General features: G+C 37.7%; 1 protein-coding gene across 1 annotated transcript; it reads right to left on the bottom strand.

The window, feature by feature from the left end:
* Positions 1-33,475: 33,475 nt before the first annotated feature.
* LOC110678270 (paired mesoderm homeobox protein 2B-like) lies at positions 33,476-109,653 on the bottom strand. The gene is made up of 4 exons (XM_021850892.1): positions 109,125-109,653; positions 99,207-99,957; positions 35,068-35,264; positions 33,476-33,559 (listed from the first exon to the last, which is right to left on the bottom strand). The coding sequence occupies exons 2-4, from the start codon at positions 99,553-99,555 to the stop codon at positions 33,476-33,478; spliced, it is 630 nt and encodes a 209-aa protein (XP_021706584.1). The 5' UTR covers positions 99,556-99,957; positions 109,125-109,653.
* Positions 109,654-144,179: the final 34,526 nt, after the last annotated feature.

The raw sequence follows: 144,179 nt of genomic DNA, 5'->3' as shown, positions 1-144,179 counted from the left end.
AATGTATAAGGACTGTTCATTTTATAAAATGGACACTTTGGAAATGCAATATCTTTTTAATTTATCAATGAAATCGAAATCGGTTTTCTGTACATCGTTCGACTAATATTGTACAATGCTGTGATAATAAAGAAGTTACCAAAATAATATGATTTCACACTAATAAGGCACAACGTTTAGAACGGTCGATTTCTGGAGGTTATCAAAATCAAGGATTATTGAAAATCGGCAGGAAAATTCGACAATATATATTTTTTATTTTCAAAAAATGGTTGTACTTAGAAAGCCTCATCAATTAGAAGCTTGCTAAAAAATATCAAGTTATTTTTGGAGAAGCAATTTTGCAGATATCAAAAAATCATTTTTTATCATTATTTTTTAAAGAAAAATATCTTAAATTTAAATGGAACTGATATGAGTAGAATTTTAAGGTTTAAAGTACGTCCAGACGGAAGTAATAATATAGTATTTATAATAAAAATAACTTACGCCTTCATAGAGTTGCTGATTTAGTCCCCACGTCATATTTTAAGCACAATAGAAAAACAAATAATTTGTTTTCAGAAGACCACTCAAAGCACAATGACAATCATCAAGATTGGGAACACTGCTTGAATTAAATCAAATTTATTTTGCATGTATTATTTCAGAATGTGTTATTCTGAGACTACCCATCAAAATATTTTGAGAAAAACGCTTGCAGTTTGCTCTAGATCGATGAACATGCGTATATAATTTTAAAAGTATGGGATTTTTCAATAAAACGACCATAAAGAGTAAATTTGGTACCCAAGAATGCGGTTAAAACTCAAGATTTTGCTTTTTTTTATACATATATAGTTTCTTTAGTAATCTAAACCAGTTTTGAACACGCTTATTACTTTACTTTTTTGCTGGTAATAAAAAGATGGTGTATCAGCTAATTTGACCATAAGGAATAGATCACTAAAGTGACTCAGCGTCAGGAACTGATGGAATATTATTGATGTTTGTAAAAGCTCTACCTTAAGTTGAATAGTAAAGGATACCAACATACAATTTGTTCATTAAATTTAGGATTTTTTTCATGCGAAAAATAATGCTTAAACATGACGAACAGTTTTTCTTAGGAGTTTTTGCAAAAACTATTTAGTTCTTCAACCGAAAGCATTTTGTAAGTTTCTGTATTTTCATAACATTGTAGAATAATAGTTGAACGATACACAGAAAACCGTTTTTGATTTCACCAATAAATAAAAAAGATATAGCATAAACAAGGTGTCCACTTTATAAAATGAACAGTCCTTATTTCGCTGGAAAAAATCGAATGATTTTATATGTTTCATAGGCGTACTATGAAGCAAAGACATTGAACTTGTTGTTAGACTCAACAAAACCTATATCCGTCTGAGATATAATTATGGAAAAAGCGTCAAGAATGAATTTCAGCTACCAAGGGGTCCATTACTAGCATTGAAACCCTTATAAATGAAAATATTTGTATATATTGTTAAATCATTATCCAAAGTATAAACAGACATCAATGAACACACATTTAAATTTTAACCAGCGAAAGGTCCTGACTACCATATTGAATTCTCAATATTGGAACTAATATTTAAGAAAACATAACCTAAAAAATACTATAAATCACCCCGTCAGCTATCATATCAACCAAAACACTGAATTTGTAGTTCATCAATGAAGAAAAAATCAAATGCACAGTTTTGGCATTTATCAATACGACTCAATGAGAACATATACCAAGGTGAGGAAGAAGAAATTTTATAAAAGACAATTTATACCCTCTTCAACACATAGGCTGCACAGACTGAACGATCACTTACATTAGGCAGCTGACAATATGAAACACACAGTAGCCCAGTGATGAATTTTTCGTTTGACGATAAGTCTCCACCGACTGGAGCTGGAATCGCACCCTCAACCCGTGGCACAATACGCCTAGACGACTGATGCCGCTAATCGCAAGGCCACGAAGCCCATAAGCGTGTATGACAACCGTGTATGCTGTGAATATTTCATAACTACAAGCGAGCGAGATTTCATAGTGGTTATCTCGCTCAACTGTATGGGTGTCCTGGTGAAGAAGTGTTTGTGAAGCTCAGAGGAAAACGATATGCACTCTGTCTCGAAAAACGCCCAAAATCTGGGTATAACTTTTTCAAATTGAGCAACATTTCCATATGCATTTTGATGAGTATGGAAAGCGTGTGCAATAGACTGATGCAAATTTTGAAGTTATTGCTCCCCTATGCTTAAACGGTGTCAATTATGATGAAAAACATTCTCCCAAAATTTGAAATGATTTAGAAAAAAATGGTTGTGCACACGCCATTTGAAGTTGACATGGAAATTACTTTGGAAAGCGACGACCTTTTGGGTTCAGCTCACTATCTCTTCGTCATAATATTTTATGGAAAAGTGAACAAACCCTACTCATGTGAAATCTTTCCAGCTATAACTTTGCCGAAGACCACATATTGATGGGACGCATAGATAATTTGTTATTATTGATAACGAAGTCTACATCAAGATTCAATAATCATTCAATTACTTTCAGAGCAACACTGCTTTTTTGCTGTAGAACATAGTAGCCTGGATTACTTTGATCTATTCTACCATGATTCTACCCGCCAGGAGCACCATTGTTGCCTGTTGAACAGTTGGTTAAGCATGCAAAATGCAAACCCACTTTATGATTATGAATAGCAATTTATCCTGACGACCAATCAAAATATGGTCTTCAGCAAAGTTTTCACACGAGAAGATTTTGTTCACTTTTCCTTAAAATATTGTAACGAAGAGATAGTGAGCTGAACCCAAAACGATGGCGTTTTCCCTAGTAATCTTCATATAAACTTCAAATGACTTGTGTACAGTCAAATTTCTTCCGAATCATTTTAAACTTTGGGATGATGCTGTTTACCATAGTATAAATCGTTTAAGAATAGGGTAAATATCAGTATTTATTGTCATTGAATACGACTCATCATGAGCCTATGAGCCCAATGCGTTATAGAATAGTTTCGGTTCTTAGTATGTGTTTGCTTGTATTAGTCACGAAAAAGATGCAAACAAAACGATCAGCTTATGGTGACGACAAGTCTGCTAAAGAATTTATTCGCTGTTTGCCAAACGTGACGGCAGCTTCGTGAACTTTCGGCTTGTCGAAGTTTACATTGCACAACTACCATATCAAAACTAAAGTTACCACAAATACTAATTTGAGCTTCGATCGCACCTCCAAATATCCCACATCGCTATGGACTTATCCACGGTCTTCTTTTGCTGTCGACTTTCTTTTTCTTTTCTGCTCCTATGGACCAATGTACGAATTCACTATTTGACGTATTAGCGGTGCCGTGTTATTCATGTGACCATGGAAACCAGTGAATTCGGCACCGCTCAAATGTCAAATTAGTGAACTCGTGCATCGGTCCATTGCGGGCCGTGTGTACATAAAATGACATCCGGGCTAACATCCAGTGAATGAATATTCACCGGATGAATATTGCGTTGATGAATGCGTAGCAAAATCGTTCATTTTTTGTAAACACGGTAATCAGAAATTCCTTTTTCTCCCGAGAACAATGAAAGTAACGCTTTTGGAACCCAATTTCTCGTTCAAACAGTTTTCGCATTTTTTTATGGGCCATACTGTAAAGCCGTCTTCAGCAAAGATGGAAATCTAGCGATCATGAAAAAATAAATGATGCATCGCGGTTGTTCTTTATCGTGCGATCATAGCAACAACGATTAACCTTTTGTCGTTTATATTTTTCTGATGATTTCCCTCCGGATGTATTGTTTATGATTCTAAAATCATTCGGGCATGTTTTTAACGAAAAATAATAGCGCGAATACCCCATGATTCAAGTTCATCGTTACTTGTAACAACATCCGATAAACTCTTTGTCCCACGACAAACATTGCATCGGATGCTCCTTATGTCGGTACAATGCGCGCGTGGTGAGGTTTTCAAATCAAGCTGCTGCAGGAGCGACGGCCGTCTTAGACCGTTCGAATACCGTGTTGTTTGTCGCTAGAGACGATTTTTTTCCATCCTTGGTCTTCAGTGTCGTTTACTAGACTCGAAAGACTTCAAATATTACAATTTCACAAATGATACACATTGGAAAAAAGCTGTTCTATCAACTTATTTGTGCAGCTTGGCATTGATGAACTGGCTATATATTAGAGTGGTTCAAAAAATTGATTTTGCTTTACACCGCTCATTCGATTCAAGATCAAATTCTGAGTGTCCTCCCAAAATTTGAACTCATTCGGATGAAAATTTAGACTGCACAAGCCCTTCAAAGTTTATTTATGGACTAATTACTGAGGCGTTCGATTTGAAAACGGTCTTCGGCGAAGTTGTAGCTGATGCATGTATCTCACAGTATCAACGGAGCTCTAATCCCCAAGAGCACATGGGCAAACACTATGACCGATTGAATGATTTGCTTGCTATTCCTATAGTAATTCCCATACAAACTTTGAAGGGCTTGTGCAGTCTCAATTTTCATTAGAATGAGCTCAAATTTTGGGAGGACACTCAGAATTTGATCTTGAATTTTAGATAATTTCCAAAAGGGCTTAGAGCCAGGGTCCAGCTGAGAAAATTTATTTTCCAAATTTGTGTTTCTTGATTTTTTTCTGCAAATCCTGCCATATAATTTTCATCGCAGTGCGTTGAAATTGCCTTCTCCTCACGTTTTTAAGGCGGATCAAAAGTTTAAGATCATCGTCTTTAATCACTGATTCAAATTTTACTCCACATTTTGGAATTTGTTAAAGTTTCAAGAGCATTGCCAATATCAAGTTTTGTTTGTAAAGAAATGTTAACATCAAGATAAGAATCAATGTATGTTTCATGTATATTCCAATCGTCTCGAAAATAATTGAAAGTGGAGCTGATAGGATTGAGAATCGCTTTAGGGATATTTGAAATGTAACAGGGACATGATCAGAATCAAAATCAGCATAAGTAACTAATTGGCTACAAAGATGACTAGAGTCGTTTAAGACCAAATCAATCGTAGATGGGTTTCTAGAAGAGAATAAACAAGTAGGGCTATCAGGGTGTTGAATTGCGAAATATCCTGAAGGGCACTCGTCAAATAAATTTCTGCCGTTGGAATTGCTTTGCGAATTATTCCATGAGCGATGTTTGGCATTAAAGTCACCAATGACAAAAAAATTGACTTATTGCGAGTCAATTTCCGCAAGTCATTTTGAAGAAGATTAGCTTGCTGCCCAGTACATTGGAAAAGCAAGTTTCATAGTTTTTAGAATAAGCTACATTCACAATCATCCGTGAACTCTTAGCTCACAAAACTTCAAATAAATTTGGGTCGAATACAGTTGAGACATTCCGGTAGGAGGACGATAGATAGTTTTGATTTGCAGGTGAACCTGACTGCATCAAACTCCAAAAAATTGTCCTTTATCCTACTGACCTGTTGACAGATATTCCCTTCCACTTAAGTGGGATAATCGCCCGACACTCATTCTCACGCCTCTCATCTATCAAACCGTACGGGCACTCGAGATGGCTCATGAATCGATTTGCAACACTTGTTTCACACAAACACCCCTGTTTTTCAAAAGCCGAATACGACGCCTTACTCCTGAAGTGTGCCACCCGTCCATCCACTCGCCCAAAAATGTTCCATATCGAATTGCAATCGGATACACTTGTTTGTCACTGACTGGTTCCGGAACGGAGGCACTTCCAGCCAGGGGACATGACACATTGACATCATAATAATCGCATCGCTCATACACACTGACTGGGCTGTGATCCTGTTCAAGTGGGAAAATGTTCGGAAAAGAAGGGAGCTTGATTGCTGCCTGAGCGATAAGATCTATGGGCTTTTCTGAGCGAAAAAAAAAGATCTGGAAAACTTTGCCAGTCAGTACGTTCCGAATCTACAACTCGTGGGAAAGGAGAAAACTATTTCCGAAACGAAGTAGCCAGTCACTGATGTAAGTAAGGTTCAGGCGGAGGCGACACAAAGTAGGCGTAAGGGAAGGGCATCCAATTTGTTGCGGTGAAATATTACTTCGCAAAGAGGCAGGAAAGTTGCTTGCAATCAATCATTTTTTGCATGGGACCAGGATCTGGCGGTGGGAATGAGTATAATTTTGTCGTTTTTGGAAATCGAAGGCAACTGAACGTTATGGGAAAATAATAATGCTATTGGATATTCTGAGCACCGTATCATACCTTCAATAGAATACAATTGATAAAAAACCTGTGCTAAAATAATACCCTAATTATAAAGAATGAATTTGCTTGACTCCGTACATTGTGTTTAAGTTGATTTAATTTACTAACGTAATGCTTTTTACGTAATATTTCGTGAATTAAATTTTTATTTATTAAGGGAGGGATACTTCCTTAGCCGAGTGGTTAGAGTCCATGGCTACAAAGCAAAGCCATGCTGAAGGTGTCTGGGTTCGATTCCCGGTCGGTCCAGAATCTTTTCGTAATGGAAATTTCCTTGACTTCCCTGGGCATAGAGTATCATCGTACTTGCCACACGATATACGAATGCGAAAAATGGCAACTTTGGCAAAGAAAGCTCTCAGTTGAACCCTAAGCTGAGAAGCGGGCTCTGTCCCAGTGAGGACGTAATGCCAGAAAAAAAAAACCTTCAGACTCACCATCTGTTTATTGAATTCAAGGCGGCACATGATTCAGGGAAAAGAAATGCTTTTTGGCAGATAATGTCTGAACATGGTTTTCCGGCGAAACTAATTACGTGCAACGCTGGATGGATATTGACCTTATTGAAATCGATCGCAGGTCAGTGGAGAAGGCATTCGTGCCTTGGAAGGGAAACATCGAGAAGAAGAAAAAAAGATGAAGAAGAAAGTGAAAAATAAGAGATGAGGAAGACAAAAGTGAAAGAAAAATAACAAGAAGAAACAACTAAGTCTTAAGGAGTGACAGGTGTTCATCAACGGCGAGTGTGATGGAAGCGATTTCCAGCCGCGATTTCAAGTTCAAGTGTCAAGTAGCTGTCAATCAGACAACCAATCTCCGTATCGGAAAATTCCGATGAATCCAATCAAGGCAAGACACATTCGCTGCAAAGCTATCGAACCTGCATTATGACACATGTCAAAGATCTCGAGTGTCCTCCAGTCAGTCCGTCAGTTAGTCACTCACTCAGACAGACAGCCACTCAGCAGAGGTCCGTCTCCAAATGCTGGCACGCGTTTCGAGCGAGATTCTCTTACAGTTCAATCAATTATTCATTTCATTAGGAAATGAATTTTGATTTCTACCCCCTGAACCAAACCCACTATTCTATCAAGTTCGGGGTAGTCCGGTGAGGCACTTGGTGCTTCTAACCCGGAAAACCCGTGACTGATGGGTGATGGTCGTCTCCCTTGTTTCGGTGACGACTGAAGAAGAACAAACGCAATAGCATGCCTTTGCCACAGACAAACAAACGAGATACTTAGAAAAGAAAAATGTTATTTCAAATTAATCAGGCATTTCACATAATCATCAACTGGTGGCTATACGTTGCACGAAATACGGTTATGTGCAGCAAAATCTACAGAAGACGCTTGTGTGAAACGTCAAACACGAAGGAAGACTATGCGCGCGTCTCTGGTTGTGAGATATGAAACAAAAGAAAAATTGAAATGACTGTTTAATGACTAGTCGATGAAACTTTCGGCAGTGTTGCGTCTGCTTGTCTGTGCTTGTGGTATCGGTATTTGCACCTCTTTTTTTAACTCTGAATCATTGGCGTTACAGCGCCACTCTGCGGTATCGATCGGAACGACTTTAAGGCACACTTTAATGCCCTCGCCGCCGCCGAAAGGAGTTTTTCTCCACAATGTGCGAGGGTGGATGTCTGTTGCTCGCAGCAGGCCAAGAAGAAGATGAACGATAAACCGGAACGGCAAGGAAACGCCAAGAAAAACAACAATGGGGTATAGCTCTTGGATCGTAGTAAACCGGTGGCAAAGCATGGTCGACGACGGTTAGGACGTTTCTCGTGATGAATTAAATTGTTTCAATGTTCTGACATTCGCTGGCGGTGGTGGTGGTGGTGGCGTGGCAGATGGGAACGGGTTTAGACTTCAGTTTTTCACGCTGTTTGTCAGTAGTACGATGGCGATGGCAAGTGGTTAAATATACGAAAAAGAAATCGTTGTTGCGTCATAGACGGAAAGAACACTGAGGCAAAAAGATCTTGAATTGATAGCTACTTGGATTAATCATCAATTTAAGCATGAACTGGGAAAGGGACCTTTCTTAGCTTAGAAGTGACGTTTGTGGTTTTGAAGTAAAGATAAGTAAAGTATTGAAGATGCCAAGGTTGGAGAATTGCTTTACTTTCTTAGTTAAAGTCGACTCTCCACATCTCGGTGTTCTATATCTCGATATCTCTCCCTATGTCGATTATTTTGTCGGTCCCTTTATTTGATGAAATCTCAACTTCATGTTAAACTTTTCTTCATCATGGATTTCCATGCAACACAATCTGTTTCATGGACAATCACCAAGAATAGCTATATAGATATGACCCATCGACGCAATTACTCGCTCAGAACCTAAACCAACTGAGCGTTCTGTTTACAATGTCTGAAATTGTAGCCAAACAGGGTGTTTAATTTTGCACGCTCGACTGCAGTCATATTTTTCCTCACAGCGTTCGTCTTCTACTTCTCCACTGGACCAACTATGCAATCCAGAACCCGAATCTGGAGGGCAGCACCAGTAAATGAAAAATCATTGGCGTAACATTTGTCAAACTCATTGCTGTCGATTCGCCCCCTTTTCCCCTGTTTCAGTCAACAAATCCGCTGCTCATCACATCCAAGCAACCATCGAACACCATGCTTTCTAGTGTACCACTTTGTTGCCATGGTCGCAGCACCAGAAGCAGCATCAAACCGTGTTCATTCGATTCATTGTTGTTTGCGCTGTGAAAATAAAACAAAGTCAAACAATTCTCCTCTCTCTCTCTCTCCGTTTCGCCGACTAACTGCTTCATATAGAATAGAACAGCACAAATTAGGGTGACCATATGGTATCCGAAAGGAGGACATGTTCCTTTTTTGAAGTTGGATGACGTCCTTCGGCAACATATGGGGGTACAATTCCAAAAAAACGAAAAATTGAGCATGTAACGAAAAGTGGTCAGGTTTTGACCGCTAATACTTAGCCGTTTATCGATAGTTTTTCAATATTTATACATCAATCGATCCGAAATTTATCTACGCGTTGAGTCAAATGGAGGATACTTTTGATTATAGGCAACAAACTATTGAAAAATCGTAAAATGTTGACCCCTTTTTTATCTAACCAATCACGTTCAAGCACATTTTTGGGTTCCGCTTTCCACTATAAAAGCGCACCGGTCGAATAAGCAAATAATTTGCTCAAATTTATACATATGTGTTGAGGATTTTCCGTTTGACCATGGCAATTAACTGATAACATCCCGCAGTGCTATTCATCTGTGACAGCATCGAAGCTAAGAAAGCCATCGGCTCTTTTCAGGGCCATCAAATGTGTTGAAAAGAGTTAAAAGCGTAATATCCGACCTTATTACATCTAATATTCCTCAATCAATCTCACAGCTTTATACAAAATTTAATTTGTCATGAATAATTGATGGCACGACAATTTGATACTGGATTCGCGGACGCTGCTGCAGTGCCGTCGGGGTGAGTGCTCGACATTTCACAACGATTGTAAAATAGAGTGGCATTTCCAACAGCTTCTTAGACTTGCCATATTTTATGAGAACACATGTAACAAAATTGCGACATATTCAGAATGCTTTTGAAAATTCTCATTGAACAATTTTCATCATTTTGGTACCCATGGATCAGAAATTGTCCTTCATACGAAAGAAAACTATTGATTATCAATAGCTTACCATTGAATATTTAATAAATGTCAACCCTTCCATTTATTCATTTTCGACCAATTTTTCACGCCCAACTCATTATTGGCACACACCCATTTCCCAGATTGGTCGACTAGAAAGAGAAGAGCACAAAAGGGAGGAGCATCATCTGCTAATCTTGGGGTTTAAAACATGCTTCCTTCGCTGGATTTGGTTTCATTTCATTTTCGCTTTCAAGCTGGTAAGAGCTCCTCCGAACCTGCTTCCGATTTCTAGATTGACCTGCGCTTTCAGATTTCGGCTCATGATAAACTCATCATCTGTGGTGCAGTCAAGAATCAAGCCCGTTAGGTACCATTACCACTAATATTAGGCAAATCGAGCGTTTGGCTTGTGAAATCGCTCAAGGTTTCAAACTTGCGCTACATTTCCAGATTTCGACTTCAGCCGTGTGTGTGTGCCATCATCATATACCTGCCAGGAAACATTCAGCTGGCTCGTCGTATAAGCAGAGAATTTATTCAAATTTATACACTTGCGTCGTCGATTGCCCGTTTAACTATGGCATTCAACTGATAACATCCTCTAGTGCTATTTATCTATGACAGCATCCGAGCTAACAAAGCCTTTGGCCCTTTTCAGGGCCACCGAGTGTGCGTAAAAGAGTTGAGAGTATATTTCCCTCAAACCATAAGATCAACAAAGCGATGACTGGAGCTTTCATTACAATCCTCGAATAACCTTCTATAGACACATTGCTGTTAAATATTCTGTATGAAGTGAAATTTCACATTTTCATAGATAAATATGACGATTGATTGACTAAATTGTGATGTTTATACAAAACGAACTCACGTTCATCTGATAAAGGTAATGTAAATTTGGGACATGTTTAAACGTACATTTAGCTGCAAATCGTTATAGGGAAAGTGTACTAGTTATGGTCATAGTGGTTCCCTATTTGGCCATATGAGAAATTTCGATAACTTTTACATGTTTACATGTTTTAACATCAAGATACATCCTTTACCGTACTCCTAAACCACAAAAAACTTTAAAAAATGTGAATAAATTCAAGTTTTCACGTATGGCAAAATAGGGAACCACTATGGCCATAACTGGTACACTTACCCTATGCATAAATATTTGCGAATGCTTCGAACACTAAAAACAGGATGAAGTCAAAACGAACAACAAGAACGGGATCAAATTCGATTACATTACCAGTTCATATAACCCCATAGGGATGTAGCCTTATAATTTTTCAGGGCCTCCAAGAGTATGAGTTGTTTTGAATCATAGGGTAAATGATGGCTTCGGCACCCTGAGGGTATTATCGGCAACACTAACTTATCGTCCATGTTTAAATTTATCTATGGAACAAGAGTTAACTTCAATGTACTCAACGTATTCCTTGAACTATAATCTTCCATGTAAATCACATCTGTGTGTGTGTATACAATCCACCTCCCACTGACCGGCAGTGCTTTTATGGAAGAAAATTGTATGCATGTATTTATTGATACCCTTCGATATCTTTATATCTGCAGACAATTTTAGCCCAGGAGATGAAAGGTGTCTTCCATGTAAATCACATCTTTCACAAAAAAATTATATAACATGGGTTTTATCATTACATCAAATAAATGCTTACGAAATTATCGTCCTTCGTGAGCTGCCGAATAAAACAACACAAGAACAGCTTACAAAAACTCACCACTTTAAAAGGTCCAATTCTCAGCTCCAATGCCAATTTTTTCACACAAGCTACGCACCGATCACTTATGCACTATTTAACTTTTGATTTGTATATAAATCACTCGAAAATACTTAATTTTTATGCTTTAAATCACAAATTGAAATTAATGCACTTTGATTTCCTCGGCAATCAATTTTTATTGCTGGACTAGTTTGTCAGAAAACCATATTCAATTGCGGTGTATCTATCATTCACGATTTAGATTCACCGAAAAAATAGTACACAACTAATTAATTTATTGGAATTAGCCAACAAAGCATGCATTGGTAACAATTGAGCCTTTTAGTACTTTCTTATTAGTAGATTGTTGGGCATAATCTTCATTATTTTGAGAGACATATAGAAGATAGGTCTTTTAATAGTTGAACTATTTTGGCAACACTCCTGTTGTTCTACAGGCAATCAGAGGATGATGTTTTTGTGTCAAGTCATAAGTGAATTCATTTGCAAAGGGCCTATCTGATTTTCTCATACACTGAGAATAATAGGAACGCAAATCAATTTTACTGGCAAAGTTGATCCGAATGGATCGAATAATATTCATAAACCAGAAAAAAAATCGTGGAACATTGAAAACAAATGTGCAAGTACCGTCGTTGGGGGTGAGATTTGGCCAAAAATGCGTAAGTCCTCATTTATTTTTGAACAAATTTCGCAATTTGACTTGATGTGTTCGGCTAAAAAAAATATGTTTTCTCATTGCAAAAATATATTTCACGGGCAGGCACCAAAATTATCAGATAGACGATGATACTATCATCTATCTGATAGACAACTGATACTACCAGTTCAGCCAGATGATACTATCACTTCTTGTCCATCCTGATAGTATCAATGAGAGAATGGTTCCTATCAGAGAAAGAGGATAGAGTGATAGTATCCCTATCCCAAAAAATTCTTTTGATGATACTATCAGTACAACATCTCTCAAAAAACAATGATAGAGGTTCTATCTTTATCAATTGATAAAAATAGAATAAAAATTGTTGGACGATGGGTATAGAAAATTAACTAAATTCCATACATAGCAATCCAATGTGGCGGCTTCAGGAGTGTAAGAATTGTTAGAAACCCATGCAATATGGGTATTTTCGGAACGGGCACGATGAGGATATGACGAAAATCGATATCCGTCGCCATTTTGATATCCAAGATGGCGGCCTCCGGATTAGTAAAATCATTGAAAACCCATGCAATATGGGCATTTTCGGAACGGGCGCGACGAGGGGATGATGAACATCGATATCCGACGCCATTTTGAAATCCAAGATGGCGGCATCTGGTCAAGAAATTGTTGATTTCAAAATGGCGTCGGATATCAATTTTCGTCATCCCCTCGTCACGCCCGTTCCGAAAATACCCATATTGCATGGGTTTTCAACAAGTCCAGATCGCCTGATATGCAATAACAATAAATCAAGAGAACCGTGTTCGACCATTCCCTCCGCAACGGTCCTTGTATGAAAAAGTAAATTTTGTGTTTGAGCCGCAACGTTTGAGCCTACTCCCCCTAGAGCGTTACGTAATTTGTGGACGGCGCCTTAGTCTGCACAAATTTAGTGACGTTGTGTATTCAATATGACTCTCAGCTATTCTATTTATAACTGCAATGCTGTTCTCAGTGTAGTCTGTATTTTTCTGCATTGGCCCTTTCAACGAGTAGAACATAATGAATGACCTTCAATTTCAGGCATTGTCAACAAATACGAAAAGTTACCAATACATAACCTAGTTTTTGTACTTTTTTGGATTGCCGAAGAGAACAATTTTGTTGCCGACAATAGTAATTGCATTGCCGATAAAAGAACAAGTGCCTCGTGACTTAGGTGAGGAAAAATAGATGATTTAGAGAACAAAATAGTGTTTTGTGCATAATAATTAATAAATTAAGTGTGCTCAAGTGTAGTTTAGGTGTCTCTTGTTAATTGTTGTGCTTTGTTGTTGTGTATAATTGCCTTCCTAAAAGTTCAACTGCTTAGGCTGCCGACAATACGTAAGTTCTCCTACTTCTTACAAAAATATCATTATCTCACTCTAATTAATTTTGGAATAATCGAAATATGCTGCGTTAAACTGAACTATGTGTAAAAACGCCCAAATAATCGGCCCTTCATTAAGACCATTTTTGAAACCATATCCTTTTTGAACCAGCCTAAGGTTATCCAATGTCAACACTGCGGTCGTGTCTTGCACACAACCCCTCTAACTTTTTCTTTAGTAATTCTCTCAACAATCGCTTCAGGAATTCCCCAGAGCACGCTTTCCGGGAATCCCCAAAGGATTTCTTCAGAATTTCTGAGATTATTTCATGAAATTTAAGCAGTCGCAAGTCTGGTCTTACATATTATATATGTTTATCTCCTGGTTCCCCGGAAGTGACCTCAGTATCCGGTCAATGTTTGGTAATCTAGCCGAAGTGTCCATGTAGGCAAAAATCATATTCTTACAGGAACGCTTAGACTGTTTCATGAAGTTTGAGCAGTCGCATGTTTAGTTTTGAGTTCATCCATGTTTGTCTCCTGGTTCAGCGGAAGTGACCCTACAACCCAGCCTTGGCCATATGGTAAAATTAACAATATTTAAAGTTGATGTCTTGCTTTGGCTTTCTGAGTTGATTCCATAACGTTCAAGTAGCCACACATGTTGCTTCGGGTCAAATTCATATGTGTTCCTTGGCCTCGGCTTCTACCCAGAAAGTACCGTAATCCGGGGGCAAATTGATCACTTTTTCACAACTTTTCGTTATGATTTCCTTTAGAATAAAACAAATGTCAAATTTATTTCGGTAAAATCAGTACTTCATTGATCTCTATCAGTTTATGTTATCGATTTTTCATGAAATAAAATTTAACATTTCATTAAATTAGTTTTAAATCGAAAAATTGAAAATGACACATTGGGGCGAAATTGATCACTATATAATAGAGCATATTTCAGAAAGTAAAATTTCCCTATCTACTAAATTTGGGTCTCCTGAATCTGAAAATGATGTCAAAATTCTTACAACTTGTGTATATCATCATTTAATTGCAAAATTAAACTGTGTAAATCTGCATAATACGCCTAAATGTATGCAATTTCCCTTAAAATAAGCACTTGATTCAACAAAAAGCGGTTTTACGAGCAGAAAACTATTCTTGTTATGCTGAATGATTTCAAAAATGAGTTCAGCAGTTCACACTGAAGCTAACACAACATTTTTAACACTTAAAGTTTACATGCAGGCATAGCATCAGCGGATTGTTTAGTGCCGATATTTCCAACAGTATTGCTAACACCTTCAAAAACTGTGAATATTTCTATGCAAAACTGACCTAAATAAAAATGAAATAGTTTAAAACCATCATTAGACATCTATAAACTAGAAAACATGGAATGTCTGTGATAGCAACGGAGTATTGAGCATCCTTGAAAGGAAATGCAATTTGGTACCGACCTGATCAAATTCACCCCAGTGATCAATTTGCCCCCGGATTACCAGGTTCCGGCTTTCGTCCCATGCAAGAAAATAAACCAAATGGTGTATTCTAGCCTTGGTTCGTTACATAATGTTTAAAAATGGCTAGCACATATCGTTAAACATTGGTTTCGTTGTTGAAGTTGTAAAATTTGTGACTAGGGAACACATATTTCCGGTTGAAAAACGTGTCCAGACCTGAATTTCCGGTTTGAAAACCACACTCGCAGGAAGTCTAACTCATCCCATCGATCACAGTGAAAATCGCATTTCGTTAAACTTATTTGTTTCGGAGCACCAGTCGATTGAAAATAGAAGGTCTGTCCCGGGGCTCTGAGGGTTAACTTCAGAAGAGAAAAGTACATGAATTTGGAACTTTGCATATTCCATCGAAAAAACTCTGTTTACTCTGAACAACTTTCTTTAGGACAGAAATTTTATATTTCAATAAGATTCTGAGATATTCTTCAGAAGTATTAACGTAAATTAGCGTCACGTAGTAGATAAAATTGAAACTTTGCAGGGTACCTCGGGGAAGCTCTGCTGATTCTGACCAACTTTTTCAAAGACATGAAGTTAAAATTCTGAGCAATGCCGAGATACACTTGCATTACGTTCTGGTTGAATTTGGATTTTTGCAGGGTCCCTTAGGGAAGCTTTACTAGGGGGTCATCCAAAACCACCTGGTAACAAATTTTTAACTTTCACTATTGATCTGTTTTAACAGTTATATGAAGCTCAAAAGACCTTCATTTGCACGATGATAATTAATCTTCGAGCTGTTCAGTGGAATACCTATAAATAAATGAAAAACCGAATTTAGTTCTAGTACCATATCATAATGGTATAGTACTAAATACGATTTTTCATTTATTTTTTTACAAGTTGGGTATATTTTTGAGACTATTGATTATTAAACGGTTCAAACATGAAGTGTGTAAATGCATTGCTTCTAATGTTATCATTGTAGAAATTTTCCAAATTTATGGCATTCCTGGAGTAATCATTGGATGATTTCTAGAATTTTCAACCGAATTTCTCGCTTATAATTTGTAGCATTAGCGTGGTACTGCTGGCGATGGCTGAGAGTGCAAGAGCTCTAGATTTGAGTTCATTGCTTCCTAGTATTAATTCTGTACAATTTTTAAAGTAGTCCATCCACAGCACTCTTTGCAGAAGTTCATAACTGTACTGCGGCATAAATTTCGAGAAGTAAACCTTAGTCAATTCATGGAAAATAATTCAATCAAATGTTTTGTGACATGATTCATAGAGAAATTCAGAGAATATGATAAATAATTGCTGAAAGAATTGTTGTCAGAATCACTTAAATGCCCTTAAAGTTGCCTTCTGTAAAGTCTGTTAAGCTTGCTATAAACATTTCTGTCTTGAGTATCCTTCTTTCACAATTCTGGTAAAAAGAAAGAAAACTACAAAGATACACAGAGTTTTAACGCGCAGCTTGTTCTTGGTGAAGAGAAATCGATCATTGTAGTTACGCCTTTATGATACTGAACGCAAGATTTGTCCTTCCTACGGTTTCGAATGTTGTCGCGCAGAGTTATAAAATTGTTGTAGTTTAACAATAGAAATATTTTAAAGAAGATTCTTATAAGCACATACAATAACTACAGTTAACTCTCCCTTACTCGATATTCCGTATCTCGATATCGAGTAAAAGAACCATAGTAAAAGTTGGTTTTCATGGCTACCTCGATGACCACGATGGTCCCTTGGATCGCAGTTACAGTGGTTTTGTGTTCTGTAACTCGATACCTCCCTAACTCGATGGTCCTTTTAATATCGAGTAAGGGAGAGTTGACTGTATGCGTTGTTTAATGTCCTCATCGTAGCAAATTGTCCCCCTTCATCGAATTTTCATCTAGTCACCCTAGCCCAAATGGATGCCGCAACATCGGCAGCAGGAGGTGGCAACGCGCCTGTTTGTTGACATTTTAAAGCTACTGTCATTTTGTCGGTTTTGTTTGCACTTCTAAATGAAGCTGATGGAACAATTCCAGCCTTTTGTCATCGTTGATTTGAGCGATTATTGATTGTTTTTTTTTTACATTTTTTTTTTCTCTCCACCAGGAAAATCTCGTCCAAGTTTTCGAACTCTCATAACGAGCGTCAACTCTATATGCCAATCGAAACGGCGAAGCGCGTACCACTTGACCCGGATCCTGCTGAATTTTAATGCAATTAGCAATGGCATCCGTTCTGTCCACTCGTCCGGTCCCTTCTGGCAACAGAAAGAAAATTTTCTTCCATTGGAAGGGAAAACTTTTATTTCTTTTTTACGGAATCCATTTCTATACTTTGCCCTTATTCCGCTTTACCCCCACTCCCCTCGAGCGAACGAACAATCAACGAAGAAAAGATGGCCATTTAAACAACTGTCAACTGTCGCACAATGTTCCTGGGTAACCACGGGCAACAGCCAGTAAAATGTTCGGCAAAATGTGACCGATAAAAGAGAAAAAGAAGCGTAAACTCACATGTGAAGGAGTTGTACCGATGTGAGTGCTCTTGTTTGACTTTCTTAATTTATTATTCGATTATAAATGATTAAAATAAACAATTCATTTAGGGGTCCCGGCAAGGGAACAACTCGTTGCGAAAGAAAGACCGAAGATCGACAAATCGAAAAGTGACCAACCCCTTCCCTTTGACAAACGAATGGACTGACAGACGACCGTGCACCATCTTTGATTGTTTTCCTTTACGGGCAAAGTTTACTACGATTTCGGTCAACTTTTCTCTTGATTTCGAACGTTGCTCTGAGCAGAGAGACGCTTGTTGTTTTTCTTTCCAATTGCAAACTGATGGATATTTATGGTCAATAAGTGGAAAAATCTATCGCTGAACGAGAATGGAACCACTTACATGCGGATACAGGAAACATTTTGAGACAACTTTTCATGCAGAGCAGAGGTTTGTGGAGTAATTTACCGAATGGTGTATGAATTTACCCAGATAATAATTCGGCAACTCCGAAAACTATACTGAAAAGTACTACTTTTCACCACCGTTTTCAGTGAAGCTTAAAAGCTCTGCAGAAGATTCGAAATAAAATTTTGAAAATGATTTTGAAGCTCCATTCCTGGTATGGTACCAATAAGTTACATAGAATATCCAATGTTGAGACATTGGAACAGACGTCGAATAAAATTATTAATAAATTTTAGACAAACATCGTTCTAATCTTCTATTCCCACGAATAATACGTTATTTATTTAGGTTTAGTTTGGTTAAGTACATCGAAAGCGTTTTTTCTCTCTCTTATAAGCAGGTGAAATCAACTCACATGTAAAAACTCTGAAATTCTACGACTGTCTCGACGCATCGGGATTTATTTTTTTGAAGATAATTAACTGCATGGAATAATTATCATGCTGCCTCCTAATGCCTTTCCCAAACCTATTAATATTTCATCCCCAGCACCGATCCAACTCATTATTTATTCATCACCGAAGCTTGCCCACTCCTGGAAATAGTGCATTCAAAATGCACTACTTCCCAACACTGCCGCTGCATTCCTCTGCATAGGCAAGCGCCCAAAAATTTATTGTCAATTTCAAACTATTGCTCTAACTCGAGCTGGGCCCAGCTCCGACAGTCCAATCCCTCGTCCGAGTGTCATTTTCTTTATAAATTTTCCCGCTCCCAGCGGACCAACTAATTATTTAAATTGTTTCGGAGATTATTTGCTGTCAATGGCGTGGGGCCCAACAGTCGAACGGTGTTTAGGAATTTGATGTTGCTGGCTCTGCCATATGGACTGCTCCTCAATGGTGCATAATCAGACCCGGAGATGGCCGCCAGTGTTGTCCGGCTTTGTGGTATCATAATTTATTGGTTTGCGGTGTGGTGGGGGATTATGTGCTGGGCCAGGGTTTATGGAATGGGGTTTTAGAGCATGGAAATCTAGCCGTTATGATGGCTGGTGTGGGATGTGGTATGAGATGTGGCCATTTTTCTCTGTCACTTTCCCTCGATTGGTTGAACATAGTAGGCTGTGCTGATAACTGTACAATGGAACAAAGTCGCACAAAATGGAGCACGTACGGCAATTTCGGGTAAAATAGCTCATTTTTCACAGTGTTCTGTTCAAATTTAAAAGAATACAAGAAAATCAGGACGACGATAAACCTAATAGGCTCGTGTGCAGAAAAAAAACATATCTAAAAGGTTGTTAGAACTAAATTTTTTAGCATATGCTATAAATTAACAACTGTACAAATCGTGGGTGGCTGTACAATAGACCATTTCACAAAAGTCAAAATTTCTGGGATTCAACCAGTCATCCCCTAGTCCTAATTGCAATACTAAAACAAACCACCAGACAAATTTTCATCCAATTTGGAGAAGATTAGGAAGTGCCTCAAGTCTAATTTGTGTTTTTTTGGCTATTTTTTATATTCAAAAAATTCTAACGAGAGTTTGGAAAAACGAAAATCAAAGTAAATACCACCAGTTGTACGAATTATTAGTACTTTATAACTTTTGAGAACAGTGTATGCCAATTGGAGATGGTTTCATCCCAATAAAATTTATTTCTGTTCATTGAACTGCCAATAACTGCATATTTGTAACATTCGTCAAAAGTAGGCATGAGTAAATGGAATACCAAGTGTGCATTTTATGGCAGTAAGGGAGGAAACTAAAATTTCAAAAAATTACCAGGAACTCAAAAGTGCTTATATGAGGCTGATATTTTGTAAAACTCATATCGCATGCTAGGTGAATAGTAAAAAAATAATTCTGATAGAAATTTCTTTGCTATTACATTACGAGGCTCATTTATAATCTCAATGTGACTGTTATGCGGTTATATTATTGCCAATGTGACAAAACAACTTGAACATAGTAGCTTTGCTTTTTAAGGCTAAGTAGCCCGTCATTAGCTTTGGTAACAATGATGAATTTTCAGCTTCCATTTCAAAGTGATATTTTATATTGACTTGAAAATGTATCACTGTATGCGCTAACATGCATAAAGTATGCTGATACTTTTTCAGCTGTGTCAGTGCATAACCAACTGATTTTCTTTGATTCGAAATCGTGAGATGAATTGGCAACAATCATCAACAATGCGTACAAATTTCAATGATGGCCTACTTTGCCTTAATGATGGATGATAATTGAAGCAAACGGCTAGCAAATGTCATCAATGCAGTCGTGGTTCAAACAACATTCGCATTTGATGCTAAGCAGTTACATAAGTGATATAGCCATGATGTTTAGCTTCTCGACTTCCGATTTTGAGGATCATACCATGCCCACACAGTTACGGATCACCCACAGTGACGGATCACTTTGGCGTTCAACATCGGATAACTCGCTCAAAACATAAAAGATGACGTAAAACATATTTTTCCCATGTTATACTATTTGTCTTCTACCATTTGTAGTGTTAAGCACAACGTTCAACCGCTAAATAGCGGTGTATTTGACAAATGTTGAGTTGGTACCACACAGCTATCATTATATGTTCGTTTTCTGTAAGAAGTGCCGTCAGCATTCATAAGCTCCCACAGCTGTGCACAGGTGGTAAAATTCAAATGTTATAGCATAAAACATACTCATTCGTTTCGATTAAGTATGAATTCATCTTTGGAAAACATTTTTCTCGATTGTTGATTCTAAATATCGAATATTAGCACATAATATGGATCAGGAAATGATTGTTTACCACGGTTATGGATCACTTCCAAAGAATCTAGATTTCTGCCATTTTAAGCATTGGATTCGACATTTTCAGACAATAGCACTAAGGATAAAACTAATAAAACATCAAGGCTTGTAAATTTCATTTTTTTAGCCGACAAAAATGGGTGAAAAACTTGGTGTGGAGCGAAAACAGTTCATGTCTCAGTTATTACAATGCAGCATCACAAACAAAAGGCATTTTACCCTTGTTTCCAGCTCGAACACTGCTATTTTTTGCAGTAATATATGACGCATTGTTAACTTTCGTCAAAACATGCAATACATATGCATTGAGTTTAAAATCTCTTGATTTTGCGCACTGATCCGTAATATGTCACAATTTGATCCATAATATGAAAATTGATCCATAATATGGTTTTCAGAAACCGATAAAATTTTTAATTTTTATGCAATCCTATGTAAATATTATACTCAAAATGGTTTACTAACCGAAGTTCCAATTTGAAACGATTCGATTCGTGCTTTTAAATTACCATTTTACGTTTTCCATGTTGTTTTATTGAATTTTATAGGTTGGACTCCACACTATTTGATCCATAACTGTGGGGTCATGGTATACAATAATGTTCAGAAAAGGCAAAGGAATGATACTACGATTGTTTTTTTATGATTAAACATGGGGTTAAGAATCTCGTAGAACAAAAACTGTAGCGGAATGTATGTTTTACAGGTACTTCAATGAACAGAAATCAATTTTATTAGGTCGAAACCATCTCCAATTGGCATACACTGTTCTCGAAAGTTGTAAAGTACTAATAATACGTACAACTGGTGGTATTTATTTTGATTTTAGTTTTTCCAAATTCTCGTTAGAATTTTTTGAATGTAAAAAAGAGCCAAAAAATTCAAATTAGACTTGAGGCACCTTCTAATCTTCTCCAAATTGGCTGGTAGTTTGTTTTAGTATTGCAATTAGGACCAAAGGGTGACTGGTTGAATCCCAGAAATTTCGATTTTTGTGAAATGGTCTACTGTACAATGCTCAGTACTATCGGTTTTGAGAGATCTAGGGGAAGGGGTGGTAAAATGAACACCTTAAGGAAATCATCTTGTTTCTGATAGAAATACGAAGAATTTGTATAGTTCTATCCCACAACATCAAAAACAGGGATGTTATCTATAGCAGCGACACGAATTCAGACTAAAACAGATGAATTTTCACATATTTTTGTCGCTAGCAAAAAACGATGTAAGTGTTCATTTTACCCTCACTATGTGGTAACAATGAACAGCTGTTTGTGGTAAAATTTATTTATTTTATTTATTTATTCTTCTTCTTGTTTATCGGACTTCATGGTCTACATGGTCAACAATGAACATCATGCAACAAACGTGAGCAAACCAAATATTTCTGAAAATTTTTATTGCCTTACCGAAAATATATCCATTGATGATTGTAACTCATTCAAAAAGAATTCTAAAGGTATCATATTTCACCTCATATCATAACGATATTCACCTCACTGAAAAACCTCATGTCTTCCGAGCTAAAAGTTACGTCAGATCTAATTTTCAAACGAGGTTTTCTAAAATCTTAGTTTTCATTGATATTTTCACTTCAATTGACCTCTGTATCAACCCAAACACTCCGATATAAGCTCTAAATCGTCCATGCGTGATAAAAATTCAATCAAATTTGTTTTTTGTCAGTAAAAGGCACAGTGTTCATTTTACAACCCCTGTTCATTTTACCACCACTTCCCCTATATGTAGTGCCGCAAAAGCAAGTTTGGGTGGAACGTCTTTTTCTACATTCATGAAATAAACTAAACATGCATCACATTGTACACTTGGCCATGTCCTTACAATCGCTAGGGGAAAGGAGGAACGTTAGTTCAACGTCTACTTAAGAAGACACAGGGAACTCAAACTATCTTCATATACGTTACGGGATAGGGACTAATATAATCAGTAGGGTAGGATGTATATAAGGATGAGCTTAATTCGACAATTTAAAAAAATATTGGTAATAAGTACATATATATTAATTTGGTAAAATTTGGTAATAAGTACATTTATTTTAATTTTGAATTCACCTGATATACGAATGATTACTGCCGTCTTATTCAAACTGGTAACTGCTCAGATCTTTTTCACGAATTTGCAAGCAGATATAATGAGGAAACATCCAATGATATTGATTTTCATCGACTGTTTCCTGCTGTAGAACACCGGCCCAAACAGGAGTGGAGTACCATGAATTACGAATAGATTTTCTTTTCGTCAAATGTGGCATTTTCACTTAATACTGCCTCCAGGTGGCGCCTGTAATTCACGATATTATCAAAGATATGAACGCTGATATAACACAACTGCAACACTATTTTCAATGTAATGATATTAGTACTAAAGTTTATTTCATTAAAATCGATGAAACTTATCTCGGAATAAATTATCAGTTTTACTCGTTATACGAATACATAAATAGAAACATCCCAAGTAATACCGAAAACATAAATCCAAATTTAAAAATAAACAGTTTGTCCTACAATGATTGCTAGAAAGTTTTTGAAACATGTTGTTACCGTACGGTAACAAGTTACACAATTTTGATGTGGGCGGTAGGTCACGTAATAATGTAAGCTAGATAACGATCGTTTCAAATAGAACGGGCGGCTGGGAGAGCAAACGCTCCAAACGCAATCCTGCGAATGGGTGGCACCATGATAATCGCCACTCTTTGGAACGGAGGTGGCAAAACGCAGCACCCACGCCGGAGAAATGAGTGCTAGTGGGGGCTGATGAAGTTTGACAAATCTAGGAGCGGGCAGTTAGAAAGCTACTAGCAAAGAGCAAGCACAGGATCGTTTGTTCGAAGAAGCGTAATCTCGTGTCGAAGGCTAACTACGGTGACCACAACGAGTTGTTCCGGTCCTTAGGCGTTTATTACGTTCGGGGTGAGGTTTTAACCACTAATCTCGGCGAACGATCACAACTATTTTGCCCATTGATTCGGCTTCCGAAGTATCGAGAACGGAGCAGATCGATTCCTCGGCCATCGCCAAATCCGGCCTGGCATCCACGTGGAGACGGGTGCCCTGTCAAGGTCCAGTGGACGACTCCCTGGCCTAGCCCAATTTCTTCTGCGACCGCTGGAACCATCTCATCAATTTGGGGACTCACCAGCTACCACGAGGAGGCCCGGTGAGCATAGCTACGGCCGGTCTAGCACGGCCCTCAAGATTTCCACAACGATCGCTGGATTTCCCTCGAGAATTTAGTGGTTCGCTCCCGCAACTACCAGTTTTCCGACCGGCAATACTACTGGGCGGATCAACAACAACAAGCTGGCCTTGCCGTCGGCAGTTACTCGGTGTACTCTTGTCGGCCGCCCCTTGGCTCCCTCGCATCAACCGCTCGTAGTGATTGGACACCCCGCTGCCTACCTCAAGCTCACTCCGGCACCATCAACATCTGCCTCCCTTGCCCTCACCACCCACCATCGGCTACGATCAATATATATACGTAAGTTGAATTAAAGTTTTTTCTTTTAGGACTCCCACATCCGAAACTCTCCCCTACTAAACACGCCCTGGGACCCGGGAGACAGAAGACGGCCTTTAGTGCCCACCCCGGAAGCGGCCGTTGGCTCAAGACCAGCTGCTTGGGGCTTAGGCCAGTCCCCTTCTGGGACTGAGCATCTTCTCCCGGGGTCAACTCGTTTCAATGTCATGTCTCACGTAAGTCGCTATTTTGTTTTGTTAAACCTTTCAATATTGAACTTGAATGGAGATGTTCTACTAAGGCATATAATTTGTGTTGCAATACAAATCTACCATTTTGCTGAAAATGTTCTAATTATGTTTACTATGTTTCAACCATATTATGTTTTATATTTGTCTTCTTATGTTTATCAAAACATGTGCTTGGTTATATGTCTTAATTCGGTTGTTTCAGACATGTATGACCAATAAACAGTCTCAATATGTCATATTCATGTTACATGTATGTCATAATATATACTCTTTTCAAACATGTTCTGAATAAACAAATAATGTTTATATTCAGTCAAATATAAGTTTTTCTAGTTGTCTATAAAACAAATGCAACAAAAGTGACATTTAATACTTTTGATTGCATGGATGATACACTGCTGGCTAAGAAATTCGCCATATGTTGTTCACTGAATACTGTTAAGCAAATGTTTTGAGTAAATAATTATTTTTAAGGTATGCTCTAAATGCCGATTTATCAATTTATATGAATGAATAGAGTGTGGTGGTTGTTTGCCACTGTTTAGTACGAAAAAGGTTCAATGGAATTACCTAACTCGCTCACAGTTTAGTTCATGCAGGGCTAACGTGTTTTTGTGAAAAATTGTAGAGAAAAATATAAATACTTAGATAACACTTCATAGTCATTTGGTATAGGAGTTTACCGTCAACAGAATTGTAACATAAAGTTTGCCGGAATAGTTTTTGGTAATATAATCAGGACTATTTTATTTCAGGTACAAATCAACAACGGTTCGTGAGATTTGAGAAGCAATTTCCATGCTACAACTTCAATTCATGCTGTTATAGTCAAGTGATTTATCAAACTTATATCACACTGTAAATTTATGATCACACTTGTTGTCCCTGATAACTTTTCACAGCCTTGAATGAAACATTGGCAAATGATTGGCAATGAAATTTTTGTCTTTTCCCAAAACACTCGTCATGCAGTGTGTCTAAGGGGCCCATCTTTAATTTTTGAATTTAATTTTGAATATCTACCATAACGATGAGATTTTTGTTCTGAAGCTTTGAAAAAAGTAATAATAGTTCAGTAAAAGTTCAGTGTATTAGTAGAAAACAAAATAATGAACTAATTTGTAAAATGTGATGATTTCTTTTTGGATATTCTTACTTGGCTTGATGTCGAAAAATGTATATTGAACGATTTATAAGGGCGAATTGATTTTTTTGAAGCAAAAGTACATATTTTACCATAATTTTTGATTCGCATATTAATTTAGTGTTAAATAACAGTTATGCAATCAAAAATGAAGGCTTGTCAATGTTTGCACTTTTACATTTTCCATTGTCGACCATCCAATGCATTTCCACTACCAAATGTTCTCAGTATTTTGTTGCGTTAATGGTTTGTTGGACAAAGTATAATACATAATTATGTATACCTAAACCCATATGATACATAATTTTGACAACAAAAATATGTTGCACAAGCTCAGCCTTCTGCGCTTTTCCAGTCGTATATAAGTATGAATTCCAGTTTTTTTCGCTATGAAACAGAACATTCTCATTAGTCATATTGAAGTCATTGTGATTTATATGAGACATGTTGTGTTACTTGGGATTGCTATCAGTTAATGCAGAAGTACTCATAATAACTCTGTTTCAGTGACGGCGTAATGCCAAAATGAAGAATTGATGAATTTTCTCCTAAAATAACATTCAAATCTCAAACCTAATTTTCTGTCATGTTATTTCGAAAGCAAAATCAAGTTTACAATTATTTTTCGCTGGTTCTTCAGTTCTTATCTTATCATTTCAATCAAGGATTTACACCAAATAAATGAAATAATGAATGCTATTCCTGTAATCGAGAATATACCGAAGAATTATTCATTATAAAAAAAGTTTATATTTAGCTACCTGTTTTTATAACGATTTAAAGCTCTTGGAATGTTGGAACGTCAGAAAAAGAGGAACAAGAACAGTAAAAAATCAACAAATTCTAACAAGGTGAAAAACTCATTCCACTACCTAAAATCACTTTAACGCCATAAATCTAAGATGGCTGCCAGATTTTTTCACTTAAATAGTTCTCCTATTCCTCACTTGACTCTAAGAAAACACCAACGATTGAAAACTTGTTTCTTGTTGTACAAAAAAATGATGTTTGCATTGATTGCACTCGCCATATACGTCAATATCGTAGAACATGATTTTGAAAATCCTTCATTTAATATGCTAAGTACCATTGCTCACCTAGTTTTTGTAGCCCATCTCACTCAGTTTTTTTTCTCTGCTTTGTGATGATGATCTCAAATTTCGTCAAAATCCAAAACGAGAGGTACGCTAATGGTGAAAAACAAATGGATTTCTGACGAAATTCGAGATGGCAGCTAAATTCAAAATGGAACTCTCCAGATTATTCGCCTGGAATTCTTTCTTGAATTTCTTCCAACGATTCCTCCAGGTATCCTCCGGGGATTCATCGAGAGATTTCAGAGTCTTTCAGAATTCCCTCCAAATGGGCCGTCCATAAATGACGTAGCATTTTTTCGCTGATTTTTTACACCCCCCTCCCCCCTCGTAGCATTTCGTCACAAATGCTGGTACTCCCCCTGGAAAATACGTAGCATATTGGACAACCCTCCCCTATATATTTTTTTATTTGTTTTCCTTAGCGATTGGGTTAAAACAAAAAAATGGATTGGGAAGTTCAATACAAAGTTTGATATTAATTACTGACTGAAATGAAAGGATAATCTATTCTAACAGTTTGATATACAGTAGCGCTCAAAAGTAATTTGGAAAAGTTTTAAATAAACATTTTCCTTGGTTTTGGTGTCCAGTTTCTTATAAGTCTATAGACTAAATTATATTACTATTGCTGTTCTTACCATAAAAAAACAAGTTTACTATAAAAAATGGTTGGATTGATGAAGCTCGTTACTGTCGAGTTAGGGTCCAATATATTTTATAATATATTGAACAAAAATTTCGTTATATTAGAGGATTGATTTGTTTTAGTTATTCGTTGTTAGGAAATAGATTTCAATGAAGATGATCAAGAAAATATATTAATTTAAAATGAATCATCGTTAATATTATCCAATTTCAAATCATTTTAGCAAACAGTGGCCAGATACATAAAAGATAAGAGTTGAAATATTTGGAATGTTTAGAAAATTTTAGCGATTATTATAAAAATACAATAATCTCTATTAATATTTCAGTTGATTTTCATTATCGTTTCCATACTGAAATAATCTTACACAACCTATAATGAAACCGTTAAATAATAAAAATTCTTCAAATTACCGAGTTATTAACAAAATTTAATGATAGGGCCATTTTGTTAACACTCGAATCTATTATCCTTATCAATATTCAGGCTATTCCATCAAGAGCATTGATATATCAAAACAAATGATGAGTTGATTGGGTGGAGATCTCTTGCAACATTGAAGGCATAATTCACGGAATACCATGACCCCACAGTTATGGATCAAATAGCGTGGAGTCCAACCTATAAAATTCGATAAAACGACATGAAAAACGTGAAATTGTAATTTAAAAGCACGAATTGAATCGTTTCAAATTGGAACTTCGGTTAGTAAACTGTTTTGAGTGTAATATTTACATAGGATTGCATTAAAATTAAAAATTGTATCGGTTTCTGAAAACCATATTATGGATCAATTTTCATATTATGGATCAAATTGAAACATATTACGGATCAGTGCGCAAAATCAAGAGATTTTCAACTCAATGCATCTGTACTGCATGATTTGGAGAAAGTTAACAATGTGTCATATATTACTGCAAAAAATTGCAGTGTTATTGCTGAAAACAAGGGTAAATTGCCCTTTTTTTTGTTATACTGCGTTGTAGTAACTGAGAAATGAACTGTTTTCGCTCCGCACCAAGTTTTCCACCCATTTTTGTCTGCTGAAAAAATAAATTTACAAACCTTGATGTATTATTAGTTTTATCCTAAGTGCTATTGTCTGAAAATGTCGAATCCAATGCTTAATATGGCAGAAATCTACATTCCTTGGAAGTGATCCATAACCGTGGTAAACAATCATTTCGTGATCCATATTATGGATCACTAGTTAGAAGTGCTAATATTCGGTATTTAGAATCAACAATCAAGAAAAATGTTTTCCGAAGATGAATTCATACTCAATTGAAGCGAACGAGCATGTTTTATGCTATAACATTTGAGTTTTACTACCTGTGGGAGCTTATGAATGCTGACGGCACTTCTTACAGAGAACGACCATATAATAATAGCTGTGTGGTACCAACTAAACATTTGTCAAATATACCGTTATTTAGCGGTTGAATGTTGTGCTTAACATTACAAATGGTAGAAGACAAATAGTAAGACATGGGAAAAATATGTTTTACGTAAACGTTTATGTTTTGAGCGAGTTATCCGATGTTGAACGCCAAAGTGATCCGTCACTGTGAGTGATCCGTAACTGTGTGGGCATGGTAAATATCTTGTACTCCAAGTAAAAAATGTACTCCAAGTTGTTAGAGCATTGATTTTTAATCATTTCATTAAACGTGTTTTGTTTATTTATAAATTTATTAATTTGGACACGAATATAATATAATATTCACATAATTATTTAAAGCTTCAAAACATCTGTTTGATTGTATTTATCAAGATAATCTAAAGTTTCATTGATATTTTTTCAATCTTGTCACATGAATGTTTTGAATAACCCAAGTCTATTTTAATTTAAAAAAAAAGAAGTTTCATAAAAAATAATTGTATGCAATTTTTTTTCAGCTCCTTTCTTTTTACGGACTTGATTCAAAATGCTACGTCCACTAGCTGGGACTCCTCCCTCCCCCTCGTCACACTTCGTCACAAATTCGTGAAGACCCCCCTCCCCCCTAAAAAGCTACGTCATTTATGGACGACCCCAAAGACTCCTCTCAGAATATTTGCAATGATTTTTCCAGGAGTTATTCTTCCAGGAACAACTTTCGGAATTCTCCAAAAGATTTATTCAAAAAGTACTTCAGAAATTCGAATCGAAGTACTTCAGAAGGTCGAATGACAAAAAGTCGAATGACAAAAAGTCGAATGGACAAAAGGTCGAATGGATAAAAGGTCGAATTGAAAATAGGTCAAATGGAAAAAAGGCCGCATGGACAAAAGGTCCAAATTGTACCGTTGAAAAGATTATCGTACACTCAGTCGCTAACATTTTAACCACAAATTTCACCCTTCTCAAATGAAGCTTTTTTTTCTTGCTACCGTTTATATTAACCCCTCTACCGGCAACTTCATTTTTTACCGCAAGAAAAAAAATTCAAATCGCGATAACTTTTATGTTTCTCGGAATTTTTGCACCATTTTTTCACAAGTTCTCTAAAAACTCTTCTAGTTTAGAAATCTGTGTCGGTATTGATGATTGGTGATCTGGTTTTAAAGATATTCCAATATTCCTTGGGGGACCGACATTTTCCATATGAAATATCTTAGGCGGCCATTTTGTTTTACGTCATTTTATCGAAAAAATAATATGTGGGCTATACAATGCCATAAAATAAGGAGATACTCTGAAAAAATCAAACAAATTGGTTAAGTATTTTTAGAGATATCTGAAAATTACGAAATGAGATTTTTTGCAGTTTTTAAGAACTTTGTTTGGCCAGCGTGGTACCAGTAACATAAATGCTCAATACTCAAAGACGGCTGGACCAAATTGCTTCATTTTTTCACAACATACTTTCATTAATGTATTGTTCCGAAGAGTGGATATCCGAATACGATAAAAACTCTGTAGCCTGAGATATATACGTGGGTTATGTTTACGCGTCGGTCCCCCAAGGAATTTCGGAATATCTCTCGATTCAGATGACCAATGATCAATTTTAATACAGATTCTTAAACTAGAAGAGTTTTTTGAGAACTTGTGAAAAAATGGTGCAAAAATACTGGTGAAAAAAAAAGTTATCGCGATTTGAAATTTTTTTTAGCGGTAAAAAATGAAGCTGCCGGTAGAGGGGTTAAGGCTGTTCTTCAGAACTACCGTTTATATTAAGGCTATTATTTTCAAAACAAAAGATTCATTTTCTGACCGTCGGTTGCTCTTATTTTGATACTCCAAAGCATAAAGGAATTATTATTAGCTTTTTATTTGATACATTTTCAATAGAGATTTGTCCTTCTTTTAAACATTGGTTATTTTTTTTTTTTGAGTTATACATTATAGTGATTTTATACCGTTGTAGACACTTGTATCGACGATTATTCCTTTTTTAAAAATTTGCGTTCATTCGACCTTTTTTGCCATTTGACCTTTTGTCATTCGACATTTTGTCCTTCGACCTTTTGTCATAGATTCCTCGAATACAATTTACCGGAAGATCATTAGCCGGAAGGACCATTTACCGGAAAATGATGTCCCTTTAATCGTCATTCAGGTCAGTATGTTGGCTGAAAAACATTGGGATTGACCAGTAAAAGTTAAGGTGTTTAAGATATCTAGTAGAGATGGTCAGGTTTCGAAATCGGGTTTGTAAATTTGAAATTTTTCGGTCTCGGGTTCGGGTCGGGTTTGACGGCTACATAATTAACGGGTACGGGTCGGGTTCGGGCTTGAAAAATAAACCGGATTTAGTCGGGTTCGGGTCGGGTTTGGTGAGAATTATGAACAGAGTAACAACCTGAAAGCTTCCCTATGCATCAAAAACAATGAATCAATCATTCTTTTAAATTCGGGTTTTATTCGGGTTTCTCTTACAGTTTTTTTCGGCTTTCGGGTTGGGTTCGGGTTTGAACTGAGGAATTTATTCGGGTCCGGGATTGAATAAATAAAATAAGTCGGGTAGGGGTCGGGTTCGGGTTTGAAATATGTAAAACCCGACCATCTCTAACATCTAGATTAGACCTATTCATATTTTCAAGAATGTTGGGAAATCAACCAGTCAACCAATATTTAGATTTTCCATGTTAAAATGAACTTCTGGTCAAAATTTCAATCAATTTGGAGAAAAATTAGGTTGAAGCACACCAATTACGTATTTTTAGGATAATTTCAAGCTTTAAAAAATCATAACTACCGAACGGAACACCAAACATTATTGGAAATACCTCTACACAGTAGTTGATTCAATTCGACGAACTTTTGTCCAACATGATTTTAAGATTGGAGCAAGTTTTAACATGGTTTGGTTGAGGTTTGTGCTTCGAGGTTCTTGAAAATCACTATTTTTCGGAAGTGTTCTCTCTAAAAAACATACCTGTATGAAAATTTAGGATTTTTATCTTCCAGAACATGATGACTACACATATCTATAACTCAATCCCGTTGAAAGTTACAAGTTATCTTACGAAAATAAATTGTAAAAAATAGTAACTTAGGAAGCACATATGTGAATCCGCTGTGGGGGAGCAAAGAGCACCATTGTGAGCTTTGTGGAATGTAAAAAATGAACACGTTAGCACTGCTTTTTCTCAGTCGATGATGATGATTGTTTCCAAATCATTCTGAATCGTCAATGAAATGCGATCAAAACAATCATCAATCGGAAAGAAAAAGCAATGCTAACTTGTTCAATTCATTCATTCGTCGGTACATGTGTCATGCGTGATTTAACTATCATCAGGTTGCGATGCAGTGCTCGATCTTTGGGCATTTTTTTTTGTAATTTATTGCCTTAGGTAACATGTAACCTGTTAATGGTTAATGAATTCATAGCTTTACAATGTTCTATTCCCGTTGACTATGGTTTGAAAAAATAATGTCAATTTGTGTTTTTTGTACCATATATATTCAAAAAACTGTGATTTCCGGGTACTGCGGAAAACAAATCTCGATCAAACAATGTTAAAACTCAATTTGATCTTATTAGCGTGTTCGACAAACTTCAACAGAATAGAATTAGCTTTCAGTGGTAATAGCAAGTAGTTTCGATTTTCCAAATGCTAGTTATGATTTTTCAAACCTTGATATAAGCTTAAAAACACATTTTCAACTTGAAGCATATTGAAATCTTTATCAAATGAGCTGAAAATTTGACCACACATTGTTCTTAGCATGATAATTCGGAATACTGCTTGACCGGTAGATTTCCAGACATTTTTCAAATATGAACAGGTCTAATCTTGATATATAATCTTGTCAAGATCTTCAAATATTTACATTTTACAGATGATTTACCTTTCTTTTTTTTTAAAAAAAGGTATTATTTATACATATTTTTGCAGCTTTTTTTCTGAACTGGTTAAATTTGGCTACAAATATGTAACTTTACTTTGAATGTCTATTCTCTTAGTGTCCAAATGTTAATATATAAGGAATGATTGAAATTATAATATGATTGGTTACTTTTCACCGAACGTCAATCACTCGAATGTATTAACATACAATCTCTAATTGAATCACAAACAAATTACTTGCTATATCAGATTTTGGTATCGTGATATTTGTTCATAATTCAGGGAACACATATACGTAGTAGTGAAGTGGAGCTATACAGCAATATTAATACGGTAGGACTGAATACCGCCGGTTCATAATTATTTCTGGGTGGCATATTTCGCGACATTCTAGAACTTAAAGAACTTATTTACTATGAGAAAACTTACTTTTGCAAAGAAAAATCGCCAGAGGTCGCCTATTGACCTCTATAAAAATTCTGAACGCAGACCTCGATAGGTGTTTTTACGATGAAGAATATTGCCGAAGACCGCGAAACAATCCGACACTTGTGAAAAAAGTTTCTTTATGGTTTGTACAGAAATATATTACTTTCTATAATGCCTAACTGTAGTGAATGCAAAATAATTGCATAGTAATTTTCACCGACCTTCTATTACCGTCTCTCGTATGGCAGCGTATAGTTTCCTGCACCCGTGTGCACACAGTGATTGAAATTTATTTGCCCAAGCTTGAAAACCACACCGATGGAAAATTATAATTTTTGGAATAGCTTCTCATTCCCGCTCGGTGTTGACGGTGATGACCGCGGCCGTGTTGTTCAACTTCCAGAACGTTACGTTAGTAGATTTTTTCCATACCTGCCAGAGCGGAAGCCAGAACCCGGAGCGAATAATCGTAACTTTCGGCACAGAATAGCATATGTGCTTAAATGGCTCCAAAAGCGGCCACCAACAGGAATACGGTTTATCCAGCAGCATTGTTTTCAAATAATGAGTGCTATTTTCCGGCAATAACAATCCGCTGATGGGGAAAAATGGTTGCGCTTAACCACCACAGATCGTAAACTTTAAAGTGTTGCCTATTTGGTTCGGTCGTGGATGGGTGGGTGAATGGAAATTGGCCATCGCGAAAAGGGTAATTTTAATCCTGGCTATCTGACCACGCTAGTCCACGTGAGAGCAGCAGCAGTGGACTAGAATGAGAATAGTACGAAGAGTGAGGCTATCCCATTTCTTTCTGGCGTTAAATATTTCCTGAAAACTTCTTTAGAATTTTTGGGTTGCTGGTGATTAAAGTTCTGAAGAAACTGTTAACAAGTTTGCAGAAGGCAAATTATGAAGAGAGATTTATTGAACTTCAAAACTACAAGTTTCGACAAACTTGTTTGCTTGAACAAATTTTAAAATATTCAAATGGTAAACCGAAAAAAAAATCTTCGAAAGACAACCTGATGTAGATAACATTCAGATCAAGCAATACATAATCCTACTCGATATACTCACATCCATCATGCCGAAATATTTGGTATTGATTTATTTTTGTTATGAACCATTTCCTGATTACAACGACATCATCCGAAATTTACCGTAATGTTTTCTACCATTCCCATCACATATCTTCAGCGTAGAAGTCATATTTCCCCAAATTCCACCCTACCCAAAAACGATTCTATACTGCTCGACCTTCAGTCAAATTTCTGCTCCCATCATCATTCTTCGAGTCGTAACCTTTTGGCTGCCGGAGGATGACACCCCAAAAGGGTGACAAATTTACAGCCCCGAAAACAGCTTTTTATGGACCAAACACAGATTGGCCCGGAACCATGCCGGGTGGCAATCAAGTGGATTTGCTATTTTTCGCCATCATCTAGGCTTGACACACACGCACACTTACACATTCGCTCGTTGTAACTCATATGGTCCTTGTCCGAAAGCTCCGCACAGATGGTATCTCAGAAAAAAGATAGAGGAAAAAAACAGAAGGACCTGCAAACGAGGTGCCATGGCCTATGAAATATTGAATAGGGCACGTGCCATAAATAATGGATTTTTATGTATGTTTTTCTCGTCGTGTACGGAGGACGCAGTAGGCGCTCGTTGGGCCTTCAGGAGGACTTCGTCGTCGTCGTTGAGGACGAGGAGTGCGTGCCCAGACAGATGGGATTTTATCCAGGAGAACGTAGCGAAACCCAAAGCCTACTGAGTGAGGCGAATTTAATCAATCAAGATCAGAATGGCTTCGTCTTACTTTATGTGGGAAGAAAAGGGCTCCCGAGGAAATGGATTACTATCCACTCTGGCTACTCGCTGCGATGATGAGTAGATTCATGGAATTTGTAGAGAGTCCGTTTGGACGCAGGACTTACCTGCACCCTCGCCTCGGTGAGGTCAATCTTCATGGCAATTTCCTCGCGGGTGTAGATGTCCGGATAGTGCGTCTCCTGGAAGGCACGTTCCAGTTCCTTGAGCTGGGCCGACGTGAAGGTGGTTCGTATCCGGCGCTGTTTCCGCTTCTCCGCCAGCACCGAATCGTGACCGGAGTACACTTTGTAGGGAAGGCCGGCTGCAAGGGGAAAGGAGCGAGAATACGGCGGATCTGATTAGATGTTATATGACCGGTGGCCGATGCGATACAGATCATGTGATTAGGAGTAGTTGATTTTGGAAATATGAGAGAAATGTTTTCAGAAACCATACAAAATTTTCCAGGAAAAATTCAAGTATTCCTTGTACTCCCATCATTTTCTCGAAATATTCCCCGGAGTTTCTTCCCTATTCTACTCTATTGTACGCCATTCTACTTTACTTTAATCTACTTTACACTACGCTACTCTAAATACTCTCCACCATTCTCTACTCTACTCTACTCTACGTGCCTAAACATGAATGGTTAGAGGGTCTAAATAAAACCTAACCACAAACGGAGCCTGTGGAGTACCAGGGCACCCTCTACAGTGTTATGCCCTTCCTGTGCTACTCGGAGCAATGGTGCAGGTGACCTTGTGTTTCTCCGAGATAATCGGCTGCCCTTCTTCAGTCTCAAGCCTGAGGCTAAATAAGGGTGGAATTATTAAAACGTTGTTATTTAGTTTAAATTTTCACCTCTATGGTTTCGCATTATGCGTATTGCACAGTGTATTCTATGCTTTTCGCCTTTGGCGACTTTTCAGAAATCCCGATCTGGTTTTTTCGCTGCTGGTCTTTTTCGTTCTGAGATTGGGAAAAGCTTAATCCTGCCTAGTTTGGGTAGTGGCTACGGTTAGGATAGCTTAGTTAGACCAATCTTCAGTATAAAATATCAGCAACGATCAATTTTTGTAGACTCATGCAAATAGTACAGCTCAAATGGCGCTTGTTCAAAAACCTTACTTTCGTGAACTTTTATCTAGGTAACCTTGTGGACCCAGTTTTTGCTACTTTCAGGAACATTAAATGGCAAACTCGCGTGCCATGCCTCGTGCATGCGTGCTCGTAAATAGCGCTGACGTTGCTACACAATTGATATTTCTATTGGTGAAGCAGAAAGAGTTATTCCGGACGCTTCCTCACTTTTGCCTCATATTCCGGACACTTCGAATCGAATTCCGGACAGCTCATGATAATCATTAATGGAACAGTCAAATCATCAATTGAAATTGTTAAACCACTAAAGAGACATCTAAGGTAGTTGGGCATTATAAATTTTCGAAGATATTTATGGAAAAAGCTTACTAAAACGAGCCTCGAAAATGAGAACTTTTACACGACAAAAATTGAAACATTTCGTGTGAAATGTTTCCCATACAAAGTAGAGTGTCCGGAATTTGAAGCTGTCCGTAATATGAATCAAAACGGTAGTAAAGAAAAATAAACGTAAACAAAAATTAACTACGACACTTATTGTTTTTGTTTACCCCGAGACACGGTGACTCGACAGACCGTTATTATGCAAAAAAATTGTCAATCAAATCTGAGCCCATGGCTCGATTTCTGAGGTCATTCTGCACCACTGGGCCAATTTTTAAAAAAATCCCTAGGAGGAATCTCGAGAAATCTTGATTTGAAGTTTTTGACTAAAAATTTCAATATAATCCTTATTAAAATTTTGCAATAGCGCTGAAAAAACCTACAAAAACGCTCCAAAAATTTGGCCAAAAGTTGGCCATACTTTGACGTAAAGAAATTTTGTATCGGTTTCTCCCTCCCAGGTATCCCAGCTATCAACCGTTTGTTTCAAATCTGGAATGATTTGGTAGCTCTGGTACGCTCACGTCAAAATCAGAATGAACATAAGCGGATGTCTTCCTCGCAGACCTCCACCTGAATGATGCAACTTTTTCTTCCGGCATTCTCACTACATGACCAGCTCACTGAAGTTTGCCTCAATAGTTTTCAAACCTGTTCTCAAATAAATGTGCTTAGAGAGCCAAGAATAAGCGTTTTATACAGGGCAAATAGACAATGGTGTTTCATTTAGGCATGCTTGCATTCATCATTGCTCTCTTTGCATTATTGTTGAAAACTGATTTAATTTTCGAAACACTTTCAGTGCTGTGCGATAAAAGATCGCGAGGTGTTTTGGCGAAGTTGTTAACGAAATAATGGATCTATGAAATCAGGTAAGCCTTTATCAAGCTACAGTGTAGACATGTCATTTCCCTTTGCAAGTTGCGGGTCCCTATCGCTAAGCTGGTTACGTAATTCGTAAAAGGAGATGTTCACAGCCAGTACACATGTGTTTACAACACGGGAAACATTATTATCATACGTCACAAGTGTTGTTTGGCTCTTCAACAAAATCATCTACATCTCCATAAAGCATCGCTTCAGCACCAACACATCTGAACTTGCTTCTTTCTCTATATGCAACCGTATACGTTTGGGTAGAGTAAATGGCATTACAAGCTTATCCTAGTTGTCCACCTTTATTTAATAGTGAAACCCTGCTTTGCTGCACTGCGATCGATTTCTTTAAAGTGATGGTCTGCAAAAACAAGGGTATATGCTACAAAACGCAATATTTAACAGGAAATTCGGAAACTCATATTTTTTCATTCCATGTAGTTTTCCAAAAAAAAAAAAAAATAAGCTCCTCGTCTACAATTCTTACACTTTATTGTATATGCCAGCTTAATCAGCTTTTAGCCTTCGATTTTACCTGCAACAGCTAGATTTCCGTTACTGAGTCGAACTTAATCTAGAAGTCAATAAACAGATTGACAGATTGACAGATCGAAAAAAAAACTAAGATGGTTGCAGGCAGTGTTGATAGACTCACACTCAAAATCTCAATCAATACGTTCTCCCGTGAGAGCAAACTCATTAGAGATCTGCTTTGCAAATCTCACGCTTGAGATTTTGATGCAAAATCAACTCAATCAACTCAAACCGTAAAAAATCATTCAGTCGCAAAACCTGACAAAAACTCATGAAACCCGAATGTTGTTGTTTACGTGAGAAAGAATTAACATAATTTCACCAGACTGACAAGAAATTATTGCCGTGTGAGTAAACTATGGAAATACGAGACAATGAGTTAAAAAGGTGAGCCAACTCATCCATGATTTTTGACTGCTGAGTTGCATGATAGTCAACTCACGCATAAAAAATATCAAGCGGGAATTGTGAGAAATTGAGTTTTTCACAACACCGGTTGCAGGCTGAGAGAGACTCGCGAAGAGGAAAAATATCAACGTCATATGCAGCCCAGATTCCACTGTCACGAAACGTCGGATGCAGCCCGTCGTTTTTTTATGGCTGCAAAAATGAAAAGTATTATATTCAAAATAAACTGTCATTACAATCAGTCAGCGGAGCAGTTTTAATAAAGATGCTGATAAATCCAAATATTAGACTTTGTGAAACCTCCATGAGTCGATATTGAAGGGACCATCGACTCATGGAAATATCGAGTCATGGAACAGCAATTCTTTGGAAAGCTGCTTCTAGGGACCATCATAGTAACCATGAAATTATGTTTTTAGTATGGTTCCATGAGTCGATATCGAGTCATGGAACATCGACTCATGGAGGTATCACTGTAGTTATTTCTAATGCCTGCTACGTTTGCTGGCATGAAATTTCACTCAAAAGAATATTTATGCTTCAGTGTGATGCAAACACAATATATTTTGCTGAGATGTTCATGTGAGAATCTGAACGGCTTGCGCATGATTGATATAAACACAGAGTGGAATAAGACAAAAACTCAGCTATCACAGAATAAGAAGACCGTCTTCGCGAGTGCATCTCAGGTTGCAGGTATATAGACTGGAATTTCTAGTGATGTTGATACTTAAGTAGTACTTATTGGAGATTTGTTTGAAGTTGTTAAAAACTTTGTTAATCTTCGAACACTTGTGACATATGACAATCATGTTTCCCGTGTAGTTATAATCCTGTAGTGACTGGAATGTTGAATTGGATATTTTTAGGCCAAATTCCTGAGGGCAATACTCGGTGGGAAACTAGACGTAAACATCAAGAGTAGTACCAGATGTACAAATAAACAAATTTTATATTTTATTTAAGCAAAATAAATACGGTAGACTTTGGTGGGCTGGTCACTTAGTATTAAAATCGAAAAATAAGCTGTAAACTAATAATATTCAGTATTGAATGTTTCACGTTTATCGAACGTAACATCAATTGTATATTTGAATTTATTTCTTAGATTTCATCCTATTGAACTAAGCTTACTGGTTTAAGCCATGTAAAAATATACTTAAGCCACTCTGGTATGTTAAGTCAGTTGTAAATATTTCTAATTATTACAACGGTAACAGATTTATACTAGTTGAGAACAGCTGAGCCAACTTCTGAGCCTTTTTGTAGGTTTTTTTCAGTGCTATTGCAAAATTTTCATAAGGATTATATTGAATTTTTAAGTCAAAAACTTCAAATCAAGATTTCTCGAGTTTCCTCCTAGGGATATTTTTAAAAATTGGCCCAGAGGTGCAGAATGACCTCAGAAATCGACCCCTGTGCTCAGATTTGATGGACAATTTTTTTGCATAATAACGGTCTGTCGGGGCACCGTGCGAGAAACTTTCACACGCTTCCCAAACTCATCATTGTGGGCTTCGTGGGCGTGCGGTTAGCGGCGTCAGTCGTTTAGGCATATTGTGCCACGAAGCGTGGGTTCGATTCCCGCTCCAGTCAGTGGAAACTTTTCGTCAAACGAAAAATTCATCACTGGGCTACTGGGTGTTCTGTGTTGTCCGTTGCCTAATGTTCGTGATTGTTCAGTCTGTGCAGCCTTTGGCTGAAGACGGTGGAAATTGTCTCAATAATGCAAATGGAAATATAACTCATTTTCAAATATTTATACCCAAATTCTGTTTTGTTTTTTAGACAGAGTGCTTGTTGTTTTCTTCTGACTTTGAGAATTACATCTACACTAGGGCACCCATATCATTGAATATGATAACTAAGGACTGTTCATTTTATAAAGTGGACACCTTGTGCATGCTGTATCTTTCTTATTAATCAATGAAATTTCAATCGGTTTTTTGCACATCGTTCTACTAGTATTGTACAATGTTGTGATAATAAAAATTCTCCAAAATAATTAAATTTCACACGAATATGGAACAACGATTAGATCGGTCGATTTTTTGAGGTTATCAAAATCAATGATTGTAAGAAATTGGCTGGAAAATTCGATAATTTATATTTTCTATTTTCAAAAAAGGCTTGTTCATCGAAAGCATCATCAATAAGAAGCCTGATGAAAAAAATCAAGTTATTTTTGGAGCAACAATTTTACAGTTATAATAAAATCAATTTTCCCGTATATTTTTAAAGAAATTTTTTTTAAATTTGATGGGAATTGATATGAGTAGAATTTTTTGTGTAAAAGTACGTCCTGACGGAAGTCCTAATATAGTTTTAATATGAAAAATAACTTACGCCTTCATAGAGCTACTTAGTAAGTCCCCACGTCACATTCAAAGCACAACATAACCACAATTGTTTTATTCTTAGAAGACCTATCAAAGTACATTGACAATCATCAAAATTGGCAACACTGCTGTAATAAAATCGATTTTATTTTCCACATATTATTTTCATAATATGTTATTCTGAGATTACCAATTGAAAAATTCGGAGAAAACTGTTTACAATTTGCTGTAGATCGATAAATATGCGTACATGATTTTAAAAGTATGAGACTTTTTAGTAAAACTACCATAAACAGTAAAATTTATACTTAAGACTGTAGTTTAATCTCACGATTTAGCTTTCGTAATACTAATATAGTTTCTTTAGTAATCCAAACTAGTTTTGAACACGCTTTTTACTTTTCTCTTTTGCTGGGAGTGAAAGGATGGTGTATCAGCAAATTTGGCCATAAATGGGTAAATCACTAAAGTTACCTAATGTCATAGAATGGCGGAATTTAATTGATATTTTTAAAGCTTTACCTTTAGTAGAATAGTAAAGGATACAAACATACTATTTTTTCATAAAAATAAGGATTTTTGTTTTGCGAAAAATAATGTTAAACTTTGACGGACAGCTTTTTTTAAGAGTTTTTGGAAAAACTATTTAGCTCTTCAACCAAAAGCATTTTCAAAGATTTTATATTTTCATAGCATTTTAGAACGAATACACAGAAAACCGATTACGATTTTATCAATAAATATAAAAGATATAGCATAAACAAAGTGTCCACTTTATAAAATGAACAGTCCTTATGGACCAATGCACGATTTCACTAATTTGACGTTTGAGCGGAGCCAAATTCACTCGTTGTCGTGGTCACTTATTCCAAACGTCAACCAGTGAACTCATGCTTTGGTACATTCCCCATTGCATGGGGAAGTAATCAAACAATCGCTCTATTCCTCTCCTTTGAGTTTTCTGAAAACAATGTTGCCAGTACCTGTCAAAGCTGAAAAGAGAGAGAATTTCGCAGTGAAATGAACTATGTAACGAATCGCGATTTTGTAAAGAACTAATTCAATTCGTCAGGGAATATTCATTATAGTCGTCATTGAGTTTGACTTGCAGATAAATACACTGATTTTTTCTTAATAGCTCACAGCAAAAAAATAACTGATAACGGCTGACAAGTGGGTTATAAGAGGAAAACGGATTGACTTAAGCACATACACCAACTTATCCGAATAAACATATCGTTTGTCTAGTGTTTGTTCAGATAATTTAGCGTATAAATCAGGTTGCTATGACAGTGGGCCTTCCTTAGCCGAGTGGTTGGAGCCCGTGGCTACAAAGCACAGCCACGAATGTGTCTGGGTTCGATACCCGGTCGGTCCAGGATCTTTTCGTGATGAAAATTTTCTTGGCTTCCCTGGGCATAGAGTAGGGGGACATGGGGCAAGAAGGACACCCGGGGCAAGAGTGCCACCTCTAATATCACGTAGTTCAAATCAATTTTTTGATGTTTTACGCAGGATAAGTATAAATTGAGTACTAATTGAGGGTTGTGTAAATATTACAGTTAAAAATGTTAAGTACAAAAAATTAGAAAAATGTCTTTAACTCACCAACGCAAAATATGCGAAATATTATAAGAATGTAAGACTGGAAAACCATATTTGACTCCCAATAAATACAAAACATATTGATTATTCCGCACAGTATTGATGATTTTCAATTGTTTAATATAGCTGTGAGGATTTTTTTTTCGAAAAAGTCCTTTTGACATTAAATTTTACATATGTAATAACAGTATGTCTTATGGGGCAAGAGGGACACCGCAATTTTCTCATATAAAATCAAATGAACTTTTATTTTTCTTGTTTAATATTGCATTCAATTAATGATTCCTACTAAATAAAATGAAAATAAACCATCTTGGACATTCAAGATGGTTTCTGAAAATGTTTACTATTATTGTTACAGTCAAATAAGATGAAAACTAAATTAATTTCGTAAAATTACTGTTTAACTATAAGTCAACTTTTATCCCTCAGTTTTTATCTTTACTTACTCTAGAATGTATCGTTTAGGCGGGGGAATAATAATATACAAAATTTGTGGCATTTTGCTCTGGTGGTCTTCTTGCCCCGTGCCTCGTTTAAAAACCTCATTAGAAGGGACATTTTCAAAAATCTCAAATCATCATGTGTTTCTTATATTTTTGAAATCTATCGATAACATCATTTAGAACAAGAGCTGAGCTTGCCCCTACACTGGAATAATCTTCAAAAATTGTGCTAATCAACCATGATTTGAACCTATATATCTTAAGGTGTCCTTCTTGCCCCCAGCCCCCCTATAATCGTACCTGCCACACGATATACGAATGCGAAATGACAGCTTTGGCAAAGAAAGCTCTCAGTTAATAACTGTGGAAGTGCTCATAAGAACACTAAGCTGAGAGATAGGTTCTCTCCCAGTAAGGACGTAATGCGGAGAAGAAGAAGATGACAGTATAAGTGTTTACGTCAATTCTTCCATGTCACCAAACACACTTTATTCTTCGGATAGAATTATGTAAGCGTTCTTAGTTGACAAACGTATGGCGTAACATAAAAAATCTTCCCAAGTTAAGTTTAGAATTTCAATCTTTAGTAAATGCACAGATTATTTGATTGATATTGATAATACATCTTCGAGCTGTTTTAGTGGAATATCTATAAATAAACGAAAAAAACGAATTTAGTACTATACTATATAATTCTGCTAGAGTTTGAATCCTTTGACAGATACGCGTATTTCGACCTCAACTGTAAGACCGAATGAAGACAATTGAGGTCGAAATACGCGTATCTGTCAAAGGATACAAACTCTAGCGGATTATTTTTTTCGTTTATTTGATTGATATTGTTAACAGATGCAAGAATGCAGTCGGGAAAACAAAAACGCTTTTTTCCCAACAATGATACATTCAGCCTCTTGGTAACCGAGTTTGACATATCGTTGTACACTTTTCTCAGCATTCTAAGATAGTGCGCTCTTGCTTCACCCGTCTTGGGCGACTGCAAGTGACTTGAATGTCCTTATTTCGTCTTTACTCCACATTTTCTACAAATCAACAACAGAACTTTGACGAACAATCGTGAAAACTGGTATTTTCTACATTTACCTCCGTTTTTAGCGGAAAAATCACCCTTGAGCAACTGGGATCATCACTTGCTTGAATTTGTAGAAATTATCTAACACAAATCAACACATTATCCATCATACGAGATCATACTTTTTCGCTTCAAATCCCTCAGATCCACAGCTCATGTGTTTGGAGTAACAGACGATTCTCTTGAATACCATTGATATTTCAAGAGGCTTATAAGCGGTTTCTTCACCATCGCTTGGGACTTAAACCCAGTTTAACTATATGGGTAAACGTGGTTTACCCACTAAGCGAAGGTGAAGAAATCGGGCCTTAGTTGAACTATTTTTCAAAAATAATCACGGTTTAACGAATAAAAAATATCGAGTTATATACAGTTGACTGTGCTTTCAGGGGAAAACCCAGGCCTGCTTTGTTTGAAATGTGATTCAACGTGCTCAACACTTCTGCTTCCTTGTCAGTTTGCAGCCACTTGCTTGGAGCCTTTTGTGGTGAAGATAAATCTCAACACATTTCACTTGACGAAGATTTGGTTCCTTCAAAGAGAAGGAAAAAATGATCTCACTTCTAGTTCGTTTATCAAAAAAGAAACTCGGCGAACAATCCACCAAGCGACTCCACGTTTCTCTAATCCCTTCTTTTGGCTTGCTTCCACTTTTGACAGTATCATATTTCATCCAAACAGCCTCCTTTGTTTCGGTATGAACGATTGCCATCGAAATAAGACCTGACAGACGTCCCCCAACTCATTTTTTTTTATCTTCCCTCAATTTGTTCCTTGCAGTATGACGTTTGTTTTTTCGTCCCAAGCCAACTCACATATGATTGGTCCCGAAAAAAAAGTGAAAGAAATGAACGTCCTCCTTCATCCAATATCAATCAATGACCGAAAATCTCCAACGACTCGTCCATAATCCCCGTGGAAGTCAATTCTGGCGAAACAAACTCCTAAGAGGGGTCGAAACTTTTGTCGTCTTCATCATTCGGTGGAATTCGATAGTAGGAGATCCTTTCCGCTTTCGTCATGAACCTCTATAGTATTGGACAAAACATTTGCCACTCATCGTCAGACACAACTAGAAATTCAATATATATTTTCGACAAAAAAATAGAAAAATTTATCCTAAAAAATGAAGTTATGTTACAAAAATTGTCTCTATCTAACTTTTTTATCTTGGCTGCTTCTAAAGCTTTGCTGCAAGAACCTATTGCAACAATAAAAAAAAACTATGAATTTTATAGAAAAATCGAAAAAGTTGCAAATATATTGCCCAATACTGCATGACCGACGGTTTCATACGTTCCTTCGGTAATAACCTTCAAAAAGAATATGCTAGTCCACGACGGAAGGAAATAGGATTCGCCTTCGGTCGGTCGGGATCAACTGTCGGGTGTCCGGAGAAAAGAAAATACGGAACGACATCGCACAGCCGCAGAAACTGGACGCCGGAAGGAAGGAAGGACATTCTGTGACAACGGTGGCGGAAGACCGTAAAACGAAGCGACAGTTTGGTCCCTTTTCACTCTGGAGCTGCTAGCAAGCCAACCGAGCGATTCTCTGTCATATATACCAGTGGAAATAGTTTGGGACAGAGTGAGACAAATCCGGACGGAAGATAAATTCCGAGCACTTAATAATATAGACAATAATACTTTGTAAATAATTCATGAAATAAAATGGAGCTGCTTTTCTGGTGATTGTGTATGTTTGTGTGAGTTGGGGATTCTGAACTATTTCGGACGGGGAAAGCTGCGCAGCTTTGGGTGACGGATTTGCAATTTAGGTTTTATAATGGCTTTATGAAGCAATTGCCCGTTTGTAAGACAAAATATTGACAAAAGTGGAACACAAATAACCTTTACGTGTCTCAAATATAAAACTATAAATTCTTCTTCTTCTTGACATTACGTCCTCACTGGGATAAAGCCTGCTTCTCAGCTTAGTGTTTTTTAAACACTTTCACAGTTATTGTTTGTTGCTTTCTTTGTCAAAATTGCCATTGTTGCATTCGTATATCGTGTGGCAAATACGATGATACTCTATACCCATGGAAGTCAAGGAAATCCGCATTACGATAAAATGCTGGACCGACCGAGAATCGAACCCAGAGACCTTCAGCATGGATTTGCTTTGTAGTTGCGGACTCCACCCCTTTCGGCTAAGAAAGGCTCAAAAAATAATGTGATTCTAGTAAATTTGAGATTGTTGAAAACATTATGCTATTAATTTTCTGCTATAGGTCGTCAAGGTTGTAGATAATATTGGTTTTATTGATGTGGGCATTTACATATATTTACACGATGATTCTATTAATTTGTTTGTAAGTAAATCCACCGAGTATTAAAATACGATATAAATATATAAATTTATGAGATTAACTTTGAATAGAAACAGCCCGATTTCGTACCGATTTGAACTAATGTTAGAAAATGCTTTCAACTTCTTTACAAAATTCGTCGCGTCATACAATTGGCCCGATACACTTTTGTAAATCATGAGCCAAGAATTTATTACAAACTACGTTGATTCGTAAGCTAAGCACCATAAAACTTATTTTTGTAGTAAACTATACAATAAACTTCCATATTAGTTGGCTGAAATTGATGAATAATGTATTTTCAAAAATCAGTATCTAAAAACTAGACGCGCTTTGACATTTTACTTAGCTATATTTTGATGCTTGAGACAAAGTTTATTGGGAAAGCCAATAAAAGAAGATAATCTGACAGAACAGCAGTAACAAAATAAGCCATTCTGCGAAATTATAACATTGCTGATGTTGATGTTACTTTTACTCGTTTATTATCTCAGACTCAACCTCGTGTAATGCTTTATGGAATCGGAACCCATATTTTTACACTCGCCAAGGGCGAAAATCTTCTCAAATGAACCACTCAAAATCACTTTGGATGAATTATTTGCGTATGTATAGAAAACTAATTGAATTTTAACACTTAACTTTGCAAAAAGAAAAAAAAAGAAATACTTGAAGAAACTACTAGTAAGGCGAGCAAATACCATTGAACTCTAATATGCAGCTTATGTTGTAACATAGAGGTCTATTTCGTTTGCGACGAACAGACTTCTTCGGTGTCAATAATTGAATAATGTTGCTTGTTTGTCAAAATACCGTTGCACAATGATCCAGGACGCAGTTTTTCGCAGAAATATGCATTTCGAGTTTTGGAATGAAGCATTATACGAAAACGGTCTTCCACGAAGTTGTTTGTATAAGTTAGGCCCTATGTTTGGTGCACTGCCGAAAAAAATGTTGAAAATTTAAGTTTATTTTCATGCACATAATTTGGAGCATCAAAAAAACCCAAATTTCAACGACCAATCCATTACTTTTCAATTGAATTCACTTTAAATTTACTTCCATTGTGAATATCTCTGACTGGGGAAAACCTGGATAGGAGAAACCTGAGAGAGAGGAAATAGCTCACTGACTGTGCACAACGGTCAGATGAATATTGTTTTGATCAAAATCATGTTCACTCCTTGTTGTTCACTTAAAAAAGGATATGAATATAAAAATAGCAGTTTAGCATCACAAAACTACACATAGGTATTCAATTTTTTAAAATGTGAAATAATCGAAGAACAGCTGGAAACATTAATTACGTTTACTTGAGTTTTGACGGTTCTTCACGGTCTTCCCTTCGAATGTGCGGTTTTCAAGTGACAGTTGGTGACAGGTTCTCTTTTTAGAGCTCACAATTTTAGCCAGCTGTCTCCTCTCTCAGGAAAAAAAATATGAAAGAGATTGGGAGATTGGGCAAATCTGGGCCCGGAATGTACACAGATGACTCATATGTCATTTGAAAGATCTAAGTGAGACAAGAAAAAGTTGGTATGGGGTCAAAAATATCCGTCGTGGGAGAAAAAAAAAAAATTCCGCATAGATTGAGATGGATTTTCTATGTATTTTATTATTATTTTGCTATATTTTTTTATCGATTAAAAATGAAAACATACATTTTTTTCTGCACTTATACGATGATTAGCAGCTCTATGTTTTAAAGAAGTGAATTAGTACTTTGATTCAGAGATGAAAACATTACATGGTGATGTTAGACTGTAATAACATTAAAAATCGTTATAAAATAAATATGTATATTCAGTAAAGTATTCTACCAGACCCTGCTGCCCACATTATACTAATTACAATTCCTAACGGTTATTAACAGACTTATATGATATGTTTTGTTCACAATAAGGTAATATTACCACTTACATTCAAATAAAAAAGTCAGACTTATTCGATAAAAAACAATCGGGAAACAGTGGTGAAAGAAAGGTGTGCGGTGTCTTATGAGAGAACTGTCTATAATTGTTTTTGCTAAAGTACATATTTATCCAGAACAGATATTGCAAAAATATTAATAAAACCATCAGCTCTACCTCAATGAACAACATCATCAGCATAAAAAAACGTGAAATGTGGCTTGAAATGCTCATTTGAACTTATCAGTAACAAATGCGTAGTTTTAGGATTTCATGTGTTTAAATCAATGACGATTTAGCTCGCTTGTATAAACCATCTCGCGCTGTATTTTGCATACCTGGATGTTCAGTATCACATGTACTCCTACATTATCCAACCAGTCTTTAGTTAGAATGTCAATCATTATCGTTTTACGAGTTGGTATACGAAAGCCGAGGAGCCTAATGACATTATTTTTTTTTCTAATGAGTATACTATATCATATATCATCTCCTATCTCTCTCTCCGTCGAATCTATGACCTTTGGTCGAATGACATTTAGTCGAAAGACGTTTGTTCGAAAATACATTTGGTCGAACGGACATTTCGTCGAATGGACATTTGGTCGAAAATGTTTATTTGCAACAGAAAGCATATGATATTTGGTCGAACCGACATTTCGTGGAAAAGATAGTGGACAAATCTAAAAATTATGAAAACAAAGTTTTACGTTTAGTTTGACTATCGTCGAGAGTAGCATTTCGGCTCTAATACAAGAGTGATTGAATAATTGAAAGATACTCAGCCATTTTACCAACAATGTATGCACGACTACTAAAGTTTTGTTATTCAATTTGATGGACGCTCTCCCGGCATATTGATCAACCTCTCGCGTTTTTGGCGTTTCATGATGCTTTTCCGTTCAGGCATATTCTGATGTTCTGCGATTCGAGATAGTAAGCAACTTTTGACGCCTCAGTCAACTCGTCTTCCCTTTCCTGATACAAAGAATTAGCATAATTTTCATTTTTAACAATTCAAAGCTTCTACTGAAAACTCTGTTATTCACCCTAGGTCATCAACATTGTCAGCAAAGCCATATATTTGCTTGAGGAATGTTATTTAGCTGGAAGTCACAATAAGCCAATTGGCCATAAGTAGAGTTACCGTTTGGGCACGTCAGGAGTTAATCATCAATGTTAACTTCCTTTTCCCGAACAGCCTAGATAGCCGTGTAGTGTCGGTAGCGGTTGTTTCAATTGGCTCAGAATTAACACTACGGACTGCCTGTTCCGGTGGTAAAAGTCCATCTCACAGGTGACCCCTAATTCATGTCGCTTTAAGCTTACCGTGCCTAAGAATGAATGGTTAGGGGGGTCTAAAAAAACCTAACCGCAAACGGAGCCTGTGGAGTACCAGGGCGCCCTCTACAGTATTGTGCCCTTCCTGTGCTACCCGGAGCAATGGTGCAGGTGACCTTGTGCTTCTCCGAGACAATCGGCTTCTCTTCTTCAGTCTCAAACCTGAGGCTAAATAAGGGTGGGATTATAAGGATGTTGTAAATTAGTTTAAATTTTTCACCCTTATGGCTTCGCATTATGCGTTTTTTTTTTTTTGTAGGGGCAGCAGGGACGAAAGTCCAGGGGCTTAACGGACCCCCCCCCCCCCCGGACCTCTGCGAGTTGGGGAGTTGCCCAGGATGTGGTGAAGTTCGCAGTGGGCTCTGATGAACCTTCATAAAAACCACAAAAATCCGAATGCAACTCTGTCACAGCGACCGGTGCCGCTTAAAGTACCCTAGCCCAAACTAACAGGAGTGCCAACCGGCACATCAGGATTGATGCCAGTGAGATCCTGATTATGGCATACTGGTCGCGATACAAACGGACAAGGCATGGAATTACGAGTAGGAGTGCTTCGAGCACATTGGGACCAACGCCAGTACGGCCCCAATTATGTATACTGGCAGCGCACGATAAAGGACAAGTAATGGTATATGTACTGGATAATATGCTTTGAGGCTGACAGCGGCGACATTCTACTCCCTTAGTAGGGTCGGGTGACACTGGCCCGAAACGGCGAGTGGGTTAATGGCGCAGGCTGCCCCCGTCCCGTAAAACCGTGGCAGGCCTTAGAGTACGTTCCAAATCCGTCGCCTGGTTGTTCCAACTGGGCGGGAGTAGGCTCAGATGCCATTACCTGACCTGCGCCGATCTGGCTCTGAACATAGTACCTCATAAAGGACTATGTCAACCCTAGCATGGCCTCCCTGCTTGCATAGATAACCATGGGATCATAAAGGCGACTATTCCAGCGGAGATGGATAGCGGCTCTTAGGGGGACCCATAAGAGATGATCAACCAAAACAAACAACCAGCGGAATGTGAAGGAGAGGCTTCTGGACCTATCAGTAACCGGTTAAGGTTCCCGCCAAGGAAGGAGGCGACCAACTTTATTGAAAACAGTGTGGGCAAAAGCCTAGATACTGTGACGACGGCAGGCACTGGCCGCTCCAGTGCAACATGTGTGGTGACCGATGGCCCGGGACTAATCGAGGCCATGGATCGCAATAGGGAGTACCTCCCTAAAATGCAGGTAGCTGCTGAGCAACTTGATGTCATCATCGAGTATGTTAAGAGCAAAACAAATATCAGCAAAGACTTGAAAACAAGTCTACTGAAATTGCGACAATCAGTCCTAGCTGCAAAGCAGGACTACGAGAAAGCCAAGGAACAACTGGGCAAGGTAGAAGGCCAAAAAGACACTAGGTCGTGTCAGACCGAAGTGTTTTCCTTCACAGGCAACGCGAATATATCTGATGATATTATTCGATATGCGATGCGGAAGAGGGAAGCTTCCGGGGGTGAATACGTGGCGAAAAGACGTATGGTTGCTAAGGGAAAAGTGACCTACGCGGCCGTCCTCCAGAGCGGAAAAGCTGGCACGAGCCAAGCACCGCGATCAAGAGGACATGGCAACAAAGGAGAGGCCAACACCAAGCCTAAGGCCAAGAAAGCCAAGAAAAAGGAGCCACGGGTTAACCGGAACCAGGCAGTGCATCCACAGGAACCACGGGCGCAAGGCAACAGCAACCCGTGGATACGAGTTGGAAATAAGAAAAAACAGAGGAAACCGAAAACGGAGCCCAAGGAGAGCGCTAAACCGAAAACAGCGAAACGTAGGAATTTAGGCGAAGCCCTCGTTATCAAAACGGAGGAAGCAAAATACGCCGAGGTTCTGAAGGCGATGCGAAGCACAGAGAAGCTATCGACATTGGGCGCAGACGTGCGAAGCATAAGGCGAACTAGGATTGGTGAAATGATCCTAGTCTTAAAGAAGGACGCCAAGGAAAAGGGTGCAGTCTATAAGCAACTGGCACAAGAAGTACTTGGTGACGAGGTTGATGTAAGATCCCTTACTGCTGAAGCGACTCTCCAGTGTAAAAATCTGGATGAGGTCACCGATGCAGCGGAGGTCTCGGCTGCCCTCAAAGAGCAGTGTGACATCGACATAGCCAGTAAGGCCATCCACCTTAGAAAGGGCCCGCAGGGCACCCAGGTGGCGGCGATCAGGCTGCCGGTCGCAGAGGCCAACAAAGCGAAGAACTTGGGCATACTCAAGGTAGGCTGGTCGGTTTGCCGGCTGAGCATACAACAGCCTCCTGAAGTTTGCTTCAAGTGTTTCGGGAAGGCCCATAAGTCGTGGAATTGCAATGGTCCCGACAGAAGTAAGATGTGCAGAAAATGCGGCGCTGAAGGCCATAGGGCAAGCGATTGTAAGCAAATCGCTAAGTGCCTAATATGTGTCGACAGAGCAGACAACGGACACTTAACGGGCGGACCCAAATGTCCGGGCACAAGCGGAGTATCAAAGCAGCCAAAACGGAAGTAACACAGTTAAATTTAAACCACTGTGATGCAGCCCAGCAGCTGCTTTGGCAGTCAGTCTCGGAAACCAAGACTGACGTGGTGTTACTATCGGACCCATACCGCATACCAGCCAACAACGGGAACTGGGTGGCGGATAGGTCTCAACAGTTAGCAGCTATAGGGACGACAGGACGATACCCAATCCAAGAAGTAGTCTCTAGCTCAAATGACGGTTTTGCGATAGCAAAAATCAACGGCGTGTTCTATTGCAGTTGTTACGCGCCCCCAAGGTGGTCGATTGAGGAATTTTCCCACATGGTCGACAGGATGATAGCCGAACTAGCTAATCGGCAGCCAGTAGTGATAGCTGGCGACTTTAATGCATGGGCAGTGGAGTGGGGTAGCCGCTGCACCAATCAAAGAGGCCAACTATTGCTGGAATCCCTGGCCGCTTTAAATGTAGAGCTGGCAAATGTGGGTACAGTGAGTACCTTCCGCAGAAATGGTGCAGAATCGATTATCGACGTGACGTTTTGTAGTCCTAACCTTTTAGGTACCATGAACTGGCGCGTTGATGACGGTTATACTCATAGCGATCATCAATCGATTCGCTATAGTATAATACCAGGCGGGCGGAAGGCAGCGCGATGTAACTCGACCCAAGCTCGAGGATGGAAAACAGCGCGCTTCGACGGCGAAGTATTCACTGAAGCCCTGAGGCGCGAACGGAACACTCTGGACCTAAACGGTGAAGAGCTAGTTGCTGTGATATCACGAGCGTGTGATGCTTCCATGCCGAGAAAAGCCCCTCCTAGAGAGAACAGGCCGCCGGTGTATTGGTGGTGCGAATCAATTGCAAATCTTCGAGCAATCTGCCTTCGGGCTAGACGAAGAATGCAACGCGCACGCACAGAAGCACAAAGAGAGGAACGCGGTGCAGCATTCAGAGAGGCAAAGTTGGCTCTCAAAAAGGAAATCAAGAGTCGGAAACGGGCATGCTTTGAAAGCCTATGCGAGAGTGCCAATTCTAGTCCATGGGGTGACGCCTACAGAGTGGTAATGGCTAAGACCAAAGGAGCCATAGCGCCCCAAGAGAAATCGCCCGAGTTGCTGCGATCGATAATCGATGTACTTTTCCCGCACCATCCCATAAGCCCATGGCCCCCAACGCCGTATGCGGCAGATGAAGAAGAAGAAGTGGCGAGAGTGACGAACGAAGAGCTGGCAGAAGTCGTGAAATCATTCGCGTCAAACAAGGCACCGGGACTCGATGGTATCCCGAATGTTGCCTTAAAAGCGGCAGTGAACACGGATCCGGACATGTTCAGAACCACGATGCAACGCTGCATCGATCAAGGAATCTTCCCGGATGTATGGAAGCGACAGAAATTGGTGCTACTACCAAAGGCGGGGAAACCACCAGGTGACCCGTCGACGTATAGACCTATCTGTCTACTAGATACGACGGGCAAGTTATTGGAGAGGTTGATTCTCAACAGACTAGTACCGTATACGGAGAGTGCGGACGGCCTGTCCAACAACCAGTTTGGATTCAGAAAAGGTAAATCTACTCTGGACGCCATCCAGTCGGTCGTTCAAACAGCTGAGGTGGCAATCGAGCATAAAAGGAGCGGCATCCGTTACTGCGCGGTTGTCACTCTGGATGTGAAGAATGCGTTCAACAGCGCAAGCTGGGAAGCAATAGCACACGCGCTTCACCGCCTCAAGGTACCGGTGCAGTTGTGTAAGCTTCTAGAAAGCTATTTTGATGGTAGGATTCTACTGTATGACACAGAGGAGGGGCAGAAAAGCGTTCGAATTACCGCGGGAGTACCTCAAGGTTCAATCCTGGGCCCGCTGTTATGGAATGCGATGTACGATGACGTACTGAGGCTGCCCCTTCCGACGGGTGTTAAGATTGTTGGCTTCGCCGACGATATCACCCTAGTGGTCTATGGTGAATCGATGGAGGAAGTAGAGTTGACAGCAGCGCACTCTATTTCCCTGGTTGAGGAATGGATGAAGTCTAGGAAACTAGGACTGGCCCGTCACAAGACTGAGGTGGTGGTGGTCAACAACCGCAAGTCCGAGCAACGGGCGCTTATCTCGGTAGGTGATTGCACCATAGAGTCCAAACGATCCCTTAGGCATCTTGGGGTAATGATTGATGACAAGCTGAGCTTCGCTAGCCACGTTGAATGTGCCTGTAAAAGGGCATCTACGGCTATAGCGGCGCTTTCGAGGATGATGTCTAACAGCTCTGCTGTAATTGCCAGCAAACGCAAGCTGCTGGCAAGCGTGGCGCTATCCATACTAAGGTATGGAGGACCAATCTGGTCAAAAGCGCTTATAACGAGAAGAAACCTAAAGCGGTTGGAAAGCACGTACAGGATAATGTGCTTAAGAGTAGCAAGTGCATACCGGACGGTATCTAAAGAGGCCGTGTGCATCATAGCCGGGATGACGCCCATCGGGCTCATCATCAAGGAAGATGCTCAATGCTTCAACCAAAGGGGTACCAGAGGAGTCCGCGACACGTGTAAAGAGGAAACGCTCAGAAGCTGGCAGCAGGAATGGGATAACTCCACTAAGGGTAGATGGACCCATCGGCTAATACCAAATGTGTCAGATTGGTATGGTAGAAGCCATGGGGAAGTGAACTTCCACCTGACGCAGTTTCTGTCAGGACATGGTTGCTATAGACAGTACCTGCATAGGTTCGGGCACTCAGAATCTCCTGCGTGCCCCAATTGTGCTGGTGTAGAGGAAACAGCGGAGCATGTCGTGTTCGATTGCCCCCGTTTCATTGTTGTGAGAGGTCGCATGCTCACTACATGCGGAGGGGACACGTCCCCCGACAATATTATAGAGAGAATGTGTGCGGATGCCGAGTGCTGGAATGCAGTAACTACTGCTGTCACTCACATTATGTTAGAATTGCAGCGTCTATGGCGCGCCGACCAAGAGTTGGCTGCAGAGGATTAGCCCTGCCGAGGCTGGTCCCTTGTAACATTGTTTAAGTCGGCTAGGAGAAGCAGTTTGCCTAGGCTACTTCTGCTACACGTGTTGTGCTATATGCACTGGTCCCTTCCCGAAGAAATACCGTAAAGTGGTTCCGGGGAGATGAGGGTCTGAGTCCAAGGGTCATGTCGATGCACTGTTCACCACTTGAGCAATTCTAAATGAATTGCTCAAGCACAGTGCATAGGCTGGTTTTAGCGGGTCGTCGTTGGTGCGTCATCCCCGCATTCCCTGAGTTATCTTCTCAGGGGATCTGTTTGCAGATTTCCCCCTTGTAAAAAACAAAAAAAAAAAAGAGTTACCGACACCTAACATTCACTTTGCAATTTTTTCCTGCTTTTAATTCTGATTTTCGCATTCAAAAATCTTATCCACGTCCGTAAGCTGCAAGACCCAAGAATCAAAGAATGATCCCGACCACACTCTCCGAAGGCTTCCGTGCTGATAAAGATCAGCAGTTTATTACGAAGAACGATGACATTTCAAAGAATGATAAATAATAACAACATCTTGTTCACATCATTGAGTAATAAAATAACTTGTGGAGCAGTTTTTCAAAGAACGATGTTATTTTCAAAGAATAATAAATTCACTAGAGCTAAACATAGCAATCAATGTACTAAAAACTACTTTAAAAAGGTTCATTTGAACAATCGACTAAATCCTAGATTTTGGCATAACTTCAAATTATAAATAAAAAGATGTATGAAATATAAAAATAAGACTACATAAAATGTCACATTTTTATTCAACAAAGTTAATGATCCAGATTATTAAAAAGATTCCGTTATCTTACAAACTTTCAAAAAATTAGAAAATAATGATCAATTTTACCAAATGATCTTTCAATAGACCACTTGATAATGAGCTTTCAACCAAATTTCCGTTCAACTACCAATATAAATGTTCCAAATAAATTGGACCAAATGTTCATTCGACCAAATGTCCTTTCGACCAAATGTACTTTCGACCAAATGTCATTCGACCAAACGTCATTCGACCAAATGTCATTCGACGAAATGTCCTAAAGCCCTCTCCGTCTATTACTCTCCAGTTACTTGTGTGCAAGCTCTTGATAACCTCTATGCAAGTATTACATATAGAGGAAAAGGACAGACAGATAGACTCTTATGTTTTTCGTAGATAGGGTATTTAATCCCTTGGCTATACTCTTCTTGCAGCTGTTATATCTCCCAGATTCTTACTGTCAGCCGATTCAGACAAGCGACCAACTTTTCCGGGCTCATCTTGAGGAGTTCCACTCATATACCATCCTTAACTATTGCTGTGTTGCTCTTGAGTTATTGAACGGCATCCTTAAATACTCTCAAAGTGGGATCTGGTTGGCTGATTTTATCCAACATTCTGACGTAGAAAAGCTCCCCATTGCCTTGAACCTCCGTGCATGAGCCATCAACACAGGTCTTCTGCTTCCCCTTCTGTGTATGGTGTTTCATGCTCTTATCCTCTAGAATAATTATACACCCTTCGTCAAAACAATCGTACCATAGACTACGTTCGACCTACAATGATTCACCTGTGAGTTGGTGGCTACTTAAACTGTAGTACAACAGCCAAGAAGGGTTTTAACAAGCAAAACCTATTCCGGTTACACTTGCTCGAGATGCGGAGCGATGCTGTGGCGACATCCGTCTACTTCAGTCTCTGAAGGTCACGCTGCGGCGGGCGTCGGTACTGTTCGTCGTTAACGACAGGAAGTTTTAAGCGCTATTTAATAATTATCGGATAGTGTCGGAGATGTGCAAGCCATCAACCAATACCTGATCGGTTCGAGATTCCGCTTGCTGTGGTGAACGCCAGTTATAATGCTAAGAGATGTTATCTTGGAAGAAGGTTCTACGAATTAACAAATTCTTGGAGGCGGCAAAACAATCAAGTGTAGGACATTCATGTTCGCCAGTCGGAGAGCACTGATCTTCCCAATCGTTCATCTCAATTCCTCATCTTGGCGTTCTAAACCCTATAATGATCTTGACGCGGAAGCTTGGGTGGCGGTCCAACTTGCGTTCCAGCTGCATCTTTGCCATCATCAGTGCCGTTGAGCGACCGTTGATCCTCAACCTGTACATTCTTTTGTTGATCGACCACCATTTGATCTCATGTTTTTGCATGTCGTTCATCACGATGAAAGCTGTTCCCAGTTCAAGTGTGACATGCAACTCTGGAATGATTATTATTACTTCTGAACATTCACATTATTGATATCCTCATGAGTATTTAGCGTTCTTAGCGAAGCATTTGTGGAGGCACATGTGCTCAGGCGTCGCCAATGCACAGTGGTCCAGATAGCAAGTTTAGGCGGACATGAACTTTTCGACGTCATTTTGTGGTTTTAGAGTATAGGTTGCTTCCCAGAAGTGCCTCGAAATTAGTTGTACTACAATTCGTACGAAAGGGATATTTTTTTCTGCATTAATCGCAATAGTGTCCTATACGCCAACTTTTTTATGTTAATAGATAGCAAGTTGGTATATTCAGCAAAGTACCACAGTTGTATTTCTTTTGGTTTTCTTATTGTAGGAGACATTAATTTAAAATCATGCCGTATTACAGGCCAAATAACTCGCAAAGATGTGCTTGAAAATGAGCCTACCTGTCACACCGTGGCTCTACGCCCCTTAAAGAGTATTTGAGTGAAATTTGGTGAATATATTATGTTTATATATATTTTCAAGACTATTTTCAATGACGGGTGATTTGCAATTAAAACACATTAATTGTCATCATTTCTATAAAACACACAAAAGTCATGGCCGCCGCGATTCAGCATGAAATAATCAACACCTGTTTAGATTTTGTAGATTGTATATATTTGTTACAAAGCATAATTTTCAAAAAAAAAAATCAATAATTCTTGCGCTTCTTCGTGCAATTCCGAATGCTTCTGTGCGATTCGACGATTTGTCAGTGAGATCACTGGATCTGATGTGAGTAGCAATCGCTGGAACACGTCAGTCAAGTTCACCAGTCGACTGAACTTGCGGGAATGGTGCTCCCTGAATTTCCTTATGCACTTATTGCGTGTCTGCTGGGCTTCCTCACTCAACATTTCGAGGGGTAATGCAGCGTGTTTAATAATATCGCTGCCGTGTAGCAGCAGTAGCAGTAGGAGACAGCATATACCAGCCATACAGCTTGCAGTACATTCGATGCGTCTCGGCAGCATAATTTTCGAAACTTACTTCGTCGATCTCCTTGTTACAGTTGACTGTAAAAAGCAGTGTTGCGAATCGGGATAGGAGGTTTCGGTTGAGTCCGGTGATTGAAGCGACCGTCTCGACCTCCCGGAAAAATCGCCGTGCTGTGTTCCCGTCGTTAGAGTTGCCTCCACCTGGAATCGGTTCATTGAGCCGCAATCCCATCTCCTCTTTCAATTCTTGTCGGATGGATACCTGGCGGTCCTTAACAATTGTATTGCCTTTGCTTACGCGCCAAGACGGTTTTGGTAACGTAAGCCCATAACTTATATTCAGTAACAACTCCATGGTTCTAATTTGGGCGTGAAGTGGAGAGAATACACACTTCACACTAGGGAAACGGGGCAGACGGGTCAAATGTACGGCTCGGAACGCACCAACAGGGTAGTGGAAACGGGACAGACGTACCAGATATGCAGATGGCAGGATCGGGATCGCACCGACAGGGTCACTCACTCACGGTCACACACGGAAACGGAACAGACGGGTCAAATTTACGGCTCGGGATTGCACCAACTTTCTGCGCGTCAACGCCTACTGATCTTTAACAATTGTATTTTTTGACATGGTTACTATGACTGATTTCATTACGACTTTAACTACTGTAATAATTACTGCTATACATAAATCAAAGATTCAAGATAAATAAATTGAATGCCTCTCAACTCTTGCAACATACACAAGTAACCAAATAGCACTTTAATTCGTCCTGCGTGCTAGTATACTGCTATTATACAGCTGACAAGCCCTATATTAGCCTTATAATAGCCCTATAAGGCCAACATGGCGAATTAACGGGCTAGTGGTTACTTGGGTATTACCATTTATGACTTTTAATACGGCATGATTTTAAATTAAAATCTTTTTTGGGACGTAACGCCAGGAAGAAGAAGAAGATGACAATAAGAAAACGAGAAGAAATACAACTGTGGTATATTCTACCAAAAACTTTGTAGAACATAGTAGGCTGCTAAAATTTGTGAATAAATGACTTATGAGTGAAAAAATTTATTTTTTTTATATAGAAAGTTAATTATCTTAGAAAGTATAAGAGATAGAGAAAAAGTTTGTTCTACAAAAAAAATAAATTAAATTATTAAAATATGCTACAAGTTTGCTAAATACACCAACTTGTTATCTATTAACATAAACAAGTTGGCGTATAGGACACTATTGCGATTAGTGCAGGAAAAAAATCACTTTCGTACGAATTGTAGTACAACTAATTTCGAGACACTTCTGGGAAGCAACCTATACTCTAAAACCACAAAATGACGTCGAAAAGTTCATGTCCGCCTAAACTTGCTATCTGGACCATTGTGCAATGTCTATTGATAGCAAACTGAAATGGTTCTGTTCGGGTTATTAGCAGTTTGTTGGCATCAAACAGTCAAACACTATAGTTACTTCCAGTTCAAATGATCTCATTCTCTAAGTAGTAATAGCACGATAGTATGATGTATTGATATCGAAGATAGAAGTGTGGTAACTGTCACGCGGATTTCTTCTGCTAAAATAAGCACGGTACAGCTGTGAACGACAAGCGAGGTATTTCTACAAGTGTAGTACAGAATACAACAACGCAACCACTGGAATGTTAAATCGGATATAGTCTGGAAGTTCCTTCCTGAGTAAACTGCCAGTTTATTCAAACATATTGCTAGAACACTGAAAAAGGATAACACTATTTGATACTTGTGTTCTGTTACCTAAAGTGACGTGTTTCTCAATAGCACATTCCTATATCTTCAATTTTTCTCTTCGTATGTTTTAGGTATTTACATTACAGCAACTCAAAACCTCCTGAAGTCTGAGACAAATCACTACATTTCTGATATATTGTCAATTAAAATAAAAACATACATAAGCTCTTACGTACGCACGAACTCGATAACATTTGCGTAAAAAATATCATTTAACGAAAAACTATCCAAAACATACGACGAATATTTTTGGCCCCATATCAACTTTTTCTTGTCTCATTTAGATCTTTCATGAGTCTTCCATGTACATTCCGGGACCAAACTCCATACATTTTTGCCCAATCTCCTTTATGTACGTAAAGGTGAGATGAGGTTCTGCTATCACTGGGAGCCCAAGCCCGTTTAGGCATGAGAGAAAGCAAAAATACTAAAACCCTCACCGCTCAGTGAATGTTTAACGCATTCAAATAATTTTCTGTCAGTACACTGTTACACATATCTTGTTTTCAGAAGTGGCCAGAGGAACTAGGGAATTTTCCTGTGGTCGGAGGTCACTGGGTCGGTTAAAAAAGGGCATTTTTTGGGATACGCATACGCTTCAGTTTGTTTAATTTTCCTCAATGACACTTTCACACGCTTACCAGACTCGCTAAACCAGACTACTAAATATTAATCAATTTTTTTTACCTAAATTCTTGGTGTATTTTGAGCCAGAGTACATACTATTTTCCTCTGAGTTTCACAACTACATCTACACTATACTGCCGTTATACGCATAATTGTCCCATGTTCCAAAATATGAAATCGAGAAAAACGCATTTAAAGATTTTAACACATTTAGTCCTCGTATTGACTTGGTGTGTAGTAAAATAAATTAAAATCTTTACAATAGTATAAAGAATAGTGTGTTTATTAGAGTCAAGAGTTTGTATTATGGGAAAAAAGTAAATTTGGCTACGAAATTCAAAGTGGGGCTGTTATGCCTAGAAATACGGGGTTTTTGGTGAATTTCTACGCATAACAGTCCCACTGATTATGATGACAAATTATGTGCTAAGTATACTGCTGTAGATGACTGTTCTTACGTATAGATTGTACCGAATGTAGAGGACGTATATTCTCAAGACTATGTTAAGGCACCTAATGGAGGCTCAAGTGACATGTGCCAAACGGAGCCACGTGTGGGGAAGTGAAAAAAAAAACGATTGTATAGTTTGGGATGGAAAGCAAAGTTTTCGATATGTGTGATAATGAGAAAATGTATGAGTTAGTGAAAGAAAGAGTGGATGAGTAAGTTAGAGAGTTTATAAGAAGTAAAAATATCCTATATCGGCTCTTCCAGCTGCAAGCTTGAGAGGAACTCATCTGCGAATTCAAGGTTATTCTGCGGAGTAAATATTTAACTCAAAATTCACGACACAAATCTTCACACGATTTGATTTGCCATTTCTTTGGACATGGTTTGAAAAATCATGATATTCATCGCAAGTTGAGTTTTAGAACCGCCATCATATTTGCCACTTGCACCGAAGAACCAGTTATCCGGAATAAGCCAGTTTGTGGCGAGGTCATCCTAAATCTCTTGAACAATTCTTCTTTTGACTTGATGTGCAAATTCATAATGTTTGATATATCGCAAGATAGATCTCAGAACCGCCAATATAATGACCACTTCCAAAACAACCTAGCATGTTATGAAGTCATCCAAAAACGTCTGAATTACCTTTCTTTAGCTTCGATTTGGGAATTTATGAAGATTGATGTTACCAGCTAGGTTTCAGAGCCGACAATTTAGTGATCATTTCCCCCTGGGAACCGAGAACTCGGAACAATCCAACATGTGGTCAAGTCATTCAAATACCTTTGAACCACCTTAAGACTTGAATTCATGAAAATTGGTTTGTCGCAAGCCAGGTTTCAGATTCGCAAATATAATGGCCACTTTCACCAGTGAACTGGTATTCGGAACAACCCAGCATGTGACCAAGTCATCAAAAACCGGTTGAACTATTTTTATTTAGACTTGATTTGCTAAATCATGAAGTTGATTTGTGGCAAGTTGGAGAATTTTGTGATCGTTCTTGAAAATTCAACTGAAATTTATTGATGGGATAATATTTAGATATTGAAAATTTCGATCAAATTTGACGTCAGGCTCGCATGAATGATGAATGCATCCCGATAATACAAACACATAAAAGAGGTCGTTTTCCACATTGGATGTAGAGCCAACGTAAAACGATATTCAAAACGATTTTCCCAAACAACAGCCAATTAAAAACTGCGTACTATGCGTACTACATTTGTGATGTTAAGCACAACATTCAACCGCAAAATAACGGTGTATTTGACAAATGTTTAGTTGGTACCACACAGCTATCATTATATGATCGGTTTCGGTAAGAAGTGTCGTCAGCATTCATAAGCTCCCACAGGTGGTAAAATTCAAATGTTATAGCATAAAACATGCTCTTTCGCTTCGATTTAGTATGAATTCATCTTTGGAAAACATTCTTCTTGATTATTGATTCTAAATACTGAATATTAGCACTTCTAACTTGTGATCCATAATATGGGCCAGGAAATGATTGTTTACCACGGTTATGGATCACATCCAAGTAATGTAGATTTCTGCCATTTTAAGCATTGGATTAGACATTTCCAGACAATAGCACTAAGGATAAAACTCATAAAACATCAAGGTTTGTAAATTTAGTTTTTTAGCCGACAAAAATGGGTGGAAAACTTGGTGTGGAGCGAAAACAGCTCATGTCTCAGTTACTACAATGCAGTATCACAAAAAAGGGCATTTTACAATTTGTTCAAGCTCGAACACTGTTATTTTTGCAGTAATATGTGATGCATTGTTAACTTTCGCCAAATCATGCAATACAGATGTATTGAGTTGAAAATCTCTTGATTTTGCGCACTGATCCGTAATATGTCACAATTTGATCCATAATATGAAAATTGATCCATAATATGGTTTTCAGAAACCGATACAATTTTTAATTTTTATACAATCCTATGTAAATATTACACTCAAAACAGTTTACTAACTGACGTTCCAATTTGAAGCGATTCAATTCGTGCTTTTAAATTACAATTTTACGTTTTCCATGTCGTTTTATTGAGTTTTATAGGTTGAACTCAACACTATTTGATCCATGACTGTGGGATCATGGTACTGAATATTTTGTTCTAGATCAGCGCTGCGAATTGTATAGTGTGACAGTTATGCGTAGAAATACAGTAGTGGGACAGTTATGCGTAGAAATTCAACAATGGGACAAATTGACTTGGCTTGCTTTTCATTGAGTTTGCGAACAAATAAAATTTTTGGTAAGTGTTTTCTAAAACTATACGTAAAAATAAACTGCTCGATGACAAAAAGTCAAAATGCACTAAAAGTAGCATGGGACAATTATGCGTATAACGGCAGTATAGCACCCACACTATTGAGTGAGTCGGTTTTTTTAAAACAGCTCCGATTCATTTTGTTCAACTCTAGTGTGCGGTGGTCAATAGATTTTAATGAAATTCGTTGTAAGTGTTACGTCTGTTTGTCTGTTCTAGAAGATGAATCTGATTCTTTTACTCAACGTAATTTGAAATCATCGGATAAGGATTGTCCGACATTTCGCCGAAAACCATTTCCCCGAAGGATTTTCTCCCGAAAACCATTTCCCCGAATGCACTGTTTCCCCGAATGTACTGTTTTCCCGGAAAGCTTTCTGCAAACACATTTTTAATTTTTTTTTTCAACTATTAGAGTAATAGACTAACTTCAGTTAGATAGTTAATCGCTTCAAACTAATGATTCTCTTATGAATGGTTTGAATCGAGAAACGACAGACAAGATATTTAGATTGGAAAACGATGACAGTTTTGGAAACCCTGCTTTTAAAAATATGTTAAACATTAAGTTCAGTATTAAAATTTAGGATGCAGATCGTTCGGCCAAATGTCGTTAGGCCAAATTCCGCTAGGCCGAATGTCTTTAGGCCTAAGGCCATTAGGCCGAATGCCGTTAGGCCGAAAGGGTCGTTAGGGTAACATTTGGTCATTTACTTTTAAGGTGAAGATGAATCGAAGCCAAACTTCAAATTTTCAAGAGCACGGATCTGGAGAACCGAACACCCGTTTAAGCTGAAAACTTAATCGATTGGTCCCTACCAGCCAGTGACCAATCGATTAAGTTTTCAGCTTAAACGGGTGTTCGGTTCTCCAGATTCGTGCTCTTGAAAATTTGAGGTTTGGCTTCGATTCATCTTCACCTTAATTCATAAGGCTAACACATTCATCAGTGTTTTTTCCTTCTTTTAATCAAAGGCAGTTCTTTTTAGTTACATTTCACAATGGATATTGTGGGCTTCTAGGTACTGCAAATTATCCTGATCGAAAACCAACAATCCATTCGACCTTACAATTATTCGGCGGCTTCTAGGTATCGCAATTTAGCCTGACCAATCTCTGTTAGTTATACATTCGACCTTACAGTTCATTAGAACTATCGGTCATTTTCGGCCTAATTAACCTTTCGGTCTAGCGACCCTTTCGTCCTAACGGCATTCGGCCTAATGACCTTCGGCCTTACGACATTCGGCCTAACGGCATTTTCCACCTAACGGGATAGAACCAAAATTTTATCATACTAAGAATAGCAATAAAAATGTAGAAAATGTAGAAGGTGGGTTTTGAAAGATTATCCAAGAGGTGAGCATATCTGATGCCTTATGTCGTTTGTCCGGACATAATTTATCTTAATGACATCTGGCTGAACGGGCATCGAAAAAATTATAAAATAAAGTTTAACTGATTGAAAACTTTGTGCAGAATTCAAAGGCCAGAAGGCACATCTTGATCTTCACTACTAAAGAATTTTGAAATAAAAAATGAGTCAATGAGTTTGTTTGGGACGCATCTGACAGATTAGTGCATAGTTTCGAGGCTATTATTCGATCATTGCTTCCGCATCAGTAGCTTGTGTCCCATAAAGTATAGGCAAATGTTTTATTTTTACAATAAATTGATACCATAAAAGTTGCTTGTTTTAAATTTTGTAAATATCCCTTTTTTATGCTACTGCTCTAATAATCATTTACCTATTTTCTGTTAGGAACATAAACCACTGCGACCAATATTTGATCTTTTGTTGTATTTCTCGTGTCCTTTGTTTGGTGCATGTCGTATTACTTTGTCACTATCCAGGTTCACTGGTAGATCTTTACCCCATGACGCATCATGAAAAGGTGATAATTTTTAAACTGAGTTTTTTCTTTTTTCAATCGTAGGGAGTTCATTGAAGCTTTGTTGTGCTAATATTGTTCTGCTCACAGCTTCTTCTTATTTCAACAGGAATTTTCCCTTCTTTAATCAGAAGGCAATTTTCATAGATAATTATACCAATAAAAATGACAACTTTAAGCAAATTTTGTTCTGGTAATTTTATCCTACTTCTTCAATTTTTATTGTAAATGCAAATATCACGGATTCTAATGTTTTGAACCAACATTTTCAATGCTTCCGATTAACCCTTGATAAGATTTTTCATTGAATAGGCACGTTTTTTTTCTATTTAGGTAGTGATTATTAGCTTTTTGGGTATTCATTACTAACATGTTCACTTCATTTGATGTTTTCGGCTATTAGTTTTAGGTAATTTTCGAAAAAATTTGTTTCTAATGAAGACATTTATCTTTAAACTGATGTATTGTCAGAAAATGGAAATAGAAGCATGGTGTTGCGTCTTTTTAAATGTTTCTGGAAGAAAATCGATGTCTAGTTATGTAGGGCAAGATATAATAGATTCTTTAATTAGCCTACCGTACTAAAGCTTGGCTTATTGTAGTGACAGTCCTTAATGGCACGCTAAGTATTATGCAAGAATAAACGTTTGACTAAATGAATACATGGCAAAAGAACATGAAACCAAATAATGAATCTTTACGAAATATTCCGAAATAATTTGAAAGAACAGCCTACCATTAAAAGAAGGAAAAATTCAATTTGAAATATTATCAGCTAATTGCCAATAATTATTGAAACAGTTTAAATAAAATATTAGCCCATAATTCTAAGAAAGCATAACTCAGCCAAATGCCCATTCGCCCAAATGTCCATAAGCCAAACAGCCATAGGCTTACCATACCGCTTACAATGAAACTGCCTATCATGAGCTTGTTTTTTCATGTCAGGCTATCACAAGAGCAATTTTTAAGTGGCTTTGAGTATAATGCACGCGGCACATCATTTTGAACACCAGTTATATCAGACACATGGATTTTATAACAAATTTTTATCAAACCTTACATCAGCTAGCACATTAAACACCTTTTGGCAGCAGGATTATGAATAACTTTGAGTATGTAGCTAACATTAAGATTTTTTCGGGGAAATGGTACATTCGGGAAAAATGCTTTCGGGGAAGTGGTTCATTCGAGAAAACGTCATTCGGGGAAATTGTATTCGGGGAAATGGTTTTCGGGGAAATGTCGGACAATCCGGATAAGAGCAGGCACCTAAATTATAAAAATTAACATTCTTTTGTTCAAGATTCAAACCTCTTCGAAAATTAAGTTTATCATGAGAGCACACCTATAGGTGGAATGAATAAGGCTTGGTTCTTAAAGTTACAACAAAATAATCCAAAACAGTATCTAATCGATTGATATTTTTCCTTATTTACAGAATTATGCCATCATTGCACCCGAGTAAACGAAAACATGCGAGTAAGTTTAGCATCAGGAAATCCTATACTTCACCCCACATTAAACACACCAACACAAACCAACATTAAACTCAGCTGGTAGGACTTCTCGCATCACCAAAGAAACAGCGGAAACCCCACGGAAAACCCGGAGTGGAAAAATGAAAAGCGGAAAAAATCCTCACGAACACCAACTTACGAAGGACGAGCCGTCGTCGCCCAGTAGGGAAAGCAACAACATGATGGAAGGGAGCCGAGCAGCGATGTCGTCATTTATCTTATGCTCAAATGAATAATGGCCGAGCCGAACATGTGGGTGGGTGGGGGCAGAAACAAAGCCCAGCAAGGTAGAGAGGAAAAAAAATGGGGAACGATAAAGTTGATGTCGGTTGGTCGGGTTCTTGTTGGACTACGGGGTGAAACTCGTCGAGGAAAATGGCTTCTTCACCATTGCCGTCGGCCGTTTGTTCGCGGGAATATGACTAGGTTCTACTGAGTGTTGGAAGCGAGTTGTTGTTTCGCTTGTGCTGGAGAAGAAGTTTGATGCCCCACGAGGGTACGATATATTTATTTCGCTAACCGGCGTACGATTTTCAACGGGCAGATAAAAATGTCTGCACGTGCTTACGGCAAAGGTGCTTTATGGCGGCCGCGAAACAAAGTTGGTCGAATGCAAGATGGATTCTGTTCGCTTTAAGCAAAGTTTGATTGATTTTTTCTTTCAAGAATAAATATGGGATAGGCGTTTCCTTAATATATGTTTGTACATATTATTACATATTTCGCGTTTACACATGAAGTTTAGGAAAAAGCATAAACATTCCTCATACTATATTATCTAAAACCTACTTTGGCATTACATTAGACTGAATGCTCTAAGAATAATTGTCATGTCATTTCCGCATTCGTATATCGTGTGGCAGGTACGATGATATTTTATGCCCAGGGAAGTCAAAGAAATTTTCATTACCAAACAATCCTGGACCGACCGATCGAACCCAGTCTCCTTCGGCATGGCTTTGCTTTGTAGTCGTGGACTCCACCACTCGGCTAAGGAAGGCCCTCAAAAAAAAATATGTTGTAAATGCATTTCAACAAAATTGTGTTCATAAGGTTTCCCTTCAATCGATCTTTTATTTTTATTTAGATAAAGTTGTAGTGAAGTACAAAATACCACATTCATCGTGTATTGTGTGTTGAAGAAAATCATGAACAATTCTAAAACAAGCAAACCGTGGAATCAACTGCAGAGCTGCTTGCACTTACAATTCATTCCAAAGAGCAGATTTTCCTCACCCATTGAAGTGGAAAATCAACCACAAATCGAAGACAAGACGAGCGAAATTAAATATCGGTTTTCGTGCTAGGATAAGCATCTCAATACTACTACTGCTGGCTGGCTGGCTGGTTGGCAGCGTTTCCTATCGTTCATGTCTTGTTCAAATCGATTCGAATTTGCTTAACAACCAAACGCAACCAATGGCTGGAAAAACGTTTTGCGCGCGATGTTTGGCTTTCGCCTTTATTGATTTTTCAACAGGTTTCCTTTTGTGCAGGCGAAATTTGCACTGCACAAGAGCAGGAAAATTGTGTTTGCTTCGGTTTCTCCACGCCAGGAGATCGCAGACGCCAATTATTGGACTTGCATTTCCAACTAGGAGATTTAAAGTTTGTTCGGTTGGATTTTGGTATTGAAAGGAATACTCAGAAACAGAAAATCAGGGGAGCCACGATTAAAAGGATTATCGAGGTAGCCATGAAATTTGTTTGTGCAATTCCGTTGCATATCAGCCTACTTCTTCCATCAACAAAAACAGTACTGAAAATGCTATTTTTTCAGCATTATTTCATAGAGGTAGTGAAAAGTAATGCTTTTCGGTTCTGTTTTGGGTTGGCAAGTTAATATCTGGGTGCCTCCATCGAATTGCTCTGGATTTTTCAATGACTTATAAGTGGTTTCTTCACCACCGCTTAGGTCTTAAACCAAGTTTAACCATATGGGTAAACTTGGTTTACGGCTTAAACGAAGCTGAAGAAATCGGCCCTTAGTCAATTAGCCTCTGATATGCATAGGACAATCCAGATTCGAGTCAGTTTAAAAATAAAAATAGGATCGACGCTTTTAGAAATAATCTAAATATAACAACAAATTTCGTTATCTCAAAAATTTTTGTGTGAAACTCTTAAACAACGCGACTTTTAAAATTGTTTACATAAATAACTATTTACTATTTTAGAATAGTTATTTGTGACGTCGAGTAAAAATAAAAACAAAACCAAAGCCTACCTTTTCAAAGCTTAAAGTACACTGAAACATTAACCGAGTGCTCATAAATTGTTAGCGCAAAATCACAACCATAAAGCTTCTAATGCCAGACGCAAGTTGCGAGTAAAGCGAAAAGTGTCCATAAAAGTATATGACCCATTTTGGTCGGTGTAAATATGTACCGGAGGCTTACTTTGAGAGAAAAACAGAACCCGAGGAAACAAGTCTACAGATGAAGCGCTGCAGGAGGAAAACGGGGAAAGCAATTGAAACTTTTATTCCTCTTTTACCGACGCGCGATCGACGTTGCCGGGGAAGCTTATTTTTCGGTTTCGAGCCACGAAACTTTGCTTCAGGCTGCCAGAGCTGCTGCTGCGTGTAATTGTAATTTTAATTAGCAGTCTTACATTTAATCAAAGCCCCGCACCCGAATGGTCATGAGCTCCATTATTACGCGCCATTTGAGGGTTTGAGAGAGAAATAAAATGGAAGGAGAGTTATGATAGGAAGTGTTGTTGAAGTTTTTTTTATGCGCAAGGACTGACTGTCACACTTTTTAATTAAATTTTGGGGAAGAAGTGGGACGTTTTTTTGTTTTTGTTTAATTTCGGTTTCTGTCTGTTCCCTAAAGCCTTGTTTCTTATACGGACAAAGACTGTTAAACCTTGTGCAAGAAATCGATTGAGATGATTTCAGATCTACAATCATCACCAGTGATCTCTGAATGATCTAGACCTAAAATAGAGGATACTAATAAAAAATATAACCTCAATTTTAGATTCCAGCAACTGTTCGAAGCATTCGCAGTTCTGGACAGTAGCGTTTGGAGGCGACCTAAATTGGTAATGTAAGGGTCTTCCTTAGCCGAGTGGTTAGAGTGGTTATGCTGAAGGTGTCTGGGTTTGATTCCCGGTCGGTCCAGGATCTTTTCGTGATGGAAATTTCCTTCCTACCACACGGTATACGAATGCGAAAATGGCAACATACGCAAAGAAGGCTCTCAGTTAATAACTATGGAAGTGCTCATTGAACACTAATAAACACTGAGAAATAGGCTTTGTCCCAATGAGCACGTAATGCCAAGAAGAAGAAGAAGATGTTTGTCCTTGAAATGTACATTCTCTTGCATTGGAAGTCAAGCACTTACCTCAGATACACATTTTATCTAATACATGTTTTGTTATTATATCTTAACCTTCCTTGTGTGTGTAAATAAGCTGTAACTTTGTAGAGAAAAGAGATATAAATCTGAAATTTTCTGAATTTTCCTAACTTTTGAAAACGAACATTTTCGTGCTAAAAGAAGCTTCCAGCGACCTCTAGGAGCGGCGCTACAAAAAAAGTGACACATTATGCATTAAGGGTCAAAAATGACCCATGGCTTTAAAACGCTCTCAAAAATCCATTTTTGAACCGATTTTCGTTCTTTTAGCTTTATATGAAAGATATAGAACTCAAGAATGGAACCCTGGAAATTGTTTGTCAGTATGGCCATTCTGGGCACAAGGGCACAAGGGAACCTGGCACCTGTTTCAGAAGGAACTGGCGTATATCATATTCAGCAGTAAGTGTAGAACTAGCCCTAGTGCGTTAAAATACACTCTAATAAAGAAATAAAAAAAAAAAAAAAAATTCAGCAGTTCATACACATGTATATAACGACGGTTCAAATTTCATGGTTTTTCATTCCGATTTACAAGAGCACCAAGAGGACCAACATTTAGATTTGGCCGGTATTTCGGAGTATTCCGGAACCGGTTCCGCTAGGGTGTGATGTGGACATTTTCAGACCATCATATAGTACCATCATGCAACGGCTCAAAATACATGATTTTTCATCCAGATGTAAATGGACACCATGCCATATACCTGGCGTAACGCACCTAGTGAAACAGAGCCTGCTTCTCAGCATTTATTAACGGAGAGGTTTGCCATCTGACTATTTTTGCCTATGTATATCGCTTGATGATATTGTATGCCTGGGAAGTCGAACAAATTTCCAACCCGGAAAAATCCTCGTCCGGTGGGATTCGAACCCATGCCCCTTAGTTTGGTCTGGCTGAGAAGCTGCGTGTTTACCGCTGGGCTTCCCAAACATAAAAATATCATATTAGAATATCATTACCGTTACGGCCAAATTAGAAAAAAATGATTTTACAGTCAACTCAGCATAACTGAATTTTGAACGGACCAGAGAATAAGGGAGGTATACAGTAAAAGCTAGAGTAACCTGACCACTGGATTACAACAGAGTTGAAACAGATTTTGTTATTCCGTTAGCGCGTTTTTTCAAGAAAAGTATGTTGTAATTTTTAATGTTTTTTTTTAGTTAAAATAATAAAAATTATAACACAATTTACTCTAAACTAAACTAAACTGAAACAAATTATGTTATAATTCAAACAAAAGTGTAACTCATTATGTTTCGAATCAAACTCAAATATAACTCATTTTGTTATTTTCCATTCCTGAATTATAGCAAAATTTGTTATAAGCTATTGCATTAACAAGTTTTATGAAAAATGCGGTATAATTATGTTCTAACTAGTCACAAATTTGAAGCAGCTTTTGTTAATATAACTGGTTTTGTTTCAATTATGTTTAAATTTTTTCCATGAATTCAAAGTACTTCTAGCAAAAATGAAACAAAATATGATATATGTAATAAATCTTGATATAATAGTGTTACAATACTGTTGTAATCCAATGGTCGGTAGTAGATAAAATAACAAAAAATACAATACAATTTCCTCTATACTAAACAAAATTGAAACAAAATATAATATAATTTAAACAAAAATGTAACTTATTATGTTTCAAATTAAACAAAAATAAAACTCAGTTTGTCATTATTCATAACTTAATTATAACAAAATTTGTTATGTTTTTTACATGAAAAAAGCGCACATGTATATGTAACTTCCCTCTAATTTTTTTATCACGATATGTTTTATAATTTTGTTATAAATTTAAACAAATTTGAAATAGCCTTTGTTATTATAACTGATTTTGTTTTCATTATGTAAGGACATTGTTACAACTCAACGTGCATGAACAAAAATGAAATAAAATTTGATATTTGTAACAGATCTTGATATAATTGTGATTCAATTTTGTTGTAATCCACTGGTTGCATACTGTGCACGTGCTGCAGCCTTCCCAAGTAACATTGGTAGTTGAACAATAGTTCGGTGAACTGAAACAAACTTAAGAGTGGTTTGTTCAACTCTTGTTTAGCAAAAATGTTTGTTGGGTTATGTGCAGGAGCCATAAGATCCAAGATAATCTCTACTGTAATCCCTACAGCGATTTTTCCATGGGTTCTACAAGCGGTTACCCTGAGATTTCTCCAAGAAACACATTTTGTTCGCTACCAGACCGTTTCCGATAGAACTCCAGAAATACCAGCAATTCCATCAGGAATATTGCCAAAAGATCCTCCAGGGATTTTTCCAAGGATTATTCCAGGAATTTCTGCAGGGATATTTGTACAGGAATTTCGCCAAGACTTACTGCGGGAATGTCTCCAATGATTCCTCCATAGATTCCTCCAGTAAAATTTTCACTAGAATTTCTCAAGGAATTTATCGAACGATTCCTCAGGGAACTTTTTCAGATATTACGTCTGGGCCACTCAGGCTTCTCAGACACCCGTCTAGAATCACATAACAAGATTATGACATATTGTAACAAAAGCTGTTAAATTAACAGAAGTTCATATAACTTTGTCAAGATGGCTTTGTTTTCAACTTGTCACATTTTTTTGTATCAGATTAATTACATGACATTTGTTATATTTCTTATATTGCATGTGTAAGTTGGTTGTAAATAACATCTAAAGTTATGAACAATAACAAAATTTGCAATAATGTTTGTTTTGTTGTGACAGGTCGGTAACATGTTTTGTAATCATATTGGTATAATTTTAATAGGATTTGTTATATTCTATATTTATTTTGCGTTATATTTGTTGTTCCAACTACTAACGGTATATGTTTTATAACAACTGGTCTTATAATAAAATCATATAAGAGCAAAACTGTTATAATCTTGTTCCTTCTATCTGGTCGGGGACTCTTCTTAGCATTCCTCCAGAAATATTTCTACAAGGATTTATGCAGTGATGTCTTCAAGGCTTCCTCCAAATTATAATACAACGATTTCTTGAAGCATTACTCCAGATATTTCTCCATTTGTTTATCCAGAATATTCTTGGGTAGTCTTCTCGAGATTCTTCTACAAATTATTCCTGAGACTTCCTCCGGGATTGCTCCCGAAATTCTCCTGAAGAAATTCATCTAGGGATTCTACAATAAATAACTTCTTGAATTCCTAGAGGGATTCCTCAAAAGTTTACTTTAGAAATTCCCTCAGGCATGCATCCAGGACATCGCTACATGAATTCTTCTAAGGATTTTTTCAGGTAATCTTCCAGGAATTCCCCTTCAAATTTCTTTAGAGACTCGTTCTGGGCCTCCAAAAACTCCTCCGGGCAATTCTTCGAGAATCCTCTTTGAATTCCTACATAGATTTACCCATGAATTCCTCCAGAGATTTCATCAAAATGAATAATAATTCATCCTGAATTTCATCTGCAATTTTTCTAAAGATTCCTCTAGGAACTCCTTTTTTCAAGAAGATGTTTGAAAGAAAAATCTTAGATGAGGTCTTGAAAAGATTCCTAGAGCAATTCCTGGAGAAACCTTAAAAAAATCACAATCGAAACACGTTCCTGACAAAAAGTTTTCCTAACTGAAGCGGGAATCGAACCCGCACTCCTTGGTCGATGCGGAAAAATGCGTTGTAATTCTAGAAAACAATAGAGTAATCCCTTGAAGAATCCCCGGTTGAATTCCTGGAAAAATGTCTGAAGTAATTCTTACAAGAGCCAATCGAGGGATTCTTAGAAGAATTCTCTAGAGGAATACATGAAAAATTCCCTGGAACATAAAATATGCTTTTTGGCTCCTTGTTTTTTACCGGCTTTTTTTATAATAAAGACTGCATATTTCATTAAAATGTGCAGTTGATTGTCTACCAGCCCATCCTTGGACAATTTCTAGAGGAAATCATTAAGAATTTTTTTAACGCAATCCTTTGTGATATTCCTGATGAAAAAGCTGAAGAAATCCCTGCAGGAATCGCTGTAGATGTTTTACTAGAGAAATCCCTGGATGAGCCTCTGGAGATACTTCTGTAGGAATTTCTAAAGGGCTTCTGGAGGATTTTTGGAGAATCCTTGGAGGTGTCCCACGACGAATGTTGGTAGAATTTGAAGAGAAATCACTGGAAAAAAAAACCCCTGTAGCCCCTGTTTTGACTCTTCTGGAGAAATCCCTGGAATAATTCTTCAAAAAATCCCAAAAGAAATCTTTGGAGGATTCCATGAAGAGATTTACCAAAAAAATCAATGTAGAGCATTTACTGGAGGAATATTTGTAGAGATTTTCGTAAAATAATCCCTGAAGTAGTTCTTAGCATAATGTATGACTAAATTCCTGCAGGAATTCATAGGAGAATCACTGAAGGAATTTCAGGAAGAATTCTTAGAGGAATCCCTGTTGGTGGTTCAGAACGAGTCCCAGTTAGTCTGGAGAAATTATTAAAATAATTCATGTCGCGATTTTCCTTGTGGTAACTCTGGGAGAATTCCTCCAAGAAATTCTTGAGGAATTTGTAAGTTGAGAAACACCTGTAAAAATTCCTGGTAGAATTCCTGGAGTAATCCAGGGGAGAATCCGAGAAGAAAATATCGGAATAATTCCTGGAAGCATCTTGAGATGACTACTTGGAGATATCTTTGTATGTTTCCGTGGAGGAATCATCAGAGAAAATTCTGAAGAAATCACTAGATAAATATCTTGAGTAACCATTGAAACAAAATGTCCTAGTATAACTCTTAGAGAAATTCCTGGGGGAAACCTTGAAGATATGAACATTAACATACTCTAACAATCCCTTCATAAAAAAAATGTTGCCTTGAAGTTTCTCTGCAAGAATCCTTGATTTTCTAGAGGAATCTCTGAAAGAATACCAGAAAAAATCGCTTAAAAATTATCTGGAGAAATTCCGCAGCTTTCCTGAAAGAATTCCTTGAACAGATCTTGGAGGATTTCTGAGAAAAACTCCTGGAAGAATCCCAGGAAAAAAAATTACACTAGAGACATTCTTCCAGAAACTCCTTGCGAAATCTCTGAAGGAATCCCTGTAAATGTCTTGGCTGTCTTGGTAGTGTTATTCGAACAACACGCCAAGCCGTTCCCATAGGGGACGTTAGCCAGTAAGAAGGACGTTTCAAGTAATACTGTTCTACATGGTATGCCCTATTCAACATCTAATCCAATTTCTCTCGCCGTTCCCTTACGGTATCTACTAGATTCATTGCTTTCTTCTCCATGCTCCCTCTTACTTCAAGTAAAATAGACCGATATGCAGGTAACCAAATTAAATGCCTGTAAATATTGTTTGCAGGAATCCTAGGACGAATTGCTTATCGAATCCCTGGATAAACTCCAGGAGGAATTGTTTAGATATTTAGCCTATCAAGAGCCCTATCAAAACTGGTTTAGAATGTATCATGGGAAACAATAGTTCTTCCTGGAGCAATCTCTGGCAAAAGCCTTCGTGAAGGAATTTCTGTGAGAATTGCGGTAGAGATTATTCGTGAAGGAATTTTCGAAATAATTCCTGGAGAATTCTCTGGAAGAACCTCTGGAGATATTTAGAGAGTGATTCTTGAAGAAATATTTGAAGGTTTTCCTAAAAGGATATCTGGTGCCTTATTTGAGCAGGTCTCAACATTGAGATTGATGTCAAAAGTTATAAGTTATAAGTAAGAATTATTTCGAATGATTACGATTCCTTATATTACATTTTTTTACTAATTTGGTAATAACGGAAATGATATTCTAATAAGATATTTTTATGTTTAAGAGACCCATATAGCCTCAGCGGTATACGCGCAGCTTTTCAGTAAGATAAAACTAATGGGCATGGGTTCGATTCCCACCGGTCGAGGATCCTTTCGGGTTGGAAATTTTTTCGACTTCCCAGGTATACAATATCATCATGCTTGCCAAGCGATATACATTGGCAAAAATAGTCAGATGGCAAACCTCTCCGTTAATAAATGCTGAGAAGCAGGCTCTGTTCCACTAGGTGCGTAACACCAGGTATATGTCATGGTGTCCATTTACATCTGGATGAAAAATCATGTATTTTGAGCCGTCGCATGATGGTACTATATGATGGTCTGAAAATTGATTGATTGATTGATTTGACTTTATTAACGAGATTTTTAGCCCTGGGCTAGTTCATCTCGGGACCAACGGCTTTACTTCCCTTCCGAAGGAAGTCGTCACTATAACTTTTTACGTCATAAGTGACTATGTCGGGGATGGGATTCGATCCCAGGTCCTCGGCGTGAGAGGCGAGTGTTCTAACCACTACACCAGGTCCGTCCCCAGGTCTGAAAATGTCCACATCACACCCTAGCGGAACCGGTTCCGGAATACTAGGAAATACCGGCCAAATCTAAATGTTGGTCCTCTTGGTGCTCTTGTAAATCGGAATGAAAAACCATGAAATTTTTACCGTCGTTATATACATGTGTATGAACTGCTGAATATGATATACGCCAGTTCCTTCTGAAACAGGTTCCAGGTTCACTTGTGCCCTTGTGCCCAAAAAGGCCATACTGACAAACTATTTCCAGAGTTCCATTCTTGAGTTCCATATCTTTCATATAAAGCTAAAAGAACGAAAAACGGTTCAAAAATGGACCGGTTCAATTTTTGACCCTTAATGCATAATGTGTAACTTTTTCTTAATGCATTTGGAAGGTTAAACTTACATGAAGAAAACCCTATTGAAAATTTTACCACAAGCTACGCCTGAAGGTCGTATAATGGAACAAATTGTTTGAATTTCAAAATTTACACTTAATGGGTGCAAGACTCAAATATGTAAAACATGTCTGTATGTCTGTATGAGCTTCAAAAACACAGCAGTCATTGCATCCACGATTCACGAAAGCAAGTTGCTTTAAGCAACAACATTTGGTCCCATGAACCCAGCGCTAAGCAGTTGTCGCGACAATCCCGCATGAATCTTACATCACAAATCGTCTGCCTCGGATGCTGCTGCATCGACATGCTACTCGAATCAATCTCCCGGGTGTCGCACCAGCCAGCAGTCGCCAGTGGGACCCATCACAGTGGTGGGCTGTGAAATTATGACCCATCACACTCGCCATGGCTCATTGGCTCTCACCTGCTGCAGAAACTGATAAATCAAACGCATCCTGTTGGATGAATGAGACAGGTGATACACCGCGCGGCCAACACAAGGAACGGTTGCTTTTGCTCCCCAAAATCCCAAACCCAACCCCGGGGGCCAGAGGGGATAATGAAATATGATATCCAATTAAGTGGCTACTAATTGCCGGGTAATCCAATTTCGGAAATCATTCTCAATTATCAACAATTACCGCCCGGAGGCAATCGAATTAAAACCAGATTTGAAGCTTGAAAACCGAAAACCGGAAGGCAGTTCTCCAGATCGTGGCTGCGGTGTGCTTCGTGCTTGTGTGTGTGTATGTGGGTTTGATCCGGTGGTTGTTGAATTTATTATGACTTGCCTACGAGAAATCCGAGAGATTTCCTTAGTTGGTGGGCGGCCTTTGAGAGGGCATACGGGAGAAGGGATAGTTTGCACACAAGTCTCAAAAGCTCCGGGTACTGATTCAAACGGTGCTTGTAAGCTTTTCAGACACGGTCCTTCCTCTTCCAGATTGCAATATAAGCCCATGGTCCTGGGCGTAACCAGGGGGAGCTGTTGCTCCCCAGGTTGATGAGAAAAATCGAAATCAACTGATTTGCTACGTACATTTATGTATGGTTGAAACTTTTTGAACCTGTCAGCATTCATGTGTATAAAGAAATTGAGCCATGTTAAACTTTTTGGATAATACAGAGTCCAATAATAATCAAGCTTCTATCAATGATCATACTTCAATCATTCCAAAGATTCATCAAACTTTCACAATTACTTTAGTTATTAATCTATCAAAATCTTTTATAAAATTTCTTGAAAGGATTTTTTTTTTTGAAATACATTTCGTAATGCCTAGGAACTTGTTCAATGAATTACTTCAGGAATTATCCCAGAAAGAACTTCGAATATCATCAGGGAGTTCCCAACGAAACCCCAGTTTTTTTTATTAGAATCGCTCTAACAGCTCTTCTTGAAGTTTTACGTTAATTGCACCGAGAATTTTAAAGTAAGTTCGAAAAAAGGGAAAATTTAGCTAAAAAACTTGGAAGGAATTGGATGCTTCTACATATACAGTGCTAGTTCGATTTTCGTAACATGCCAGAAAAAAATCGTGTAGCAAAAATCGAACCATGCCAAATAAAAAACGCTTGTACATATTCATTAAAACTTTTATCATCGTAATTATGACCACAAATTAAATTTACATATATTGAGATTAATGGGATTGATAACTGACCCATGAATCATTTTTTGTACATGTATGGGCATTTTCGTGGTCCCAAAAGATAATTTAGTTTTACTTAGTAATGAATAACGAAGATTGTACGACATTTCCCAGAATGACGTTCCCCAGAACGACATTCCCCAGAACGCCATTCCCCAGAATGAGACATTCCCCAGAAATCCATTCCCCAGAAAAAAAAATTACAAGAGATTTTTGGGCTGTTAAAATCCAGGTAAATTGTAAATAGTAAATAGTAAACACATTTAACTGAAAAATTCGAGGAAATTTTTTAACGACAGCACTTCCAATTTGTTGCAGTCTTTCATTTATTAATAAGAAATCATTGGAACCATTTAACAATTAGAAATCTTTAGAACCGCTTGGATGATTTCTATATATTTTGACGATTTTCTCCTTACAAATTTCAAGCTGGTTTAGCCCCTAGAAAGAAATTATCAAAGACAAGAGAAATTTTCTAGTGTAATTGTGATTCATTAATCTACATAATTACGAAGACAATAAACCTAGGAAGGAAAGCATATGTTCAAAAGAAGGGATAATATGCTATGAAAGCAAAAAAACACATTACATCAATTTATTTTGTACATATGAAGAATATTACACTAATATCGTTGGCATCAAGACTTGAAGGCGAGCAGTCACACTGTGTGATGTCGGATTTGGTTTTGTAGAAAGCAGCTATTAATTTGGCGTTTAGTTAAAAGTAGTTTGATTATCGGCAAGCAATGTAGATTCTGCAATTGTGGGATATATTATGTGAAGTAGTGTAGATCTAAATATTAGCTTTTGGGGCAGGGAAATAAGTGCTAAAATCGGTAGTAAATAGTGGAATAGCAGAGCGCCGGCATCACGCCGCCGGCTTGATTGGGAGAGAAAAAAAAACAAAATGGTGTTGAATTGGAAAATGGGAGAGTGAGTGCCGGAACGTTTTGCGAAGGTGTTGGTGGTGGTGCGATGAAGCGGTGGAGGTCAGAAGAAAAAACGATTTCGGGATTGTTGTATGGTTGTGTGGTGTCGCATGGGAGAGGTAATACGGGTTCAATGTGTAACTGTGAACGGGAGGTTTCGCGGAACTCGAAAGCATGAACGGAGCTAGCGAGTGATAAACTTTATGCGCATGTGGGAGAGACGGGTGAGAGGTGAGAGGGTAATGTATAGAAACTAGAAACTGAAATTGGTTTAGTAGTAGTGTAGGCTGCTTACTGTCAATAAAAACTGGTGAAGATGGTAGTGACGATGACGATTATGATGATATCGTTGATAAATAAAGCGACTTGGTGGTGTTGAAGAAACAAAAGAGTTGAAGACAAGAGCGGAAAAGAAAGGTGATTTGTAACACAGGGGTGTTCAACCGAATTGAATTCCGTAACATGTGAAGACTGGAGCGATGAGAGAAAAAGAGGTGAAAGGTATTAATTATTTTAAACTAAGGTAAGACGACTGATAACTGGAATGCATTCTAAGACACTGATAATTTAAGGTAAGACTAGATGTAAGCAAATACTAATTATGAGTTTTCTTTTTCATTTACAATTATAACTAACCATTCATAATTACACAAAGAGTACAAAATGGATTTAATTAACTTTGGAATCAATGATCTTCAAACTGCTTTTGTGCAAAAAATACCAACAGGTTCTTTACAAAACAAACATATATAAAAAAATAAAACGCATGCAAAAATATACATTCACTTATAAAAACACACAAATTGAAATCATAAACAGAGCATTAGTACAAGAATGAATAACAGTCATTAGTCGTTTGAGTTGGTTGCAACAAACTTAAATTGTGCGATTAAAATAATGCCAGGAATCTGAATATCATACTATTAACTAGAGATAGTCATTACACTTGTTAACTTTGGAGGAATTATTAGAATATGAATATAAAAACACTTCACTTCTCGTTTGCAAGGGATGTTTCAGATTAGCGGTATTTGCTCGTTTTACTAATGATTTTTAGAGATTTATTTTTTCTTGCGTGGGTTTCTTTTTTGCAGCCAGTAGATTGTTATAGTGCTTCCAAAGGAGTTCAGATCATGATCATAGTGGAACTTATTATGTTCTTGTTATAAATATTATAAGAATATGAAGAATAATTGCAATTATCTTCATTGTACAATGCAAATCCTAAACAGAACTGCCGTGAATCGCAAATCAGTCCCATCTGCATTTTCGTCAAAATTGAGTTGAGTTCAGTTTTCAACATATCTTCCAATGCTCTTTCAGCTGCCCTAATGAGATAATAAGGTTTGTTCGGAAAAAGTAGAAAAAAAAACAGCAAGTAAAATTGACCCATAATGGAAAGTAATCGCATATCAGTCCCACTACAGATTTCCGCACCGCGTAACACAAAAATAAACCGTATTTTTATTTTGTATTTTTCTCAGAAAAATATCGTAGTGAAAAGCAAATTGTGTAAGTTTCATTTAGATTTAAACATTTTCCAATCCTGTGGAATTTTTTGAATATGCGTATGGAAAATTAGTTTGGAAACTTCACACCCCATTTTCTCAATGCCTACTTTTTACAGATGGGACTGACTTGCGATTCACGGCAGTGAACTCCTTGGTAATAAATGTCTCGTATTTTTTTATCTGTTAACCATTTAGAAGTTGTTGAGTAGTACTATAAAGCAGATTAGTACATGTGTAAATGCCGAATAAAGTCTTAATACCAAACAAAGTTATAACAATGTTCAGTCGTTGTATTAAAAACGCAGAATAACTTGACATACCGGCTGAAGGTTGTTTATAAAAATCAAAATAATAATAAAAATTAATATGGTGAAAGCAAATGATAGCAACGAGAAGCATCATAGTAATTCTATTAGAACCTTATACCAGGTTACAAATAAATATGTTGATTACTTCTACTTTTAACTTATTATTCAAGTCTTAAGAAATAGTTATCAAATGAAACGATAAACTATACGTTAAAAACACTGCTATTGATCGACATTAAATTAAACTAATTGAAACATTAAAAAAAATAGTTTTGAATAAAAAAAAAAATAACATATTAAAAATAATAAATATGCATAATTATTTGGATGATGGGAGGCCGTTGCTATCATTTGTCTGTATGTATAATCATAAAATAAATGCTAAGATAAACAAGTATGTATAATTTCAGTCGCGAATAGCTGACAGAGATACTGGTAATAATACATATTCGTCTATTTTCTTGAATTCAATCAATTTACAGGATGATATCGCAAATTCGAGTAGTGAACAGTAAATTATACCTCTATTTCAGCTCAACCTGATGAAACTACATAGTATTCTGACCGTTACATAACAGATTTCTACTAGCACTTATATGTGAAATTCCAATTTCCAATAAATTAAATTCCAATACAACTAAATTTATAGAGAACCAAGTAGGAACAATTTATGAAGTAAAACCAGGATCACCTGTTGGAGCTGGAAACAGACTAAAGCTGCATATAGTACACGTGACGGCCCTCGGTTAAGTCATAATTCCTTATCTTTTTATATCTTTTTATAAAAAAAATGTAGGAGCGGCAGCAGAAAGGCGTGAGGCACAGTGAACATTTAATTTTTCCTACCAATATTCTATCAGTACCATTTTAAATAGTGTTCAAATTGAAGCTCTTTACCATTTTTTATTAGGTACGACAAGCGGTAAAAACAAAGGATGTACAGGGTATTATAAAAGTTTTACGAATTGGTTTTACGAAAGGTTTCACGAATTACTTTTTTATATTGGTTAGTTATCCTAATTCATTGGTTTAATTTCCAGTAGTATCATGGAGTTATCAGAGACACTAACTTAATCACTGCTATTAATATTTCAGCATGTCGTTCTATTCCAGAAATTATAATTCATCCTTATTTTGGAGACTACCTAATGAGGTTCAATTTATCACACCCAAATAATTGAAATAATTTAAACAATTATTTTAATATCATATACAACTGTAATTTCCATTTTATATATTTTATTATAATTATTTCATTTATTATATGCTGGGCATTGAGAGGGTGCATCAGGGCATCAGTGAAATTGAAGATGGACGATGGAGTGGAGTACCAGCCGGAGTCTAGGGAAATGTGCCGTAACAACATTGTAGATGGGTGCATACCTCAAAAAAAAAAATGTGTTGGCCGATATAATCCTGCATGCATTTAAATTCTGTTTTACAGCGTCATATTTTACTGTTAATACCATTTTACTTTCATATTTTATTACCATATTATTATATATATTATAATCTCTACTACTATATAACATATCACTATAATTGAATTTACCATGTTTTGGGGAGGGAGGGAGCATCAGGGCATTATTGAATTTACAACTGGACAATGAAGTGGAGTGCCAATCGGAGTCAGGAGGAAAAGTGTTAGTCGTTCGCGTCTAGAACTTTTCTCTCCAACTGTTGAAAAAGAATTGACGCGCCCTGCTTCTAACAAACCATTCCGTGGAAAGCTCGATAAGTACTGCAAATTATAATACTCAATCTGTTGGATCATATGGTTGGAAGGAGATTCTTTGTTTCCCGCGGGTTTCGCGTAAGTGTTTCTGCATACGGGTCCGCCACCCCCTTTTTGGCCCTTCATACAGCGGTATGTTGAATGCAGATTGGTAATAAAATTTGACCTTACTGTTGAGTGGAGCCGCATGCAGAGCAAGACTCAAGCAAGGATTGGTGGCTACCTACATACATACATACATGAAGAATATTACACTAATATAAATCACCCTATGGAAATACAATTAGAAAAAAAGCCAATTTTAAAGAAGGAAGAATAACTATGAAAACAAACAAAAAATCAATAGCTTGGGTCAAGTTTAATCATAAAACATAGTATGACATATGTAAGAGCAGCTTGTTTTGAACGGTTGTGCTACTATTCTCCAAATGACGGTTCCCCGAGACGGTTCCCCGAATTTCGTTTCCACGAACGCCAGTTCCCATAATGCTAGTGCCCCGAATACCCTGTTTCCCCGAATAGCCTAGTTCCCCAAAAAGTATTTAGCTCTTATAATTGTCATAACTTTATGACTATTCTTTACTTGATTTGCGGTTCTTTCGAGTTTCACCATCATCGGCATTTTTGGCAAAATGTATGTACTTACATATTTAGTCGAGGATAGCCTTATAATCTACATTATCTTCTTCTTTTAATTGCTTATCATTCTTTCTAGTTCAGCACCTAGTCCCCAAAGACTATTCTTGCACCTGTTTGAACTGCATCACTTTTCAGGGAAACGAGTCATTCGGGGAAATATATTTTGTGGAAATATGTCATTCGGTAAGCTGGCATTCGGGGAAATGATATTCAGAAAAATGACAGTAGCAAAATCATGTTGAGCAGATGTAAAATTGTTGAACAGTATTTTCCCCTTAAGATTTTGGTTAGTGAACCACGTACACAATTATTTTGGAGTCTCAAACCCCCATCTGTCGTCTTTTGCCCGTACAAACGTTTTAAAATGTGTATAGGCAGTGGTCTTTGGCCAAACCATGCACCCCCCCCCCATAGATGACCAAGTGATTTATGGACGGCCCCAGATGGTTTGCCTGAGAAAAGGGAAGCAAACACTCGCCTTTCAAAATATTTATTTTTTGACTCCATCCCGATTTTATTTGCTTGAGATCCATAATACAGTCGCCTCTCCACATCTCGATATCGAAGGGACCATCGAGATACGGAGAAATCGAGACAAAGAACACATTTTTAATGAACACTTGATTGAAAATCACTCCGTTACCAGGAAAATAATAATCAAACAGACGTCATCTCGCGTTCTGAAATTGATTCGAATCACTAAAATCTAGTCTAGTCACCTTTGAATATAGTCATATCGACATACGGAGAGAAAATTTGGAACGAAATATCAACAGGAGCACATCGAGATATGGAGAAATCGAGATAAGGAGGATATCGAGATATGGAGAGAGAAAATGTATGCAGACTGAAGGGACCGCAAAAATCATCGACATAGGGAGAGATATCGAGATATAGAACATCGAGATGTGAAGAGTCGACTGTAATAACTTTGATCAAATAATATTTTGGGTGAATTGACGCCTGTGTCCAGAATTCGAATCAATTCAGCAGGTACATTTTTTAACAACAATAAAACTAAATAACCACATTTATTTTTTCCACTTTTTTATAACGTATAAAAACTATTCTGGGGAATGTCCTATTCTGGGGAATGTCCCATTCTGGGGAATGGGATTCTGGGGAACGTCATTCTGGGGAATGTCGTTCTGGGGTTTGGCTTTCTGGGAAATGTCCTACAAACAATAACGAATTTATCTAATCACGCTTTCATTTTCATAAAAAACGTTGTTTCTACGATGCTTCTTTCTTGAGTTATGATTTTTCAAAGAAAAGGCTCAAAATGGCACATTTGCACTTTTTTTACAAAATTGGCCATAACTCAAGAACGAAAAAAAGAAATACCATTTCAAAAATTTCAGCGATTAAAGCTTTTGAAATTACCTTCTCAAAAATATTTTTTTAAATTTTTCACGAGTCCGAGCATAGTTTTTCCGGCTTTTCTTTACGAATTTTTTCAACAGTGAAAAATTTTGTGGAAAACTTTTTCCAGTTATTTTTGATAAAATTTACTTTCATTTTCATAAAAAACTTTGTTTCTATGATGCTTCGTTCTTGAGTTATGATTTTTCAAAGTAAGTAGTGTAAGGGGAAAACAAAAAAATTCCAACTGAGTTTGCCGGGAAAATAGGCGACCTGAATTTTTCTCATATTTTTTATTCATATATTGATGAGCCCTGCCTGTGGAAAAAGTTTTATGAAAATCTGAGGCCTTTCGGCCCAAACCCGTACGGAAATAAAAAAAAATCCCCATGAGTAGGCTCACCGTTATGACTCGTGTTTCCACAGTTTACTCATCCAAAGTAATGATTTTTTTCCTGGTCTGGTAGTATTATAGTAATCCTTTCTAACGTGAACAAAACATTCGGGTTTCACAAGTTTTTGACGGCTCTATGTTTTTCTATGTACTAAGAAAGAATTTCCGGAAGAATCTCCACGGAAGTTCTAAAATATGTTTTTGGGAGAATCCCGCTTGACTTCTAAAAGAAATGCTTCGCAAAACTTTTAGAGAGATACTTGGAGAAATTCTGGAGCTGTTTCTGGAAGATTCATATTCATATTTTTGGATCATTTTTGGAGGTAAGTTAAGAAATCAAGAAGTCCTTATTATTATACAAGAAGTTGATCACAATGAAGAAAACAAACCGATCCCTTTGATCCGATATTTTTGGAAATCAGAATCAGTTTAAACACTCCTAACTTGACTCGTTTCTCAGCCGAGACAAAAAAAACTCACGTTTTGTGGTCCACATATTCCATTGTAAACAGGCATTGCAGAATTCGTTTCCAATTGAAGCACGCTCAAAGCAAGCGAAAAACACCGCATCTGTATCGGTCCATGATCGGCAATGTTTCGCAAGTTATAACAAGCTTGACAAACAGCAGCAGCGAAAGAGAGCACTAAAGAGAGAGCGATACTAAACCCCATTTTTCTCGCTTATTTACTATTGGAGGCAGGTGGTTTACTTTATTGGCATAATAAACAATTCCCGAACATCCTTTAGCAATAGTGCCCCCAGGTTTGGAGCTGGTATTGATGAGTTTTATCATGGACTGTTTTCCCCCTGATATAATCAGAGCTGTAACAATAGACAATAAACAGATTCTCATGATGTGCAGCGGCTCATGATTGCTACAGAGAGCGATTAGCGAAAGATACTCTAAAATTTATCCGGATTCAACCCCTGATTGTGAATGTTAGAGGAAAAAATCAAAATAATCAACCATATGGGACCAAATGTGGCACAAATGGTAGTTTTCGCGAAACATTCGAGGTGAGTGGCCCCTTCTCACTGATGAATGCTACGCCCTTGCTCAAAATTGTGGTCCGTTCGTACTATATAAACGACCTAAAGACTGCCTCGCTCTAGAGAGCGTACCACGCAAACCAAGGATTAGAGGTGGCTTATGTAGTATAAAATTATGGTCTAGAGGCTGTTAATTTATTATTGCACTAGCAATTATGGCGTCAGTTATAATCATCGTCAGCATCGTGCAGAGGCGATAGTATGTGGTACACACATATACATACATGTGGGGAGGATAGTTTAATCCTTGTGGCAAAATTGAAATCCCTTGGATAGGGTTCCTAGAACGGAAGTTCAGCTCCGCAGCTACATCCCTTCTTTGAGTTTCCTAGTTCCCATTCTGTTCGGCATCGGAGGCCTCCCCATGGCAACTGTCACCCGGCAAAAACCTTTAGCACCAAGAATTCACCATCCTGCAGGAATTATTTATGAGTGACTATCTCATTCTCACTTGTGTCGGCTTCCCATTCCCGGTTTCCGTGTCCCATTGGACCCTCAATTAGGCATCCGACCTTTGCCAGAATACTGGAATGAACGCAGAAGTCAGAATCGAGCCTCAAGCCATGAACCTGACATGCATACAGCATCGGTACCTATCTACAAGAATCATATGAGAAGAACTTACCGTAATTTGGGGTGTGAAACGAGGTAACTTGCAACACTTTACAACTTTAAAGCTGGATGAATGGAGACATTAAGAATTCAGATGAACCAGGTATTACACAAAACAACTCGAAGATTTGTTACAATACCCTAATTCATGCGTAGAATATAACAATAAAAGAAAAAATATCAATTTTCCCTCGGTTTACGGTACCTACATTATAGATGACGTCCCGTTTGCTGCGCCCAAATGTAGACTCCACTTCATTGTTGCCCGAGAGGAATGCCGCATAAACTATCGGTCCTTGGCTCATACCTACACACCGAAGATACGAATGTGTAAGAACGGAATTTAGTGCCCGGTGTTATTAACGCAATTAGACGCCGGTTTAGAAAGCTAATGCGGCATAATTGCGGAAGTTTGGGTGGATGGCGGTTCAACAAAGATGGCTATCTCTTACCTCCAACCCAGGTTCTTTCGGATGGCTGTGATTCAGATGGCTTGCTACAGCCATTGCCTACTTTAAGGGACGTTACTACCTGCGGTGGTCAAAGTCTAGTGCGTGGTTTGAATGTTCGATGCGGCAAGCAGTGATAGTGATAGTTTCCGGCTGAGATTGTGCATCGGTGCGCGATGAAAGCGATTCTGGGTGATAATTGCAATTTCACAGGTAGCTAGTTACAGCCGGACACGTTCTGGGTGAAACAGTCTTTGGAACAACAGTACCTTCAGACCTAATGAATACGCACGGGTAAGTGTTTGTAAACTGAGAAATCGGTTTACCGGCGTTTGGTTTTATGGACGATTAATTTAAATAATGGGAATCCAATTGGTGTTTGAAGAACTGAAGCAAATTAGGAAGCATTCAAGCCGAAGTAAATACGAAATAGGTCTCACGATCATTGAAAAAATGGCATTGGATTCTTAGAACTCTAGGTTGCAGATTCCACTGATGTTTTAAAGTGGACTGAAAGCACTTACGTGTTAAACTTCTTATGAGTATGTACTTCTAATTTATGTTATGCTCCAATAATAAAACCACTGAATGTCAAAGGCATAAATAACCTTATTTAAAAAGACCTGAAGATATGACTGGGCGACATAGAATTGCAAACATTTATTGATCTAAGGAAAACAGCCTTGTATTAGGTTAAGGGAAAAAAAAATTAATGTTATTTGCAATGATTTTAATATATATATATATATTTTTTTTAAATTATGATTTCTACATTTCCAGAACTGTCAGACATACATAACCGAAAATTTTCTAAGCTTAGTGCAACAACTTTTGAAACATGCTTCAAAATCATACATGATGGAAGTGTGTTGAGAATGACCAAGCTTTCAGGATCCATTTCAACGATTTCACGTCTTGCTGGGCAGTAATTCGTGATGCCTAATCTGAAGGTGGTTTGTGGCTGCTCTGCCGAGGATGGAGGGTAAATTGGTGAGCTTGTTCCATGCTTTTATTTCAAATCTATTAAATATGTACCACTACACATTTTCATCGTTACAACGGTGCGAATGTTACGTAAATGTATTTATTCAACAAGCTATGAATGGTTGGTCACTTCAAGTATCGGCATTAATTTTTTTCCACTTAGATTTTTTCATATGAACAAAAAAAATATATATTTAAAAGCATGCTTATATCTGACGAATAATTGATTATCATGGTCTAATCGCTTATCAAAGTAAATCCTGCGACCCAACGGTACTCCCCATTGACAAACATCTCTTTCAGTGACATTTGTGGAGATGCAGAGGTAAGCACAGTCTCTAAATAGCAAAGAATATGCAATAATATTCCTTCCCCAATTCCACCTGACTACAAGAACGTGGCCGGCACCGTTATTGAGCCTATATAAACAGAGGCACTGAATTATGTACACTGAAGAAAATAACGGCCAATTGCAGCCGAACTTATAGTTGATTCTGTGTGCATCTCCACTGACTTAGGTCAATCATGGAATAGCAACCATTGATATGTGTAGTCACTCTAAGCTAAGTATATATAACCCAGACAATGAGAAGTCACATAATAGTTTACGTACAAAGTCGTTTAGACGTACAAATTGAATCACACCTGCACTACATAGTGGATGAAATCGGTTGATCGATAAATTTCCTCGCATAAAACGCTATTTTGTGAGTTAATATGTACTTAACATTCGTCCCGTATACTCGTACAAAGTAAATCGAATCAATCCGTAGCAGCTATCAAATCAACTTCTTTTTATTATAAATGAAGTCACATAAAACTACAGATTACTTCGCAATAAAATCTGCACACTCGCGTTGCATGCTAGTTTTCAAATCCTCTGTATGCCAGTGATGACAAATTCTCTGTATGCCTGTGATGAGATATTGATCAAAACTTCAGCGCGGTGTAGCACCTAATAAAACTGTTCAAAGTACATTTTAGGGGGTGGGGGGGGGGGTGGGTGTAGTCAAGAAAGTTTGGTATACACTGTCTTATCTTAGAACAATTGATATGGAGTAGCTTTGCTGAAGAATCCAAAATTCTATCTCTCATGGTTAGCCATTTATGATTGGTTATCACTTAAGTTAAGGTGGTCCCTAAAACATTAGTTTTCTCCCGCTAACTACTTTTATGTATTAATTTTACGCAAAAAAAAACTTTGATTACGCAGGTTACGACGAAACTCAACTAAGTTCGAAATTTGCAGAGTCATCAGAGATTTTCTCCAAAACATGGTTGTACATATTCAAATATTGATATCGCTGAAAGGCGCGAACAGATTTTAAGCGTTCTGACACTATTGAAAAGATTATATTTTCTTCTATTTTTGATGAGAAAATTGCATTTTTTTATGTTTGCAGATATTATCTGAATTTTAAAACAATATATTTTTAAATGAAAAATATCTATAATTTGATAAATAGTCGAGATAGATCTTTGATGGCTTAAGCAAAAAAGTGCACAATTGGATGTTTTAAAAGTATCTGATAACTCAACGCTACAAATCTTATAGTTTAATCATATGTTTTGTAATTTCTCATCGTAATAGTTTTTTTTATCACATGCCTACCTGTCATGAAACGGTCCACTTTCCTGCACTGATTTATGCAGTGCCGAAGTGGTCATTACGCAACTGAAATAAGTTGCGAAATAGTTTTTTTTTGAGTTGAATAAATACGACAAGTGCTGAAAATATCCAGTTTTGCAACGAGTTGCAAACAATTTTTTTGCTGTTTCGAAAAAAGCTGTTTAATCCGAATCAATACCTTATTTAAAAAGAAACCACATGGACATCCATGCGTCGTATGGTCTCAATATTTTTCAATCAGATAGGTTGTTATACATACATACTACGTTACTGTTATAAATTTTCACACTTCTATCAAAACTAAACTGATCAAGACTCGATAGGTATTCGAGGACATGTCGCATGCAATTTGGTATCAAAATAGTAATTACATCTATTCTTGTGCTAAATTGTGTCATCCGATTTTTTAGGACTAAACTAATTGACTCTAATGCCTCATCCACATATACTAGGCGACCCGAATACGAATCAGTATCGCTCACACAAGTCGTATTCGGATCGTCCAACAAGTAGCTAGACATTGAAAAATATAAAGCAATTCGATAAGAGGCTTAAGTTAACGATCATCTAAACAGTGCTTTCTTTTTAGCAGCAAAAACATTGCTAAAATGTAGCACTTTTCAATACTGTTTCTTTTGTCAGGGAAAGTGAAATGGCCTTCTTGTTCATTTTATTGATGAAAAGTAGGGTAACGTAATTTCGGGTGAAATTGATCATTTTGTATTGTTTTCCAGGTATGATTTCTATGATGTTGTTAATGTCAACCCACTGAATGCAGGAAAACGAGTACGACGGTGAGCCTCGTTGGCCCATATACCGACATTTTCATACAGATGTGATTTTAGTGCTAAAAATCGTCTCTTAAATAAAAAATCAAGAGATCCTATTTCGGGGTGAAATTGATCACTTGTCAAAACGATTATTGTTAAGTTTGAAAACAACTTTATTTAATTAACTTAAGCTCGCTGAATCCAAAAATGCTTGTTGAGTTCCTAACAGTACAAGATTTACAGAAAAAATAAACATTTAAATTTCAAGAGTACTACAGAAAACGCTTAAATGTAGGCAATTTCCTAAGGAATATTCTCATATCCATCAATAATTTGATTATTTCAACAAAAAGAGCAAATTGGTAAGAATTTCAATGATAAAATCTGTTTTGGGAATACATTTCACGCATCCTCATAAACTTTCAGGTTGACTCCATGTCCAAATCCTTGTTTAAAACTAGAAGTTTATTGATGTCGGCCAATACCACACCGAACACTATTATGGTAAATTAATCAACTCATTACGCGTGGCATAGACCTGTGCGCCGCCACGCCACGCCGCCGCCGCCGAACCATTTTACGTCACGCCGACGCCGAATTAGCTATCGGCGGTGCGCCATACGCCGATCAGCACAACGCCGCCGATTTTGTATTTTCACGCCGATAGATAATTCGGCTCGTAAAATTTGATACTTTTATAACAACAATTGAATACTCTATAAAATAATTCAATACAGTCGAATTTCGTTCGTTGCACTATGTGTAATTGCCCTTCGTTTTAATTGGGCTCCCGTTAGGCCCATCTAAAACGAAGACAAGCGTCACTTTCTGACATCAAACGTATTTTGTCAATGTTGGTAGCACTGATTATCTTTTGTTCTAGATGAATTGACAGCTCAAAACTCAGCCCGATTAGTGAAAATTTTTCACTAGGTGGGCTACAGCTTTAGTGCAACGAGCGAAAGTTGACTGTATTGCTTAAGAAATTCCTCTAGAGATTCTTACAATAATTCACCAATTAATTAATCAAACAATTCCTCTATGTATTTCTCTAGGACTTCAAGAATTTCTCTATCAACTCCATCTTGATATATTCCAGAGATTTTTCAGGGATTTATCCTGGAATACCTACGCGGATATCTCCTTGAACTCCTTCAGTGTTTCCTGTAGGAATTCATTTAGATATTACTTCAGAATGACTATTAGACCAGCAATTACTGTAATAATGCTTACAGACATTCCTTCAGTAACCACTCTTTGGATCTCAAAATATTCCTCGATAAAAATCAATTGAAATTTCTCCAGGAGTTTCTCCAAGACACTACCAAGGAATATTTATAGGAGTTCCATCATATATTTCTCGATGAATTGTAGCAAATATATGCCCAGGAATTGTTACCAAAGAAGTTTTTTCACAATTTATCGCATATGTTTGTATAAGGGAATCTTCTAGTAATTTCTTCATGAATAATTTCACAGATTTTTTACCTCTGGCGTTTTTAAAGAACTCATTTAATATAACTCTTTAATGAATGTTCGAATCCTCTGAGCAGAATCTCAAATAGAGAAACTTAAAAGTAGATGGATCATTTAATATATTTTTTTTTCGTTTCTTCTCGGATACTTTTAGTATTTTCAGGGAATTTGTAGGATTTATTCAAAATATTCTCCCATAAATTATTTAAGAGATTCCCTGCAGTCTCTTTTGAAAAAAAAAGTGTTATAAAAAATAAGCCAGGGATTTCTTCAAAATAATCCTGAAGAAATTCCTCTATAAACCTAAACCATTCAACTAAGAAACGCTTAAACATATTCTTCAGCAATTCCTCCGAATATTGTTATTGGGATTCATCGATTCATTCATTGAAGTATTCTGAAACCGGTTTTATTTTGGAATTTCTCAAAGGATTACGTATAGGATATTTACATTTCTTCAACGAGTTTATGAGTAAGTTATCCGCTAAGGATTACTACTGAAATTAATTCAGAGCATCCAGAAAATATTACATGGATCTCCAACATCGACCTCTCGGAATATCACCAAAGATACTCCTTTGACTTCCGTCCATTGTACATCTTAAATTTTGCTCAGGATTCTCTAATAAATTCGTCACTATTTCCAATATTGTACTTTCAATATTCCTTTGGTAATTTCAAAAAGAATTCTTTCAAGAAATTTCTTAAATTTTTGAAAAAAAAAAACGCTTTTAATTCCTTTCTGGTGACTATTGAAATTTCTCTGAGCGCACCAGTATTTCCTATGCTATTTTTAACTGAATCGATTAACTAAATAAGTGACCATTGCTAAGGAAAGTAAATCACTAAACACACAGCTTGTTTTTTCATCAGAAAAATGTAACAATTTAACATGTAAAATTTATCACATTTTATACCCAAAAGTTACTCTATGCAGATTTTTACAATTTAATGCACAGGAAATATTATTAAATATTCATTTCAATTGAAAAAACTTTCGTAACGTAACCTCACTTTTAATCGTCATGAGGAGTTCCGCCTACTGTAGATATTCCTCTTAGAGCTCTTTCAGAACTGATTCCAGCATTCCTTTCACATGTATTCCAGCATTCCTTAGCAAGTATATCTTATGATACCGCATGTAAATTTGTTCAAAAATGATCATGATGCACTAGTTCATGAATTACTAAACATCAATTCTTAAAAAAAGTAAAATTTCTTCTATGTCTTTCTCTAAAAGTTTATCCATGTATCCTTCAATTTTTTTTCAACGGGTTATTTATTAAGAATCTTGTTTGTGTTTTTTAAGAACTAAATGCAACTAGATTCCGAAACGATTTCTAACAAGATATGCTCGTAGGATTCATCCAAGAACTTCTTCAGTAATACTTACTATGATACCCATATTTCTGAAGTGATTCCTCCAGAGTTTTTTACAGGACATGTTTCAAGCAAATCAAAATGCTATAATAAAGCACACGCATTGCTTGCTAAATTTTGTTTTTTTTTTAGGATAACCATTGGTGTAGGAACAAGGGGGCCAGAGGGGGCTGATCCCCTCCAGAACCATCCAGCCCCCCCAGGTATTGGGGCATTGGGGCTAGGCATTGGATATATATAGAAAGCGTTGTGTTTGGATGGGCATCTAATTCTTCCGAAAGAGGTGCACTTTGCGAAAAAGGACCACGTGATTATTGAGCTGAAATCGAATTCAGGTTAACTCTCATGGCGTAGGGGTAACGCGCCCTAACTAGATATTAGGGAGTCGTGAGTTCGATTCTCACTGAGAAGACGTGTAATTTTTTCGCAAAACTTCACATCAATTTGTCCATTTAATCCAATTGCAAAGTATATGTAATGTTTAGCTTTTCGGTAGTTGTTAATAATATTCTTCGAGAAATTTTTCTTATGAGATTAGAAAGTCTGGGAATGATTTTCCGTGGGAATCCCGGGACGAATTCAGTGAAAACTGGTAAAGGAGTTCTTGAAGAAAGCACTAAAAAGTACGAAAATAATTCGTGAAAGAAATCCCGTAGGAATTCTTAGAGGAGAGTTTACACATGGTTGTTTACCTAAAAAGTTCGTGGAAGAATCACAAAAGACATTCCTTGTGAGTTTTTTTGCTAGAATTTTAAAGTATTTTTGACTGAATTACAAATCGTTCTCGTAGCGAAAATTTAAATTTGCGAATATGTGCCGCGATATGAGACAAAAGAACAAATTAATAAAATCAATACAAATCTGTAGTAGTAGTTTCGTATTTTACGAAATTTGTGAAAATCGTGATTATTGTGACCGACATTACTTATGTAAAACAAGTATTTGCTAGGCCCCTCCTAGGCCCCCTCCAGAAAAAAATCCTAGCTACGCCAACGAGGATAACTTTGAGAATTTCTTTAATCATTCGTGCAAAAATTTTCCGAAGAGCTCTTCCAAAAGTCAAACAAAAAAAATCCAAAGATTTTTTTACACATGTTTTCGACAAATTAACACATTTATCTGGGATAGTATTTCTGCGAGTTCCTTTTTGATTATTTGAGTATTTTTCCTGATTCTTCATTATTTTATTCCCAAGGATTCGCCCTGAAACTATTCTCAGATTTTGTCTGGAGATTAAAAATAATGAATAAATTTTCCAAATATATTCTGGTAATATCCAATGTTAATATGCTTCAGGAATTTGCTGCCAAAAATATTTCTATAAGTTTTCTTGCAACCATTTCACTATAAATTCCTCCATTTTTTCCAGGGTTCGTAGGAGATTTTTCAAGGTATTCAAGACCATTCAAAGATTATTCCAGATAAGCAAAAGCGAGACAACGATTCCAATCGCTGTTTCATCGTTTTAACTGTAAAGATAAATGCACGTAAAATTACGAAAAATATCCACCATGATCATGGTTGATCGGTTGTGAGTTCAAATCCCACAGCTTGAGAGTATGTTTCGTAATTTTCTCGACGTTTAAGGACAAAGCATATCTTGAAGGTGTATGGGTTCAATTCAGAATCTTTTCGAATAAAAAAACTGCCTAAGCCTATCTTGGTTATAAGGAATCATCGTACAAGCCCCACGAGACACGAATGGCAATTTTACCAAAAAAACATCTCAGTTAGCAACTGTGGAATTGCTTCTAGAAAAATAAGTTAAGAAGTAGGCCCTGTCCCAGTATGAACTTAACGCCGAAAAATAAGACAATTTTCAAACATTTTGATGTCCAATTTACTCCACGCCGATGTACGCCGCCGTCGCCGCCGCCGAAAGTAGTCAACGGCGTAACGCCGATCACGCCGCCGCCGCCGATACAAAAATGCTCTCACGCCGCCGCTGATTAAAAATATTTCGGCGCACAGGTCTAGCGTGGCAAAGATGGACAAATTATGGGTGAAATTATGAAAATAATCCACGTGCTCGGCTGGGATTTGAACCCAGGACTCTTGTATGCTAGACGAGCGCTTTACCAACTAAGCTACCGAGCCACTTGGTGACCCAATAACTGAGTTGGTTAGGGGTCCGCGTGGTCTGTAGGGATTTGAATTCTAAACTTGTAATCAACTCAGTTATTGGGTCATCAAGTGGCTCGGTAGCTTAGTTGGTAAAGCGCTCGTCTAGCATACAAGAGTCCTGGGTTCAAATCCCAGTCAAACACGTGGATTTTTTTCATAACTTCACCCATAATTTGTCCATCTTTAACATGCGTAATGAGTTAATAAATTTAATAACCATGCGGATTGGATTACCGAACAGCTCAGTATAAGCGTCAGTTTACTATTATGGTATTTTCCATTATTTTCATAGAAATAAACATTATTAAACACAATCAAATTCACAACATACAATTTGAAAATAGTGCAGACAGACAACGTTCATTTATTAAAGGTTGTATTGATTTTCGTGCTCATTTAGTAAGAAATTAAATCGTGTGACACGATGATCGATTTCACCCGAATTTACGGTAATAAACAACCTTAGGTATTTAAAAAAAATATATTTCGCAACGCTTTTTCATAACGGAATTGTTTTGAGTTGTGCAATGAATCTAACAATTTAAAAAAAAAAATCGCTCAATAATAATAAGGCATGGCGATATGATTTGTAGGTAAATATATGAAGTTCAACATCTTAACTCAAAGTGACAGTGTTGATAAGTGTACAAGTTTAAATAATCTAACAACAAAATATCAGAAAACATAAAAAATATTTCTGGCTACTCATGAGGGCTTTCAACAGCCCTTTCAACCTTAAATCTGTGAGATATTATTTGAGATATTTTACATCTTTTGCAGGGCATACTTCATTCAAGTTGTAAATATCGGAAATTATCTGGTATGGAATATCTTAGTTTGGTACATATTCAGTAGCAATTGCCTTCTGCTCGAGTATATGAGATAAAGTTTATCGATTCTAGTTTGTTGCCCAAATTAAAATATAAGGCATGACCCAAATTCAAAATTAATGGACTTCTTGAGAAAACTGTAGCAAATATTTTAAATGACTTCTTACCAACTTCCAAGCAAGCAATAATTTTATCAAATAGCCATGATGATGCCATTTTTTTTTTAATTTCTAAGGTTAAATGGTTCAAATTTAATTATTTTAATTGACAATTGATCAGCGTTCAGACAAGACCAATTGATTTTTAATGGTTTTCAGGAAAACGTACACCAATCACTCGATACATCAAAGTATTTGCATTACTTGCTGTATTAATGGAATTTATCTCCTTGATGGTACATTTGTATCAAAACCGCATCGGAAAAATCAGAATTGAAGGTGTTCTTGACGTATCTCATAAAGTGAACTTGCAAAAATTTTGATAGTCAACTTTAAGTAGCACTGTGTGTTGCAAGTTACCCCATATTCTGGGTTGTTCGTAATTTGAACATCTTTCGTCTCATTCAACTCACGAGAACAAAAGGTTTCCCCAAATTGACGCCGATATTTTTCGTTATTGTAATTATAATGCAATTATAATTCTCTGCATGTAGTTTTCTATGCATACTTCTAAATCAACGCAGGATTTCAAAGATAGTATTAAATTGTTTACAGGGAATAGATGATAGAGTTTACACGACTTTGCGTAACAATCATTTGACTCGGGAAGATCTGAAACAAACAATCAATGCTTCACGTTAACCGAACTACCTTCTTTGCTAGGTGTCCTTTGATTGTTTTGTGTTACCGCCAGGGTTCTGAATTTTCGTATCAATGAATCAAAATCTACGATTTTCCGCACGTAAGGAGAATGCTTTTTCGCTTCCTCACGCGAACATCTTTTTTCGCTCCCACTAATTTTCCCTAGAGTTACGATGGAGGATAACCGAAAACCATTCCACTATGGGGATAATTTCTTTTTCACACCATCATATTTTCGCTCACCAATTGCTCTCGACAATTATCACTGTATGGATAAACAAAAACTAGTGCCAGCGACGGGATTCGAACCTAGAACATTGCTAAAAAGAACCGCGACATGCGCTCGCTAACCATGTTACCACACCAACTTGACGAAAGTGTTGCTTTATTTGGTGCATAAAAGCAACTGCTGCTTGTAGCGATGGGCACAGGAGATGTTCTCCATGGATAGGGAAAAGAGAGAACAAACTTCTCACAGCTGTGGAAATGTGCAATTATCTATTTTCGCTTTGTTTTGTAGACGGTTAAAATCGTACACGGAGAAATCGGAAAACCCATATTTGAGTATTTTTTAACTTACTTTTGAGTTATTTTTCTCTCCCTATTTCATTCGCTCCTTCTGTTGTTGTCAGAGAGCGAAGAGCAAAACAACTCAAAAACCGAGCCTTAGTGCGTTACCTCAAATTTGAGTAAGTGGCACAGTACTGGAGGTTGAGTTATTTGATCTGCCGATTGAGTGAAAAGAACTAAGCAAGTCGGTATATTTTCGCATGGCTGCATATGAAAACAACTTCTACCCCATCAACTCAAAATTAGGTTAACGTACGAACCCCTGGCATTAAGTGGAATGAACTCACTTTTGAGTACTTCATTTTCTTCCTATAGGGATTCTTATTGCTGAAATTTGCTTTGACGGATAAATCCATTATCGTGAGAGTGAGTTAGAGTGAGTGAGAATTCGGAACCTTGGTTACCACATTTGGAGTGGATTTATCGAAGATTTGCACCTCAAAAGCAAACAACAATACTATTTCTAAAATTTAAGCTAATGTCGAATTCATTTTTGAACCTATGTTGGAACTGGCTCAACGCGTTCTGAATCACGGTTTAGGTTTGACCGAACGACAATTTGCTTGACGTTGGTTTGTTTATGTGTCGATCACCGACCCAGTTCCTAAATACGGAAACGACATAAGTATGCTGTTTCGCTCAAGAAGCCCCCTTTGAAATGACATCTCTTCTCAACAGCGTACTGCGATCAAAAAATGTGATTTCTGGATCATTCATCGAAAGAAATTTTCTACGCATCGAGAAAGGCGATTCCTTTTCTTGTCAGTAGCAAACCACGACAAAGAAACGCAAAGCAAGAACAACCCCTTGGCTAAAATAAGATTTTAATAAATAAAACCAGCTACTTTGATAGACTTCTACCCAAAAATCGATAAATTACATTTCTTAATTGATATTTTTTTCCGGATTTTTTTTAAAGACACTACACGTTAATGCTTCCAGTGGGCTGTTTGCCCTTTGAAGGAAGCACCACACTAGACAACGGACTAGCATGCAACGCCCAGTGGCACAGTCGGAAAACATTCCTCTCGAAAAGTTTTTCGGCCTGAGGCGGGAATCGAACCCACACTCCTTAGCACGATGCGGCTAAATGCCTCGGTGACACTAACCGCACGGCTACGAAGCCCACATTTTATAATTGCTTTAAGCCTGATTTGCTGCTGACCAGGAATCGCTAAAGAAATTTCTCGCTGATTCCTTGCAGAAAATTTCTACAGCGTCTCCCGTTTGAACTGACATCTCTTTTCAACTGCGTACTGCGATCAGAAAAAAGCGCTTCTTTGATCGATTCCTTGCAGGAATTTCCCATGCATCAAGATAGGCCAAGAAATTACTTGTCAGTAGCGAATCAGGCTTTAATATTGTGTGTGTAAGAATATACTGTAAAATATTTTGAGACCATTTTTTTCTAAACCATTTAAAACATTGAAATACTCACACTGCAAATTCATCGACGTCTGGAACATGGACGCCCGGTGCACATCCTGGTGGCTCCGGCCGCCCATCACTGAGCACTGACTGCCGGGGCCGGCGGCCGCCGCAGCATGATGCAGCGCACTCATGGTCACATTGCCCGGCCCAACGCCGGAACCCACCGGGTTGTAGGACCGGGCCATCGAAGCCGCCGCCGCCGTGTACCGCGTGTAGGCCGCCTGGGACATCTGGCTGCACGAAGTCAAATCGCCGTAGGTGCACGGCATGTTGCCCAAACCCGTCGGATCCATACCGCCCTGGAGGCAGCTGGAATCGAATCCGGCCGCCGCCTGGTTCAGGTAGGAGTAGTCCATCTCGTGGGGATAAATTTTGGCGGTTTTTTTTTTTTATCGAGGGGGTCTGGGGTTACTTCGATTACTATTATGCTGATTCGCGTTTTTTGCGTTCAACGGGTGCGAAGTTCCAAAAATGAAATTAAATATTAATCGATTTGCTGTTTCCGTCCAAGAACGCTACAAAAAAACACAATCCGATCCCGGTCGCTCGGTCCTGGTTGCTCGTTTTTATTTTCGGGGGTTATTTATTTTTATTATCCATGAGTTTACCACGTTCAACACCTCCGCCGATGGGGATTCATGCTTTTTTCATGAACCACTCTCTCCTTTCCGACTGCACAACACTTCCCACTCGGAGTAGGCTTGGAAATGTATTTTTTGTTTGTTTTTATATCGCACCTTTTCAACACTCACTTTTCGCTGAATTCATGTTTCATGAGGAAAATTATTTTTTAGAGATACACGGTGAAAAATCAGCATGTTGTAATTGATAGTTCTGCTCTTGGATTTGCAGTACCCAAGTAACCATAATCACTAATCATAAGCCCTTAATTAGATTAATGGATGCATACAGGCATTCTGATAGCACTACAAATATTGACAAGGCTAATAACGGCACGTTCACCCCATAGAATAAATAAGCACTATATTGGCTCTATATACGCATATAGTACATGTTTCAATGTTATCCAGTGTTTTGACAGATATACCACGTGCTTAGTGTCTGCATGTAGTGTAAGAAGAAAAGAAATACACTGAGAATTATTATTATTTTTAAAATTTTCACCAAAGAAACATGATAGGAAACAGATGTTTGGGAGAAATTTCATGAAGAGAAATTTATAATAAGAAGTTTTTCTAAGAATAACTTTTGACCGATTTTAAAACTTTAGTTTTTTTTTTCAAAATAAATACATTCTGATGATACACTAAGAATCTTGAAATTATTCTATGATCATCAAAATAACTTCTCTAGAAGAAGCTCTTGTATAATATCAAGTTTATTGCAAAAAACTATCAAATCAATAATAAAATAGACCATTTTCATTCGTTATTCGCAATTTTGCAATTTTCTATCAAGAAAGATAGGTAAGTGGAGATAAAATGGCCTATAGTGGTTATCACGCCCAATGGTATGAGTGCCCTTGTGTAGATGTAGTTGTGAACCTTAGAGGAAAACAATATGCACTCTGTCTCAAAAAACACCCAGAATCCGGGTGTAATTTTTTTTAAATTGGGTAATAATTCCATATGCATTTTGATGAGTCTGAAGAGTGTGTGCCAAATTCTTTTAGGAAAACAAAAACAAACTGTCTATGACGAGCGTATGCTAGCGTATGCTGCTCTTCTCGAAAACGAACACAGCTAAATATATGTTGAAAAATTTCAGCTTATTTTCATGCACATATTTGGAGCATCAATATAAACTGAAATATCAATGACAAATCGCTTATTTTTTAATCGAATGCATTCAAGCATCTTTAGTTCAAAATTCAAAGTGATACTGTAACAATAGATGAATTTGGATTACTTTTACTATACTCTTTTGTTTACACTACATTGAAATTTAAATATTCTTATTTGTGTATTGTTCTTGATGGAGAATCCCAAATAAATAATAAAAATAGCCTATTTGATTATTTAAATAATATTTTTTTGCAATAAACTTGAAATAATTAAAATTACTACTCTTAGAGAAGTGATCATGATAATCGTTATGGTTTAGGATAATTTCAAGATTCTAATAGTATCACCGAAACGTATTTATTTTGACAAAAAAAAATAAAAACAAAATTTTGAAAATCGTCCAAAAGTGGTTCGTAGAAAAAATGTTTTATTAAAAAAGTCCTTTATGAAACTTTGGCCCAAACATTCGTTTCCTACCGAGATTCTTTAAAAAAATATGAATGGGGTTTTGGTGTAAATCAAAATAAAATTTTATTTTTGGTGTTTTTTTATGAAAAGAAAATATTTTTTCAGTGTATATTTTTTCTTGTAGTCCAAACAAACAACTTCTCTAAGGAACATTCAACAGTTTCGGAGTTATAATGTTACTAAAAAATAACATGCAAAAACTTCTAGGCCATTATTTTAAGTTATTCTTGAGTCGATCGATTTTCCGTTGGAAAACAATTATTATGACATACCGAAAACATGTGTAAATTATTTTTGCATAAAAATTCACACTATCCGTTGGTCAAAATGTATGTATGTAATGGTCAAATGTGACATTATGATGACTGTTTTTGCACGATCGAGCAGTTTTGTGTTAATTTGAAGGAAGTATGTAGGCTTAAAAAAACTTACACGTTTTTTTTTTTCGTAAGACAATATATTGCCCGAAATTTTGCCTCGCTGATTCGAACTTTTGCCCCATTATGGACCAGAATGCAATTGTTGTCATTATAGGATACCACTTTGTACCAAGTATATCACGTACAGATACTGGAATAGGTTGACCCAAATTTACTATATTGATGCAAAATTTATTTCTTTGAGAAAAGAATTTGTGACACTGAAATACAATATGATCGATGTCTTCATACAACTTCCCTCAATCGCATAAATTGGAATCTCTAATGTTGATGCGATACAAATGACTGTTACAAATGTAATGATTTGACATCAATCTCGAAAAAGAACAAATAAAATTTCTACTTGTTGGCATATTTTTTAACCACGGAAAATAATTGACTTTGGGACAAATAGAATGACACCATCGTCCTTTGTCGCTCGAATTCCAACACGTTTGCCAATTCAAAAAAATTTAATTTTGGATATCTGACACATTCCACGCACATCTACGCCAAGATATCAAAATTTTAAATTCTGAAATATTTCCAAAGGTATGCAGAACATGAAAGACACTATGTTTAAGTGTATACAAAAAGAAATGATTGAAAATATCGTCGAAAGTTAAAAGTTATATAAAGTTGATATAATTTACTGGTGAAAAACTGAGGTAAATGCCATTTTTATAAAAGTCCTGTATCATAATTTATCAAGTATCATATGACTGTATTATAAGTTAGCTGGAAGGGTATTTGAAGACATAGTTATGTGTGGGCTTAATTGTTTCATACGAATTATTGTTTCTATGAAAACGTATTTTTTCAAATAGTCGAATTATTATGGTGTGTTGCTTTACGAAATCTGCCTAACTTTTGCCCTACTATGGGCCAGAATGCAATTGTAGCGAAAGTTTAACCGAAAAATTCAAATTTCATGTCTGAAACCAACAAATCGCTAAAACTTTTCCAAATCTCATTCGATTTCTATAACGTTTAAAGTGAAAGTTCCTTACTTGAATAGAATTCGAATAATCACAAAACACATAATGTTCTTTTAGTTGGAAATCGTGAAGAAAAGCTATGCTTACCAAAAAAAAAACAGGTGGAGTAAGGTGGGACATAAATTTGATTTTAGTAGAATAATCAATATTTCCAGTGAAGCTGTTTGGGTTGAAAATTAAAAAAAATACCATAAGTTGATCTTTATCATATTGGCGGCAATTTTGCTAAACTAGCTTATGTCAGAAGATTTATCCATTTTTAGTTAACACAGTTTGATTGTCTCAAACGTACTTTCACCCCCATTGGTGGGGCAAAAATAGGCACCATATAAATCAAGAAAATAATTACATAAAATATTCTCATGACAGTTTGACTTTAAACCAGTCATAAAGAGAAATTTTAATAAAGATGTATACTACATTTTGATTAACAATTGACTAAAATTATCGATTGCTGTAATGCGCACAAAAAAGGCCCTAAAATTTATGATGAAATCTTGGTTTTATTAAATAACACGATAGAGAGTGTTCAAGTCGAGTCTAGTACACGACACTAAAGACGGCCTTACAGTTGAGGTCGAAATACGCGTATCTGTCAAAGGATACAAACTCTATTAAATTAAATGGTATAGTACTAAATTAGGTTTTTTCATCTACTTATAAGTATTCTACTAAACAGCTCGAAGATTTAATATCAAGATCCAAAAATTATTTCAGACTATATTTGAATATCGCAATATGATTCATATAATCATAACTATGTGAGTTATAATATTTCTTATGGTTTTTACAGCGTTTATCGCTGCATGGCCTTTATCTTAAGTTTTGACCCTCATTATTTCACTATTAATTTTTTTGACAAAATTGTCCTGAAAATGTGTTTTTAACAAAATATAAAATGTGCATTATAAAACTTATATATTTAATATGAGATGATAAAAATCTTTTTGGCCGCTAGTGCATATGGAAACTGCCAACAATACAAATAATCGTTATGATAGGCCAAATTATGTTCTTACATAACAAATCAAATACTCAAAACAAAATATTATGCTCCAGGAGGTTAGATTGAAATTAATATTATAACAATATTTGTGTCTAAACAACAAATGATTGATTGATTTGACTTTATTAACGAGATTTTTAGCCCTGGGCTAGTTCATCTCGGGACCAACGGCTTTACTTCCCTTCCGAAGGAAGTCGTCACTATAACTTTTTACGTCATAAGTGACTATGTCGGGGATGGGATTCGATCCCAGGTCCTCGGCGTGAGAGGCGAGTGTTCTAACCACTACACCAGGTCCGTCCCCACTAAACAACAAATGACCATAAGTTATATTAATCTCAATCGATTTTTTTTGAGTGAAAGTTTCTTACTTTAAAAGCTATTGAACCACCGTAACATTCCTATTTTTTTAATTGAGCAAGAAATCTTATAAAATCTTGCCCCGCTTTACTCTATTTGCGGGATTGAGTTGAAGGTCCATATCATTTTATAAGAATCTTCATCATCTCGTTGGGCCCGAAAAGAGACGTTCCAAAACAAGAGACTGAGGGAACGTTTAAGGTATCAATATGTGTTTGTATTTTTTTTTATTTCTAGACCAATAACTGAAAACACTCTTTGTTACAAAAGTCATCAACGGGGAAAATTGATATTAAAGTTCAAATTTCCAAAGAAATTTTTCAGATATAGTTTTACAACACATTTTATTATAATCAAACCCAATGATGAATGAAATGGATAGCCCCTTAACAAAATTCACAACTTTCTGAGAAAATCGCATTTTGATTACATCTGCGCAATACTGTGTTTTAAGTGTTGGTCTATTTGTGCTATTTTTTTTAAAGCACTCTGTGCTCGTGACCACTACTGTGCCGGAATCAGTTGATCTGTAACTGCTTTACCGATACAGATCTATTTTTAACTTATCTATATTTACATCTACATTCACTCTCTCCTACTTTTTTTTACTCTCACCGAGCAGGTAGGAGAGAGCTCTGCTGTTAGTGAGGCTAGCTGCCTGCGAAGAGGGTCAGTTTGTCTCAGTCACCATCTGATACTGACGGAGGATGGATGTGCTCCCCAAAGCATGGTCCTCCGAGAGGCGTCTTCTGGTGGCTGGAATGGTTTTTTTTTGTGGAGGGGCTGGGAATCGAACCCATGACCTCCCGCTTATGAAGCGAAAGCATAACCTCAAGGCTACAGACCCCCCTTAAATATTTGTGCTATATAGTGATGATATCTGATGATATAGTGATGATATATATAGTTGGTTTTGCTTTATAGGGTAACTCGATGCAATACGCCTTAACGGGGCAGTACGCCCCTCTTTATTTTCACGGGTTTGAGGCTTTTTTACACTCAAATATGATCACATATCTCAAATATTCGCGAAAAAATTTGGCAGCGCATATATGAAGTACAACCAAACGATAGAAATTAAACCATATCGAAAATTAGGTTTTTGGTTTTAAAATATTGCTTCTGATAAGCAAGCTTCAGGGTGAATGAAACCCATTATTTACTATTGTACTTTTTTTCTGTCTTTATTGACGAGATTTTTAGCCCTCGGGACCAACGGCTTTACTTCCCTTCCGGACGAAAGTTGTCACTACAACCTTTAAGTCATAAATGACTATCTCGGGGATGGGATTCGATCCCAGGTCCTCGGCGTGAGAGGCTTGAGTTCTAACCACTACACCAGGCCCGTCCCCTCCCTAATATTGTACTTATTACAAACCTTTTACCGGAAGACGAATGCTAATGGACCCTTTTAAGCTTAATAGGTGGTGAAATTCTCCTTGGAAACATTTCTACAACGCTGTGGACCTTTTTCTTATGGGAGGAGCATATTGCCCGGATTGTTTTGAAACGTAAACATTGGGACCGTTGACAAGAAAACATCTTGTATACACTTTTTTGACGCAGCCTGGAAAGAGAAAGTTGCATACAGAGCATGACCAACTAAATAAGGAACACATTGACATTAAAAAGTTTAGAAGTTATGCTTTTGCTACTGCGAGAAAGCAGTATTTCTTTAAGGGGGCGTATTACAACTTTTCACCTTACCCTTATATTTCTTGTTCCATTAACACTCAACTTGGGGCACGATTTACTTGTCGAATCGGGTATCACGTTGTTTTTCCTTGAGCTCTTTTAGAAGTTTCGAGATGGTGTCGCGATAAGAAACAGTCAACCTACAGTTAGGGATCAACTAATATTGGTGGAGCTTTATTAACTGGCAGTACCTCCTGGCACTGAAGAAAATAGTTATTTTCATGATCACCCCCAAAATTTCACGGTTATTTGCATAGAAGTGTGAATTTCAAGACAATTTTCGAAATTAGACTATTCCATAGATTGGAACAGTAAAAAAGCTGGACCCTTTAGAATAGATCAAACAAACTGATATTAAAGAGCGGGAATCTAGCATACCGTATTGAACAAAACATTCGCAACTTTTTCGATTTTTATTACAAATTCAACTTTAAATATATTTTTAAGTGATTTTTCCAAACACAAATCCAAAATTAATAACAATTGGAATACCGTCAAACGGGGTAACTTGCAACAGGGGTGAAACTTGCAACACTTCGACATTGAACCGAATTATCGTTTCGTTCAGCACTGATTTCAATTATTATGATTTATTCCGCCATTTATTGACCTTAGGTATACAACAGAAAATTTTGGCAAGGGTTTGGGCATTTTTTCTTTTTTGGTTGGTTTGCTGGAGGTAAAAATCATATAACACGTTGGGTTGTTTGAAATTCATGCTGAAAAACGTTCCTCGTACCACACAAACGGTAGAAATATGTCATTCGAGGCATTTGCTATCAGTTACAGTACTTGGTAGTGTACAAATTGACAATATAAAAGTTTTGATAATTTGATGCTTAAACACTATAACAAATCAAAAAAAAAATTTGACTACCCTTGTGGGGTAACTTGCAACAGCAATTTCGACCTCAATTGTTTGATATTTCTTGCCGTTTGTCATCGAAAACACATGAAAAGGCTATATTGAACATACTATTTGTTTAGTAACATTTAAATTTATGTACCGCAATCAATTCAATACAGGTTTGGTACTAAATATTAGATAATTTACACGAATCGCATTACCACTAAATTTGGTTTTATTTCTTCATAAAAATAATAAATAATTTTGAGAATCTGTACTAAAATTAACTTGCTGATCTGCAATTGGGAACTTTCTCCATGAAATATAATGAAAGTTATGTCAAAACACGAACAGAGACCATTTTAAGACCTATATATCAATACGTGATACGTCGAATTAATTTAAATATTTATAAGAAAAATAAGTTAAGTGAAGTATAACTGCAAGTACGATTGTATCTGTACAAAAGTTGCATTAAAACGTTTTAATGGCATTCCAATAACTGTCAAGACTTATGATATGCTAGAATTTCCCCGAGTGGACACCCTATGCAATGCCAATGGAGTATTCAATCGATGTGGTTTAATACTCATAATTCAATCAATAATAATCAGTTTTCTAAGAGTAGAGCAGCCTGTCCCTGGTTATTGTCATGCTTTTACTGCAGATAATTTATAAATGATTACGATAACACGATAAAGGTTAAGTTTTTATAATTCACTTTAGGTAGCACTGTGTGTTGCATGTTACCCCACATCAGGGGTAGCATTAAAAATGTATACATTTCGTCTCTCCTGATTCCAGAAAACCAAATATTGACAAAATTAATACCGCGTGGTATTCTTTACTTGGCGATTAGGGTACCAGATGTTTTTTGTTTCATCTGAATCTTTAAATTTTTCATCCATATAGCTTTGAAGTTGAAAATTGTTGCAAGTTACCCCGTTTGACGGTAAATTGAAATTTTGACAAAAAATGTCTTCAGCAAACATGTTTATCTCGTATAAATTTTCAACTTGGCTGAATGTATTATTATATTTATTAAGATATGCCTAAAATTTAAATTGCTAAAAAAAACACTTCAGTAAAACCGTTGTGGTTTTTGTACTCGTTTGCGTATAAAGCACTCCGAATTATATGAAAGACCCAAACCAGAAACGAATAGATACAGTAGTCGGGTTCAGAATAGGTATCACTTTTTGTACAGCATTTGGTTCCTTTGTACTGCAAAAGGTACACAAATTTGACAGATCACAGTACACTTTTTACGGCATTCTAGATTGCAAAGAACATGAAGGTCTTTATTTCGTCTTTGCCCAAACGCATTGGAGTGTAAGTGAGATTTTGAAAGGTTTGAATTTGTTATACTTAAAATTTTACAGTTTTCAAGCTTTCCAAAGGTAATTAGGTGATTTTTACTTTCAACTAAAAATTACATAATTAGTAGAAAATTGGCTTGTTTGTTGGCTTCTATAAGACTTGCATGAAATGAAAACTTGCTGAAAAAGACTTCAAAGTCGATTTTTTTGAAATTAACTCTCCTTTGGTTCTAACTCCTCCATGTGTAGAAGTTCATTTGAACTTTAAAGGGGTTAGCTGAAGTTAAATATTTTGCATAGAACATCGAAACAGTTGCTAATGTATTGATTAATCTTGTGTCCAACACAGTAGGTTGTGGCGTTTCTGTTTAAATCGTCGTCTCTTAGATTCATAACTGTGATAAAACTCCACAGTTAAAAATCGACGTTTAGGATTGACATTTTATCTTCAACCGCTAGAAAAAAAATTGCAAAAACCCATTATAATTGAATGTGAGTTGTATAGATTATAAGTCCATGCAGGAAAAAAAAATGTTTTTCGTTATTGCGAATCAATTTGATGAGAAATTCTGTTCTTATTTCAACATTGGTCCACATCTGTGTGTAATCCATAATTGAAAGGCGACTGTTCATGACTTGCACTCCAAAGATAAAGGTTTAGGTGGAAAATAATCATCATCGTTTTACAAATATTCAAGACCAGTTTTTTTTTCTCATGTGAGCCATGTATATGATAATCAGTCATAGCATTGCACTCGCTATCTGTAGGGCAGTGTCATGGTTGTCATGAGAATATCTTCTAATTTGAACGAAAAAACTAGTTTTTTTGCGTTTGATGATTGCTGTTAATTGAATGATGGATTCTTGAGCCTTAAATCTGGTACGGGCGGATGCACCTATATTTCGACTTTTTTTGTTTCCAAATCATAACCTACAACATTCAATTTAAGAGTTGTTCCATTGATATTGTCAGGATCAAACAGTAGTCCAAACCCCAAAGCAGAACTAGCGGTATCAACATGCTGATTTTTTACCGTGTATTCAACCTTGCTGCGGCCGCTTGCCTACCACAATCACCGTTGAGATCACTTGAATCAGATCGAAATCATTGTTACTGTTATCGAATCAGGAATAGATTATTAGATTTGCGAAGGTTCCGAATCGGATTATCTTCCTCCACTACCGCCGTCGCCGCGCCTTTGGTCCTTCTTCTGACGCGTGTCGTTCACTTAAAGAGACTTCGACGTCAAGTCACGCTATGCGCAAACACACATAACCTCACTCACTACGCTTGCAGAACACCACCCAGCAAACGCCTTCTTCGATTGTTATTTCTCGCGAACTTTTTTTTTTCACTCCACTCACTTCCGCAAAAAAACAACCCTCAATTAAGTGCTCGAAAAAAATTCTTCAATTTCATCAACACCTGTCACACCTTTTTTTTGCTCTTCTCCTGGCACAAACCAACAAGAACCCACGAAAGCACTTTCCGCCTCAAGGATTTGTGTGCAAAACCGCAAAACTCTGACAACTTTCGAGACAGACTTCCGGAAGGAAGAACTCTCCAGAGCTAGACAAAAACGCAGCACGCGACCGGTTGCTTCCCGTAGCCAAAATCAAATGATAAGCCTAATTCAATAACGTGAACTCAAAACCTGTTTCGATGCCGCGTGTGATGCTGTGATAACCCCCTACACAAGTGTCCTGCCTGCTGGCTAGCAAGCAGCATATCGGCACCAGAAGGACGAGAGCATCCCTAGCAACTTGTTTTCCTCCGCATGGCATCGCAGCAGCACAATATCCTGCGGATGTGATAAGAGGCGTGGCTAACGATGCTGACTGGAGCCAATCGTGGACGAGCACAAAGCGGAATACGATCAGTGACGTCATCGATTTTCGATGTGTTGGTGCAGGACTGCGAGTTCGTGTCCTTTTGGCGCTCGTCCTTTCGCGTGAGGCGCACACAAGCGCATTATCCTGGTTCGGCAACGGGAGAATCCTGAGCGCAGCAGGCGTGTGTGACGGACGAACGACGACGAAAGCGAAATGGAAATGAATAGGGTTCGGGTGCGTTTCGTCATTTGAGGTATATTTCTATCAAGATACAAAGACTATCACTGTTCCACTTTTGTTACCTTTTTGGATTTATAGGATTATCAGATCTATAGTAGTCCTATATTGACGAACAGGGCAGAGTTAAATGTCATTAAATATATAAGAAATAGAGATATCGCCAAACAAATATTGTGAAGCTAGTAGGATCGCTACACTACCCTACAAAATGTGATGCAAATCGCAGGGGAGGAAGAAGCAAGGAAAATCTTGCACTCGAGAAAGTGCAACATTTTATTTTCCCAGTTTTATTTTGCGACACGTTTTCACAGATTTTTATGGTTTATCATCTTTCGGGGTTTTGGTTGTTTCACTACCGCGAGGATGGAATGAGAGGTTTTCGGGGCGGTCAAGTGGCCAATGTCGACGCACTTATCGGCTGGATGTTTTTGTTCTGCTTGCAATACTCGCCACGAAATAACTTGAAAGAATATAAAAAATTGCAGGTTAAAGAAAACATCTTTACAATTTTCCATTCTTTTGTTGTATTCTAGCAGTGGTTGTATGACTTATGAACCAGACCAGAGTAATGGGGTTTGTTCTGACTCATAATACACGCAAACAAATTTTGTTGTATAATCTACCGAATCCATGATAGAATTTAGAACTGCACCAACGATTTTCAACCGACTACAAAAATCTGTTAAGTTTACTATAATCTGGTGAAAATCACTGAGCAGTGCAGTAAATTTGACTATGTCCATAGTAGCATCCACTACAAAGCATTGTATTTCAATCCGTGACACCCACCGTACAACACAGTGTGGTCAAAAGTATGATGCTAAACTTCTCAAATCAAGAATGTTTCTAGTCAAAAATACTACAACTCTGGTTAAATCAACAGAAGAAATTTTCTTGTGTAGTGATGTTGACTATGTTTTGGTAGAGGTAACAGATTAATGTAGGCGGTTGAAAATCGTTGGTGCAGTTCTTAATTTTACCATGGATTCAGTAGTTTCTACAATAAAATTCATTTCAGTGTACTCATTCTACAGTGACTCAAATTCATAGTAATACAGAGCAATGTTTTCACATCAGTTGAAAAAAAAACTATCTATCGATATCTATCGAATTCTAAATACTAAATAATAAAGATCCTAGTTGTCATCCAGAGGCGCCAACTTCATATAAATATTAGGGGACAAAAGTTACCAGTCAAAATTACGAAGGAAAATGTTCCTCCTTCTTTTTTCTTTTTGGCATTACGTCCTCTTTGGAACGAAGGCTGCTTCTCAGCTTAGTGTTCAATTAGCACTTCAACAGTTATTAACAGAGAGCTTTCTTTGCCAAAGTTGTAATTCCGTATATTGTAACACAATATACTCGATGTCCAGGGAAGTCAAGGAAATTTCCATCACAAAAAGATGTTGAACCAATCGGGAATCGAACCTACACACCTTCAGCATGGCTTTGCTTTACAACCTCGAAATCAAACCATTCGGCAAAGGAAGGCCGCTATGATGGACTCATGATTGATAAAAAACCATTTCAATAAATACACCAATAGAAGAAACCAAAAAAACTTATTTTTATAATCTTCAATACAAAACTTAACTTAAGGGCAAGCTTAGAAAATAATATTTGGTTTTGGTCATAGAAATGCAAAGAAATTTTGATCTATTTAATTATTGAAAAAATTGATCTTATTAAATGAACTACCCGATTGGTTCATTTAATAAGATCAATTTTTTTTCCAAAAATATGTATTTTTAGATAACGATTTCATAATTTGTTAAATAATGTATTCTATTCAATCCTAAGGATTTTGTTTTCGTTACAGTATAAGGTTTATGAAAATACGAAGAAAATTTGTGCCTCTGTGGAAAAATATCCATACGAGATCACTTTAAATGATTCGTTGTATAACAGGGGAGTCGTACCAGTATTCGCTTGTTTAATAAACAAATCAAAAGAACTTTTATTACTGTCAATACATCAAACAAAAGTTCCCTCCGTGGGCGACCTCCTCGAAAATTGTTTGTTATAGCGTTACGTACTAAGTGGATGCTAATTTTTTTTTTTTTCATTTATTTAATCGAATATTTTATTCCATTATATCTCACTATGGCAGCATTTCTACTGTAAAAAATACCATGTCATGACTTGCAGCAGGTAAGAATCTAACCAAGAACCAACCAACCAAGAAGTTGCAGCGGACGTCATTGTTAATTGGTTCATAATATTGTGCTCTGCAAGAAAAGTCCACGAAACGCGATTATCGGATCACTTGAATTTCAGAGTTGTGTTTGAATTGCGCGTAATATTGTCAGCGCGTTACTGCCGCCGCTGGATGTGGATTTAAAATCTCTAGAACTTATACAAACAGACTAAAGCCAGAAAAATAAACAAACATACTCATACTACGTGTTTCACAGACGAATTTGAAATTTTGTCTCTGTCACCAAAAATCTGTATAAATTTGCCTATTTGTATCTTTAAACTGTGTTTCAAATAAATTATTATGTACAAGAAGAATACAGTGAACAAAAGTGAAAGTGCAGTAGATGATCTGATGTGTATGGAGATTCAGACGATTACATTAAATCAATCCAGTGAGTTTGTTCCGATTACTTGAAACTAACATTTTAGTATCTGTTAGGTTCCGACATGCTATGCCTTTTTTCGCGTTTTCCGGGTGTAGTGTGCGGGAGGAATGTTCAATATACGCGTTCCAACATGTCAGTTGTCAGGAAACTGGCTGTGTGTTGTCGTTTCTAGCTCAAATTTTATTCTCGAGCTTTTTTGCTTATTTTTCTCCCCCTCTTTCTGTTTGCGCTCGTTATTATGTTGAAAATGTTGCTCGGTTTGCACGTTCCGGTTGATTTATTGTTAAACAGCTCATAACGCGTTCTGCTTACACGACTGGTACCCACGTACATATTCAAAACGTGTTTTTTTAGATCCATCCGATGACCCTTGAGGGATCGGTTCTGCATTGTATTTTACTGAGTAGAAAACTTTTTATCATCACAGTTAAAAACGCATTGTTTTATGTTGAAAAAAAACATAACCAACAAATGACCTGGGTCCATTGCCAGCTTTTTAGACAAACAATGAACTAAAACCTTTCCCAACCTCCTTCTTTGTAGCACTTATGAGGGAGTCACTGAGTCGGTGGCCTCTCATTAAGTAAGAGCTACATCAACATTTCCTTCTCCTATCCCAAGTTACGGCACTGGTCAACGACGAAGACGGAACGACTTGTTCGATGAAAAGTGCAAGAGGGTGACAGACATGAAGAATGTCGCCAGAAGCCGTATGCTTGTGGCCGGTATCCGACAGAACAGAGAGCGGTACAGGGCAGCGAGAGCCGAAGAGAAGCGAATCCACCGCAGAAAGAAAAGGCAGCACGAAGAAAGTGTGGTAGCTGACGCACAAGAAAGCATGAACCGGAATGGTATGCGGAGATTTTATGCAACGGTCAATGGTGCGCGGCACAATACCGTACCACCCAGGTAACAATTTCAAGCTGCTCAAACGCTTCTATAACTAATTTAAATCAGCCTTAGTTTGAACAAAAGCTGTTCATAGCCTCCACACACTCTTGTACAGCTGTTAAACATCTAATTCTGGCGATTTTATTCAGCCTCAAGCTTAATTGAAGCTGTATAGAAGGCTGAATAAAGGTCTAGCATGCGCTTATTCAAGCCCCTTTCAATAACGTCATTTCTATTTTTAGAATAGATGGCAACCTACGAAAGCTTAACAATCGCTTATTCATCCATTATTCAACAATAAACCAAAAAAAATGTTAAAATATTTGCAGATTCATAGTTTTGGGTATTATAATCGCTACTAACAATTTCAAATATACAGTGGAGTCGTGTGCTGGAATTTTAATATGAAGATAAGTAAATATGAAAATTGAGAATTGAACTGGGATTCACTGATTTATAACCACTTACCTTGACATCTGCTCCACATGAGGCTGTGTGAACATCATTGATAGCAAAGGAATAACTTATCCACTTGTCTGAATAAAGGCTATGTTAAAGGTGGCATTGAGGCTGGAGAAGTGATATCAGTGCTATGCGAAAACAACTAAGTTAGCTGTCATAAGTGTGTTTTGATTTTAGTTTTAACCTAGTATCCTCAAAAATCTTTAATTAATGCTGCTTAATTGTTGGCTTTTGCGTTGATAATGATTACGAATAAAGTGGAAAATAAGTTTATTATATCGCTTCGTTCAGTTAATTAAAATAAATCGCGATCGAGGGTAGAATTTTTTATATATTTTATATATATATTATATTTTTATATATATATTATATTATTTATATATATATTTTAGTTAACCTACAGCGAGACAAATTTTCGACAGTGGATGATGATAAAGCTTTAAATTACCTTTAATCAATGTCATTCAGGTTGGCTGAACAAAAGTGAAAACTGTTGATGAAAAATAGTTTGTTCAACTTGATATTCAGCTTTGAATGTATTGCTGAATAAGAGCGTTTAATAAACCTTTCTTCAAATTATTGTTCAGCTGTCACGGTGTTCAGCCTTCTACACCATTGATCAGCCAATGTTCAGATATTACTCTTGCTGTTCAGCTTTAATTGTTACTTGGGCAGTGCCCGCCATGTGCAATGACCGAGAAGGGATTTTGCTGACCGATAAAACGGCGGTGGCTGCCAGGTGGAAGGAGCACTTTTAGCAATTGTTGAACGGTGAGAATGGAAATGTAGCGAGGAACAGGATGAACATAGATGATGACGATCAAGCTGTGGACCCACCGACCATAAGAGAGATTAAAAAGACTTTCAGCGAGCTGAAGAACTGTAACGCTACTGGGAAGGACGAGATCCCGGTCGAGCTTCTCAAGCACGGAAGCGAGCAGCTTTACCAGTCGATCCACAGAGTACTTCTGAAGGTATGGGAGGACGAAGAATTGCCCGCCGGCTGGTTGGATGGCCTCATCCGCCCTGTCTACAAGAAAGGGCACAGACTGGAGTGTGCCAATTACAGAGGAATTACCCTGCTGAATTCGGCGTACAAAATTCTGTCGCGCATCCTGTTTAACAGACTGAGACCGCTCGAGGAGTCCTTCGTCGGCGAATACCAAGCTGGTTGCATGGTTGCAGGTAGAGATAGAGTCAGGCATGGTGGTGTAAGTGCTGAGGTAGTGTTTGATGGGGATGTGTTTGAAGTTGTTGAAGAATTTGTTTACCTTGGAACAGTTGTGACATGTGACAACGACGTTTCCCGCGAAGTGAAAAGACGTGTTGCGGCTGCGAATAGGGCCTTTTACGGACTACGTAACCAGCTTAGGTCCCGCAGCTTGCAAACCCAAACAAAATTCGCCCTGTATAAAACATTGATTCTTCCGGTGGCTCTCTACGGGCACGAAGCGTGGACGTTGAAAGAGTCAGACCGGAAAGCTCTCGGTGTTTTCGAGCGTAAAGTGCTGCGGACAATACTCGGTGGGAAACTCGAAAATGGTGTGTGGCGCAGACGCATGAATCACGAGTTGTATCAAGTGTACAAAGATGCGAATATTATCAATCGTGTAAAATACGGCAGACTTCAGTGGGCTGGTCACTTAGTGCGAATGTCGGAAGAAAGAATTGCGAAAATAATATTCAGCATGGAACCAGGTAGAGGTCGGCGGCTTCGGGGGAGACCACGAATACGCTGACTGTACGCAGTGGAAGAGGACCTGGCGACCCTAAACGTTCGGGGCAACTGGAGAAGTTTCGCCCAAGACCGACGAAGATGGAGCTCTACAATACGCCCGGCAATGGTAGGTATCCCAAGTTACGCCATCTTTACGCATGGCCAGGAATAGTAATATTCATGGGCTTGGTAATGTTGTCCAAGATTACATCAAGGTTTTTCCCCAGCCTTTCAGATCCCTTATACATTATTTCTATAATTATTGAATTGATAAAATTCCATAGATCAGCAGGGTAACATTGATCGCAATGGCCCTCCTCGTAAAAAGTTCGAATCAACATTTATCGATTAAATATTGACGCTGATGCACTTGTGATGGTGATGCTCTTCCCTATTCATGAGCTAATGAATATTAAGGTTTGTTTGAAAAATTGAGTTGTGTTCATGCATAAATTTTTCAAGTTTTGGAAACCATGGAACTTCAAGGGTAAAACAAAGAAAGAATTTGAGCTACTGATCAACTCTACCGAAGACGCCATCTTTCTAATTGATCAGGCTCCTGAGATATTTGCGAAACAAATATGTTATGCTCACTAGCGCCGCCTGGTGGCAAAATTTTGAATCAACTAGGTCGAACAATGATAGTCCTTGAGTTACCGAACAACTTTGCCGAAGACACCATCTTTCTAAGTGGTCAGGATCCTGAGATCTGCGAAACAAAAGGTTCATGCTCTCTAGCGCCGCCTAGTGGCAAAATCCCAAACATTTTGGATAAAATAATGATAGCCCTTGAGCTCCTGAACATTGTTGCCGAAGACGTCATCTTTCTAAGTGGTCAGACTCCTTGGATATTCGCAAAACCAAGGGTGTTGTACAAAGTACAACGCGCGACTACTCGCGTTACAAAAATTCGCGCGACGGCCGAAAGGTTAAGAATGTAGAATTTCTTTAGAAAATTGCCTACATCTAGGCGTATTCCACAATTAAAGGTGTTTTTAATTAATAAACTCATTACGCGTGGTAAAAATGGACAAATTATGGGTGAAATTATGAAAAAAAAAATCCACGTGCTCGGCTGGGATTTGAACCCAAGACTCTTGTATGCTAGACGAGCGCTTCACCAACTAAGCTACCGAACCATTTGGTTACCCAATCACTGAGTTGATTACAAGTTTAGAATTCAAAGCCCCACAGATCACGCAGACCCCTTTCATAACCCTGCGTGATCTGTGGGGATCTCGACTCGAGTGAAGTAACTCGCCGTGTAAATCAGTGTTGTGAAAAACTCAATTTCTCACAACTCATGCTTGAGATTTTTCATGCGTGAGTTGTCAATAATGCAACTCAGCAGTCAAAATATCATGGATGAGTTGGCTCACCTTTTTAACTCATTGTCTCGTATTTCCACAGTTCACTCACACACGGCAATAATTTCTTGTTAGTCTGAGTTTGCTCTCACGGGAGAGCGTATTGATTGAGATTTTGAGTGTGAGTCTATCAACACTGGTGTAAATCAAATGGAGAGTTACTTCACTCGCGTCGAGAATTGTCATCTCGCTATATTACGAGACTGACAACTCTCACGTCAACCCACTCGTAGAATAATCCCAACTGTACTGCCGTGAATCACAAGTCAGTCCCATCTATTAAAAGTAGGCATTGAGAAAATTGACAATGAAGTTTTCAAACTCGTTTTCCATACAAATATTTTGTAAATTACAGGAGATCGGAAAAAATTTGGATCAAAATGAAACTTTAACAATTTGCTTTTCACTCCGATTCCTTTCCAAGAGCAATATGAAGATGACCAAAAACGATTCATTTTTTATCATAAATCTTCGAGCTGTTTAGTATAATTCATTTTTGTGTTACATGGTGTGGAAAGTCTGTAATGGGACCGACATACGATAAATTTTCATTATGGGACAATTTGACTTGATGTTTCATCCTGAAAACCACAGAACAAATAGTGTTGAATTGAAAGATATATTGTGAACTGATGTCAATTCAATTATAATTAAAATGCAAATGGGACTCCAAGGGAACATCGAGTAAGCCATGAAAACTAACTTTTACTATGGTTCTCTAACCCGCTATCAACACACAACATATCGAGTAAGGGAGAGTTGATTGTACGATAATATTCATTTTATGTTGTAAGTAAAAGATATTTTTTTGAATTTTATTCGTACTATTCTTCTACGCCTACTTGTCCCATGTTCTGTGTAAACTTTATGGAACGCGAGTTCGATATGCGTAGAACGGCAGCGTACTCCAAACCAATAGCAATGCATCGAGTAAAATGAGAAGATAATTAGCAAACTGAAGCAATCACTTGTGCAAATTACAATATGACAGCCGTTCATCAAAATTGCACAAAGCTGTTTACACAGAGTCCGTTCAAAATTAAAAGCCATTCTATTTGCCCTGTACAAAAATTGACGAACGCATACTTTTTGACAAATCCTAGCCAAACAAAGTACCACTCCGTCACCCGAGTGCAATTTGATTGGGCCCATGGCTTTTCCGCACCTAATATTTGCACAACCGTCACGCACTACCGGGTGCAAAACTTGGCGCGAACAAACTGGTGATTCATTGCCATCCTCCCGGCCCAAAGTGCAATCGGCCGTGTGCTGTTGTTATTTTGTCGGTATCATTCACACTTTGTGACACTACTGTGGCGTGCAAAGCCAGCGGTGCCAGGTGAGGGCATTAACGAAATTAGTGCTGCCAAGTGCAGTTCTAGGTACGAGAACCAATTAGCGAGGACTGCTCTGCCCATAACTGCATATTTGTAACATTCGACAAAAGTAGGCATTGAGTAAATTGAATACCAAGTGTGCATTTCATGGCAGTATGGGAGGAAACTAAAATTTCAAAAAATTATCAGGAACTCAAAAATGCTTATTTGAGGCTGATATTTTGTACAACTCATATCGCATACTAGGTGAATAGTCAGAAAATAATTTTGATACAAATTTCATTGCTATTACATTACGAGACTCATTTATAATCTCAATGTGACTGTTATGCGGTTATAATTACCAATGTGACAAAACAACTTGGTATTTTTCTCGAATTTTCTAGAACAATCTCACAGATTTCAGTAAGTTGATCGAAAGTATTTATCATTTGATGACTCTCCATGGTATTAACTCCAATTTGTCAAAAATGTCGAATGTGACTGTTATGCAGTTATGGGCAGTGCTGCACATCGGTATAAAGTAATTAACGTGCATGCGTTTCCGGTTCAATGGTCTGTTGCAGCACTTCGCTGTTTGCTTTCCACAATGATCCGAGCAGGCTGGGACTCTGACGCGACGCTTCTATTGTGCTTAGGGTACGATGGTTCATAAGGGCTTACTAAGCCTAGCGGTAAAGTGGTGTTGCTTTTCTAGATATGGAAAAAGCATTCCTACATACGTTTTTAGAAAAATCCATAGTTATCTATCAATTCGTACTCTTCAAGGTAATTATCAGAACTCCTAGTCTGAAATACTTCCTGTAAGAACTGATGGTCTTCAATGTAACATTCTAAGACCAATAAACATTCCAACATCTGCTCTCATTGATAGCATTCAAGTCAAATATCACAAATATTTAAAAAGTCTGTATTCATTCAACAAACACTTTGTCTTAAGAACAAGCTTTTAATCTTCAAACAAATTTGCAGGCCAGCCATGTTATATGCTGCACCAATACGGGCTAGCTGTTGTAATCAAAGACAAGAAGCTCTGCAGAGGGTTCGAAATTAAATTTTGAAAATAATTCTGAAACTTCCTCCTTGGTATAGTACTAATATATACATAGAATATCCTTCTGTTGAAACATTAGAACACATGTCGAATCAAATCATCAATAAATTTTAGACTAAAATCGTTGCAATCTTTTATAAGCAGGATTTTACTCCATGAGTACATTTTGAATCAGCTTTCCCTTCCTGCAGTCGGCGTTGCTCTATTGTTGACTGTTTTTCCGTCTCATTGATCATAATTCGAAGCGCCTACATCGACAGGCGGACAACCTACCATATCCGGTCCATAGTACATAGAAGTGGCCGGCGATGGATCTCACGACATGGTGAGCGAAAAATTCGATTAACGTCAATTACAATTTGCATAATATTTTGCTTCCAATCGGAGAAGCTCAAGCTGGATAATTCTCAGCATCCTAGTTACCGCTGCTGTCCGCAGCAGGTTGCAGTTTGATTGTGTGTGCTTTTGCCAACGGAGCGGAACAGGAAATGAACACGCTATGTGTGATATATAAATATATTTAGGAATTGATTGCACCCGAATTGGATGGGAATGCAACGCGCTCGTGGTTTGTTTATGCGATTCTAGCTCGGATTCATGATTTATTGAGTGGGTTCAGCTCTTGCTTAATGTTGGAGATGAATGTATATCGTGGCTATCGAGATGAGAGTCGACAAGCTGGCAACAGTGCCAATGAACGATTGGCCTACTATATATAAAGTGAGACCGTCACCCAACGCATGGGGGTTGATTTATTGCTATCATATTTAACCCTGCAATGGACACCGAAGCTAGTTGGCGATGTTGAATCCAGTTACTGAGAACTTAATTCTAGGTTGATAGTCACGTTTTATTTCTCTTGAAACTAAGGGCATATGAGCATGAGCATGAGCATGAGCATAGATGACCGTACAATTCGTAGTTGCTACTCCGTGATGGACCAGAACAATCGAAGTTGCACAAGGAATTTATAAATAGGGCTTGGGATTAGCATTAGCTTCGATGTGCACAAATCGAGAGCTCAAATTTTAAAAGTCAATAACGGCGCCGGCTACATCCTTACGGTCATCGGGGAAGGGGAGGAATGTTAGTTAGACAACCGTTGTTCTAGAGACCGAGTATACTGCTGCATCTCCACAGTTGTCATGGAAAGGATATTGAGTTAGTGGGATAAGGTAAAGATCTAGGAGTCACCATTGATTGGTGATGCGATCCATGATACAATCACGCCTAATCGGAATCGCGAAATATTTCGATTATCGCATTGTACACCGAACAAGTGTTCATCACTCGCCCACGCAGGAGCAAGCGACGCGATCAATAGATCAAACACTACTGACGATTCGGAGCTTTTTTATTTAACTACGCGAACAACGCGCGACATGTGTGATCTTGCCCTCATCGCACGCCCAGCAAGAGCAAGCGTCAAGGTCGAAGGATCAAACACAACTAACTCTCATTCTTTTATTTCGCTACAAAAACAGTTGTAGTGGTTCTCCAATATGTATTATGCAAAATATGAATTATACAGCTCTTGACAGCTCGATGTTCTATATCTCGATATCTTGCACTGTCGATGATTTCTTCGGTCCTTTAATTCTACCTACGTATAATTTCCCTCTCTATATCTCGATATCTCCACATCTCGATGTGTTCTTGTTGTTTTTTTCCCGACTTTCTCTCGATATGCCCATTATCAAAGGATTCTAGATCATATTTTCTTGATTTAAAAAAATATAAATAGGATAACAAAATTACTTCTGTTTGTTCATTACTTTCTATTTTTTTCTAACAATAGAGCAGATTTCAATTTAGTATTCATATTAAAAAATGTTCTTTGTCTCGATCTCTTCCTATCTTGATGGTCCCTTCGGTTTGTTGTTTTTGGAACTCGAACTTATGACCATCTGCCTATGAAACGAATGTGTATCCTTAAATGCTACGTTAATGTGTATGAACATATTGCACCCATATTGCTTGTATATCAATTTATAAAAATGGAATGGTGTTCGAATGTCACGAAATGGCTTGAAAATGAGTAAGCAGATGTATTTGATCGTTTAACAGTTGTTCCGACGTAAAAGTCACAAAAAGTTTTTAGTAATACATAGGAAAAGTAAGAAAAATAGGAAGTAAACTAGCACTGAAACATTTTTTTAATCATTGGAAACGGTTTCGGGTCATTTGGCCGAATGCCATTTGGCCGAATGCCATTTGGCCGAATGCCGTTTGGCTGAAATAGGAAATAATAGTGAATTACAGTTAGCATAATATTGTAGTGAGTTTCGAAGCTGAACTTATTCAACTTATTTTTAAAGTAGGTTAATCATCATTGATATACATGTAGCATCAGCACCATCATCAGCGTTGCAACGCTGATCGGTACGACATCCACAGCATCCTGATGATCAGAGTGCGATAAACTAGATTTCTCTTCCCAATTCTCTCTATTGTCACACACAACACAGTATGCATACTCATCTACACTCACAATAGAAAACCATTGTATCCAAACTGAATTTTAATAAAACCAGACCCAATTAGTATTAGCCTACACTTCAATCGGAGCACACTATTTCTTTTCGCTCGAGAAGCTTGCCATAATTGAAGGTACGCTAAATACACATAATTGGCTCTTTAATGTTAGTTCAACAAACCGTCAGTGCTGAAAGAAGAACATCCCAAATGTAAGCAAATATTCACTGTTCTGCTAGAGGTAATAGCTGCCAACAAAAGTTTTTGCATTGTGTTTGTAGTCAGCTTTTGACAGTAACTAAAACGGTTCACGACATATTAGTCCTGCTGCAGGACTGGATTGCTTCGATCCCTCGATTTTTGACTTCTTCTTTTCACAACTGTGAGCTTTTTCCACGTAATTTTTCACCCAGTCAATCGGTTTACTGCTATACGCAAACAACGGTCTAGAGCTCTGTTCACACATTGCAACCCTAATATTGGAGGAGACACAGAAAGAGCATCCTATGATCAAAAGAAGGAAAAATCTGTTATGAAAATTTAAGCAAGTGCAATGCAAACAATTTTTATATTAGTATAACTACAAAGAACTGCCGGTGATTTAAAGAAGGCTGAATTCCCAATTAAAATATAAGCTGAATTATTGCCAATGGATCAATGCACGAGTTCACTAATTTGACGTTTGAGCGGTGCCGAATTCACTAGTTGCTATGGTCACATAAATAACACGGCACCGCTAAAACGTCAAATAGTGAACTCGTGCATTGGTCCATAGTAACGAAACCAGTATAACTCGAAAGAATAACAACTACCGAAAAGCTAAACATTACATATAATTTGCAATTGGATTAGATGGACAAATTGATGTGAAGATTTGCGAAAAAGTTACACGTCTTCTCAGTGAGAATCGAACTCACGACTCCCCGATCTCTAGTTGGGGCGCGTTACCACTACGCCATGAGAGGACTCATGAACGCAGAAGTTAACCTGAATTCGATTTCAGCTCAATAATCACGTGGTCCTTTTTCGCAAAGTGCACCTCTTTCGGAAGAATTAGATGTCCATCCAAACACAACGCTTTCTATGTATATCCAATGCCTAGCCCGAGAGCGCATTGTTTTTTAGGTATAGGAATAGCACACTACACTATCCAGCAACTGCGCTGATATGTAATGTTTAGCTTTTCGGTTTTCGGTTCGATTCTCACTGAGAAGACGTGTAACTTTTTCGCAAATCTTCACATCAATTTGTCCATCTAATCCAATTGCAAATTATATGTAATGTTTAGCTTTTCGGTAGTTGTTAAACTTCCACTCGGCTGGTTGGCCGTAAACCACGATTCATAATTAAAAACAAGTATCGAAAGAATAGCCTATGCTTAAAAGAAGGAAAACTTTCTAATGAAATCATTAATCATTAATCATTACCATACCGTTGGTAGCCCCAGATGAAACAACCATGAGCTTTGAATCTTGATGCAATGAGCGGAGTTCACAATTTAGTCCTAAATTAACGAGTCAATTTTATCATTCTCTTGGAGCCTTTATCAGAGGCGCGTCCATGTTTGAAACCATGGGTAGGACAAGCTTCAGCAAACATTTTGTGTACAGTAAAAAAAAAAACTGTGGACTGGAAATCGAAAGTTACCATATTTGAGGAATTTAAACGCAAACGGGGTGTAAGTGACATTTCTGTCGGTTTTGAGTTGAGTAAATTCTACTGTGTCCAAGTGATCTAACGATATTTTCAGATTATGTTTTCCGCTCAACAGAAAAAAATAACATAGGAATTTCATCAGAAATTTTTCAAGTATTTGTCCAAATGTTCAGATGATTACTCCGAAAATTTCCAAAGGAGTTCATTTTGTGATTATTTTCCAGTGAATTTCTCCACGAATTTTCTTAGAAAACTTCTCCAAGAATTTGTTTTTCCAAGGAAAACCACAAAAAATTACTTCAACGGTTGATTCAGAAATCATCTGAATTCCTCAAAAAATCTTTGAGACATTTTTTTAAGAAATTCCTACAAGATTTTATACATCCATCGATTTACCTGGGACATCATCCAAGATTCCGGGTTAAAATGTCCTCGAAAATCCAATCAATAACTTCAAATTTCTGAGGTTTTTCTTTAAAATTGTATTTCAGGATTTATATAAGATTTCAACTAGGGATTTCCTCAAAGGTACCTTCAGCAAATGCTCTAAGGATTGATTCTAAGATGTCTACAGCAATTCTTCCAGTTTTTATTTGAGATTTTCTCAAGTTAGTCTGATTTTTTTTGAGGGGATGTTTTTGTGGAAATGCAATTGTTTTTCTGAAACCCATGAGGTATTTCTAAAGAAAATCCTAGAGTAAACTCTGATAAAACTTGGGTAAGTTTTAAAGTTACTTTCAGTGTACAAGGATCTCTGAAATAACTCCTGGCCTCTTAAGATACTTTTAGATTTCCTAGATAGTTTGTTGAGATAATTGAAAAAATAATCAAACGAATATCAGGATAAAATTCCGCAGAATTATCCAAAGAGATTTCTCGAAAAACGTTGCAGTAGCATAAACTGCTGTGAAAATTCAAATAAACTTTTGAAGATTTCCTGGTATTTTTCTTAGAAATATTCGATTAAATTGCAGTAGTTATATTTGGATGAAATGCTGAAAAAAAGTATCTAAAAAATAGATTTGTTCGAAGAACCCCTCATGCTTTTTTGTGAGGAAACGTGGATGAATTCTTGAAGGAATCTACATGAACAGGCGGAGGAATTCTTGCAGAGTTTCTCGAAGAAAAGCTTTTTGAAAAATGTTTCATCGCGCAGATACTCCTAATATTCTGCTGGAATTTCTTCAACAATTATTTCAACAATTACAATCATAATCTGCTCTTATATAAAACATTTATGAATGATGCCACAAAAAACCGTTTTGATTGAATCCCGGACAGCTTCAAATTCAGGATACTCTACTTTGTATGGGAAAGATTTCACTCGAAATGTTTCAAAATGTGCCATCAAAAGGTTCCCAATTTGAAAGATGATTTTTATAAACATTTTACATAGCAATCCATGAAATTTTACAATGTTCAACCAGTTTTCACGTCTTTCTAACGACTAAGTGCGTTTAATTAATGATTCGACTATTCTAATTGTGTTTTTAAGAGCTGTCCGGAATTCGAATCAAAGTGTCCGGAATATGAAGCAAAAGTGTGGTTGTGTCCGGAATAAAAATCATGAAGAGGCCGATCATTTTCAATGATTAAAGTGAATTAAAGATTTGGAATCTGAATCTTTACCCACCATATGAAATTTAAGTGTTTGCAAGGCCTGATTAAGATAAAGTTTTGTACAGAACGATTCAATTTATATGCGTTTCGATTAGTTGTACTTCACTGAAGCTTTAAGTGTCCGTAATATGAATCAAAACGGTATCAGTAGGAATTTGATTGAATCATAATGATGATAAAAAGTTGAATTTATTTTTCAAGCTTTCTGCTGATTTTATTTTTTGTTTTTTGTTGAATCGTGGGTTGTCCTCTTTGACTGTCTTACCCAGGTATTTTTGTGCGTAGTACATGTCCTACCTGTCCTACCCACTTCCCGCGCCACTGGCCCTTATATAGTGACAAACATGACATCCCGTCACATCATTAAAGTCAATTAATTAGCTGATCAATTATTGGGCAACACCTAAGAATCTTACACATAAGTGTTGTAGCAATTTGATATTTTTTTTTGTTCGTAATTATACCAAACGACATTCGGCCAAACGACCCGTTCGGCCAAATGGCATTCGACCAAATGGCATTCAGCCAAATGGCCGGACACCTTTGGAAACATATTATTGGCACTTTAAAGAAAAAACTGAATAAAGTTTCTGATAACAGAATTTCGGAAAAAAAAAACGTTATAATAAACATTTTAAACAAATTAGTCTTAAGATATAAAATGATAAGTTTTGGAAGTACGTATATCTGCAATTATAAATCATAAAAACAAATTTTAAACTTTTCCCAGGAAGTAGTTTATGAAAAAAACATTTGCAAAAAGTCATAAAAAAGTCATTGGATCACAACGCGGCAGACTAATCGTTCACTTCAACAAAACTGGCAGTTTCGGGTAGAATTGCACTTTAACACTTAGCTCAAATTCTGCGGTGATACATACACTACGTTTATTACGCGAGAAAAGAATCGAGGTGTATGGCAAACACGACCGTCCAGAATCGTAGTTTATTGGTAACTAAATTAATATGCAAAAGAAGCTATTCAATACGTGAGCAACGATATCGCTTAGAGGTATTATCAGAGGTAGGTGATTGACCGTTAGCACCGGTCTTTTTCTCGGTTCCCTATAACTAAAGCTACGTTTGTAAACAGTCATTAAGTAATACATTGTGCTCTTAAAACATTCGAAACATGCTAAGAAAATATTAAAGGAATTTTTGTAAGAGTTTTTCAAGCAGGTACCCAGAGGAAAAACTGAAAAATTATTGGAGCAATTACAAGGTTCACAGGAACCCAGTGGCGTAGATGAGAAGCAGGTTTTGTTCAAATGTGGACGTAATGCCGAAACGCAGATGTTTCATTTCGAGGTTGGAAAATCTGGCGGCCACGTTGGATTTCGACGTCATCTTGGTTTTTAGCAGTTGAATGATATTTTCCAAGATAAGATATTATCCAAGATGGCCGCCAGATTTTTTCACTCAAAGTGATATTCTAATTCTTTACTCAACTCGAATAAAACACCAACGGTTGAAAACTTGTTTCTTTGTTGTACAAAAAATGATGTTTGTATTGACGCACTCGTTAAAACCGTATAACATGATTTAGAAAATCGGTCATTTGAAAGGGTAAATACCATTGCTCACCTAGTTTCTGTAGTCTATCTTACGCAATTTTTCCTCAGCTTTCTGATGGTGATCTTAGAATTCAAAACAAGCGGTGCGCTAATGGTGAAAAAACGATTTTTATAACAAAAATCAAAATAGCGGCCAAATAAAAAATTGCCGCCAAAATTTTTTCAAGTTTAAATGAAAGCTATATCCTTTCTCCATACGATGCCACTAAGTTTGCTATGTTTTTCTAGCGAAATATGAGACATATCACGTGAAGAAATACCCAAGATTTATAAAAAAATGGGCTTTTTCGTAAACTGTTCAGCTAGCTGGCGTACGAGGGGTCAACCAATTTGAGAAAACAGAAAGGACCACCCTTAAGTTTTATCGAAAACTAGCGATCATTGACATAAAATTGGAATTCTAACGATGGGTGCCGATGGCAGCCTGGTTTCAGCGAGAATTGCTCTTCTATGAATTATTTTTGAAGTCAATTTGCCATTTTTGCCAAATATTTATTTAGGGTTTTAAACCACAAAATGCTACAAAAATTATTCCTGTAATATCATCAAGAGTCATTCTTTTCATTCGAGATTCTCCAGAAATTTCCACTGGAATATCCTGCGGAAAATTGTGCAGGGCTTTATTTGTTAATTTTTCCATTATTTTTTTTTATAAGATCCGGAAATTTTTGAAAAACTTTTTTTTGTAGGAATCTCTCATGTATTCATAAGTGATATCTTTAGCATTTCGTTAAGAAATATCTTCTTCTGCTTCTTGGCATTAACGTCCTCATTGGGACAGAGCCTGCTTCTCAGCTTAGTGTTCTTATGACCACTTCCACAGTTATTAACTGAGTGCTTTCCAAAGTTGCCATTTTCGCATTCGTATATCGTGGGGCAGGTACGATTATACTCTATGCCCAGGGAAGTCACGGTAATTTCCATTACGAAAAGATCCTGGACCGACCGGGAATCGAACCCAGACACCTTCAGCATGGCGTTGTTTTGTAGCCGCGGACTCTAACCACTCGGTAAGGAAGGAATATTCATCGGTTTTTTTTAGGAATCTCCACCAATTATTTCTACAAATTCTTAGAGAAATTTTGTAAGAATTCATTGTAAAATTTTCAGCATGTATCACTTGAAAAAAAAAATCTGATAGTATCATTAGAAAAAAAAATTAGTTTGAATTCTTCAAGGTATCCCGAAAGAAATCTCTGCGGGAATTGCCGTGGAATAAAAAACTTTAGATAGACGCTTCGAGAAAAGTCTTCTCGGATTCTCTGAGAAATTCTTACTGAAACAAGGAACCACATTTTAGTCTCTTTTTGGTTTCGCTTTTCAGGCATAAGGTGTCTGAAGTTCCTATTTTAAGACACTTGGCTGCTTAAGCCGTATCGGCTAATTCTTCTTCTTTCTGGCGTTACGTCCAAACTAGGACAGAGCCTGCTTCTCGCTTAATGCTTTATGAGTACTTCCAGAGTTATAAACTGAGAGATTTATATGCCTTTTGACCATTCTTGGATGCATGATATCGCATATACTCTATGCCCTGGGAAGTCAAGAAAATTTACTTTACGAACCTCGGCTTGGTCTTGTTGAATAGTTGCGCGTTTACCGCTACGGCTATCTGGGTTTCCCGTATCGGCGTATTACTCTTCATTGATATTTTGATGACTGAATACAAGCTTTGAACGACGTCAACACTTGATCGACACAAAATTCATTATTATTAATCCAAAACTTTTGTTGAAGGTATATTTGTTTTTTTGTTGAAGGTATATTATTATTTCGATGAATTAACATGTCATATGTCGATTGCATGTTGGCTTAGCAGCACACCCACTTCTATTTTGAAGGGCCCCCGAATCTGACTTCGCACCCTAGCACCCGAAAACCCTAGCTACGCCACTGCAAGAACTTTCCTATGGAGCCGGTCATTCTTCTTCTTCTTTCTGGCGTTACGTCCCAACTGGGACAGAGCCTGCTTCTTATGTGTTCTTATGAGCACTTCCACAGTTATTAACTGAGAGCTTACTATGCCAATGACCATTTTATCAGGTATGAAGATACTCTATGCCCTGGGAAGTCGAGAAAATTTCCAACCCGAAAAGATCCTCGACCTGAGGGATTCGAACCTACCACCCTCAGCTTGGTCTTGCTGAATAGCTGCGCGTTTACCGCTATGGCTATCTGGGCCCCATTCTACGCATTCTCAATATTTTAATATTGTTAGCCATCAAGAGTGTTTTGGAACCAAATTATGGGTTGAACATTCTAAACACAATTTTTTGGTTCTCAAAGAGCAAAATTGTAACAAAAATGCCGTTTTTCATACATTTTTTTGGCTCTTAACTTTTTGAAAAATCCATCGTTAGGGCAAACTAAGGCAAGAAGAATCTTATTCTATCGATTACTCAATCTTGAAAATGCGTTTGGGCAAAAACCGCGGAGAGTGGTGGGGTGCGATTTGTACGGTATAAAGAAGCTGCTCTTTATTTGTATAAAATACTTACAAAAATAAGTATTTTTTTAATAAGGTTAACGATACTTGAATATTAATTTGAATTCGAGGATGCTGAATTTAAAAAAATATGCTGCAACCCAAATTTGCACTAGTTTTGGGGAAAATGAATTAGTTTAGTTTTTGAGTAAAAATTCAGGATTTGAACATATGCCGCTATTTAACGTCCAAACATGTAAAAAAAAGTTTTTTTTTTTAAATTTTGTATGTATTTTTAAGTACCGTAAAACGGGGTAACTTTGATAGTTTTTTCGAAGAAAACTTGAATATTTATGCATGCTGTTTCAAAGAATTTTAATTCATATTTTTAAAACAAGTACTGGTATCCTAACTATCGATTCCAGTTGATAGATTTCCAAAATTCTTAATGGATATATAATTTTTCATATAATCGAAAGTCGGTTTTCTGTATTGGGGTAACTTTGATAATGGAGCATCACTCGAACAAAATTGAATGGATTACAGAACATTTGTAGGGCGTTGCATATCTTTAGGCGTTTAACGCTATATGGAAATTTCTGACTTAGATTACAAAAATGGTCCCAGTTTGTAAAAATAGTATTCGCTAAGAGTTTTGAGAGCGAATTCGAGTTCTACTATAACTAGGCTATCAAGTATAAGTGACGAATTCATTATGACTTCATCAAATAGTGATCGTAGAACAGATTGTTTATGAGCATTTCAAAATTGCTAAAATCTTATAAATTTTCCATATATGCACATAAATTCTCAAATGTACTTGATTCCAACGGAAACAGCTTTAACATGAAGTGTCATACTAAAACTCTTTACTTTTGCATTCGTTTTGCTTAACAGATCAACAGGAACTTTGTTATTTCGTTTAGTATGTTGAGAGTCTTGCATTATCAATGTTACCCGCATTATCAAAGTTACCCCGTTTTACGGTACCGTAAAACGGAATAACTTTGACAATGCGAGACCCTTACTTACCTTACCAGTCAGGCTAAGGCCTGGGTGGCCTCTGCTGTACGTAGGAGACGTCTCCATTCGACTCGGTCCATGGCTGCCCGTCGCCAACCACGCATTCTGCGAAGGGTCCGCAGATCGTCCTCAACTTGATCGACCCATCTTGCTCGCTGCGCACCACGTCGTCTTGTGCCGGTCGGATTGTTTGCGAGAACCATTTTCACCGGGTTGGTATCCGACATTCTGGTGACATGCCCGGCCCACCGCAGCCTCCCATTTTGCGAGGTGGACAATGGTTGGTTCTCCCAGCAGCTGGTGCAATTCATGGTTCATCCGCCTTCTCCATGTTCCGTCTTCCATCTGCACTCCACCGTAGATGGTCCGCAACACCATCCGTTCGAAAACACCAAGGGCGCGTTGATCCTCTGCACGTAGGGTCCATGTTTCGTGCCCATAGAGGAGTACAGGTCTAATCAGCGTCTTGTAGATGGTCAACTTCGTGCGATGGCGAACTTTGCTCGATCGGAGCGTTCTGCGGAGTCCAAAGTAGGCACGATTTCCAGCAACGATGCGTCTCTGGATTTCTCTGCTGGTGTCGTTGTCGGCGGTCACCAGTGAGCCCAAGTACACGAAATCTTCGACAACCTCGATTTCATCACCGTCAATATGAACTCGAGGTGGGGGGCGTGCCGTGTCTTCTCTTGAGCCCCTCGCTATCATATGCTTCGTCTTTGACACATTGATGTTCAGTCCGATTCGCCTAGCTTCAGCCCTTAGTCGGATGTACGTGTCCGCCATCGTCTCAAAGTTGCGTGCAACAATATCAATGTCGTCGGCGAAACCAAGTAACTGAACGGACTTTCTGAAAATCGTGCCACTCGTGTCTATCCCGCTCTTCTTATCACACCCTCTAAAGCAATGTTGAACAGTAAACACGAAAGGCCATCACCTTGCCGTAACCCTCTGCGAGATTCGAAGGGACTCGAGAGTGTCCCTGATACTCGGACTACGCACATCACTCGCTCCATCGTCGCCTTGGTCAATCTTATCAGTTTGTCCGGGAAACCGTATTCGTGCATAATCTGCCATAGCTGTTCTCGATCGATTGTATCATAGGCCGATTTAAAATCGATGAATAAATGATGTGTGGGTACATTGTATTCGCGACATTTCTGCAACACCTGGTGGATGGCGAATATCTGGTCCGTTGTTGCTCGTTCGCCCATAAATCCTGCCTGGTATTGTCCAACGAATTCTCTAGCAATTGGTGATAGACGGCGGCATAGAATTTGGGAGAGTACCTTGTAGGCGGCGCTCATAATCGCACGATAATTGGCGCAATTCAACTTGTCGCCCTTTTTGTAGATGGGACACACGACACCTTCCATCCACTCCTCCGGCAATACTTCCTCCTCCCAAATCTTGGAAATAACCCAGTGCAGCGCTCTTGCCAGTGCATCACCACCGTATTTTATCAACTCGCACGGAAGTTGGTCCACTCCAGCGGCTTTGTTGTTTTTCAACCGTCTAATCTCCGTTACTACCTCTTGGAGATCTGGAGGCGGAAGTCTTTCGTCGTCCGCGCGTGCTCCCAAAGTTATTTCCGTGCCACCTCCGCTACTGGCCACATCACCATTAAGGTGCTCGTCGTAGTGCTGCCGCCACCTTTCGACCACCTCACGTTCGTTCGTGAGAAGATTTCCGTCACAGTCTCTGCACATGTCGGCTTGTGGCACAAAGCCTTTGCGCGAACGGTTAAGCTTCTCGTAGAACTTCCGTGTGTCTTTAGCGCGGAACAGCTCTTCCATCGCTTCGCGATCTTGTTCTTCTAGATGGCGCTTTTTTCTTCGGAAGATCGAGTTTTGTCTGTTCCGCGCCTGTTTATACCGTGCCTCGTTCGCATTCGTGCGATGTTGCAGCATTCTCGCCCATGCTGCATTCTTCTCATTCTTCAACTGCTCGCATTCGCCGTCGTACCAGTCGTTTCTCTGATTCGGGGCCGCTGGACCTAGTGCTGCTGTTGCGGTGCTACCTATGGCGGATCTTATGTGCCTCCAGACATCTTCAAGAGTGGCGGCGCCAAGCTGCTCTTCCGTTGGTAGGGCCACTTCCAACTGCTGCGCGTATTCTTGGGCTACTTCTGAGTCCCGTAGCCGCTCGATGTTAAGCCGCGGCGTTTGGCTTCGACGCGAGTTGTTCACCGTCGAAAGTTTTGAGCGCATACATACATCAACTAGATAGTGATCCGAATCTATATTCGCACTGCGGTATGTGCGAACATTGGTAATATCAGAGAAGAATTTTCCGTCGATTAGAACGTGGTCGATTTGGTTCTCGGTTAGGTTATCGGGTGATCTCCAGGTGGTCTTATGGATATCTTTGCGAGGGGAGAAAGTGCATCGGACTACCATACCACGAGAGGCTGCAAAGTTGACGCATCATTGGCCGTTGTCGTTAGATACGGCATGCAGACTGTTCCGCCCGATCACCGGTCTGTACATCTCCTCTCGTCCTACCTGTGCGTTCATGTCGCCAACAACGAGGTTCACGTCACGCGGAGAGCATCCGTCATAAATCTGCTCCAGCTGCGCGTAAAACGTCTCCTTCTCATCGTCGGGTCTCCCTTCGTGTGGGCAGTGTACGTTGATGATGCTGTAGTTGAAGAAACGGCCTATTATCCTCATCTTGCACATCCTTGCGTTGATCGGCTGCCACCCGATAACGCGTTGTTGCATCTTGCCCAACACTATGAAGCCAGTTCCTGGCTCATTTGTGGTGCCACAGCTTTGGTTGAAGGTTGCCGCTCGATGACCGCTTTTCCACACCTTCTGTCCAGTCCAACAAAGTTCCTGCAGCGCTACGATATCGAAGTTACGGGGATGTAGTTCGTCATAGATTATCCTGTCGCAACCTGCGAAACCAAGTGACTTTCAGTTCCATGTTCCAAGTTTCCAATCGAAATCCTTATTTCGTCGCGTGGGTCTTTGCCGATTGTTCCGGGTCGTATTATCTCCTATGTTATTCGCAATAAGGTTTTTTTACGGGTGGCTTATTGGGCCTACGCCAACACTCCTGTCTCGCCGGAGCGCCATCGTGACAGCTCTGTTTAACGTCCCAACTCACACTAGGACGATCGCGCTGATGGGGCTACCACCTTGGATTTAGCTGTGCGCGATTCAGCATTTCTTACTCAGCCGCTGGATACCAGAACAGACGCTGTTTGTGCCGCACCTCCTGGTGAACAGACGCTCGATACGTACCTCCTCAATCTAGTTGATGTCAGAAGGACAACAGTGCCCAGGCTGCACTTCCAGCTAAGTACGCAATCCTTAGCTGTAGGCTGACCATAAGTTGACCGGATAAAAACGGGACAAATGAAGAACAAAAACAGGACAAACTTTAAAGACGAAGATAATTGTCTCCTAGATGAATCACATCATTTAATTACAATAATACCGTTTTGACTCATATTCCTAACGCATAAGGTCAACAGTGACTTTAAATGCATCTGATAGGCATAAATTATTAGCTGATATTTGTAAAAGCTTAAATTTCTTCACAAAATCCAAATCGTTTATTTACAATTATTTTGTATTGATTTTAAGTAAAAGTACCTACAAAACAACATTTCGATGCAAATGCTTTGTTCATTCTGTCTCATATTACGAACATCTCGAACTAGAGACTAGTCCCAGAGTATAAAATAAAAGACGTTAAAATTGAATTGCAATTGCATACCATTTCCAGGCAATCTGATGACATATTTCAGCGAAACATTTCAACAAAATCATCATACGAAAATCAAGTGTTCGGAGTATTAGTCTGTTGAAACAAAACGGTGTGCTTATACGTTGAAAACTGCCTAGAAATTTATTTAATGATTTCTGGGAAACATCGATCATTAAAAATTTGGCTATAAATGGTTACAAATTTCAATGCGAAAAACTTGATTCTGGATTTACCCTTATAAAAAGTACAGTTTTGTCTTAAATCCCAAACATGACCCATATTCCGAACACTTGAGTCTTTTTTTGCGATTTTTCAAGAAAACCACTCAAATTTCTTTACAGGATGATAACTTCTTCTATAGTTCAAGTCCTCAGCGTTTGAAATTTATGAAAATATCAACTTTTGCTTTTCGGAACTTAAGGCAGAACGGTAAGGTGAAAATGTTTCGTTATGCTGACAAATTATAAACGTAAATTGTTCTAATACATTATGATTTTATTGAAAAAATAGGTACTACACTCTTTTCAAATCAATTGCGTATAAAAGTAACTCTACGTGATTTGAAAAAAAAGGAATAAATTTGGAAACTGCGTAGAATTTTTTTAATGATTTCTGAGAATCTCACTTTCTATCATTTGATACATTTTTTGCTGCAGAAAAATAGATCGTGAGTTAGCATAATTTGCTCTTAGGAAAAGTAAGTGGTTTAAGAAGATTGATTTAAATAAATAATTTTTGTAAAAAAAAAATCGGAAGGATTTTGGATAAAAGTTCGTTTGCTGGACTTCTCTCCAAATTAATCTTCTCATGTGCAACCTCAATTTCATGCTCGACTTTATAAAATTGTTGCTATTTCATATGTAATTTTCAAAATATTCCAAAAATGTTTTATTGATCCTGTTTTTTAAACTTATATTAACTTATAAAAACAAAAAATATCTCAATTTGACCCAATCATGCTCTAAAAATCGGCCATTAATTGGTATATTTATAAACATAAAACACAAAAAGTAAATCAGAAGCATATGCCGTCTAGTTTAACTTTGAATGAGAAACTGATAATTACTGGAAAAAAATGAGTAAGCCGTAAAACTCTCAAAATGAATAACAGTTTACTATTGTATTTTTTTGACAAAATCAAGAATGCGATCGCAGCTCTGTTTGGAGCTGCGAACTTATTCACACAGTGAGAGAAAATTGCTCAGAACAAAGGATTAAAACTTCCTTGATTTCTTACACCACAGGCAGCAAAATAAATGAGACTTCACAAAGATGATCAATATTCCACGCCAAATTAGAGTAATACACATTATCATTGATAAAAAAATAAAACAGTTTTCAGTGAAACTTCGACGTCAGAAATATTAATTTCACAAGCTGTATAACATTTCATTGAAGTTCGTCAATAATGACTAAGTGTGCAAGAGGTCAGTTTAGCCGCTTATTTACATCTGTGAAAGCCGCCCGGAGTTGTCACAGCCGCCATCCCATAGGCCTATTCAAATGACGTCTCAAATCAGCTGATCGGGAAGCACTTTGACATTTCTTCTATGAAAATGACAGGCTCGTGTCAGCACCGGTCCTCCACCGATGTAAACAAATGCATAGACGGATCTGTCACATGAAAAGGCCTATTGTTTCGACTTTAACATTAGCTTCGCATCCAGAAAACTTCGCATCGCATGAGCAGGTGCGATTACGGTTTAGTGCTGCGAAGTCAATAAACTGCTGAATTTGTATTTTCACTGTTGTGTCTATTCTCAATTTTCAAAAATACGGGACAATTTGTGCAATTCCAATAAAACGACGGGACAGCTTATTATGATGATGAAAACGGTACTGTCCCGTTAAATACGGGACGTATGGTCAGCCTACTTAGCTGGCGGTCTTTGTCATCGTTTGTCCCGTGGAAGCGTGAGGTAGGAACTTGTGAGGACCAGAGCTGTGTTGAACGCTCCTTCCTAGTTGTCGACTCACCGTTTTGCAGCCCAAATAATGCGAGACCCACAACATATTAAACGAAATAACAAAGTTTCTGTTAATCAGTTAAGCAAAACGAATGCAAAAGTAAAGAGTTTTAGTATGACACTTCATGTCAAAGCTATTTTCGTTGGAATCAAGTGCATTTAAGGATTTATGTGCAAATATTAAAAATTTATATGATTTTAGCATTTTGGAATCGCTTACAAACAATCTGTTTTACGACCACTATTTGATGAAGTCATAATGAGTTTGTTACTTATCCTTGACAGCCTAGTTATAGTAGAACATGAATTTGGTCTCAAATCTCTTAGCGAACTCCATTTTTACAAACTGGGACCATTTTTGTACCGTAATCCGGGGTAACATTGATCAGCGGGGTAACATTGATCGGGATGACTCATCTTGTTAAACGTTCAAATAAAGATTTATTTATGAAACATTTTCGAACCATGAATGGTGCCTCTCTTTCGTATATTCATAAGCTAATGATAATTAAGGTTTTTGCCAAAATTGCGTTTAGTTCATGCGCAAATTTGTCAACTTTTTGAAACGACGATGCAGATGCAGACGATGTGATCAAGGAAAATGCGGGTGTTACTAAAAATGGTATCGCCGAAAACGATTCCGTTGTCAAATCTTTCATAAGTTTATTCAATTAGGCAACATTAACTAATTACTATTACGAATGTAGAATCTCCTGAGGAAATTGCCTACTTTTGGGCGTATTTCGCGGTTCAAGGTGTTTTTAATTTTGAAATAACTCAAAAAGTAAATGACTTGTAAGAGTTTGGTCTTCATATTCGGCTTCAGGGGCCCTGATTTTAGTAAGTAACGACATTTCCAATATTAGCGAACGTTGTTTACTTGGGTGATCAATGTTACCCCATATCAGCTGAATCAAAAAATCACTTAAAACATTTATTTAAACTTGTTTAAATCTTTCGAAAAACAAAATTAAGTACATAGTTAGGAGCGGTGGGTGCCAGTACTTGTTTTAAAAATATGAAACTTGTAACATTTGTATTGTGAAATGAAAAATTTAAGAAAAAATAAAAAAAATGATCAATGTTACCCCGGATTACGGTAATCTAAATCAGAAATTTCCATGTAGCGTTAAACGCCTAGAGGTATGCAACGCCTTTTAAATTTTCCGTAATTAATTCAATTTTGTTCGATTCATACTCCATTATCAAAGTTACCCCAAAACAGCAAACCGACTTTCGATTATATGAAAAATTATATATCCATTTAAAATAAATCTTTTGGCAATCTATTGAAACGCAATCGATGTCAGTACTTGTTTTAAAAATATAAATTATAATTCTTTGAAACAGAATGCATAAATATTGAAGTTTTCTACGAAAAAACTATCAAAGTTACCTCGTTTTACGGTATCTGATACAGTACATGAATGTTTGACTTTGTTTTTCAACTTAAAACTTAGTTTGGAAAACAAATTTTGCCTGTTTTTTTGAAAATCTGGACCATTGTGTGGCCTTCTGATAGAGGAACACTTCGAAACACTTTTTGAAAAATGTTTGAAGAAATTCAGCAGTTAATTCTAGAAGATGGCGTTTTTTTAATACAATACGTAATGCAAACATTTTACTTGAATTGAACGCATAACTGATCGACCAAGCAAAAAGCCATTTCCATTCAAGGGTTAATCATTCGCCGCTCCGGCAACCACTGACCAAAAGTGGTGCACTTCGGGAGTTCGCCAACTGCATTCGTGATTGCATTGCGATTGCAAAAGCCGCCAAAGGCATCGGCTGAAGTATAACGGCGGAAGTTGCATCCATCACGTGATTGAATTCGACACCGGCTACCACCACCACCACCACGCAAACCCATGGATTGTGGCCATCGGGAGGGATTCCACAGATGACACTTGGGGCGTTGCAATAGTCGGAAGCATCGTCGACGTCGCTCCAGTGGAAAATAATTAAGAAAATTAAATGAATTTATTTGTTTTCCACGCACGACTACACGCGATGTGGAACGAACCCGATCAGAAAGTGAGACGATCTGTGAACTCGGGATGCAATCGGAATAGGCAGAGCCTCGATTTTATCCAACGGTGTCACAGTCACGATTTATTCGCTATTTACTGTGATATATGGAGTCCATTTGGAGCGATTGGAAATAGTTTTGAACCTTCAGGATTATGGATTGCACCGCGTGGTGGGATCGGCATACAGTGAGGTCTCCTATTAGACACATGGTTGGGGGGCGTAATAGGAATCTACGTTATAGGAGACCCAGGGCTTATGGGATTTCATCACTTTGGGGGTGTCGTTGAATATCTCGTATGCCAAAAGAGTACTGTGTTCGGTGAAGTTTCAGTGCTAAGTACGATCTACCTTTAGGAGTTGAGGATCATCCTTTTAGTTGAGAACTTGGCCGGTAGGGGCGCTTTTTCTGATTTGCACTATATGAACCATAAGGGATAAGAATGCAAAATTTTGTATCATATGATATCTCTGAATCCTGATGTTTTTGAAGGTTGGTGTCTTTGGAAGAGTTGTTCAGTAGCTCAAGGGCTGACATGTGGTGGTCATTCTGATACGGAATTACGCCACCAGGCGGCGCTAGTGGGCATGGAATTTTTGTTTTGCGCATAGCTCAGTTGCCTGACCACTTAGAAAGATGGCGTCTTCGGCAAAGTTGCTCAGTATCACAAGGGCTAACATTATTTGAGCCGAAAGTTTCAAAATTTTGCCGCTAGGCGGTGCTAGTGAGCAAATAATTTTTGTTTCGTGGATAGCTCAGTAGCCTGACCACTTAGAAAGATGGCGTCTTCGGCAAAGTTGCTCTGTATCACCAGGGCTAACATTATTTGAGCCTAAAGTTTCGAAATTTTGCCACTAGGCGGTGCTAGTGAGCAAATAATTTTTGTTTCGCGGATAGCTCAGTAGCATGATCACTTAGAAAGATGATGTCTTCGGCAAAGTTGCTCAGTATCACAAGGGCTAACATTATTTGAGCCTAAAGTTTCGAATTTTTGCCACTAGGCGGCGCTAGTGGGCAAATAATTTATTTTTTCAAGGATAGCTCAGTAGCCTGACCACTTAGAGAGATGGCGTCTTTGGCAAAGTTGCTCTGTATCACAAGGGCTAACATTATTTGAGCCGCTAGTTTCTAGATACAGTAATGTCCCGATTTTGTCAGCCCCATGTTGCATTTAGGGTTGACTAAAACGGGAAAAAGCTAAAATCGGAAAAAAAATTCGACTACTTTTTATATTTATTCTCATCCATAGACTTCGTTTAATGTTTTTGTTGATGTTTAAAGCGTTTTGTTATATTTTTGTATGAACCATAATAATATACAAGATCCCTAACGTAACTGCATTCTGTGACAACTGTGATACAAAGTGAATTCATACTTTGGATGATCGTATAGACGTGGCCAATGTCACACCTGACTTTTTATAATATGGTTGTACCTAATATTTCCACATTTAAAAAATGTATTTTTTGAAGGTTGACAAAATCGGGTCAAAAGGGTGTTAAAATCGAGGGTAGACAAAATCGGGTCTAAAAAGGTGCTAAAATCGGGGGTAGATAAAATCGGGGGCAGACAAAATCGGGTCATTACTGTATTATATATACGAAGAAATCTGTAGAAAAAGTTTTTTTTTATAGAATTGAATTATCGTTATGAAAAAGAAGGTTTATATAATAAAAATATTCAAACAAGAGTGTTGTGTAACTGAAGAGATAAGGCCAGTCCTAGTTATCTCATTGAGATTATTAGCGAATTGATTTCCCAATTTGTAAGTAATGACTGACATTCCAACCTAACTTCATTTCTATCCAATCCATATCTTGGATAATGTGGAGTTCATACAATGACGAAATAAAAATAAAAATACATATTTTTTCTTTGGTTCATATAAATAGCTAACGATCACACATTTAAGTAGTAAACGGATCCTCGCTCTTTCTCATATCAAAAAATTGATCAAAAATTCTCCCAATCCGTCGAAAATACTAGGAAACTACCCACACTTTTATCCGAATGTAAAATATAATGTATGTATTTTTCTCTAGGCACTTTTACTTAAACATGACAATGCCAGAAAAATCGATAGCCCTTGTCATACTGAACAACTTTGGTCAGGCTACTAAGCAATCCGCAAAACAAAACATATTTGCTCGTTAGCGCCGCCTATTGGTAAAATTTCGAATTTTTCGGCTCAAATAATGTTAATCCTTGTGATACTGAGTAACTCTGCCGAAGACGCAATCTTACTAAGTGGTCAGGCTACTCAGCTATGCGCAAAACAAAAAATCATTGCGCACTAGCGCCACCTAGTGGCAAAATTTTGAAACTTTCGGCTCAAATAATGTTAGTCCTTGTGATAATGAGCAACTTTGCCGAAGACGCCATCTTTCTAAGTGGTCAGGCTACTGAGCAATGCGCAAAACAAAAATTCCATGCCCACTAGCGCCGCCTGGTGGCGTAATTCCGTATCACAATGACCACCGCATGTCAGCCCTTGAGCTACTGAACAACTCTTCCGAAGACACCAACCTTCCAAAACATCAGGATCTAGAGATATCATATGATACAGAATTTTGCATTCTTATCCCTCATGGTTCATATAGTGCAAATCAGAAAAAGTGCCCCTACCGGCCAAGTTCTCAACTAAAAGGATGATCCTCAACTCCTAAAGGTAGATCGTACTTAGCACTGAAACATCGCCGAAGACAGCACTGTGTTGTCTCTTTTGGCATACGAGATATTCAACGACACCCCCAAAGTGATGAAATCCCATAAGCCCTGGGTCTCCTATAACGTTCTGGTGTGTCTTATAGGAGTGAGCGTAATAGGAGTGCACGTTATAGGAATGCGTTTAATAGGAGACCCGACTGTACCTAGTTCTGAATGGCGCCGTTTTTCCACCTCCAACTCAACACCGCAGATGGATGTAGCCAGGCTTTCTATCAGGCGAGGGCGAACAATTCCTAGAGTTCATTTACGAATTTCTTGCGAAACAGTCAAGGAAGATGAAAGAAGATAGAAGATATAGAATAGAAGATAGAAGATAGAAAATAGAAGATAGAGGAAAATTCGGTGAAAATCTATGAATACTACAAAAATATCCAAGTGTATGTGATTCAGTGCCCTTCTAGCTACATCCATGTCACCGCATATGCATACCAAATCAGTTCCGTATCAAAATATGTAAACACAGCAGAACATCACCAACATGGAAACCATAAGTGGAATCACCATTACCATTATCGTCATTTCCATTTCATTACACATCCTCATGAGAGTGCATCGTCGTGATCATCGTCGTCACCGTCATCCTTGCAAACGACGTCGCCCCAAAGTGGTTTAAGCAGCAAACATTTTTCTTGAGCGCTCAACAAAGATCCTAACGGTATGTGTATGGAATACGGGTACCCAACAACTATCACAACACATAAAACATCCCACTCCAAGGGCTGAGATTCCGGACGGTTGCAAGGATCGAACGAGGAAGAGCAACTTTTTTGCTACCTTACACAACACCATAATTTGGAACGACGAGATAGCTTACAAGGAGCTTCCGTAGGGAGATTCCTCAGTTACCCTCCTCCTGGAGGCCCCACTGGTTTCCCCACTGCATTTGAAACTTTATAGCCAGTGCAATGGGGCGAGTGGTTTGACATCGTAATGTAGCCATAGTCCATCGAAAACATACTTGAATGCACTCTGGACTTTTGGAATGTGTTTCCAAGAAGATGTAAGATGTTTCATTAGGCTAGGAAAACTAAAGCGATTGATGGAAAATTCGATTTTGCTTTTAGGGGACAAGCACTAATTTTCGACCTACAAGATTTCTGCATTAGTTTTAGAATTTCCATACAAGGCTGGCAAAAATCTTATGAACTACTACTACTAGAACTAATTAGCAGTCCTCAATAGCTATCGAATACCAAAATGAAGTATTTTTAATTGTTTTCCCATTACCATTATACTGCCCATAACTGCATATTTGTAACATTCGACAAAAGTAGGCATTGAGTAAATAGAGCAACAAGTGTGCGTTTTGTGGCAGTATGGGAAGAAACTAAAATTCATAAAAAAATCCTAAGAACTCAAAAATGCTTATTTGAGGCTGAAATTGTGTACAGCTAATATTGCATATTAGGTGAATAGCCGAAAAATATTTCTGATGGAAATTTCATTGCTACTACATTACTAAGCGCATGTATAATCTCAATGTGACTGTTATGCGATTATAATTGCTAATGTGACAAAACAACTTGGTATTTTTTTCGAATTTTCCAGAACAATCTCACAGATTTCAGTAAGTTGATCGAAAGTATTTGTCATTTGATGACTCTCCCCGGTATTAACTCCAAATTGTCAAAAATGTCGAATGTGACTGTTATGCAGTTATGGGCAGTATAATACCAAAATGAGTTTTTGACAACTATGAACAATACCTAATTATGGTATGATACCAACATTTGGTATGCATAAGTTATTTATAAGTGTTGTAGGTTATGGCCTTCAGTCTATTATGCTCAAAAACGGATTTTAAGTTTTCATCCGACGTTTCGGACACATTTATTGTGCATTTTTCAAGGAGTTAACTGTGCACAATAAATGTGTCCGAAACGTCGGATGAAAACTTAAAATCCGTTTTTGAGCATAATAGACTGAAGGCCATAACCTACAACATAATCATCACAGTCGTATCCCTGAGAAAGTTATTTATAAGTTATTTGTTCCTCCTCGGGAAGCCATTGAACGATTCTTCGTGATTTTACCATCCTGAAAGTATCCCAGCCACCTCCTCAATCCAGCAAACATCAACCCAAACAAGACTGACCCGACCGCACATTTCCCTCGACAGACAAATGTGCGCTCCATAAACAGCCCGTCTGCGTCTTGATTTGGTCCATCTCGTTCTTAGCTTTACGATTATGGACCACTCGGTGTGACATCCCGTCCATTCGTGCAAAAACAAGCACGATGCCTTAGATCAAGTCTTTGCCGCCCCGAAGAACGGAAAGGTTTCCTTCTCCCGAATAACGTCCTAAGATGTTTGAAAAGTGTTATCCTTTCCGACATTCCACGGACGCTGTCCAGTGTTAAAAGTCCGTTATCGTTAGAATCAAATTTTATGGCGCCGAAGGAAGCCGGGGAGAGTTTCATGATTTTAAACTTTGCACAGAATGATGATCGTCGTTGATGGGACGGTATAGTTGATTCGATTATCTCGTTTTGGGGATACTTTTCGGGCCGGCATCAATCACTGCTTTTCGCGAAAGAAACACCTGGTCGAGGTCGCTAATTGATCTAAGTTAGCTGTTGCTGAGAGCATTTTTTACTCTCTTACCTCCTGTCTATGCCAGCAATTAGTTGCGTTGGCTGTACCATAGGGTTATATTGACTCCAATTACAAATCGTGGTACAGGTATGTTCCGTTTTTATCACGTTCCGATTTTGTCACGTTCCGATTTCGTCAACAAATTATTCCGTTTTTATCAACACAAAAAAAAAGTTTTATTTTTAATTTTTTAATTGCTTGAAATACAAACAAAAAACTTATTTTGAAGCTATTTAAATGTTTTTCAATAGCCTCAGGCTTGAATTTTTGTCATCATGTTAGTGTTGATGACCTACATGACATAGTAGGTAGTCAACAGTTGAGAGTTGCACTGGCCATGTCGTAGCAACCAGGCTTGACGGAACTCCTCTGCGATTCAAAAACGAGACGATTTTGATGTTTTAATGCATATCTTGATGATACAACACAGATCCTCAAACGATTTTTTCGAGTGAGAGTGCAAAATAAATATGAGGATTTTTTCTGGTACTCTTCTCTCTTGTTGCTACAGGTCCGTCCCACTCGAGCTCAGATTGGATACTACTTCTAGTACTGCAGTTGGTCCCAAGTTTGACAGATCGCAGTACACTTTGAACGGAGCCATAAAATTTTGGGCAACTTCAAGGGGCATGGGGGTCTTTGATTTGTCTTTGGTTGCTATGCTCACATTTACTCACACTTTAGAAGAACTCTTGAGTGTCCACCCCGAACAAAACAGCCCTCGCGGAGTTATGATGGCACTATTTTTATGGAATTTTGCTCTGTTCTGCATCTTCCTCGCTCAGTTTTCATTGTCGCTCTGCTTATAATTTTTTCACTCCCTCGCATAGAGGCA

Source organism: Aedes aegypti, chromosome 3 (genome assembly GCF_002204515.2).
Source record: "Aedes aegypti strain LVP_AGWG chromosome 3, AaegL5.0 Primary Assembly, whole genome shotgun sequence".
Classification (NCBI taxonomy): Eukaryota; Metazoa; Arthropoda; class Insecta; order Diptera; family Culicidae; genus Aedes; species Aedes aegypti.
This window is presented reverse-complemented; position numbering and strand designations above follow the sequence as displayed.

Excerpts from the sequence above, each read along its gene's own strand:
- LOC110678270 (XM_021850892.1), bottom strand. The coding sequence starts at position 99,555 with ATGGACTACTCCTACCTGAACCAGGCGGCGGCCGGATTCGATTCCAGC. Across the intron at positions 35,265-99,206 it reads GACGTCGATGAATTTGCAGT|CCGGCCTTCCCTACAAAGTG; the intron begins GTGAGTATTTCA and ends TTCCCCTTGCAG. Across the intron at positions 33,560-35,067 it reads TCACCGAGGCGAGGGTGCAG|GTATGGAAAAAATCTACTAA; the intron begins GTAAGTCCTGCG and ends CCGCTCTGGCAG.